The sequence below is a fragment of the Chiroxiphia lanceolata genome, chromosome Z, assembly GCF_009829145.1.
Source record: "Chiroxiphia lanceolata isolate bChiLan1 chromosome Z, bChiLan1.pri, whole genome shotgun sequence".
Taxonomy (NCBI): Eukaryota; Metazoa; Chordata; class Aves; order Passeriformes; family Pipridae; genus Chiroxiphia; species Chiroxiphia lanceolata.
This window is the reverse complement of record NC_045671.1, coordinates 25,590,992-25,725,375: the sequence shown is the minus strand read 5'-3', so window position 1 is coordinate 25,725,375 and position 134,384 is coordinate 25,590,992. Positions and strand designations below refer to the sequence as shown.

Genomic DNA, 134,384 nt, shown 5'->3' with positions numbered 1-134,384 from the left:
CTTTGTAACACAGGTTTATGATATGATGAAATTCCTGTTGTCAGGTTTGCAGCGTGCATGCACCCAGCATTGCCACCATGTTTGCATGGCAGGAGCCACCTTGGAAATGGCCTGTAATTGCACCATCCCCCTCCTCCCCTCAGAGAGCCTATCCATGGGGGAGACACCCTCCTCCATCCTCCCCTTCTCCTTCAGGGGAGTTACAACAGCTCTTGGGAAGTCTCAATATCCTCAGCGTGTTCAAACCAGCATGTTTGTATTGCTGTGATGCATGATTGTGTTTCAGGTCTTGTGTAAGGCTTACACAATTACGTAAGAACATCACCCAGAGATCTGCCCCAAGGCTGGATAGTTATGAGTGACAGGGTGTGTGGGATGGTGTGGCCAAGTGCCTAGGACAGTGGGCACCTCCAGCATTTTGGAACTTCACCTCTGAATAAGTGCAGAATCCAGAAAATCTGGAAAAGGTGAGCTGTCACCCTGGTAATTCCAGAGAGACACAGATGACTGCAGTGTGCTGGGGCCTGGCCCAGGCTGACCAAGCCCTGTTCACCAGTGCTCAGGTGGTGGGGAGGGAAGGTCTCCAGGCCTGACAACAGAGCTGAACCAGAGAACTAACATGTGCCAGTATCAGCTACCCCTGTATTCAAGAAGAAATACTGGAAGAAGAGGAGGAGGAAGATAGGTGATCACTGCTTGAGGATGAGTTAGAACTCTAAAATGGGGAAGAACCACTCAGTGATTCCTATCACTGAGTGAGGTGCTGGATAGGTGAAAGGATTTCACCTGTCAGCCAGTTGAGCACATTTTCACCTGGCTACTCCAATGCTGGGATGACAGGGCCAGTAACCTGGAATTAATGCAGAGGGAAGCTAAGCAGCTGGGTTCATTTTCTAGGGAAGGGGGCATTGATGAAGTGATTGGAAAATGGGCCCTCAGCCTCTGAAGACTGCTCTTGTCAGATATGAATGAAAGTTATCCCTTCAAGGAAGATGTTGTATATCATACAGGCAAGAATACCACCATGGAGAAAGGTATCCGGTACCTGAGGGAATTAGCCATGCTGGAAATTCAGTACAAGGCAGCAAAGTGGTTTTACTGACAATGTGTGCCAGCTTACGGAACATCTGATGGAATAGAAACTCCTCCCTCTACATTACAAAAAATATTGAAATTATGAGGCGTTTGAGTGGAGTATGAAAACTAATAGCAATTTTACTAAAAACAGAGAACAAAACAGGATAAAACAAGGATCAAGCAATAACAGAGAGCACATCACCCAAAATCACTCTTTCACTTTCGTGCCACCAAAGTGGCAACGCAGCCTCAATTCAGTCCCGTGGTTCCGCTGTAGCCAGGGTAGAGTTGTGGCTATGTGAGCGGCAACAATGGTGGTGGCAGCAGCCACACGGGAGTGGTGGCTGTGGGCAGAGACACTGTGAGTCTGGCAGGTGCCACATGGCACTGAGGTGGCAGTGGGGTGGCTCCAGGGGAAGCAGTCCCAGGAACCAAAGAGGACCAGGTTCTGTCGTGTTAGCAGCTTTATTCTGTTCTCACAGCATATTTCCCAGCAGGAGCCCTCTTCCCTCCCTGCACCCTGGGGGGAAAGGGGCTATCCCCCTGTGCTTCTCCAGAACCACGTGATGGTATGGAGAAATTTAGCTAAACCATAACACGGTGGCACCATCAACATTGCCAATACATTTTTCTCCGTTCTTTCAGTGGCAGAGTGCAGGTTACAGTTTTGCCACAGTTGCCTCCACTACCTGGAGTGGCATCCAGAAAACCTGGAAGTGAGTGCCTCAGAGGTGGAAACACAGGCTTACCATCTGCCATGGACTGATCCAGACTGCACTGGAACAGGGAGAAGCTCTGGAACATGTGCAATTCATTGATGATACCATGAGTACAGCAGAAGTTGGTTTTGATAAGGGGAAGAAAATAGCCCAAATTCTTCTGAAATATGGTTTTGCCATAAAACAAAGTAAGGTCACGGGACCTGCACAGGAGATCCAGTTTTTAGGAAAAAAATAGCAAAAAGACATTATCATAACTCAATGGATGTAATTAACAAGATAACAGCAATGCCTCCACAAGAAACAAACACAAGGTTTTTAGGTTTTGTGGACTTAGGGAGAATGCACATTTCAAATTACAGTCTGATTGTCAGCCCAGAAGCAGAACAGTTTCAAATGGGGCCCTGAGAAACAACAAGCCTTTGAATAAATCAAACTGTAAACAGTTCATGCAGTAGCCCTCAGGCCGATTGGGCCAGAGCAAGACATAAAAAATGTGCTCTATAATGCAGCTGGGGAGAATAGCCCTACCTAGAGCCTCTGGTAGAAAGCACTAGGGGAGACTTGAGGTATACCCTTAAGCTTTTGGACTTGGGGATCCAGAGGATCAGAGGCCTGCTATACTCCAACTGAAAAAGAAATAACTGGCAGCACGTGAAGGCGTTCAAGTTGTTTCAGAAGCGACTGATACTGAAGCACAGCTCCTTCTGGCACCCACAACTTCCTGTGTTGGGCTGGAAGTTCAAAGGGAGGATCCCCTTTACACATACCATGCAACTGATGCTATGTGGAGTAAGGGGGTTGTACTGATCACACAATGAGTTTGAATAGCGGACACGAGTTATCCAGGAATTTTGGAAGTAAATATGGACTGGCCGGACAGCAAAGATTTCAGGGTATAGCCAGGAGAGAAAGAGTCAGGTTCTGAAAAGGCTTCACTGTACAATGAACTACCATAAAATGAAAAGCAATATGCCCTGCTCACTAATGGGTCATATTGTAGGAAAACAACAAAGGTGGAACACTGCTGTTTGGAGTCCCACAAGACAAGAAACTGCTGAAGCACACGAGGTGAAGGGCACTGCTGAAGGTGAATCGAGTCAGTTTACAGAGGATAAAACTATCCATCTGTCTTTAGACATTGCTCAATGAGACAAATGGCCAGTACTTTACCTCTATACTGATTCATGGATGGTGGCAAATGCTCTTCGGAAGTGGCTACAGCAATGCAAACAGACCAACCAACTGGCAGCACAGAGGTAAACCCACCAGGGATGCTGAATTATGGTGAGGAATTGCTTCTCAGGTAGAGAACCTGGTTGTAAAAGTGTGTCATGTAGATGCTCACATATCCAGAAGTCAGGCCACTGAAGAACATTCGAACAACCACCAGGGAGATCAGGCTGCTAGGATTGAAGTGTCTCAGGTGGATTTGGGCTGGCAACATAAGGCTGACTTATTTCTGGTTTGCTGGGCCCATGGCACCTCCGGCCATCAAGGAAGAGATGCAACATACAGATTGGCTTGTGATCGAGGGTTGGACTTACTAGAGACATAATCTCCCAGGTTATCCATGGATGTGAAACATGCTGCAATCAAGCAGGTCAAGCGGGTAAAGCCTCTGTGGTATGGAGAACCTTGGCTGAAATATAAACATGGGCAAAGGCAAACCCATTCATGAGGTGGCTTTCACTCAAGGATCTGGGTGCATTTGATTGGTAATGTGGAAGGATGGGGAACTCTGATGCGCATCTCAAAAGGATTTGATTCTGGCTGAGGATAGCCAATGATCAGCACCATGTGATGTTAACTGCTGTATAATATTGTATGCCATCACTACTAGGGTTGCTATATGCCATATCGATGGTATTGCAGTAAAAATTGCCTGGCTTAATGAAAAATGAGTCTTGAAGAAACTGGGCAAAGTGCAGCAATGATAGAACAGTGGTGATGGAACTAGAACTGGCTTCAACATGCAACAATCCAACACCACATACCATCTCTCCGGCCTTAAAAGTCTACTATGACAAATGAAGCCCAAAGTCATGGACTAAATTGGCTCAATGAACATTTTAGAGGGATGATACAGGAATAATATCTGTGTGTATGTATCAAAAGATGAGAAAGGATGCATTGGAAAGAGTATTACTTAAATGGTATAGCATATTGTTCTGGTTGGATACTGTTCTGTGTTTCGTTTGAGACAATTTTTGCCCTAGTAGCTGGTATAGTGTGTATAGCTGTGTTATGGATTTAGGATAAGAACAATGTTGATAACACCCTGATGTTTTAGTTAGTGCTGAGCAGGGTTTACATCAAGCCAAGGACTTTTCAGGTTCTCACGCTGCCACACTATCAAGGAGCCTGGGGCACAAAAAGCTGGGAGGAGACGCAGCTGGGACAGCTGATGCCAGCTATCTCAAGGATATTTCATATCATATTGCATCATGCTCAGTATATAAAATAAGGGAAATGCTGGCAGGGGGCTGCTGCTTGGGAACTGGCTGAGCATCAGTTGGTGTGGGTGGTGAGCAATTGCACTGTGCATCGTTTGTTTCATATATTCTATTCTTCTACCATTACTAGTACAAATATTGTTATGTTCCCTGCTGTTTCTGTCCTATCAAACTGTCTTTATCTCAACTCATCAATCTTACTATTTTTCCCCTCAATTCTCTCCCCCATCCTGGGGGTTGGGGAAGGGTGGTGGTTGAAGTGAGCATGCAGCTGTGTGCTATTTAGCTACCTGCTGGATTAAACCATGACAAGGACAAACACAATGAAAAATGTATGATGCAGCAAAAGCATTTTCATTTGTTTTAATGCATTTGTTCAGAGACTATACTGAGTCAAAATCCAAAGATGCTGGGGCAGCTGCATTTTTTGGTAGGGAGCAGATGGATCCAGGTTTTAAGATATAGACTGCATATCACATGAACCATGCTTGCAGGCTGCATATGGGCCATGAGGTAAAATTCCAGGTTTAAATGAGGTGTTTGTTGTCCTTATAGCCACAGCACACAACAATTTCTTATTTTAAATAAGCAACTATGTGACCATACTGTTCATACTGTATGTGTAATGCACTACACCAGCAAGGCTCTAAAAGAGTTAAATAATAACATATGCCATCAGGTGCCACAAAAAAAAAAAACTATCTTAAACCAATTATTAGATTAGGTCATAGAAATACTGAGGATGCATCCACATTGCAGCTGATCTTCCATGTTAACCTTTACAGTTGATTTAAAACTTTACTGTTTTATTGCTCCCATCAGCAATAACAGCATCAAAAGCAGGAACAACCAAAGCAGATTTTATGGAGATCCTAAAGAAAAATACTAAGTTACTGTGTTAGAAATACTATGAGGGAGGCCACCTGACCCACTTGAGAGGAAAACAGGGGAGGACACTCATCTGGGATGCCCCACACACTTCAGTTCTAGGCTGGCCACTGGGAAGCATTTTCCATTCTCTGCCTCTCTTCAACACTGCCCTCCCCACACTGCTCTTTATCATCTCTGTCTCCCTTTCCCTTCCCTTCTTTCAACTGTATCCCTACAGTTGCAACATTAGGTTCAATCCATCACTGGACAAGTCTTAAAAATTCTCATCAAATTAAATTAATATGTCATATTAAATTATCTTGAAATCCAACTGCCTCTAGAAAGTAGTGATACAGAGAAAAACATAAATAAAATTACTAAAAAATTAGTTTTAGTGTAAATATTGGTATGGAGAGTAATAAAGGAAACAACTGCCTAAAGCTGGTTTGTTTTTTGGTTTGAGATATTCATCTGCAAAAAGTCAGTATTTGCAGGAAACAGAAGAAGAAAAAGTTTTCTGGTACCACATGCTACTGCATGAATAATATTTAGCATGCATTAAATATCAGCAACTGCATTTTATCAGCCAGTTAATTTGCAAATAATTTGCAGGAAACCTAACTCAAAGTATCTCAAGCTGGAACAAAACAGAAACATAGCCAATGGACTGCACCAGACAAAAAGATCAGATACAAAAAACTAATTTCTAATTCTGACTCCAGAGTATGGTTAGATTTACACTGGGGAACAGTTTAATCACAAGTAGTAATACCGTGAAGAAAGCCTATCCAAAGCATTTTCCGTAAAAGTGATTGAACACATTAAAACAGATGTGAAAGGTAGGGTTGTCAGATTCAAGAGATGTCAGGTCAAAAAAACTTGCTCTAGTTTTGAATCTAGGGTTTCTATTCTAGTATCTAGTGACTTACTAATAGAAAATATTGATTGCATTTTCATTGTATCAGAATATATATTAACATCTGTATAAGTTCTTGTTTTTCTTCACATTGAAGTCTTTCTCCCCCAAAGGTAAGAAGATACCGAAGTGAATATAATTAGCAGTAATATATTTTATTACTGATACAAACTGACATGGTAACCTATCAAGACATTTTTTTCATGGAAACTGTTGATTTTTTTAGTATTCTAAGAACATTATAACATAAGCATTTAACTTCCAACTTTATCTTGTTTTGCATCCTGTTAACATGGCATGCCAAAGACATATATAGGACTAAACGGAGTCTACTGTAGCCTATCTATTGCTTCCAGGACTTCCAAACTGTTGTTAAATAATTAATTCTCTTCTACTGTACAGTGAAGACTTCTACTCAGAACATCAGGCTTTTATTTAAACCTCCACATGTTTCGGCGTACAACAGAAGTCTAATGACATAACGCTTATACTGACCACTGCTGCAAAATCTACAATTTTTTGGAACTTATTGTTAAAAACATCCACACAAAAAGGAAAAATGGTGCTCTATAAATGAAAACTGCTTCTGCTTCGATGCCATTTTACTACTTTTTAACACTTCTTGAAGTCGAGTTCTTACGCTGAATATTACTGAAGATGCTTTTTACTCATTACGGGTTACATTATTTTTGGCACTTCCAGGAATAAGAGAAGGATGATGCCTCTTGAACTTGAGATCACAGAAGAGTCCTCCCTCTACCTGCTAGAGACATACAGGATCACAGAAGGGGTTCAGCAAAAGGGGTCCACTGCATACTAATATATGGAAGCCATACAAGGAGTGACTGAGGTCACTTTATTTGTTCAGCCTGGAAAAGACTGAGGGGAGACCTCATTGCAGTCTAAAACTTCCTGGTGAGGGGAAGCAGAGGGACAGGCACTGATCTCTTCTTTGTGGTGACCAGAGACAGGGAACCATATGAAGTTGTGCCAGGGGAGATTTAAGTTGGATATTAGGAAAAGGTTCTTCACCCAGAGGGTGGTTAGGCACTGGAACAGGTCGCTCAGAGAAGGGATCACAACACCAAGCCCAACAGAGTTCAGGAGGCGTTTGGATGATAATCTCAGGCACATAGCGTGACTCTTGGGGTGATCTCGTGCACATCTAAGAGTTGGACCTGATGATCCTTGTGGGTCCCCAGAATATTCTACAGTTCTAGGTTTCTAACACCCTGTGGTGCCATGTACTTCAATTGCAAATAGAGGAAAATAAGGAGGCTGTCAGGATATCTTCTTGGACCACAGTAGTATATCTTTATTACATGCAAAATTGTTGTGGAGCCTCCATCACTGAAGATACTCAAAACCCAAATGAACAAGGACCTGAGCAAGCAGTTCTAGTCATCCCTGCTTGGAGCATGGAGGCAACAGACATGCAAGGGTCTGTTTCAACCTCAACTATACTATGATTCTGTGAAATCAATATTAATGAAATACTAATTTTTATATTGATTAATTTATTTATTCTGACTTTTCTATATCTCCTACTTGGAAATAATTGTATTTTCTCTTTAAATGTAGAATCAGAACAGAAGTACAAAAGAAATGTGGTTGGATGAGGCTGAAGACTGTTATATTTTAACGAAATTTTAGTGATAGATTCCCGCAACTTTCTGACGACACTCTAAAACAAGAATCAGTATTGTACAGGTAATCCTTTTAATTTATACTTTTCAAATATTGCCCAGACTTTCCACTATTCCTCATTGATAGACTGGTACAGTACCATACACATGTTGTCTTGAAGTGTGCTTTATGTGTAAGGTGTGTCTATCGGTAAGGTGACTAAGCATTGCCACAGTTTCTTTTGTTTGACGCCAGCCACAAGGAACAGTGACATACAACACATACTGTAGACTTGTTGATAACGTGAACATATTTGGAGAAGTTCTCTTTTCCCCTATCAGAAACAGACATTCATATCTGGGTGACTGAAGTTTTAGCCCTTGTCCATGATATGTTTTCTCAGATATTGTAGAATATGGTCTTTAGAGTTAATGATTATAAAGGAACTGAATGGGCAGTGAATGGAACAAATGTTTTAGTCATCTAAACATTGACTCTCTGTGCACTTTTAATCTCCATACCTAGCCTTTCTCAAAATCTCCCTTTGCTATTAAAATTATATCCTTGTATTATCTCTCCACTCTTCAGCAATTGGAAAGGGAAATAACTGGCATTTCTATAATACTACAACAAAGAAAAACAAGGTTCAGCTGTGCAATTAGTCATAACATATTAAAATTGCAAAACCTTTCACATAAAAAATATTAGGTCCGTATAAAACAATTTTGTGGTTTCCTTTCCTGTGTTGCACAACTACAGAGAGCAGATTGGAAATGAACAGTGCTGGAGATTACTAAGCTCCTGCTGCCAATTTTCTAAGGGACTGAGGCTTATGCAGTTGTGCTATCTGTGTCCTCTCCAAACACTTTTAAACCTACTGGATAATTTTGACCAATTTGGCAAGGGTGTGGAAGGAGGAAGCTTAGTTGAAAAAAATACACATTCTTTCCAGTTTTGTGAACACTAGCAGCTGAATAGCAGACAACTGACATACATTGCCGAATGAAAAAATGCATCCTGATCTCAACAGTTATCCTTTCAGTTTGGCTAAGGACCTAGTTATCAGCCTGTATGTACTAGGTCCCCAGCTGTCAGGTGCAACAGACTAAATGGCAACCTACAAGGGATCTGAACTCTGGAGTTTTTTACAGAACCAAAGAGATTAGACATTTTACCCTACTTGATTATCTGGCACAATCATTCACTCACGTCACATTCCAAGGTCTCAACTTGTCTCCTCTGCCTGTGGTCTGGCATGAGCAGGAAGGTTCCTGCTGCTAATCTGGCATGGTTGGGCAGATAATCATGTTGGTTCCTGCTGTGATGCCTCCTGTAGCCTCCAATCTCAAGCATTACTGGTCAAGATCTCTGGGTATCTTACAGCATTCATCTACACAGCTCTCTGATCTCTCACGATCATTCCTCCAAACAGGATTTCAACTTCCTCTTTCAGGGCCCCTTTCCAACTTCTGAGACCACTTCTATTCAGGGATCCTTCCTTTTGGAGCCAGTTCTTCTTTCTAGGTCCTCAAGATCTTGGCTTCCTAAATCCAGATAGTCTATGTGCAGAATTACAATGCATGATCTGCCTCCCAAGTGGTGGTTTTGTCTCTTTCTTAATTGGAGGATTCAGAAAATGTCCCTTTTATTTTGTCCAAATTTGCCAAAATTTACAGTCAGCCTGTATGAATTGCAGCTAGGAGGCTGCAATTGATGATGCTTGTGCGTCAGAGGTCCAAAGATTAGTTTCACATATTCATTATGACCTCAACATGAAGCTATACTCTGCCACCTTTTAGCATTCACAGTTTATGTTATTTTTTCTTCTGTTCCACCGGTGATCATGTATGTAGCTGAACCAGTCAGAGCACTGGGCTGCAACACTCTTGCCTCACTGTTAAGGCAAGGTAGTGGAAGGAATGAGGGAAGGTTTAAGAATGTGAACATACTGTAGCAGAGTAACTTCCCATCAGTACAGCACCAGTACACAGCGAACCAGCTGACATTAGTTTTACTGTTCAGGAGCAAATGTTAGAGCTGCATCTGTTCTGCCTGTCACATACCTAGGGAACCAAAACTGATTTTAGTGCAGTGGTATGGAGAAAAAGTACCTGGCACAAGGTAAGTGAGTCATACAATGTAGAAATGGGAAAGAATACACCATTTCAGAATTTTAGAATAAAGATGGCAAGTTCCACCGCACTGCTTTTCAGGAGGAACCTAGGACCCTGCTTTAGCAATCTAATCAGAAGTAACTAGCTCATGCAGTGGACTTCAAAAGCATTCTGGAATCAAGAAAAAGCATTTGAATGTGTTCATTTGCTTTATTCTTTCTCCAGTTTTAAATACACATCATAAGAGAACTCTGAATCATAACGTCATATTAATTAAAAAATACTTATCTATTATTATAATCTCTTTGTAAGAGAATCGATTTTAAGGCATTGAAACACCTTGTAAAAATTTATGTCCGCTTTACTTTAAATTGGAGGAGAACTGTAGTTTAGCAGCACTATTTGCTGCAGAACTTTGACTGCAAAACAGCTTACAGCTTTGAGAACTCAAAAAAGGTGGAATGTCTCTAAAATGTAAAACTCAAGGATAGTTTCTTTGGTTTCTGACAGATTGTATATCTAATTGGCAATGAGTACAGCATTAAAAGTGGCACTATAGCCCTAAAAGGGAGAAAGATCCATGTCGTGATGGTGGGACAAGTGAGAGGATGAAAAAGATCAGGAGAATAACTCATCCAAAACATTTCATAGCTTGATTATTTTCTTCAGACTCCAGAGCCTCTATTCCCCAAGAATTTCTGTGCATCTGATAAAAAGGAAACTTCAGGTGGCAGATTTGCAATTGGAAAGGACTTTGACAGTGTTTTCTAGAGTTTGGTGTTCATTTCATTTATGTTTATGTAAGCATTCATTTCAGTTTATGTAAGCAAAAGGAGCATGTAGTTATTTAGGCATATAGTTTAAATGATTCTAGTGACAGTGCTAATTCTGTCACCTCACAGAAGAGCTCCAAGGACCCTTAGTGTGGGCTGTCTTGTATGTCACTTGTATGTCACTGTCATTGTCATTGGGCATCTGTAGAAATTGTGGATATTTTATGATCAGCCTGAAATACTCCCTTAACTTTAGATTTCTGATTGTGACCTCCATGACCTGCTAGTGCTCCCTCACTCAAAAATTTCATCAGAGATGGAGAATATTGGTCATGTCTAATAGTTGTCTCTATTCCAACATCATCCTGTCCTCTGTGAAATGTATATGGAAGACTGTTCTTTCCTAAGCACATTTCACATTTCTTCCTCACGGTATACTTTTATCCACTTGCCATTTTCACTTTTCTGTAACCACCTAAGACACTGTGATAACGCCATAATTGTAAAATTTCTTGACATCTTCGTGATAACATGAAGGCACAGGGGCTCATGTAGTGTAACATTCTGTCTTTGAGAAGGTCATGTAGACAGACTTTCAACTATTTTTTATGGTTAAGATGTATGTAAATCTCCACCATGACATTTTACAAAAATTGGAGACCAAATTCAGATATATGGAGAGAAATTAGAATATTTATCAGGTCTATTTATTCTGAACAATATTTTTTTCTAATATGCATGTCATAGCTCCTATTATTAATACTGAACATGGTAAAACACAACTCCTCTGTTCATAAGTTTTCCAAAGTGTTTGCTTTTGCTCCAGGAGTTCTACACTGGTTACATTGAAAAGGAGTATTACCTCTAATTTAAGGCAGGAATGGTATATGGGTTTTATTCGACAGCGCACTCATGTGGCAAGACTTAGAAAGTACATAAATAGTGTATTACAGCATTCGTTGAAAGCAATGCAATTTTTTCATTACAGAAGATAAAATAATACATAAAAGTTGTTGTAGATTAAATCAATACAATTATATGTTCTCCTGTATAATTCTTTTTATTACTATTTTTTAAGATACTTTGTTGCATACTTAGAAAAAATATCCTATTTCAAATGTTTTGGTGATACAAGAGTTCCCAATAAAGGATATTATTTCGTTTTGTTATATGTGGCCCCTTTCTTTACTGAAATTTAATTTCTTGGTATCTTCATTTTTTTCATCACCACAGACTAAAAGTTCTGTTCTCTGCGACAGATCTGAGTATAGCTAAGATGTTATCACACCAAGATCTCTGACCATCACATTTTGTGGCTCCTCAGCTCCTAGTCTATGAATTGTGTGCAGAATTATGACTGCAAGTTCTCATATGCTCAAGGCAAGGCCAGATATACAGCAAGAAGTAACAACTTTTATTATGCAACCTGATATTGGTGAAGAAAGTATAAATGAGCCTCCAGGCAAACAAGCCTTTCTTAAAAAATACAAAAATAGTGGAGTTGAAAGCTGGACATACATTGAAAGCAAGTGGACCTATTTATTTAGATATGCAGCATATGATCAAACACTCCATGTCATCTCAGACCTGGCTCACAGGGGAGACCTACAAAACATTTTCAAAGGATGAGCACTGATCAAAAATTCTAACTTTTTGGAATTAAAAAAAAAAAAGTAAAAAACAGAAACTGGTTTGGTACTTCATTATACACTCTCTCCTCCTGAAAAAGCTGCATATTTCAGAGACCCATAAATTCTTTTTCTTTCGTTAAGAAGACAGTCTTCTCAAAGAAATCGTTACAGGTTTTGAGGCAGCTGGAGAGGTGGTAACTAGTTAGCTGACAGAAGTCAAATCAGCTTTACTGTTGCCATTTCTAGTCTTTGTGAAGCTGTATTTCAGGGAAAAAAATGCCCCTTGGAGTGAGAGTTGCAGGCCAAGCATCCAAAAGGCACAAATGTTCTAAAGGAGCTGCCATCTTAATCTAGTTTTATTTAACTTATTCTAGAAATTCCCACTGTAACTTGAATGGCTTCTTTTCCATTATCTTCAATTATGCTTTTTCTATAGTTCATTTAATCTCCCCACATCTTGCAAGACTCCCTCCACCACTTCTGTCCCTCTGGTGATGACTCTTCAACTTCATCTTGGAGTGGGACTTAGACAAGATGAACATTAAAGAAAACACAGTTTTATTAAAGTTATTAAAGAAAACACAACAACAGCATTCCCTGTTTTGCACCAGAACATGCTGGTCCTTATGGTCCCAGTACAGGAAAGGAATTCAGTTTCTGTCTGCAAAGTATAATTTCAAATGCAATTTATTAGAGTTAAGACCGTAAGGAAATAGAGAATTGTTATCCTACATCATTTCAGACTTCATAATGATGTGTACTGCTGCGTCAAATGGTTCTCTAATAAGGGCACATCACAAAGACTCTGTCTGTGGACCCCACTGTGGTCATTCGAGCTATTAGAGGATTTTCTTAAAATAAAACAACTTTATTATTTCTACTGTCAAACAGAAAGGAAGTTTGCATAAGGACTTCTTGCTGCACTTTTAGATAGAAGCAAAGTCACAGAGGTGACTTTGGAAGGTACAATGTGGGAGCTGCTCATGGCTCCTTTAGCACTGTGCTGGCTGAATGTATCCTATGACCATGGGATATGCCCAGCACAACACAGGCCTGAAGGTCACATGGCTGCACTTGGGTTAACTATTGCATGGACACTACAGTCTCAAAGCACAGTGGCCCTTCCAAGACCATGAATGTGGAGGCACACTGCAGCCTGTGGTCCAGCACCACACCCTGTGTGCACACTGTGGTGTCTGACCTCATTTCTCTGGAGTCTACAATTCAAGAGGAGGCTTTGGAGAATAAAAACGGGCACCTGTAACATCACTGAGTGATCAGGAGAGATGTCAGGACTTTGGGGATCAACTTCTGAGCATAGGCTGTTACCTGGGCTTTGTAGATTGGTGTTGGAAGATGGGGCTAGAGGGGGTCCAAAAGGCACAGCCTCTGTCTAATAGGTACAGCCTCCAGGGAAAGCACTGTGGCTGGAGTACCATACTTGTCCCTCTGCTCAGGCCCTTTCTGCAAAATCGGCTTGACAGAAGCATTTATGAAAGCTGTCTCTGACCTAACAGGGATTTAAGGGACAGAGACTTCCTGGTGTCCTTAGACTGAGAAAGCACAGTAACAACAGGGGAGCGGTTCTTGATTTCTTTATGTTCCACATTCTGATTTACTCCCATCAAGAGAAATCCACTATGAGCAAGGTCTCTGGTGTGATCTCTGCAGAGCATTACCTTGCAGAATTTTTGTATAAATATCTAAAGGGAGGGTGCCAAGAGGACAGTGCCAGGCTCTTCTTGGTAGTATCAAGCAATAGGACAGGAGGCAATGGGCAGAAACTGATGCACAGGAAGTTTCACTTGAACTTGAGGAAGAACTTCTTTACTGTGTAGGTGAGTGTGCACTCGAACAGATTGCTCAGAGAGGTTGTGGGTGAGTGTGCACTCGAACAGATTGCTCAGAGAGGTTGTGGAGTCTTCCTCACAGGAGATACTCCAGAACCGTCTGAACACAATCCCAGGCAATATGGTCTGGGATGACACTGGTTGAGCAGGGAGGTTGGACCAGATGTGCCTCTGTGGTCTCTTCTAACCTGAACCATTCTGTGATTCTGTGAGAATGGAGAACGTCCCTAAGAAGTGGAGGTTTGATCAAGGAAAACTTCAGGTTTTTTCCTGCGCCCTTAAATTAATTCCCTCTCTCTCAGCAGGGTGTCCTCAGCTTTTTGTACAGTTATGGATGTGGAAGAGCAAAAAACTGAAATCGCACACACGTAACTGTCTCCCAGCTGCTTTGTACCAGTACTGTGGAGACTGCTGCTACTGTGGAGTTCCCCGGCGCCGGGGCAATGTCCCTTGGGAGGTCGTTTAGGGGTGAGTGGGACCGGAGGGCGGTTGAGAGCAAACCTGGATAAGTGCCCGCCAGAACAGGTCAGCGCCGTGTGGAGTAGCCTCCCCTCACAGGTACCAACTCCTAAGGCAAGTCAGGCAGGACCGAGCGTAGAACCGACCGCTTTTGCGAGCTGCTGCCTCTTTTGTGAGCTGCCGTCTCGCTTCCACGACTGAACGCCAGTGAGGGAACACCTCTGGCATTTGGTAACAAATCCACTATCTGGGCGTCTCGAGAGGAAATCTCTCTCCCAGAGTAGGGTAGGAGAGGTCTGCTGGACAACGGCGCACGGTCCCGCCAAAGGACAAGGGCATAAGAGCCCCCGCCCACCGCCCCGCTTTGAGGGACCGCTGCTTCCCCGCCAGCGCGCGCACCAACGGCCGCCCGCGCGCCCCCCACGGCCGAGCCCGGCGCCCTCTGATGACGCCACGTCTCGCCCGGCGTCCGACAGCACTTGCCCAGAGCCGAAGCCGCAGCCGGCTGCGCGCATGCGCGCTGGGGTGAGCGGCGCCGCGTCCCTTCCCGTGCCCGCCCGGGGGGCCGCGCCCCCTCCCCTCCTGCCCTCGCGCCCCCCTCGCGCCGCCCGTTGCCCGCCAGAGGCCGTGCGGGGCCGGCACGCGCCGCCCGCCCCTCGGGAGCGAAGGGAGGGCCCGGCCCGGCGGGAAGTGCGCGCGCCGGTGCCGCGATGCGCTGGTGCCACCGCCGGCGGCGGCGGGGGCACGAAGGGGGCGGGCCCTGAGGGCGAGGGCGCGGTCCCCAGGCGGGCGGGGCCGCGAGCAGGCCCGGGCGGTGCTTCCCCCGCGGCGGGCGCGTCCCGCCCCCCGGTGCGGGGGCAGGGCTGGGGCCGTGCCAGGGCAGCGAGGCGGGGGCTGAGCGGGGTCTGTGTCCACAGGTGAACCCAGTGCGGATGCGGCGGCCGGGCGAGGGGCAGCGCCGCGGTGCCCGGGCGGTGCCGAGGAGCCGGCCCGGGGCGGGAGACATGGACTCTGGCGGAGATCTCCCGGCGGATCGGCCCGCCACCCTTCGGAGCGGGACGGAGGAGCCCGACAAGGAGGGAGATGGTGCCGGAGGGAAGACCGCCTGGCAGCAGAGCCTGAGTCCCGAGCTGCAGCAGGGATACCGAATCCTGCGCGAGTTCCTACTAGAGAAGTACCGGCCTCTGACGGCGCCGTTCCTGGAGCCCCTCGCGGATCAGGCATCCTTCGGAGAAGAAGGCGCCGGCTCCCCCTCGGGCCATAAGAGCGGCCAGTCCCTCCAGCATTTACCAGCTGGAATATGGCTGTTGAAGATGGAAGAGAAATTTTCCAGTGGGCAGTACACAGGGATAGCAGATTTCGTGTGTGACTTCCGGCTTATGCTGGAGACTTGCTACCGGCTGCACGGTGTGGATCACTGGCTCTCCAAACAGGCCCAGAAGCTGGAGATGATGCTGGAACAGAAGTTGGCGCTGCTGTCCCGGTAGGTGTAGAAAAGTCTGTAGATTCCCTGCCGCATGTTGTTTAACATAAAGTAGAACAGGGGGGTGTGTTTCTTTGTGTGAAAAATTCCATTAAAAGAGAACAAACACCGATCCAAACCAAACAAAGCCCCACAACAGAACACTGGAACTCTCAATACTTTCATGTGAGGAACGTTTCCTACTGTGAGGTATTCAAATCTTAATTCAAAACTCTTTGGAAATTCCAAACCTGAATATTCCAAAAATAATTCCAAACCAAAATGCCAAACAGAGCACAGCATTTCCTGGCTAAGATTTGCCTCCTGAAAGAAGCTTTTTGTGAACATAGAGACGCACTTGTTTACACAAGATGTCAAATGCTTCTTTATTTTACTCTGTCATGAAGCTGCCTAAACTCTGTATGAATATCTGGCTCTTTAGAATTGTTTTTTTAACAATCTGTGAATTTTTTACTGTCTTTAAAATAAGTAGGAGTTAAATCTTGAACCAAAGTTACCTGCTTTGAAATGGCATATTTTTTGATACTCATAAAATGAGAGACAGTACTTGGCATACCGTAGTCTTAAATGGCAAAATGGAAACTGTGATAAGTTTAAATATAAGTCCCCAGCAGGAACTTGTTTATCAGCCAAAGCAGATGAAACGTAGAAAGCTATTGAGCTATATGGTAGAAAGGCCAGTTTAAATCACGACTGAAGCAAATGCTTTCTCATGAATTTGTCATAGGCACAGTTCGGTCATTATCAGAAACTCATAGTGGCTTCTTACAATGAAAGGCCTACCAGTCTCCTGAATGACATAGTGTTTTGCATGTAAAAACCAAAAGTTTTTTTTGGCTAAAGGTGAAGGTGAAGAAGGAACAGCATTGGGAAGTTTGTAAAGGTGTGCATTAGTGACACAGAGCGTGACCTGCCAGCTGGTAAGAAGAACCTTCCTTGTGTAGTAGGAACACTTGAGGAGCGTGGTGCAGAACTCAGCTGAAACCAGAATGAACGTATGCATTCTGATGTAGCAACAGTATATTTGAAACTGTTTTTGTATAACAGCAGTTTTGAGACAGTTTGTGAGAAGGGAAGGAGCCAAACCTAATGGGATATGCATGTTGTTAGTTTGCTTGAGTAAAACTTGGTTTAAAAAAAAATCTGAATTCCTGGCTTAGTAGAGTTACTGCTGGCAAATAAATAACCAAATGCAGCTTGGAAAATCTGTGCTGTGTTCATTTCTGTATGTTGCGTGACTGTAGCATTTCTACCGTATCGAATTGATGGGCATTTTGTTGAAGGCTCTTGGTTGAATTAAGTGACTACTCATTTCATTCGGTAGGACCTGAGAATGCACAATGCTGTTTTATAAGAAATTATGCAAGAAAGTGAAGTCAGTTTATGCACTGTGTCATCTAAATAGCTGTATATGTATTTACTAAAAAAAAATAAATTGCCCTTGTAATTATTTCAGAAATTCACAGTCATTTTCAAATAAATAATAGGAAATACTAAACTAAAAATAATCTTGCCTCAGTATATAGTGAATTTCTCTTGTATTAGCTCTTCGGAGATTTGTGAAGATGTACTCAATATGTCTGTGTGCGCTAGCTTAGTAAAAGTTTCTAAGAACTATGTATAGAAAGGATTATGGAATCTAGAAGTCTCAAAGTTCTTTTATAATTTTTGATCAGACAAATTTGTTTTAAGTGTTTACCAGGCCTAATTTTATGAGTAAAATGCAATTGAAGAACTACTTCTGGAATAATCATTCTTGCATCATTACAGAGCAATGTTTAGCTTAATGATCCCCTTCAAGTGGTTCAAGGGAATCAATCAATGTTAGTTGTATAATTCTCAGATTGTACAAGCTACAGAAGATTACCTTAGAATGGAGATTGCTTTTGAATGGAGATTGGATTTTTCCCCTCTGTCCCCTCAAACATTTTCAGAGTTTGTGAAAAACTCTACCATTTTTAATGGAGTATTTTGAAACAATGTAGGATGAAATGAAACTTTGCAGCCAAATTTGTATTGTTTTGCCTTTCACCTTTTGTGGTTTTAAACAGCACTAAACTGGTGTTTAACACAGACTTCTCCAACCTAAACCAACAAATACACCTTTTTTTGCCCCCCAGATATTTATGGATTAATATAGAGAATTCAGTCTCCAACTAATATTTGGTTACTTGAGGTAAATATCCACCATTTTTAACTGATGTGAAAACTTAGGGCATTTTAGCATGTTGGGTTTAAAATTTCATGAAGGAACTTCTAAAGTGGAAAAAATGGCAGATGAAAAGGTAGCTGCTTTTATCTGAGTAAATATGCTTGATCCATGGTTGGTAGGGTAGGCATTGAAGTACCACTGGTAAGGACAGTCATAGTTGTGAATTGGCTTGCTTTTTTCTTCTAGGCATTTAAGAGAGAAAACATCATTAGCTGTCACATCTAGAGGATGCTATGGGCAGGAAGATGAGAAAGGAACAGCATGCATTTCCACAAGACGTCGTTCCACACCTCGCAGTTTAGTAGGCTTGTCAACAGGCATGTTTGAGTCTGTGATGGTTCAGGTTCTAAGACAAGAGGAGCAGCTGAGAGCAAAAGAGGAAAAGAGGTAATAGGAAAAACCGTTTTGTTTTAGTTTTAAATAATTATGTCTTCCTGGTTCTCTACAGGGGCTAGCTCCTTATGGCTTTTTTAGGTAAATAAATATTATGGAACTCTTGTGCTCTTAAGTTCATGACTTCAATACAGTACATCCGCAAAGCAAAATGTTAGTACCACCTTCTGGAAAAATTGCTGAAGTCATATAATTCACCACGTAATGATGAAGTCATTACGTTAAATTATAGCTGCTTTTATTTTAGGATTGTGAAACTTTTAAGACTAATTAAAAACATCCACAGGAATTTCCTGTTAGCTCATTCACAGGTTATCACCCGTGTCCTTGGACTGGTTTTCATGCAACAATTAGATTAAAAACTACCAGAATGCTTAACTACATCTAATTCCATGATCTTGTCATTGCTTCCCTCATTGATAGCCAGAAGCAAATTATCTCTGCCAGCGCCACTGCTGTTACCTCACTGATGTGGCATTTCAGCTTGTCAGTTAGGTAGCACTTTTAGAATGTGTGCGTAATTAAAATCTGTCAGATTTTGAGATGTATAATTCCAGACGGTGCTTAATGTTAATATGTTTCACTTTGAGGAAAAAGAAGCTTGTAAATTTGTATATTTTAATAGTAACTTGAGTGACTATGTCTGAAGGTGGAGCATGATGGTAAGACAGTATTTGCTATAGGAAGCAAAATGTTTCTAGCTTTTTTTCAAAGCTTTGGAGGCTTCTTCCCATATGCAATCAATTAACTCTAATTTTGCAGGTAATCTTAATTTTCAACAGATTTGAAGTTATTTGGCTGACTTTACTGTTAGACAGTACTTTTTCCTAGAAAAGAGTGAATCTTTTTTCTAATCTTCTAATCACACTTCAGAAAAAAAAGAAAAGTGAAGATCACCAGCATTATTGTTTCTCTGGTAAAAGTCTCTTGATTTTTGCTCAACTCTTTGTTCTAGAACTCAGAACTTGATAAAACTGTTATGAAAAAAACCATTTTGGTTGTATTTTAATTCACCCATAGAGTCCATAGAATATTTTACCAGACAAAGTAAAAATTTGGCTTTCATACACCTGTTTTAAGCTCATTCCTGCAACACTGTAGTAATTAACAGTTAAATTCATGTATCTGGATGTACTCAAAAGTCCCAGATCTTGTGCAAAGGATACTCCACAGTGCTTGGTTCTACAGAAAATTCTGTGGTAACAGAAGAAGATCACAGCAAGCTTGTCCCTTTACACCCTAAAATGTTGAACTGTACCATTTACTATGAAGCGATAAAAATCTATCACTAAGTAACTGGTCGAATATTTCTTTGACTCTATTGAGCTACTCAAATAATTGTTCTCCAGATATCTTCTTAAGTTATATTTCCTTGTGGATCCCACCATGTTTTCAAAGTAATTTGGACCTCTCTATATCAATTGCTTCCCAACTCACAAAAAGTGTTCCAAAAGTACCTTTTAGTAGTATTTTATGAAGGAGGCTTGGAAATTGGAAGACCTATAAAATTAGTAATATATTACTAGTGAAGATCACATGATAGCAGTGTATATAAATTTTCAAAGTTTTGTATAAATGAATGCACAGACTTTCAACACTAAGATGGGACACTATTTTTGTTCAAAAATATATTTCAACTTTCTAAACTTATTTTGGCTTATTACTAAAGTATAGATTATGTTGTTAAGAAGAGAAAATGGTTATTCTGCTTTTTTTTTTTCCTTTTTTTTTTTTAGAAATCTGATACACTGAGGAATACTTTCAAAATTAAATGCAAGATTGCAGGCTTGCAAGCACTGTGCTGCCAATAAGTTGTATTTGGATAGGCAGCATGTGCTGTTCACCCCACTTTCAGATGAGTTGTCAGGAACATAAAAAAAATGCTCCCTTTCTGCCATCCAGTGGACCCCTCAGCAAGCATGTACTTTCTAGCCAGTAATTATCTTAGTTTAGAATGCCTAGGAGTTACATGCTTTCAGTCCCAAATAACTAAGGCTATAAATGCAAGGGCCTGTCTACAAAACTTAGCTTCATACCTAAAGAAATTGCCTGTTGAAGTATAATTTTATATCTAATTCTTTGCTCTAGATATTTAGATACTCTGGTAAGGCACAGGCATCTTATGGTGAGTATTAAATAAAACTAAAATTAAATTAAAAATACTAAAATATACAAATAGATATAATAATGTATATTATATATAAAAATAAAAATAAAAATAAATCCTTTAAAAAATTTTGGGTTTGTTTTCCCCCAAAAATCCTTGACATTGATTTTGCAAGCTTTTTTCCAACTGCATATTTTGGAAGAACATCCTGAAGTGTGATTTTTATCTTCTTTTCTGTAGTTAGCTTCATGGAAATCCTCCTACAAATTCTACCTATGTTTTCATTATATGGGTATCCTTCATCGAGGGTTCTCTTTTTCTTGCAATTTATCCATTTGTTGCACAATCGGTTTCATTTTTTCTTTATTCAGTGTTTTACAACTTCCTCCAAGTGACACATTCATCACGGTACACTCAACATGTGAAACTGAGATGTCATTGCAAAGCAGATTTCGTTATTTTGCAGATAATAATTTCTGTACAGTGGCAAAAGCACTTTTTCCCAAGTTTTCCTTTTGTTCAAGTGTTCTAATTATCAGAATATCAGTCATCTTCTTTGGATTATTAATTACGTTTCTATGAGTTTCTACTCAGCTGTTTGGTTACATGCTAATACACATATACATAGCAATATACATACTAATTTACATATCAGTTAACAATAAATAATTGTGGAATTTTTTTTTAATTGGAAATGCTTGCCTAGTTAGGTACTGAAACATAGAGGTAGATTCCTATTGAAATTTTTAAAACGCTGGTGAATGACAGCTAATTAACTGATTTCAGTGTGAATTAAGTGTCTCTATAACTTTGGTTTGTTGAAAGTTATGCTAGGCAGAACTTCACCATCTCTGAAAACAGGATCCTGGGATAAGTTTCAGATTTGTTCATCAGAACATTTAAAGAGTTCAATTCTGGTTGCAAGTTAGTAATTTAGTTTAGCAAATTTTGGAATCAGATATGTTTATACAGTCAGTTTTGATTTTTATGAGGATGTTAGCATGGAATTAACCTGGGTCCTAGAGAAAAATGTAGAGTATGTTATAATATGATGTAAGCCAGTACCAATACAGAATTAAGGTTACATGGGCATATTCCAATTTAGTACCTTCTGAGTGTTACACCTTGACTTAATTTAGAATAAGGTGTAATATTGCTAATTTGTATATAACTTTTGATTTCATTTTTTAAAAGAAAGTTTGTAGAAACAAATTATGGTAGAATTAAAATAGTTCTCTGTATCTTGTCATTAGAGTTCCAGTCTCTGACCTTTTACCTGAATCAACACCTACGTGGGTTAGAAGTGGTAATTGAAGGAACAAAGTAAAATCTAATCATTGTCTCCTCTCCCCTCCAAGTGAAATCTCTTGTTGCAAGTGAGAAGGAGTTTGCTGGTGCTATCTGTCTGCTGTCTCAAAGGAGAAAATAATAAGAAAAGTGGGAGTTACATCTGGACTCTGGTTTAGGTGTTATCTCTACTTGGGGATCATGGTTGCTGAGCTTTAACGTGAAATGCCATGGCTTTATCCACTTAAGAGCTGCAAAACAAGTGCTGTGCATGTGTTGTGGGAATATGACCTTAGTCTGGAAGTGTCAGCTTTACCTTAGATTAGTTTTGTTATGACTGTAAGCACAATACATGTCTGCAAACATATTCATGGTAAATGTGAATAAAAGTATGAAATAAAAGCTAAATATGTATGTCCAGAGAATTTCTCAGTCCAACAGCAAATGTCTCTCTCTTACCACCCCCCATTTCTTCCTCCATCTCTGCTCCCTTGCCCCACCGCCTCTCCCCTCTTCATTCCCTTGTATCTTCTCAAAAAAAAAAAAACAAACCCAAAAAAAACCACTGCAGGAATAAGCTATGCCCTCCAAAAGATTTTAGCAGGAAGACCTTGATCATCATCCTCATCTCTGTGTAACCTTTGTTGATCTCACGAAGGCTTTCGATACGGTGAGCAGAAAAGGTCTGTGGCAGATTGTGGAACACTTAGGATGTCCCCCCAAGTTCCTTAAAATGATCATCGCACTTCATGAGGATCAGCACGGCCAAGTCAGATATGGCAATGCACTTTCTGAGCCCTTTCTCATAACTAATGGTGTGAAACAAGGCTGCACTCTTGCACCAACTCTATTCACAGTCTTTTCAGCATGATGCTCCAAAGAGCCACTGCAGACCTCGATGATCAGGACGGTATCTACATTCAATACCGTACTGATGGAAGCCTTTTCAACCTAAGGCGACTGAAGGTCCACACCAAGACCTTAAACCATCTTGTCTGGGAGCTGCTTTATGCTGATGACGCCGCCCTTGTTGCCCACACAGAAGCAGCTCTGCAGCGTTTAACGTCCTGCTTTGCTGAGGCTGCTGAGCTTTTTGGGCTGGAAGTCAGCTTAAAGAAGACAGAAGTTCTCTATCAACCTACACCTCAGGAAGTCTTCCATCATCCCCACATCACCATTGGCCAATCAGAGCTCAAATCGCTCCAGCAGTTTAATTACCTAGGTAGCCTCATCTCCTCGATGGTGAGATCGACAGAGAGATAGACAACAGGTTAGCAAAGGCATATAGAGCTTTTGGAAAGCTTCATAAAAGAGTCTGGTGAAATAAACACCTGAAAAGTACAAAGATCAGTGTTTACAGAGCCATTGTGCTGTCTACTCTCTTATATGGTTCCGAATCATGAGTCGTCTACCGCCACCACCTGCAACTCTTAGAATGCTTCCATCAACGCTGTCTCTGTACAGTCCTAAACATCCACTGGTCAGATTATGTGACTAACACATCTGTTTTAGAACAAGCAGCAGTCACAAGTATTGAGGCCATGTTGCTGAGAACACAGCTGCATTGGGCAGGGCACGTCTCAAGGATGGAGGACCACCGCCTCCCTAAGATCTTGCTTTATGGTGAACTTGCCACCAACTGCCGCATGAGAGGAGCCCCAAAGAGGAGATACAAGGACTCCCTGAAACAACATCTCAGCCTTGGCCATATTGATCAACATAACTGGTCTACTCTGGCCTCCAGTCGGGAGGTCTGGAGACACACCATCTGTAACGCTGCTGCTTCTTTTGAGAAAGCACGCAGGATCACTCTCGAGGAGAAAAGACAACGTAGAAAGAATCATGCCTTGCAGAATATACCACCTAAGGAGTCTTTCTGCTGTGCCTTTTGCAGCCGGACGTGCCTGTCTCGTATTGGCCTTTTTAGCCACCAACGCGCTTGCAACAAACGTGAGTAGAGCCCTTCCCAAATCTTCGTTCACAAAGCCCAGCCATGATGATGACTACCCCCCATTTCTTCCTCTGTCCCTGCTCCCTTGCCCCATCCCCTCTCCCCTCTTCATTCCCTTCTATCCTCTCAAAAAAAAAATGCCCAAAAAAAACACTGCAGGAAAAAGCTATGCCCTCCAAAAGATTCTAGCAGGAAGACCTCAATAATGAAGACATGAAAGTGTGCTTTTATATACATTTTCTCTTGAATGTCTGCTGAGAATGGAATGATAACAGATATTGTAATAAAACAACAGTTTAAAAAACAAAGACAAACTTTTTGCAAGTGAAACAACTTATATTTTTCTTTTTAAGGAACCTTCTAAAGCATTCTTAAAATAGTATAATAATTGTCATTTTATCTAGACTGAAGTAAATCTACGGTATTGTGTTTGAGAATTCTATCTTGATTTAAATTATGAATTGATGATAAATCAAAACTGCTTGTATTTTTCTCAACGATACTGGAATGTTATTGTTTCTACATATGTTCTATCTCACTATATGTTCATATTTAATCTTATTTCCATACCATATTAATAGTGTTCACACCTTTTGGAGGCAGCAGGTTATTAGGAGGTATATTTTACATTTAGGAGGAAGGAGGGAGTGGGATCCAAGAGTGCTTTGAAATTGATGGTTGAGACTGTTTTTTACTTAGTAACGTTTCTTCCTCTGTCTCACATGTAAATTAGTTATTTTTATTTATTATTTCTGTTCTTTATTATATCAATGCAATATTAGCACATTGAAATAGAACATAAGTCAGAATAAAAATAATGGTCACTTTACCTATGCAAGTAGTATTGTTGAATTTATTGGTTTGTTCATATGGAACGGCAAATGGGATTTTGTGCTGCAAAGTAGGATTTTGTTTTTATATCTCATCCTTTACATCATTAAATTAATGCTGCATTGGGAGACTGAAGTTAAGAATTTACCGATCTGTTTGCTTTTACATTTTATGCTTTACATGAATCTGTCACAAGAATGTGTGTATGTGGTATTAAAAAGTTCTGTTCAAATTATAGTAATAATTCACTGGAAGTTTAATTTAATTGTATAAGATAAAGTATTCAGTAGAATCTTACTGTATTTTATGTTATTTTGCATATATGTGGTATGTTTCTCCAGTGCTGACTAAAATGTGAACTAAGTTGGGTTGGTCACATTTTTTACGTTGTTGAGATAGCTAGTCAGTAGTTAATGCTTCAAATACACGCTCTTCAAGCTAGAAGCCACTATTAGCTTCAGGTTGTTAGAAGAAAGATTTTAATTTATTATTACTCTTTTGCTGAATTTGAAGCCATTGATGCTTTGAATGGCTACATGCCATTTATTCGCTACTTCTGTATGAAAAAAATATAATTGGAGGTTAGCAATCTGGAAATAAGGACGTGGAAATTCCACAGGTCATATTAATGTTGTAGGCAGGTCATTGTTTCTACCAGTGATAGGAGTTTTAGGGAAAAACATATGAGAAGCTTAGGATGAGCTCTAAAATAATTTTCCTGTAAGTACAGCTGTATCCTAATGCTGTCTTTTGGAATCTGGTCATGCCTTCAGGCAAAAATGTTAGTTTACTATTGGAGCATTAGAGAAAAATCCCTTCCGTTGCTGGTAACCTTTGATATTCTTGTGATTCATGCAGGTGTCCAATTTTCCTATTTGGAACTGAATTAACATATCCTATATTTTAGTAAGTTAGATGGTAAGCTAGGTGTGATTTGATTATCTGAAATGGAAGCATTTCTTCTAACACTTGTTGCCCTTAAATTGCATGATGAATTTCCAAATAAAAGTAAATAGAAGTTCTCAGTCTGTTGTATTAGCTTTGTATATTGCTGTCATGTTTCCTCTTGCTGGTGTTTTGTGTGGAGCCCCAGATTCTTCAGAACTTTTTTACAGGCCTTTGATTACTGATAACCTCTTTCTCTGAATACATATTATTTCTGCTCCGTCCTTTTTTTAGATAGGGGGACCAGAACTGAATACATTTTTTCAGGTGAGGGCAAACCATTCATTAATGTAATGACATTTTATTTCTGGTGTTATTTTCCATCACATTCTTTGTGCATCCCAATACTTGTTTCCTTTTTAACCACCATTGCAAACCAGCACACCTATGACTGGGAGGGAAAATAAAGGACTTAGCACTTAGACGTGTACACTTGTGTGCTGAGGAAGGGAAGTACAAGGAGGGTGAAGCAAGCCACAGGGCAACCATTTGACAGCAAGATTTACCTGGAATTTGTTTCAGAGATTTTGATATGGATAATTTGATGAATACTTAATCCTGATAAAAAGAGACTGGGAAAGGAAATACATTTTAAAACCTCCAAAAACCTAAACCACACAGACTATTGATATATGCCAGGCTTTTTTCTTACCTTTTTCCATTTTTAAACTAGTGGTGATAGATTATAAAAGACTGTAATTTCCCATTTTGGTCCAGTGATGCACTGTGTTCTGCAAAATAAGAGAAACTGAACTAAAACTTTATGTGCTGTGCTCTTCATTACTTCAAGATAAGTATGTTTGTCATGCTGTAGCTCTGATTTTTGTCTCCCTCATTTTTTTTGTTCACTCAGTGTCTGAATTCTCATGAACTTTCTTTTAATAGGCAGAGAGATCAAGAAAGAAAAGAAGCAGAAGAAGCTAGTCAGAAAGAAATAGAAGAATGGGAAAAATCACTTTTAGCTCAAGCAGCACCTACAAGGATGGAGACGATGTGGGAGATTCCAGCTATTGGTCATTTTCTTTGTTTAGCACAACAGATTTTAAATTTGCCTGAAATAGTATTCTATGAATTGGAACGCTGTCTTCTGATGCCTCAGTGTAATGTTTTTTTATCTAAAATAATGACTTCTTTGTTAAGTCCTCCTCATCGCAGATCTACATTACACCGCAGGCCAACATTTTCTTACAGGACTTGGGAAGCAGCACTGAGAAAGAAAGTACAACACTGGTATACTGTTGTAGGGCAGACCGACAATCCTAATGGTGCTGCAGAAAAACTTGGCTTATGTCCCCAGTTTTTCAAAGTGCTCGGAGAAGTTAATCCCTTGGAGGAAAAACCATTTCATGAGCTACCATTCTACCAAAAAGTGTGGCTGCTAAAAGGTCTCTGTGACTTTGTGTATGAAACACAAAAGGATGTTCAGGATGCAGTGCTAGGTCAGCCTATCCATGAATGCAGAGAAGTAATTCTTGGTTATGACTGCTTGGAGAATGCGTATGTTCATTTTCCACAGTTCTGTGGTGCGGATGTTCGGATTTACAAACAAAAACCTTTTCAGGCTCCTGAATTTCCATCTCTTCCCATCAAAGTTAAAAAAGTACCACGTATTAAATCGGAAAGAGTAAAACATGAATATGTAGCTAAAAGCAATGGGGAGGTCAGTTCTGCTGGTAGAGAACTGCTACATCCTTCCAAGACAGCAGTAGAGAAAAGTATGGACTCTCTTGTTGTCTGTCCAGAAAATAACCTACATTTAGGCACCTTTAGAATCCCTCCCGGGGAGATAAACTGTGAAATCAAAGACTCAAGAGTCTGTGACATCAAGAAAACTGTTTGTTATAAAGAGAACTTGAGGAATTTGATTACTTCAGGAGAGATTGTTGGTGTGGGTGGTGACTCTAGTTCAAGAGAAATAAAGGATGGGGAGAACGGACAAGGTTATGCTGAAATGGCCAGACTAAGGTCTGATATGAGTCCCTTCAAGGAGAACACACTGAAAGCTTGCCAGGTGCATGTCAATGGCACTTACAATGATTACCAAGACACCAGTTACCATGAATCTGCTAAAGAAACAGTGCTAGAGAACTCATTGCGAAATAATAAGAAACTAAATAAGATACTAGCAAAAAAGAAGAAAAAGAAAAAAAAGAAGTTGAAGGATATTCTAAATGAAAATCTACAGAGAACACTTGATGACCTGCAAAGAAAACGTGAGATTCATCTTCATCCATTCAAATCTTATAAATCTGAGCTCCAGAACAAGTTGTTTATAATTAAAAAGAAAGCAAAACACAAGAAGCACAAATCTGGTAAGTTGACAATTTTTACCTGTAGTAAAACTTAGGAGGATACTGATTTCTAAGTTGTGTTTTTAGCTAATAAGTCTGTATTTTATTTTGTGAAACAGGACGGCCTTATTGCATTAGGCATTCCGGTTGTTAATTTTAGAGTGAAAGTTTCCCATATAAAGTGTGTAAAACAGGCTCATCGGCTGATTAAACTGTGATTCACTTGCAGAATTTAGAGAACATAATACATTTGGAGAGGTTGTTTGTTGAAAAAAATATTTAGAAGTATGAATGTTACTGACTGGCTAGCATCAGAGAGCATCACGTGAAGTCATTTTGTGGTGTCTTATGTTAGAGCAATTGTGGAAATGTTTCTCCCCTTTCTGGTAATATTACCTTATCCAAATTATGAAGAAACACAGAGTAATTATATGAGATCATGAATCTAAAGTCATTCATACCGTAACTGTGCAGTCTTAGGTCACCAAACAGTCCAGCAACTGGGATACAGAGTTTATGCTGATGGCATTCTTTTTACAGATTTGGGCAGCATCTAGCTAAGTGTTTCAGGTAGGTGATATACAATCCAGATTTCAGTTAACTCACTGGAAAATTTTAAAGCTATTTGAAAACAGTAAAGTTTTCAAAGTCTTTAAGTCAATTCAAATTGTCAGGTAGCTGTAGTATTTTTGATGTCATATGAAACACCATAAAAGCTTCATTCTGTTGAGTCCTGGGCTAAGCTATCTGTGCTAGATTTTAGCAGACTGCTTCAAAAATTATATTTTTCAAAGTGACAAGCTACTTTTCAGAACAGTGTAAACTGACAGATAAGTACTGGATTTCATCTGAAATGTGGAAAGCCAAAGTGAAAAATCTGAATAACAGCAAAATGTCTTCTAAAGGGCAAGAAAATTCCAAGATTTGATGTCAGTGCATTTTACTAGAAGTTCAAATTTAAAGCTAAGGAAACAAGTAATATTTAGATTCTAAATATTTGTGCATAATATTCAACAAACTGTCTTACCATTTAAGTCACAAATTCCTCCTTCCAAAAAATTTCAATGCCCACATCTCAACAGAAATTTTAAAAGTTGCAGCTGAAGTTCATATATGTCGTATACAGCAAAACTAATGTATTTTACGTTCAGTTGCACTACTGTTAGCTCTCCAAAAGTGTCACTGTTTTCATTTTTCTTAAAACCAAGCAAAGTGAATAATAACCCACATTGCAAACAAGGCCTCTTTAGTTTGTAGAACTGTTGTCCTTTATCTCTTAAAATGTTGAGGCATTTTCCATCTTAATTCTGACCACTTCTTCATTGCAAATTTTGACCTTGCTGGAGAAAATTTTCCTAAAACTTTACAGCATTGCAAGAAAGAGCCGTTGTTCCTATGCTTGTTAAATGTCCATTTATCCTGTACCTATTAGGCTGAAATGGATACAATTGGATTCAATTCATGCTAATACTTTATTGTTCTGTAATGTTTTATAATGTTTAAGGCTAAGTAGTATTTGTCAAAGATCAGCTGAAATGTAAATCCTCTGTTTAAAGATTCCCTTACAATGTAGAACAGAAAAAGAGATTTGGTAAAACCTGTTCTGAATCCACAAAGACATTTGATTTAAATCTGATCCTGGCCATAATCACTGTTTACAACATTCTTAAAACAGTGCAGTGGGTAGAAGAGAGCATCAGGAATGTAAAAGTGAGTACCTTTCCTTACTTTTTAACAAAAATATTTTTTTTCCTGCTTCTGGTTCTCTCAGGCAGCTAAATGTAACAGTCACAGTTTGTATTTCTGTTGAGATGACTTGCGCACTCCTGGCTTGCTGTAGCAGTGGTACCCATCATGAATATAGCCTGGTAGCGCAGTTTTTCTAGCTGAAAACTTCCCAGAACTATTGTGAGGAAAACTTCCTGGAGAACAGAGCCATGTTATGACCTTTGCCATAATGACAAGGTTTTCTTATGATTTATGAAAAGGTGTAACCACTTTACTGAGTCTGTGTCTTTGAAAGAAGATGATGACTATTACTGTGGCAGCGTTCTGTGTCAGTATTATTAACAGAGTAGTACTGAATAAAGTGAAAATACAGAATCAGGGAGAGCAGTTCTGTAAACAACTTGCATGCTATGCATTCCTTTCTAAATGCATTTTGTTACTGGAGTTAGATAAATTAGGCTATACATCTTGAATTGGACTGTGACAATGGTGATAAGGCTTGTTGGATCTGGACTAAGACAGCTATGCCAAAGTAAATTGTGGGGTACAATAAAGGTTTCAGGGCAAGGCACAGTACAAAAGTATGAGAATCCTGTGATTGCATGTTTGAAACAGGGATTGGATGAAATTCAGAGCATCCGTAGGGTTGAGAAAATAGGAGGCACCAGAGACTTGAAATAACTGTGATGTTCCTGAAGCAAAGGTTGAAGTAAGTTAAATCTCTTTATATTGCAATTGGTGTAGAAAACACCAATACAGCACAGGACTTTAGAAGAACCTTGATGTAAACTCTATGCTCTGAAAGATTCGTAGCAGTCTACTGCTCAAAGTACCTTTCACAGAGTATTTTATTTCTTTAGAGTATCGGTACTTTTTGTGTATGAAGTCAAGTGTTGCTTCAATGTGAAGAAATGAACTAGAAGGCCTGGCAGCAACTTTGTAGGGCCTGGTTTATTGTCCTTGGGAGTTTAATCTTCAGAAGTCTTCTGAAGACTTTTGTCTTCAGTGTTGTAAAAGCTTTGTTGTAGAGTTGTCTAGCCTCTAGATATGGAACAGCCTGTTAATCATGTTGAAAACATTGAGGGCTATTCCACCAAGTTGTAACAAGGTACAAAATTCATTAAGCTTCAGTGCTAGTGTCTTCAAAAATGTGTACCACTGAGGTTTTATAAGGTTTCCTTACATTGTTCTTTAAATCAGCATTGTTAGGGCACTTGTCCAGACCTGTTTTGCTCTTTTGACTATATAAAAGCGCATACTGTGTCAGTATGGAAGCTTCAAAACCCTATCATGATGCTTCATTTTCCAGATTGTAGCATATTATATTTTCTAAAGGGAGAGCTGTCGAGAGCATGGAGCAAGATTGAAGATTAGAAGATTAAAGAGGAAATAGGACATCCTCAGTAGCTGCCAAATCTTTGAAAGGCATGAAATGTGTCTTTACAGATTTGTTGACAGAAAGATATAGAGCCTATTCTTCAATTTGAGAACAGTGGAGTTGCTCCTAGAATGTAATGAAAACAGAAGTTCTTGCAGTTGGAGGGGGCTAACTTAACTGTATTTTACCGTGGCAAATACTACTGAGTTAGTATTTGATGTTAAACACATCTGTTGCCCCATCTGGGGTAATAAGACTTGGCTGCATATGCAGTAAAAATTTCATCTTTATAAAAATATATTATTCAAGTAAGTTTTTGTTTAAAATTGCTCTCTGTTGTCACTTTATAATTTGTAGCATGGATTAACATTACTTTTCTTCCTCAAGAAACCACAAGGACTCAAATATCAGAGTTTATAACAAAAAGTTTTACTAAGTCTGTAAAAATGTTCCTGTTTTCAAGTCAAAAGGATTCCAATGTAGAAAACTAAAAAATGGTTCTTGCTGAAGTAATTTACAAGTGTCAACAACATTCTTGTGGCTTAGTGTTTTATCTGTCTCATTTTTGTGCTTCTAAAGTAGTAGTAGAAGAGATCTGAATTATTTATTTTTTTGTTTCCCCTCCTTCACCCTCAAGTGGCAAGACTAACTTGAGAAGGCTTATGTTTTAGTTGTATCTAATCTCCCTAGTGTGTTTTTTGGATGCTTGTAACTAGTGTTACAAGTGTAACTAGTGTAACAACTAGGTCCAAGTTGTTATGTTACCTTGTGAATTGCTTACACATCTGTTCAGTAATAACATCTGTGGAATTTGTTTTGGCTTGTAAGGAAAACCTGTGGCAGCCAGATATCTCCTGAACCTACTGAACTTAAATTTAATATGTAAGAATTTTCACAGAGCTAAAGGGCTCTTGGTTAATAAAATGTTGATTTCCTGTGAAACTTAAAACAGAAGTGTTCCAGCACTAGTGTTATTTAAAAGAAATAAATGTGAAAGATCTATAGATCTAGATTTGTTTTTCAGCAATGAGTTTGTTTAAAAAGTTGCTTGATGACAATTATAAACATGTAGAAGGAAAATCAATAAAACCCACCTCTTAACTGTCAGTCATAAGTATAAAATAATCCAGTCTCTTGGGATTTGTAGTTGAGATTAAAACAGAGGTTAACTAAAAACAGTATTGATTCAGGGAAGTGATATTTCTTCTGCCTTACCTATTGTGGTCACCATTAATTCAGCATTAATTAGCTTCTTAAGAAGCAGTGATGTAAGAAATTATGTTACACATTTATTTTGGTTTAGGTTTACTTTGTTATATAAAGCGCTGTCTTTACTTTGAGACTGAATCATACATGAAACCTGGAATACAGTGTTTTGAACACTAAAAATATTTCAGTGCTTTCTAATGTGATGTTCACTTGCTTTGAAATTAGAAAAGCAAGCATGAAGAATAGCATGGTTTTTGTTCACTTCGATGCTTTCACTAACCTCAAATATTGGTTTATACTAATACTTACTATATAGGTTTCTGCCCTCGTTGTCCTTCAGGCACCTAACACTAGGTGGACAAGGCAGTATCCAAGTGAATGCTGCTTGTGTCTGCTGAACAGAGTTTTCAGCTTTTTTGGCAGATGAGTACAGGGTGGCTTAAAAATAAGTTTACTGTGGAAAACCTGTGTTTTGCTGCATTTCTGCTGCAAGAGAGGTTTGTTTTCATTCAGACAAAACAATGTTACACAACTGCACTGTTCTTTACTGCAGAGTGTATGCATTTTGACAGTGCTTGTGTTTCAATTTAATATGCAAGTAGTTTGTTTCAGCAGGTAAAGTCAGTAAATGTGCAAATTGAGTTTTTGGGCTGTGATGCTGCCAACTGTAGGCATAGGTTGGTCACTGTTATTGGAGAGAAATTTTACTTCAATAAATAACTTTGGTTTATATCCACAGGTAATTGAATTATAGTTTAAATTAAGATAAGCTTTGGTGTAGTTTGCTTGAAGAATAAAGTGATTGTTTATTTTCTCTTTATTCTCTGGTAGAGAAAGAAAAGTACTCTGTATCTGTTATACAGTCCTGATTCATTTATTGAACATGAAAAGAATCTGAGCTGGGATGTCTGTAGTTGTCCACTCTCTAGCATCAGAAGTGGCTTAGCTGTGAGTATTGGAGGTGGTATAAAACCAGCACATCCTCTCCTGCAGTGTGGGAGGGGACAAAGGATGCTAGTTACAACTTCCATTTGAGGTATGGTGTCTCAATCTCTTCTCCTCTGAGCTGAAACCAAACTGAGATGTGGAGCCTGTTGGAAAAGGCAGTGTGGAGACATAATTAGTAATTGTGGCACAGTAAATTATTTGTGAGTGAATGTAAAGTTACACAGCAGTAGTATAGGCTGACAGTTCCTAGCTTTAGAAAAGTGCCATTTGCAGCAAAGTATATTTTTCAATATAGTTTTGTTGTGTATGTTTGAATACAAACCAGTTGATTTTTTTTTTAATCTAGTAGTATTATTTTATAATCCTGGCAATAAATAAAGCACTTTTTTTTCCTGAAATGTTAACTATATTTGAAATTGAACTTTGTATCAAAAAGAAATAAAACTTTAATCTTTATCACAAGTATTACTCAATAGTGGAAAAAGAATAAGAATAAATCAGTATTTATTTATCAGTATTTATAAAATATTTATCAAACACTTGTCTGAGTAAACATAATTTAGTGTTATAGCTATTGCTGGATGGGGAGACCACTGTTAGTGCCTCAAGATGGTAGGGCTTTCATGTACTTCAGCTGTTGAAGGAGAATGCCTCTTCAGCTGTTTCAGGATCATGATTTTCTTTGGACTTCTTGGTTTAGTTTGAGAAACTCTTTATTTGTTTTGATGGAGAGTGTTTTTCTCATCTCAGTCTTACCTGATTATGGAGAAGTGTAACAAAATTGATTGGACAAAAGCATTGTCTGGTTTGTCTTCCTTCTGAGCAGTGCAGTCCTGAGTTAGTGATTCCTATGTATTTGTTACTAATATATGTATACTGTGCAAGGCAGTCTTTTTTAAAAAGTCACAAACTGTAGAAATGCTGATTGGAGGAAACATCTGGAGATCATCTGCTCTGATTCCTTGTTTGGAGCAGAACTGAGACAAATACCAGAGCAGGTCAGATGTAACTTGAAGATCTCTAAAGATGGAAATCTGTTTATTGAACCACTGTGGAACCCTTCCCTCTCTAAAAATTTTTGTACTGAAATTGCTGTATTATTTTGTCCATGTGTAGAACTCTTGCTACAGGCTTTATAAAATATGACTAGTAAAAGGTAGAATCTGGAGGCATGGGAAGGAAGCAGGCTGTGTTGAATTGAATAGGTGAGCTAAAGAGATTCCTTATTAGAAATATTTATTTTCATTATCTTAGGTTTTTATGAGTTTTTCTAACTGGTTGCTATTAGTCAGCAATTAAATATATTTGTACATTGAGTATGCTCTGAAATGTACAGTGCACTGAGATCTGGCTGCTGTCAAAAACATTATCTGCTAAGGAATTATTATAAGCCATTTGAAATAGTTACTTTACCTGTGATTCTGGGCAAAATATCCCTAGCAGACCTCAGTGGAGTGATTTGAGAAGTTACCTCTCCCAGCTGATACTGGTTCAACTCCTTGGGGATTTTGTTATCCCCAGACAGGGTTAGTAGCCAGATGTGGTAGAGCCAATCACACATAAAGACAAGGTAGTGTGTTACAAAGTTCCAAGTCTGGGTGCTGGATGGTAATCCACAAAACCAGCACATCTCTGGGTTGCAAAGCTCTGTTCTTAAACACTGTTTTGTAATATATTCCACCTATGTAATACATATGGATTATTAGCTAACTGCTGATTGTGAAAGAATAGTTTCCTGTTACCATTGTTTGTAGATATTTGAAGTTGAGAAATACTATTTTGGGAAAAACAGGTACAAGGTTTTTTAAAAGGAAAAGATTATCAGTGCTACTGGTACAACTTCTTTTTAACATCAATTTTGTATTTTATGAGGAAGTTACTAGGGTAGAAGATGAATTTGCGATGAGTAGTTTGCTGTATGTATTAATTCTCTCCCACTGTGCAAATATCTGTAGTGTTTTCTTAATTTTTTATATGTGATAGCCAATAGGATATCTGGTGTCAAAAAATGTGAAAAAGACTGTAGTGCTTCTCTGTACAGATATATGCTTAGCTCAGGGCACATGCCAGCCTGGGAATTGTGTAGGTCTTTTGGTGCATGTATTCCAACAGGCATGCTTTGTGATAACCCACATGTCATACTCTATTTTTAACTTTTTTTTTCCTTGATCCACTTTACACAGGAGGTAAGGCTCATTTTCCTTGTGCTTCTAGACAGTTTCTGTTAATTCTTGGTCTGTCTGTTACCCCATATCTTTCCTACTTCGTACTTTTTATTTTATTTGGTTTTTTAATTGTTTATAATTTTTTCTAACAGTTTTCTATCTCTTTGTCATGAGGATATGTTGGGGAAAAGAGAGAGAGTATTTCTGTTAACTGTTATTTTTTGAAGTACACTGCATCATAAATCGTACTGCACCACATGCTGAAAATTTTCAAGTAAACATTTGTTGAAAAGTATGTTACAATATTCAAGTAAAGTGAAAATTTCGTTTTAAACATAATCAAATATTCCTTTTTGTAAGGAAGCAAGGCTTCCCTTTTTAAAAATCTTTTCATATTCTTTCCAAATAACATTTTTTTACAGGGCTATTACAAGGAACCACTATGCAACCAGACTTCTTTTTGAGTCAGTTTGTCAAGAAAGGTTATAAGTGTCTACTTTAGTTCAGTAAATGGACAGCAATGTTCTCAGTAATAGCAATTATGTTTTCAATGCAACTGTATCCATAAACTGCATAATAAAAATGGTGACTTATTTGCCCCTTGTCAGGACGTTTGGGTTGTTGTTCTAATAAACATGCCTCTCTGTTTTATCACTTGTTCTCTAGTGTGAAATCTGTAAGTGTTTATTTTTGGTAATTGAGGGCTCTTTAAATTTTTTAATGTGTTCAGTATGGGGAGTTTCAAATCTAGGCTGATTTAGTAATTTTTATATAGTTCGATTTTATGTGGAGTTTCAGATCTAGATTCTTCAAGCCCTGTGCCTTGTCCCTTAAATGTGTTTATTTCAGAGTCAGGTAAGATGTTCAGGAAACTCACAGTATAATAAACTGAAAATATAGATGCCCAGGCACCTATAGAATAGATGCCTAGAAGTAGATGTATGTGTATGTACATATGCATTTGCCCACACAAGAAAACGTGTTAAGAAGAATTTAAATGCAATATTTGCCAATATTTCATTAATATAAATATTGAATGTGCCTGTGCTTGCATTATTATGAAGTGCCTGTAATTATGTTAGTTGACAAAAAATTATGATTATTTTTTTCAAGTTCTTTTTTTGTTTAAGGGTTTTAATTCTTTTTTAAGACTCCCACATGTGAACACAGTAATAATGTTAGAGTGATGGTCTGGCCTGAGTGAACAAGTTAAAAGTGGTCTTATTTCAATTTACCATATGAATGTAGAAATAACCATATAAGAAACTCTCCTGTCTTGCATATATTGTTTAGTGACATAACTACTTGATTTGAGAAATGTATGTCAGAGCTCTGACATTCTAGGCAGTAAAGCACCTACCTTACCTTCAAAGGGATGTTTTGATACATCCGTGTTCTTGTATAGCATAGGTGAGTGTAAACTGCATTATAGGAAGGCATTTGCTTTCTTCTAAAACTGTTAAGTTCTGCTGTTGCTGGAAAAAACAAATCAATAATCTGATTTCATTGGCAACTTCAGTATGTTCAGTCAGGCATTACTAGATATTGCTTGTGCTTTGAGGGTATCTTTTTACTGTATGGTACAGAGATCCCAGATCCTAATGTGTGATTCGCTTTACAGTGTCAGAGAACAAATCTTACAGGTAAGATGCTATATTTCTTAAGTTTGTGCCATAAGTTCTGGATTTCACTCCTTTCAGAAGAGTGGTGTGAATGTTTCCTTTATGACTGAAATTTTTAGATGCCATGTTATTAGAATTGTAATGGGTTTATTCCTTTTCTTCTTGTTTATTCTTTTTTTTTTTTCCTTCCTCCAACCCCAAAAGACTGCACTACACAGATATGTGTTTAATGTTTGCTTTTACTGAGCCTAGTTCTAATTCATCATGTTTACATGACTTACTGTAAGCCGTCAGTTACAGTTTAACTTTCAAGTCTGTATATAGCTTGGTTTTATTAATTAAGTACAACAAGCAGCATTATGAAGCTTTTCTCTTTTAATCTTACAAGGAAAAAAATCACTATCTAAAAAAGCAATCACAAAGAAGAGGAAGGGTGTCAGAAAGTCTACCATACCAGAATTTCAGGTAATTATTTTAATTTTTGTTTTAAGCACTTGAAATCTGACTGTCTGTGAAGTAAGTCCTTTAGTTTCTGATAGAGATGTTGGAATTCCTTCTTCTAGTTTGAGAGGTTTAACCTGATAGTATTTGTAAAAGTGCATTTCACCTTTTCTTGGTAAAGAATGTTTTAGCATTTTTATTATGTGCAGCTTGCATACTGTTCCACACTGTTGTTTAGGATCCTAGATATATCTGTTACTGTATAAAACCTATAAAAGCTAGGAGTTTTTAATGAAATTTTTAGGGTAGATAAAATTTTCTGGGATAAAATTACTTGTTTTGTGTGAGGTATGACAATGTGGTTCTTTAACTGAAATCCATCTTGGTTTACTGAAGGACTCGCAAAAAATTTATAGGCAGCTATGCTCACCTTACTTGTCTGTATGTGACTTTAGGGCCAGAGAGCACCAAGAGTATTAATTATGATAATGTGGTTTTATGGTGCTGTAGTAGAAGTGTTACAGTGCTTCAGTTCTAAGTTGCTATTTATGTATGCATGCCTGCTTTGCATTGAAGTTCTCCTTTGGCTATCTTTTTTTTTCTTCAGAAAGCAATCTGTGCTATTTTGACGAGTAGACCCACATTAAATCATGACTGTTTTCTAAAACCCTCACACCAAATCAGTTTATTCCACCATGATGATGATGATGGAGCTAGTAGATGGAGCTAGTAGAATTTCTGGTGATAAAATTGGTTAGTAACGCTCAATATTGAGAAACGACTGACATTTGAGTATAATCTGTCTTTTATCTATATTGTAATGGTAGTGACTGAAACGTTTCCAAAAAATAGGTACAGTGTCTAAAAATTTTATTTTTCCAAGCACATTACCTGCATGCCATGGATATATACAGTTAGGTTAGAAATCCTTTTTTTACAATATTAAACTACTGCATTTAAGTAGTCTGTCTAAAACTTAACCCAATCTTTTAGCTAATCAAGGTAAAATGTACGTACATTTACATATCTATCTAAGTGTATATTTATTTGTGTAAAAACTTAAAATATAACATAATACTTCTGGCTCTTTTGATCAAAGCTGGGAGTTCTATCTGGTTTAGGTGAGGCTCAGATTGATTAGTATTGAGCAGTTTAATCTTATGAGGGAACTCTAACAACTTAACCTGCCTTTTTCAAGAGGACAGACAGGATTGGTGTGACTGTTAGAAGTATTTGCAAATACTAAAATGTTTATATTTGGAATAATATTAAGACTTTTGGAATCTAGTAATGTATGCTTCAGTGTACTTTTCCCACATACACAGATAGCCAGACTTTATGAAATTATGCAACTGTTTGAAGGTACAAGTATATTTTTTTAATATTTAATAGAACACCTTTAGTATACAGGCGCTGTGAGATATGCAGGAAGGGTATAACCACAAGTATATTGCTATTCTTGTCTAAACATCAGTTCTTTTGGAATGAATATTAATAAATAAAAATTTATAATATTTTTCATGTTCCTGCAGCCTACAAATGTAGAAAAAAACCACCAAACCAACCATAAGACATTTTATTTTATAAGATTAGGTTCTGTAATTAACTATAGATCCCATACCTGAAAATCATAACTTGTCACTAAAACTGAGTAAATTAGTGTTAGTAAGTCTTTTAATATGTGCAATGACAAAAATTATACATTAAAATCCATTATTAACAGAAACATTCAGGAGTTAATTGTACTACTTAATTTTAACATTTATAATGCCTAACATTTTATAAAGGAAACATTTTTTCTCCTCAGATTATTTTTCTCATGATAGGTCATTAGAAGGCATGTTCTTCAAGAACCGTATATGAAACTACCAGTAAACTATCAGAATCTAATCTAATCTAATCTAATCTAAAATGATTAGGTTGTAACATCAATACCTCTCCTTTTACCTTCATGTTAGCTTAACCATTAAAACATAGAACAATTTAGAAAGGCAGTGTTGTTCACAGGAAATTGTTTAGTTCCACCAAGTCCTTTTTTAAGTCCTTTTAAAATGCTTAGTCTAAAATACATAAATTCTGTGCCTAACACTTTCTAATAATATACTTAATTTTCTGGCTACAACAACAAGGAGCAAAGAACACAGGAACATAAATAAAAATCTCATTAGGAGAAATATGATCTAGATTCCATAACAAAATGATCATACAAAATACACTACACTTTGTTATTACTATCTTTTTCATCTTTCCTTCAAAACGCTGGCTTCGTTCTGTAAGGTGGGAAATGTTAGCCGTGTGAGAGAAGTTTTGTAAATACTTTCTTCCCGATCAGTGTGCTTCTTTATTTCCCCACCTGAAATCACACTGTGAATGACAAAATATAAATTTTTTCTTGAACCTTTTTTTATAGTGATTTTCAGTACGGTACTGAACTATTTCAAATACTGAACTAATTTTGACCATAAATCCTCCAAGGTCAGCTGCTGTTACCTTCTTTGTTTTACCAGAGTGTAACTAACACACAAATATGAACCTCACATGTACATCTCCTCTGATGGAAGTTGGGACTTAGAGATTTGATTATTCTTGCCTGTCTTTCCCAGCCCCAAGACAACTCATCTTAGTATACTGGCATTGTTTTTCCCATTGATGTAGTTTGGATTGGTCTCATAGAAGAAAATAAAAAGCAGTGATAATACTTAGTAACTGAACTTTCAGATATCTAGTCAAAAGAGTGTAGGGGTTATAATTGTGTAGGGAAAATCTTTATCCATGCCTTTATTGACTTTTTTCAAGGACTTTATGTGACATACTTGCACTTTTTTGCATAATAATACAGTATCATAGATTTCTTCACAGGCCAGACAGGCAAAGAAAAGCCAGTATTTGGCTTCGGTTTACATCTTCTGTATTTAACACTTCTTTAAGTGCAGGACGGACATGCATGTTGAACCTGGTAAAGTTACACATAGTAATTCTGTTTCCTGGCTTAAGAGAGATACCTTTTGCAAGTTAATTTTGCATACGTTGCGTGTGGCAAGACAGTGCCAGTTTCCTTATTAATTTGCTATTCTAAACTTGATAAATGTGAAAACTGTAAACTTTAGTTTGAGTCACTTCAGTTCCTCAATGCTTCAAATGTGCACAAGTGCTATGAAAACGATGGTGTGTATGCATTAGAGGTTTCTGAAATTTATGTATTTTGCAAAAAGTGTCAGTTCTGTGTTTTAATAGTGAAACAAAGGCGCTTTTTAATGTCTTTGCTACAAATCTAAAATTGCACATGAATTTGATGTAAAACTATATTGTTATGAATTACTGATTTGGGAAAAATAATTAACACTTGTATGATAAAAACAGGTTTTCTCGGGTGGGTTTTGCATGGTTTCTTTTATTATAATTTTTTTTTTATTTTCTTAAATTATTTTAACATGTTTTCACTAATAATGAAAAGATTTTCACCTAAGGGTGTTCAGAAAAAGCAAGTTTTAACCTGAAAGAACCTAACAGCTTAATAATTTCCAGTTTGTTAAGTCTTAAACTACCCTAAATTATGGTAAGACAAAATATACAGATTACTTTTGCTTGATGGTTTTTTCAAGAAGATAGCATCCATTTTCTGAAAGGAGAAATGTAAAAAAGCTGATTTCTAAAGACAGGAATAAAAAAAATATAATCCTTTCTCAAAACATACACAAATAGGTAGATCTGATAGACAACTAGGTTGCCTTAGAATCATAGAATTAGCAAGGTTGTAAGAGTCCTTCAAAATCATCCAGTCCAACCAACACCCAGCACTACAACTGTAACCACTAAACTGTATCACCAGATGCGTCTTGAACACGTCCAGGAACAGACGACTTAGAGTGATGTCCAGGAAAAAGTTATAACAAGCGTGAAATGTTACAAGCACAGCATACTCCAAAGCTAGTATACTTTAATTCACCAGGGAGTTGTTTGGAACTCAAAGATGTTCCAACTCATTACTGCACTTGAGATAAATTTGGTAGTTGTCATTCACAGAAGTTTTAAGAAAATACCTACATTTTGAAGTGGAAACTTACAGGCAGAGATATGATTTATGTCTGAAGAATAGATTATTTTCTTATTAGCTTTTCTTTCTTTCAACAAGTCCTGCTTTTTTTTTTTTTTACTTTTAAAAATGCTGTAAGAAAATAAAAAACAAATGGTAGCGTTAAGTAATACCGTGCTTTTGCATTTTATTTAACTTCATTGTACATTTTCCAAGTCCCACATCACCAAGTGTTTGTGTTCATTTGTTTTTTAGCTTATTTGCACTAATCTTGATGAACTCAGGGAATTAATCACAAAGATTGAGAATGAACTCAAAGATCTGGAGGACATTAAAAAGAAATCGGTATGTGACATTAACAGCTTTCTCTTGTATGGATATAAACCAGTGCCAGTTATTTACTGAGGCCTCTCAACTGAAGATTTTTATGCTGTTCAATAACTGCATAAAACCTCATATGGTTGATACCTAGAGACTGTAATTTTAATCTTTCCTGTATGTAGTGCTCTGTTCTCAATGTTTTTAGAAGTGAATTCAGTAACCGTGTTGACACTTTTCACTGCCAAAATAAATTTGGATAGTGGCAATGCCTTAAAAGGAGTAGTTCATTTCTATTAAACATGTTAACATTCTGCCCTGAGGACAATTCTTACTAACAAGCAATTACAGGATAGAATTCTTACATCTGCCTATGCAGTGCTGATTAAAACTTCCAGTGAGCTGACTCTTACATTGTTATTGGGATTCCTAACTCCTTTTGTTTGCAAGTAAGTTATTAAAATTGGCTTTGTTTAATTTTTATTAAAGTATGTTGTACCAGAAAGCATGCTATCTGGCTTTTGATGTCAGACTGAGATACAAATTTTACCAATGTACGCTGGATCACTCAGTCTATGCAGCTGAAAACCTTGAATGAGTAACGGTTAGACAAGAGAATCGAATATGTTTTGGCTTTTGTAGGAGACAGTGATTTTAATTAAGATGGTAGATAAGTTTAAATACATGAATAGTACTCCTATGAATGTCCCTTTTTAGTGAATTATTTTTCTTGCTTTTTTGTATTGTAGTTCTGTTTATTGAACTAGGCATTTCCGTGGCATTTCTATAAAAGGTGATAGATAAAACTGTTGCTTTTTCTAAACCTTAGAAACTAGATTGCTTTTAATTCAAGCGAATGTCTGTGGTCTCATGCAGAAACAATTTATTCCTAAATTTTTTAAAAAGAGGAGACAGATGTAGGAGAGAGGCAATATAAACTAGGGCTCTGAAAGACAAATTTCTCTGCAGGCACTTAGCATAATAATTGTTAAAATATGCAAGCGAATAAAAACAGCCTTATCTTGAAATTATTTTGCAGTTGCTAAATTGCAAATTGGTTTTTATGATAAGAATGTCAAGAGGTTATCAGAAAGGTTATGGCAACCATTGAAGATAAAGCCAAAAAATGAGAGTATACTACAGCATATCAATAATCTTAGTGTAGGTGAGACTTTTAGTCTGCTAGTAAAACTGTATGAACAAGACTTCTTCAAGGGTAGACAAATGCTAAATATGTCATAATTGCTCTTTGAACTGAAATCTGATAATGTCATTATGTAAGTAAGTTGCATGACTTCAGCAGGAATACTATGTTTAGTTCTAATTGCACCGTCTTAAAAAAACCAAACACTGAAGTATAGGGGAGTTAAGATTCAGCATTCGGAAGTTGTGAGGTAAGGACAATCTTTCCTGTGCTTGTATAGACCTATCAGATTGTGATTCTGGGTCTCTAAACACTTGTGTTGTTAGAAATTTTACATAAAGGAAAAGGGTTAGGATTAATTGCTGGAGAAGTGGTTATGAGGAAACAGTAAAGTGAAATACTGATTTTTAAAAACATATTTATTAGGGAAGTTTCATGTTTTCCTTTCAAGCATACAAATAGAAAGATGTTAAATTAGATGAATAATCATAAATTTGACATGTTAAAATTAGGTTTCAGTTTGTAAGGAAAGTCATTAGGATGTCACTTCTGATGTCTAACACCATGTGTAATTTTGTTAGATATGTGAAAAATTGGAGAAAAACCAGATTTTTATTCTTCAACTCTGACCAAATGACAGTGGCAGTTACAGAAGCCTCTAGAATCAAATTTGTTCGGTTTTTCTGACTGTTAAGTAAGACATTGTTTTAATTTGCTAATGGAAGTAGGATCTAATGTGAAAGCTTATTTTAATATGATGGTATTTATATATGCTGTTCATGGACTTTTTTCTTGTTTTGACCCAAAATGGTGATGTTCTTACTACTTCATGGTAACTTTATTGATTTTTGTTTGCAACAGTGACCTGAGTAAAGCCATAGGAATCTTCTTCACGGCTAACCTCCTTGGTAATTCCAGTTTTAGTAGTTGCTAGCACATGCTACTGAGAAAAATCCTCAAGGCAAGCTTTAATGTTATGTTAATTACTAAAGCAAATTAGAAATACAGCTTGTCTAACTGATAGTAACACTTTTAAATATAACCTTTTCTTAGTCCTAACCTCGCTTTTGTTTCCTAGAAGACCATTCTAGAGTACATAAAAGGAATTCCTTCTCCAGAACTTGGAATTAGTGGAGACTATACTGAGAGCACTGAGCTGTAACACTTTTTTAACATGAATAAACTTACTATTTTCCCTCATTTTTTATAGGTAGTTGGACTGGTTGTATCTGACACATTTCAGAACATCAGCTTGAGACAACGAATGACATGACAGATTTTTGTTTGGCAAGTTAAAATCAAATTAGAGCAGGGTTATGTAATGGAAAGCCATGGGTAATTTTAAGTGTGGGCATTTCAAAAAGCTTCTTCCACAACAATGAAGTAATAAGTCTGCTTGGTTGATTAAAACAGTTAGTTTCTGTACTCTTGTACACTGTATTGTCTTTTGAATTAGTTATGAGTATTATTTTTCCTTTTAAAAAGTCTTGCGCTTTTGATTGATTACTGGTGAGTTTGTTGTACCAATTTGCTTTGTGCTAGTTCACTGTAACTGTTTAGAGAGGAGAATAAAATTTGACCTCAGTTCTTTAATTTTGAACAGAATTCAACTCTGCTCTTGAACTCCAGCCACAGTTCTGAAGTGACACTGCAGTTTCACATATGCTTTCAACTGACATAAGCCAAAACTGCTGCCAAATAAGTAGTTCCTACTCTCTGTGTCTCTGGAAGCTTCTCTTTTCTGTACCACCCCATGAGAGAAGCTAGCAAAATTCTATGTTCAACTGCGTGGTGAGAGAGTCAGTCTCTGATAAACCTAACTACCCTTTTTCTGCTCCTGAGTTTTTTTAAGCCAGATCAGTTTTCTAGTGCGATTTATCATGCAGTTGCACAAATACCTGTGCTTGTATTCTGTCAGAGTCTGAGGAGTCATTGTAAGAACAGGATTGCGCATCTGTGGGGAAAAGAAAGTGGGACTGATTTGGACAGGAAAAGTGCCTTTTTGTGACAAGTGAAGTTGTGTGTGATATTACTATCAGAAGTGCTCTAAAAAGTCTATACCTTCAGCTGCTAAACAGTTCTATGTATTATATGTAATGTATCTACTATATATTACATATCCAGAGGGAGATGAGAAGTCAAATTAGTGAGATTTACTGTTTGTTTGAGTGCCTGGCAGGAAATCAGAAAGGGGGACTTAAAGGACTTGTGTTTAATGTTCTGTGCACTGTCTAGTGACAGGATAGAGAATGGTTCCCTAAGGAATGTCTAAGCTAGAATCCTTTAATTTTAAAATAGTATGACTAAAAATGGCAGTAAAAATTGAATTAATAGAAAAAAAATGTGTTATATTACGTGGGTTAAATTACAAGCAGTGAGTAGACAATTATAAACCTGAAGTAGAACATACTGGCTAAAAATTCTTTTGAGATTTCATTGCATTTTTACCTCTTATTTGCTGAAAATTTAGACTGTATATATAATATGCATGGCTGTTCAGTTGAATGTGAGGTCTTAGAAATTTGCTATAACTATCAAATCGATTAAGACATGCAAAGTAGCCTAATTCCACACTAGGAGTGGTATTGCTGAAAAAGGAGTGGTATTGCTGAAAAAATAATTTTGTCAAACGTGATAGTGAAGCATTTTGCCAGTATATTAAGGATAACATAGAGACTGCTATCTAATATATGAAATTTCTTTTATGAGAAGAGATGGTAAAGTAGCACCTTCTGTCCTATCAGTATGCAAGATAACAAGTATGAGGTTCTGACATTTTGGATCCCATTTTTCCATAGGTCTTCTGTGTCTGGTCAAATCAGTGGGAGTTGCAGCATGAGTAAAAATCTTCTTACTGCCTTGCAGATCAGCTTCTCTTGCGATCTGAAATCATTTTGCTTTGTGTTGTGAAACTGTTAATTAAGCTATTTTGTAGATCATTTGTATATACTTTACTATTGCATATCATAGCAAAAATTTTTTTTTTTTTTTCAAACCCTTCTTGACATTGTGTAGTATGAAAGTGTCAGGACTGCAGATACTTGTATAAAATAGTGAACCTCGGGCTTTTTTTGGAGATGCCATTTTGCAAGCTGACTTTGTAGTAAGTGTGTTTTTATGTAAAATCTGAACATGAACATTGAAAGATTTCTTATTTACTGTAATGCAAGACTTTATTTTGGTAGGACCATTGGATTGGAATCATTCCCTACAAGTATGACCAGTAAATGAATTGCTGTCCAGGGAGTTAGAAGGGAGGCTGGAGCCCAGGATTCCCATAGCTAAGTTGAGAAGGTAAAATGGATAAAGGGCATTACTTTCCTGAGAAGGAGACCACTCTCTCCCTATAGAGAGAAAAAAGTCAGACAAAGGTTAAGGAAAGGAGAATTACTTAGTCAAAGGACACCAGCCACGTTAACAACTAAATAGGGTTTTGGAAAAAATGCATTGAAGATTTTATTGTTTATGGAGGTCTGTGACACCTTGATGTCCTTGACTTTGTAACAAAAAAAGTAAAAACCTCTCTTATGAAGGTTTTCAGTTCTGCTATTTTTCCTGGAGGTTAGACAGTTGATTTAGACAGTCCCAGGACAGGTCTTTTGTCTATCTTTGGGAGTGGTTGTATGTTTTAGGCAGGTGAGTCAGAAGGGCTGAAAGCAAACTGAGGTTTTCTGCAGCTTCAAGTCCATATCTACTGCAAAAATACATATTTCAGAGGACATCTGAAAATTCAGAGAGAAAAACCCACTGGTTCAGGTCAGAAATATTTAGAACCTCGGACATAAATTAGTTTATGAGGATAGTCAAAGGAATACATTGATCTAGGATGGAACATAATATTTTCCATATCTGTTTTTTTTGACGCTCTAAACAAGCTGCTGTTAAATTTGTTTGTACAAGGTGTAAGTATCTAAACTAAGAGACTGTTTTCTGGATTTTTTTAATTGATTTGCTACATTTTATTTTAAAATATATTAATATATGACAAAAATAATGCAAAATGGTTCATTTATTTAAAGAAGTTTATAAAATACTCCTCTCTGTTCAGTGAAAAAATGGGAAATACTGTTGTATGGTTGAAAATATTTACCAGGAAGACTGTTTAGACAAGACTCTACAGGGACTTTCAAGAAGAACTTTCCTTCAGTAGAAATTCATGTAACCATCAGAAATAGGTTAGGGCTCTTACTGATTTTTTAGTGAATCAGACCTTAACTTTACAAACAATAAAGTGGAAAAAGTTACTGTGTCTGCTCATTTGGGCCCCAAATGAAACGTTTGTATTATTGGATTAAATCTTCTTCCATTTTTATGAGGAGGTTGACTTCCTTCTCCTGATTCCTCCCTCCTCTTCTCCTGACCTCTTCCTCCCTCCCCAGTAAAATATGTACCATGCTTGAGGCTTTTGCATGTAAAGAGGTTTCAGTTATACTTGTTTTCTTCAGCATTACGATGTTTACATAAACATACACACAAACAAAAAATACTATAGACTGAGAAATCTATGTATGCACAGATGCTAGGAGGTTTAAACTGCAGGTTTGCACTTTAAAGAGATTTCTATAAATACTTAGAATAACAGGATTTTAATAGACTTACTTCAAGTCTTGCAACTGAAATATTTTCTTTTTATTTAAGCCTAGGTTCTATGTTACTATGCATCTTCATCTGTAGTGTATGTAATATATTCTCTTTTTCCATTCTTTATCCCAAAAATTTGTTTGGTACTTTAGTCATTTCTAAATAGTTGGTTAGTGCTTCTCTGTGGCTTCCCTGCATCTCTTGAAAACACTAATATGAACCCAAAATGTTGAATTTTGAGACTGAAATTTACATGTTTACATCCATGCAGCTTCCTGTACATTGAAGATGTGGAGCTTCTGTAATATTTTGTTGTATAATATGAATGAATAACGCCAGTTTTAGGCTTCAGTTTTTTAAATCTTCTCCAAAATATTTAATTTGTCTTCTCTCATATTTCTGACTTTGGCTTATCTCAAAAGCTTTCAATATTTTTGTCCCAGTCTTTGGTTTATCTTAGCTCTTCCAGTTTTCTCTCTTTATTGGCTACTTTTTTCACAGATTTTTTCTCTTGATCTTTCATGCCTTTCTTTGTGTGGCTGACTAAACATCCAATAAATGTATACTAACAAGCTTTTTTTAAGCCACTTTCATCATATATGTTTCTACAGTTCCAAAAGTGAAAGTGTGGGTTCTGCATCAGAGATGAATGTCTACTCATGCATTTAATCTGGAACATTTTTGTTATAGAGATACTACTGTATATTCAGAACATTCCACAGTGCTCTGGATTTTGGTCAGTTGTTGCTTTGAAGAAATAGTTTAAGGCATTCCTCTTAGCACACAGTTCTAACAAAACAGCTGATTTTAAGATGCTCAGCTGAAGAATAGAGAAGTACTTGTGTATCCAGAATTAAGAAGATAAAATATTCAGCTATGTGAGAGGGAGTTAAGTAAGATCATAACAACCTAAAAGACATAGCTTTTTTTGTAAATAGTTTCAGATACTATGTCCATCCAGTTTCTTCGTCAGTTACAGAAGTGTAAGTTAGTTAATAATTAGAAGTTCTTCCAATGAGGAGTAAAATGTGACAATTCAGTGCTGGATAATTTCACTGTTCTGAATCAGGTTCAAAGCAATAGTAAGATCATGCTGATAATAAACTTTCTCCTGTGTTTTTGTAGTTTATATATTTAAAAAAAACATGGTGGATGGACCAACACAATGATGATTTTGTAGTAGTAAAATTTTGCCTAAGTAAAATTAGAACATGTGTCTAAACATCTGAATAAAAAGCCATTTCATAGCAGTGAACTAAATCAGGAGACAAAGACAGTCTTGGTAGCAAGAAGTTTGTTGTGGTTTTGTTGTTGGTTGTTTGTTTTACTTTATTTATTTGCAGTGTATAAGAAGAGAGTATGAAATACTATTTTAGGATATAGTTTGATGTGATCAGATATCTAGGTCATGAGTGTGCAAACTGAAGTCTGACGACTTTTCATTAGTTGCTGGTAAATGCTCAAAAATAAAATTAAGAGATGTCATGAGTGTATTTGTTTTATAATTTACTACAAGTCATTCTTCTTGACTATGTTTAGTCCCAGTCTTCAAATAACATCAGAGGTTAGCTGCTGATATATATTTATAATATTCAGAATGATGTTACTGAAGGTAAAATACAAGGTACTGATTTTCAGGAACTTTTACTGTAGAATATAACAAAACATTTTCAAAATTAAAACACTTCCAATAATAGATGAATTTGCATAGTATGAATACAGACTCTCATCATGCATTCTTATTCAGTTAAAATTGGAAGTGTCTGAAATCCTAGTATTTGGCCCACAAATTCGATATTAAGAACATTCAGTGTTAGTCCATATCTGAATTGAAGAAGTTATTGATCTCTGTTCTTCAGGTATCTGATGTCCAAAGCAGCTGGAGATCACCAACTCCCTCTCTGTGTGACATCACTAGAAAACGCTAGACTGGTGATGTCACACATACCACAGAACCCCGCTGCAGAATGGAGCAGGCCTATTAAGGGTAAGTTTTTTCCCTCCACCACCACCCCTTTTCAACAATATTGCGTGGTTTTATAAGGTTACTAATTTTCTTTACTTTATGTCCCTGGAATATAAAGTAAAGATGACAGAAAATCTTATAAAACTGCAAAATATTGTGGTGTTGTGTGTGTGTGTTTATTTAAAAACAAAACAAAAACTCCCATATAAAGTTCAGTCCTTATACCATAAATCAATATCCTGGCTCCAGTCTGCTTTGGGATTCAATGATGAGTATGCCAGCATAGTGTATGTTGGGGCATCAATCACAGAGAGTGGAGTCAGCATTTCCTGGCTGCTCTGGATGTCAGAAACCTTGTTTTAAAAGGTAAGTTTTCAGTTGAGAATGTGTTGAATATCTCTTTGTGTTTATATGGAAACATTCAGCATATTTCTAAAAAGTATTTTTATTATGTTTGCATTTTTAAAATTTACTTGTAACTTGACACAGCTCAAAATCACATTTTATACTTGTCCTCTATCTAGGCCTTCTTTTCTCTTGTTTTCCTGTTGTTAATACTCTATATTGTGTTTCCAAAAAAAAAGTAATGTTTTGGTTGTCTACTACCTGGAACAACACGGTAACTAAATTCTGTTTAATATCATTCTGAATTATCTGGGCAAGGGCACCCTCAGCCATTTCAGAGACAACACCAAGCTAGCAGGAGTGTTGATCTGCTGGAGAGTAGGAAGGCTCTCTGGAAGGATCTGGACAGACTGGATCAATGGGCCAAGGCCAATGCTGTGAGGTTCAACAAGGCCAAGTGCCCTGTCCTGCACCTGAGTCACAGAAACCCCAGACAGCACTACAAGCTGAGGGAGGAGTAGCTGAAAGTGTCCCAGTAAAAAAGGGACCTGGAGGTGCTGGTCAACCATGGCTGAACATGAGCCAGTGGTGTGTCCAGGTGGCTGAGGCGGCCGATGGCATCCAGGCCCGCATCAGAAATAGTGTCTCCAGCAGGACCAGGGAAGTGATTGTCCCCCTGTACTTGGCACTGGTAGAAATCAAAGCACCTGAAATCCTGTGTTCAGTTCTGGGCTCCTCAGTACAGGAAAGACATTGAGGTGCTCAAGCATGTCCAGAGGAGGGCAACGAAGCTGGTGAAGGGTCTGGAACATGAGACCTGTGAAGGGCAGCTAAGGGAGCTGGGGCTGTTTAGCCTGAAGAAGAGGAGACTCATGGGAGACCTTACTGCTCTCTACAACTACATGAGAGGAGGTTGTCGCCAGGTGGTGGTCAGCCTCTTCTCCCAGGTAACAAGTGCTGTATGTTTCTGATGAAAATATACCATCAAAGGTCCAGCCTGAACCTCCTAGGCTTCAGTTTATAACTAATCTCCTACATTTTATCATTTGGTATTTCTGAGAATTTGCAACACAAACATTTGTAAAAGCAAGTCTATTATCTATAGAAATTAGTAGGCAGCTATGTAAGTAGGGAGTTAAGTCATAGTTTTATCAATTCTTGATTTGCCTTTTTTTTTCTTTTCCTCCTGGAAAAAACCACAAGACTGTGTTAGAGAATGAAATTGCATAGGAAAATAAATGCTAAGTTTTGTAGTGATGTGTCTTAATGTTATAGGTATATTTTTCATATCTCTTTTTACTATTTAATATTTAAGGAATTATAGCGTCTGGCCTGGCCTTTGCAGAGATCTTACATATTTGCATGGAAAATCAACTGAACCACAATTTAGAAGAATGTCATTTGACCTATATTCTGTCCTTACTATTTCTGAGGAGAGAAGGTTCTTCTCATGGCTTAAATTTGTCTGTGTTTCCATTAACAGGTTTATTGTCAACTCCAAAACCAAGTAAGAAAGATGAATAATTGGGATAAAGGGAAATAATTTACATTTTTAAAAATTGTGTTGCTATAAAATTTATATCAAAACGTAGAGTTTTCCAGAAACTATATCCAGTGGATACTATTTTTCACAGATTCACAGAATGGGTCAGGTTGGAAGGGACCACAGTGGGTCATCTGGTCCAACCTCTCTGCTCAAGCAGAGTCATCCCAGAGCACATGGCACATGATTGTGTGCAGACCATTCTTGAATATCTCCAGTGACGGAGACTCCACTTTTCTGGGCAATCTGTTCCAGTACTCAGTCACCCACAGAGTAAAGAAATCTTTCCTCATGTTCAGGCAGAACTTCCTGTGCATCGTTTTCTGCCCATTGCCTGTTGTCCTGTTGCTTGGCACCACCAAGAAGGGCCTGGCTTCATCCTCTTTGCACCCTCCATTATAAGCCTTGGACATCCCCTCTCAGGCATCTCTTCTCAAGGCTGAACAGGCCCATCTCCCTCAGCTTTCCTCGTAAGAGATGCTCCAGTCCCCTCATCTTTGTCACCCTCCACTGGACTTGCTACAGGAGCTCCATGTCTCTGTTGTACTGAGGATCCCAGAGCTGGACACAGCACTTCAGATGTGGCCTCCCTAGAGCTGAGTGGAAGGACAGGATCACCTCTCTCAACCTGCTGTCAGTGCTCTTCCTAATGCACTCCAGGACACCATTGGCCTTCCAGGCCACAAGGACACAGTGCTGGCTCGTGGACAGCTTGTTCACCAGGACCCCAGGTCCTTCTCTGCAGAGCTGCTCTCCAGCAGGTCAGCCCCCAGCCTGTACTGATGCCTGAGATTATTCCTCCCCAGGTGCAGGACCCTGCATTTGCTTTTGTTGAATTTCGGACAGTTCTTCTCTGCCCATCTTTCCAACCTGTCAAGATCTTTCTGAAGGTCTGCACAGCCCCCTGGTGTATTGGTCACTCCTCCCAACTTTGTGTCCTCAGCAAATTGGCTGAGGAGGCCTCTGTCCTGTCATCCAAGTCATTGATGATTAACTTAATGCTGGACTAGTGTTGAACCATGGAGGACACTTACTAGGAACAGGCCTCCAACTGGAGCTAGCTCTAGAATTCAGGGTGCAGGGATTGGTTAGGTTTTTTGTTCATTTTTGTAATCAAGGAGAAAAGTGACTTACATTTGTTCATACTTGTTCTTCTGTGAAGTGTTAATGAAGCTAATAAAGCCTTGAAGTCTGTCCTTGACTAAATGTTCTACTTGTATCTGGCTGCCTGATACATTTACCACTTCATTTACTCAGTCTGCTGATATTTATGTCTCATAAATACTCTTTTTTTTCTATGTAAGCCACAATCTTGGCTTAATTAAAGACCAGTTAGTCTTAGAAATTAATAATTTCACGTTTTACTTTGTAGTGATTTTTCATATCTTTTTAATACTACATTTTCGCACATCCCCTTCTTTGCTATATCAACTGCATGTACAGAATTTCTATATCACAATAGTAGTGGTATTGTTTATTTTTGCTATTTGATTTTTGTTTTGTGACAATCCACTAGTACTCTGTAGTATATAAATTCATCCTTTTAAAACTGTCTATGAAATGTTTTGTATCTCTTACAAGAAAAATCTGTGCACATAATATTCGTATGTTAACAATTAATTCTGTTGATTACTTACATTAGGAGATGATATCAGATGCCCCAGTAGGCTACAGTGAGCACAGGGCTGTTTTCTGTTGCCGTGGCTAGTGACAGGTTTTATGCTGCAGTGCGTTACATGTGCAAATGTGACTGGCCATAAGTGAAGGAAATAAAAATACGGTTTGCTGGCTTCTCTGTGTGTTCAACAGTGATCATTATGTGGTAATGTAATATAATATCCTACTTAAAATCTTTGCTTTTATAATTTTAATTTAAGAATGAGGGAGTAACTATTTGTTTTGTTATGTAACGTGTAAATGATTGTTCATAAAAAATAGATATCTGGTCTTCAAACAAGCTGATCTTGCTGTACATTGGAGGGATCTGCTGAAATGTGTAAAAAGTCCTTAGGAAGATCATTCTTGTAGACTACTGAAAGGCAGCTATGTCTAGCTTTATCCAGGTTTTCCTGCCTTACATTTCTTTGTGTGCTAGACCACAGGAAGCTGTAAAGGATATAAGAGCTATCAAAAGCTAAATATGTATATGAAATAAGTTCCCAAGTCTTGCTTCTTTTGCTTGCAGAACCATGGTCTCTTTATTGTCTTACATCCTCTCTGTCAAGTCAAGAGCTAAAATCCTCATTTACATAAAACACACAGAGTTAGCGGAGTGGGAGAAGTACTAGAGTACAGCACTTGTCTTCTATAACAGTTACATATATATGCACTGTTGAGTCTTTTAGCTAATGAACTACAGATTAAAGTTTTGGGAAGAAATATTTACTTAGGGATATCTATGAGTGTTAAGGAGTGAGTTCTGCAGCACCATGGCTGCCATGGTTGCCATTTCCCAGTGTCTTTAATCCTCATTCAGACTTTCCTGATTTAAGAAAACATTGATTTTTCGTGAAAGATTATAAGATTACATATATAGATTTTGAAAATAACACCATTTTTAATTATACATTTAAATTAAAAGCTTAAAGATTTTACATAGGAAAACTGGTCTTTGCTACATAGTCTGTTGCTTCATAAAAAATCAATTTGCAAAACTTTTCTTTTAAAAAAACCCTTTATCTAGAACTTTAAATAAAATGTAATGCAAAAACTGTGGAGGTTTTATCCCTAAAAATTGCAGTAAATTTTTTTTTTTTTGCAAATAAAATGATAGAATTTAGACCACTTCTCTTAAATGAGATTATGGTAAGATTTTCTGTAGAGATTTTATCTCTGATTGTGAAAAGTTAAAATGTGGTTGGTTTCCCTGACCTGAATGAATTACTACCTATACTAGTTACTCATTTAAGTAATTTTAAACACATAGTGTGTTTGCAGGATCTTGCTTCAGTTTTAAGTTTGAGCTATAAAAAATTAGCATACTTGCAGTATTGCTTTTTTAACTGGGACATTATATCTCTCTAGTTTAAAAAAAAAGTTAAAGTATTAATGTCTTACATAGATTAAGTGTAGACGTAACTCTGAAACTTCTTGCTATTTTCTTCCAGTTATTTTCCTCATATACTGTATTAGTGTACCAGGATTATTGTAGTACTAGTAAAATCTAACAAGATTCAAGTCTAACACAATGATAAATAAATGGAATTTATGTTTTCAGGGAAGATGGTACCACCGGAAGCAAGCAGTAAAGGAATTGCATGGTACGTTGTTACGACTGCTTAATGAACTGTTACCATGGGAACCAAAGCTAATTAAAGCATTTCAAAGAAACAGGTAATTAGCTGCTTTTTTTTTAACAGTGATGCATGAGATGAAACATGGAACAAAATTCACCTTTTAAACTAATCAGTGAATTGGCTTCTCTCAAATAAGTTAATTGAAAATACTTTGAGGAGAGGCGTGAGGCACTGGTAGTACTTTAATTGGAAGAAGTATTTTATATTCCAGACCTATCATCTTTAAATAAAGTTGAGTTTACTCTCTAATGACTTTTCATCTAAAATGTTCTAGAAACCCTAAACATGCCTGTAAATAGTCTATCACAATACAGCTAGGATTTGTACTGCTGCTTATTTTGTTAAGAGAGGCTGAAAACCTTTCTCTAGAAAACTATACTAGGGCTTCTTAGAATACTCTGAGTGCTTCCTAAACTTACCTAAATTAGCTGTTAATGAATTCTCCATAGAGCAATTCTTGAAGCATTGTTTTGAGGTCTTGGTAACCCTGTAAATTAGAAATGCATCTGGAATGAGGCATGTCAGAGTGGCAGATTTAAATCTAGTAAGGGCAAGTAGTAACAGTGAAGATGCTATCCTGATTATAAATCATGGAGAGATTAGGTATTGTCTGCAAGCTTGGTGCTGTTCTTGTTTGTCAGCCATATAGCTGTTGCTATAGTCAGACCTTATTTTTGCCACATAGACAGTTAAAAAAGCAAATAATGATTAAAAGCTTGAACTCTGTGACAAAGGATAGCAAAAGTTAGGCAGCTGCTTAAATGTTGAGTGTAAACATACAGATATGTGGTGCAAAACTAACGCTGAAAAGTGTAAAAGGTATTATACTTAAAAAACCACAATAACACTAAAGATAGTAAACAGATAGAAATACTAAGATTTTGGTTCCTTAGTAGCTCATTTAATGGATATCATGGATGAACTAAAATTCTTATTTGGAAATTTAGGATATTGTTGAGCATTTTGCTTTAAACAATTGACCCAAGTACAAGTTTTGGGTTTTTTCTATTCATTTCTATTCACATTTCTGTTCATTTTCCTTGACTGTTCATTTCTCCCTGTTTTTTGCAATTTAGACTCCTTTTGGAAATAAGGCAGATAGTATTACTATTAGGAAGGATTTGATTTTCCAGTACATGGGGTTTCCAGTTTTATCTTTTTTGTAAATTCTGGTGTGGAATGGTTTGATGCCCAGTATTAGTTCTTGTTTAGTGAATCACAGAATCTTAGAATGGTTTGGGTTGCAAGGGACCTTAAAAATCATCTAGTTCCCACGCCCCTGCCATGGGGGAGCTCACAGCCCCATCCAACCTGGTCTTGAACACTTCCAGGGATGGGGTATCCACAGCTTCTTTGGGCAACTTGCTCCAGTGCCTCATGAGCCTCACACTACAGAATTTCTTCCTAATATACAATCTATGCCTACTCTCTTTCAGTTTGAAACTATTCCCTGTCACTACATGCTCTTGTAAAAAGTCTCTCTCCATCTTTCTTGTAGGCTTCCCTCAGGTCCTGGAAGGCTGCAGTTAGGTCACCCCAAAGCCTTTTCTTTTCCAGGCTGAACAATCCCAATCCTCGTAGTCTTTCCTCATAAGAGAGGTGCTCTAATCCTCTGATCATCTTGGTGACCTCCTCTGGACTTGTTCTAACAGGTCGATGTCCTTCCTGTGCTGAGGACCCTGGAACTGGATGCAGTGCTCCAGGTGGGGTCTCAACAGAGCAAAGGGACAGAATCACCTCCCTAGACCTGCTGGCCATGCTGCTTTTAATGCAGCCCAGGATACAATTGTCTTTCTGGGCTTCAAGTGCACATTGCTGGATTATGTCCAGCCTCTCATCTACTAGCACCCTCAAGTCCTTCTCCTCAGGACTGCTCTCAGTCCCTTTTCCCCCCAGCCTGTATTGATACTGGGGGTTACCCCAACGCAGGTGGAGCAGTTTGCACTTAGTCTTTTTAAATCTCATGAGATTCCCATGGACCCACTTCTCAAGCTTGTCCCTCTGGATGGCATCCTGTCCTTGAGGTGTGGCAGTCACACCCTTCAGCATGGTGTCTTCTGCAAATTTACTGAGGGCGCACTCAATCCCTTCATCTATGTAATTAATGAAGATTTAAATAACATTGGGCCCAGTATGGCCCCGTGAGAAACACCACTGATGTTCATTGGGACTCTGAGCCATTGACCACTACCCTCTGGATGCCACTGTCCAACCACTTTCTTATCCACCTAACAATCCACTCCTCAAGCCTCTTTCTCTCTCCAGTTTACAGAGAAGGATGTTTTGGGGGATCATGTCAAGGGCTTTACAGAATTCCATATGAATGACATCTATAGCCCTTCTCTTATCTGCTGCTGTAGTCATTCCGTTGTGAAAAGCCACTCGGTTGGTCAAGCAAGACTTGCCCCTGGTGAAGCTGTGCTGGTTGTCCCAGATCACCTCCCTGTCCTTAAAATGCCTTAGCAGAGCTTCTAGTAGGGTCTGTGCAATGATGATTCCAGGCACAGAGGGGAGGTTGACAGGTCAGTAGTTCGCCGAGTCCTCCTTTCAACCATTTTAAAGATAGGTACGTTTCCCCTTTTCCAGTCACCTGGGACTTCAACTAATTGCCATGGCTTTTCAAGTATCATGGAGAGTGTCTCGGCAACTACATCCAGTTCTCTCAGGACTCTGGGGTGCATCTCATTGGGTCCAACAGACTTCTGTACATTCAGATTCTTCAAGTGGTCATGAATCTGATCTTTGCTTACAGTGGAAGGGACTTTGCTCCCTCAGTCCGCTTGCTGCTGTCCATCCACTCAGGAGGTGAGGGAAGAGAGTCGGCCATTGAAGGCTGAGGCAAAAAGTTGTTGAGTACCTCAGCCTTCTCAATGCTGCAGTTTTTCAGCCTTGTTTATCAGAGGGGGTACACCTCCTTTGACCTTCCTTTTCCAGTTAACATGTCTATAGAAGCCCTTCCCATTATTCTTTACGTCCCTTGTCATGTTAAGTTCCAGATTTGTCTTGGCCTTCCTCACCCATTCCTAAAGAACCAAGCTTCATCTCTATACTCTTCCCAGAGTACCTGTTCCTGTTTCCTCTGCCTGTGCATTTCCTTCTTGCCCTTCAGTCTGACCACCAGTTCCCAACTCAACCATGCTGATCTCTTGCCTTCCTTACCTGATTTCTTGCCCATGGGTATTGCCAGCTCGTGTGCTCTATGAAAGACTTCCTTAAAGATATGCCAGCTCTGATCTGCTCCCTTGTCCCTGAGGGCAAGGGCAGTTTCCTAAGTGATCCCGTTGACTATCTCCTTGAAGAGCTGGAACTTTGCTTTCCATAAGTTCAGGGCCTAACTTTACCTGACTCATATCCCTCAGGACTGCAAATTCCACTCATGCATGGTCTCTACAGCCCAGGTCTTGATGTCGCAGATTAGCTCATTTATTTGGTGCCCATCATGTCCAGTATCACATCCTCTCTGGCAGGGCTGCTGTCACAAGAGCCTGTGGGCACGATGCCTCCTGTAGCTGGAGCAGGAAAGCTTTGTCAATAGGCAACCCTTAGTCAGGGGCCTGTAATAAAAACCAACCACAAGGTTCCCTTTGTTGCCTTGATCTCTGATTCTTACCCACAGGCTTTCAACCTGCTGGTGGCTGTTTTTCAGAGACAGCTCTTCACACTCAAACCACCTCTTGATGTAAAGAGCAGCCCCTCTGTCTCTCCTTCCTCGCCTAACTCTTCTGAACAGCTGTAGCCATTGATAGTCTCACTCCAGTCATGTCCCAAGTTTCAGTAAGGCAACAAGACCATAGCTTTCCAGCAGCACAGTGGCTTCCATGTCCTCCTGTTTGTTGCCCATGCTGTATTGATGTGGCTATAGAATACAGAACTGTCATTTATAGTGTGTTCCAGTGCTGTAAATGAGCTACGACTGATAGGAGTAAATTTTAGTCTGGAACTGGATGGTTGAGACCTTACAAGTATGTGTGCTGATAGCTAGAGAACCATGCACTTAGATTGCAAGATAACTTCTGGGATTAATTAATTCAATTCATATTTCTTAGTATTTATGTTTTAGGCTGTAACCCTAGTTTATTCTACGATGCTGAGTTTTTCCATGACATAGCTTTGGACATACACATAGTATACAAGGGAACAGCTCCATCTGAAAAACAATGTTTCTAAATCATGAGGAGGAAAGAAAGATGGGTGGAGGATTCTAGGTCAGTGTCGTGATCTGGTTCATCACGCAGCTTCTAGGTAGCTCTGTAGTACCAGTGACAGTGATGAAGAAAGGTATCATGTAAAAGGAAAAAAGCAATTGAGTAAAATTTGCTTATGGTGGTGTAAACATCAGTACCACAAGTCTTGCTGTCGTTGCTGTGTCTATAGGGTATCTCAGTGAGCTACTAATGTCTGCTAACTGAACAACAGTTCTGAACTGAACACAGTTCTGAGTTGTGCAGGGCTGGGCAGAGTTCCTTCCTCCTTATACCGCACTATGGAATAAGGGTCTGGAGTTTTCCTTCCTTTTTTATTGTCTTTAACTAGTAGGAGCACACTTTATGGTCAAAATTGTTTTCTTTCCCTTCTGAAAGGTCCTCTGGTCTTTTCAAAATTATGACAGAGAATAATATTGAATGGTGTTTGAATAGCAGCAAGGTTTAAAACTAAAAGTTACTTGTGCCAACTGATTACAGCGGTTCACTGACCCCACAGAAGTTCCTCAAAAGAAAAAAGGGAATTCCATCCAGAAGCTTTAATACAGTAGTGGTTCCCTGGTATCCTTCTATAGTTCTTCCACACCTAGACTCCAAGCTCAAAACCCTAATGACAGAGTTGAAGTATTGTCCACACTGCATCTTCATACAGGCTTCAGTGTTGTCTTTTCTCAGTGAGAGTGCCAAAGCTGTGAGTAAACAGTTAGGTCTCACTGACCCTTAGGGAGCCCCACGTGGCCCTCCATCCTCACCACCTGTCCATGGGCCCAGGATCCCCATTTCAGGTCATTCTGCAGCCTTCAATCTCTGCCAGTTTCTATGCCAGTTTCCAGCTCAACTACGTCATTTACTGTGCCTGGCCATGGGTCTTGCTGATCTGGACTGACTCGCAGACTGACCTACCAGCATCATCACTGTAGAACTGCCCAGAAATCATTCAGCTGAGTCCTGACCCTGGCAGCTGTCACTGGACCTGGTCCTAATCTGAACCTTTGAATTGATTACCCAGCCTGACCTCAGACCTGCCTCAGCACCAGGAACTTGCTGTTCATCTGGGCTCTTAGTTGAACCCAATTACCCCTAGGCCTGCCCTGCTTCCTCATTCAGGGGCAGGTGTGCTGGCTGGTGATGCTTGTGCCCTGTGAGCTATGACATACTTGGCTCGTCCCTCTCCACCTCTTAGAGAGCCGCTGGCCATTGCTGCACTCAGTGCAAGCAACTGTTATTTTAATGCAAAAGAATGGGTAAATTTAAGATCTTATTCATACTGTCATATGGGTTAGGTCCAGAATAGAGTCTAGATTCTATTCCACACAAGGTGCTAATTGCTATAATTTATTTATTCATTTGCTAAATAATCCTCCTGGGTATTTTGTTGGTAATCACCAGCTGAATCCTGAAGTTCATTGTATTTGTACACTAAAATAGCCAATAGATCCTATCTAAACAATGGTTTAGAAGAAGGGACAATGGAAACGTAACAGTTTAGCGCTATCAAGGTAAGTGGATATGTTTCTGAATGGTGTTCAAATGAGTAAAGTAGCTATGTATTTCTGTCATGTACCTATTCTTTTGTGGAGTGTGAATCTATGGAAGTGGTAGTAACAGCTGTTCTAATGGCACAGAGATAAGAAAATGTTCTCTAAGGAGAAAGTTACATTACAGTCCCATAGCTGGGCCAACAGCATGATGCATTTAAGAAAAACAAGATTTAGTTACTTCTCTAGCTGGGGTTGCTGTCAGAGAAAGGAGTAGGCTTGTTACAGTTAATACTCAAGTCCATATAGGTATTTCTGTCGCAATGCAAGGCCAAGGAAGAAACAGAAGATGGATGCAGTAAAATAGTGATGATCATATTTGACTCAGTGTTTTTGCTTATTGTTAGAGAACTTAATGACATAGAATTCAGTTTGGTAAAGGAAGGGACCTTACTGTCACTTCAGATTTTCCGAGTTTCAGAGACTTGCAGACAGAGCTACACTGAAATTTTTTGAGGGGCACAGGCAATTAAATCTATACCAACTTTTTGTATGGCAGCAAATAGAAATAATGTTTAAAACAGTGTGGTTTTTTAGTAAAGTTAGTTTTGTTATTTTCAAGGTCTAGATTGAAGAAGGACTATGATGACTTTAAAAGACATCCAGACCATGATAAATTTACCAGAGAATTGTGGAGTAATGATGAAAGTGAAGTTGATTCTGGCAAAGAATCTTTTGCAGTAGCATGCGGTAAATCATCAGAGTCTGCAGAACATATAGAAGTGCCCAAAAAAGATCACTCAGACAATGGTAAGCATTTACTGGAATTCAGGAACTTGAACTTGATTCAGGAGCTGAATCAAGGTGATTTGGGAACTTAATTTTTCCGTGTGAGCTTGTGTCCTGCTTTTTACCTTAACTACTACTGTGATAATACCAAAAGAGCTTGTGGTCTGCATCTGTCATATGTAGACTTGAAGAGGGCAGACATGACCACGATGAAAATTCTGCTTTATTCAAGTGTTTGCCATTTCTTTTTGTGCTTAACTATTTCTATGATAACATGGTAGACTTGTGTGGTATTTACTTTTATGGTGGGTTGACCTTGGCTGGCTGCCATATGCCCACCCAGCCCGTCTGTCACCCCTCTTCCTTAATGGCACAGGGAGAGAAAACAGTGTAGAAACGCTCAAGGGTCAAGATACAGACAAGGGGATCACTGACCAGTTACTGTCACAGGCAAAACAGACTCACTTGGGGAGAATTAATTTCATTTATTGCCAATTAAAAATAGAGTAGGATGGTGAAAACCAAATACAAAAGCTAAACCTGCCCCCCCTTTCCCATTTCCACCTTCTTAGAAGGCTCATCTTCCTTTCCAATTCTTCCAGCTCACTGTCTGGTGATACAGGAGGGATTGGGGCTGGGGATTGAGGTCAGTTCATAAGAGTTAGTCTCTGCTGTTCCTTCCTCTCCTCTGCTCCAGTGTGGAGTACCTCCTATGGGATACAGTCCTTCACAAACTGCTCCAGTGTGGGTCCTCTACACAGACTAGAGTCTTTCAGGATATGACTGTACCTGTGTAGGTCCCCCATAAGCCGCAGTTCCTGTCAGGACCCTACTCCAGTGTAGGCTCTTCATGGGCTGCAGCTTCTTTCAAGCCATATTCACCTGCTGTAGAATGGCATCCTCCACAGCCTGCAGTGTACATACCTGTTCCAGCATGGTCCTTCATGGGAGCCGGTCAACCTGCTTGATCACGGGTTGCAGGGGAATCCATTCCAGTGTCTGAAGTGCTTCTTTCCCCTCCTTCACTGACTTTGGTGTCTACAGGGTTGTTTTTCCTACATTTTGTCCTCACTGTGCTCTGTCACACCCTCCTGCGAAGCATTTTCCATGGGACATCACCACCTCAGCAGACAGGCTTGACCATGTCCTGCAGTGGATCTGTTTTGGAGTCAGCTGTGTCTGGCACAGGGCAACTCCTGGCCTCTGTCCTCATAGAGGCCTCCCTGCTGCCCCACACTGCCAAAACCTCAATACATGGCCCCCCTGTCTACCTGGCACCCCTGCCTGCATCCTCAGCCATCTTATCCACTTATCCACTGTCTGGTCTAGCTTGATGCTAGACTGGGCATTCACATCTTTGTCCCACAGGCACCCCACCCTCACAAGTCCACCTGTTCTGCCAGCCCAGACCCCAAGCCCTCCTGCTTACTTGCTAGTCTGGCTTGAAGTTTAGTAGTGAATACACACACACTGCCCCCACATGCACTGGATTTGAGGAGGATACAGACATTCACCCCGCAGCAGATTGCACCAGGCAGACAGGCTGTGACCTCTTGCAGCCATCCTTGCAGCTCCCCCTTCCTCTGCACATCCCTTCATGGATTTGTATAGCTCTACCAATTTCCACCCCTCCCAGCCCAGTCTCCAAGATCTCCCCTGGTTTATAATCATATCAGGTGCGAAGTCCAGGTTGATCTTCCTGCAAGGGGCATATGCAGTTTCTTGATAGCCCATCAATCGGTGTGATTGGTGAGGCTGTTTCTTGTCATTGTCTGCATTTTTATTTTGTTAGATCTGTGTCTGTGTATATCTTTTTTCCTGGCTTCTCCCTTTTTCCCTTCAAAATAACCTTGCTGGAATAAACATTCTTACATTCTCACATGCCATTAACAATTAATGTGAATGACCAGGTTTGGTTTTCCTCACTGTCTCCCATTGCTGATCAGGTTTCAGTTCCTGAACTGTTTTTGTTTATTGCTTCCTCCTTTCCTTATTACCCCCTTTTTTCATTGAAAAAGATCCTTGACCAGATTCCCCTAAAGAAGCAGACATTTCCTTCCATGTGCTCTTGCAAATATTGCCTTTAGGTAGACACTATAAAATTGTTTCGGTTTCAAACATGTAAAATGCAGTTTCTGTTTTAATATCCTTGCAGATGAAATGAAACTATTAGAGATGAATTTACCTGCAGGAAAAAACAGAATTCTGAAAAAAGAATCAGCTTCTAAAGAAATCCAGAAGACACTGCCCAAATGCATTAAACGACAGTTCAAGCAAAATAGTTGTCTGGATCAAAGCACTAATGAGCTCTCACCAAGGAAGAAAGCTAAACTGAGCACTGTTGAGACTGTAGTCCAGAGTTCAGAAAGTAGCCTGCAGCCAGATAGTTGTTTAACTGAGCTAAAACAATTTGAAGAATCAAGTTTAGAGTTGTTTTCCTTGACAGATCCTACAACATCAGTATCAAACTTTCTGAAAGGGACCAAACCCATCCAGGCCTTGCTTGCCAAGAATACTGGGAACAAAGTGACCTTAACAAATCAACCATCGCCTCCCCCAGGCATAAATGTATCAACTTCTGAAAAGTCAGTTTTACCACCTTTGGAATCATCAGTGATCAAACCAGCATTGCCCTGCCAGGCCAGTTCAAAGACTCCCTTACAAATGGTATACAAAATGCCAAATGGCCATTGTGTACCAATAGACCTTCATAATAACTCAGTGAAAATTCAAATGCAAACTGTGACTGACCCTAAAACTGGAGAAAAAGTCATGCAACAAGTTCTTATTTTACCTAAGAATTTTCTTCTTCAGCAGCAGGAAGGAAAAATTGTGTCCAAGGACGTTCAGCCACTACAACAGAAATCATCTGAGCTGCACTGTACATCTTTACCAAAAGTGTCAAATATCAGTGTTTCTTTAACACCTGTTCTGGTGACAGGCTCTGCAAATACTACCACTCAGTCACCTACTACAATTTTTAGCAAGAATATTACCCACTCGTCACAAGTGTCTGGTCCCATGAACAATACACTATCATTGCCTGACGTAACTTCAGCAGGTAACTTACTGTCATCAAAAATTAAGGTGAACCAAACTGAAACTGACAAAATGAAGACTACAGTTTTGACTGCTACATTCCCTGTGTCTTTGACTTCATCTACTCCTTCCACAGCTAGCCAGTCCTTGATACCAGCAACAGCATTAAGTGGGTCTGCGAACACTGATTCTGCCTGTCATAGTCTTGCATCGCAGCAGCCAACTGACTCCTGTGAAACTAGGCAAGAGTTGAAGACTGTATGTGTAAGAGAATCACAATCTATTCTGGTCACAACACGAGGCGGAAACACAGGCATTGTTAAAGTGCAAACAAACCCAGACCAGATTTCACCTAGTAGTTCATCTTCTAGTTCAGTTTTCACTTACACTTCTCAACTTCAGGCCTTTCTTGTACCAAAAACCACAGCATTATCATACTCTACTTTTCCATCTCTAGCAACAGCCACATCTGGTTTCCCACATATTGGACAATCATCTCTTTCTGGATTTGCCCCCTCAACAGCTTCTTCTGTTAACATTCCAGCTTTCCCAGCTGATTTTACCCAGGCAATGGAGAAAAATATCAAATTCACACTACAGCAGCCTCCTGTTGGGGACACTTCAGGTCAAGTAATGGAGAACTCCTGCTGTGTGTCCTCTCCTTTATCTTCCATTTCATTAGCTAGCAATGTGATGCCCACAACTCCAAACAGTCCTGTTAGTGTGACTAGCACTGGACAAAATAACGCTGTCGTAACTCCAAATTCTTCTGTACAGCATCAAGGGGATACTAAAACCAAAAAAAATTCTGTTATACAGTCTGAGTCTAATTCAGCAACAAGTGGGGATTTAGTCAGTGGTACTCCAGTCCAGAAATTTACATTAGTTACAAATTCACCAGTTTTATCTCCCTCTGGAGCATCAGGAGTCAGTATTATACCCTCTCCAGCATCCACTGCTGTTAATGCTCAGAAACTGGTTTTTGTTAACACACAAATTGCCAGTGGCCCATCAACCACCAATCTAGTTGCAGAGTCATTGAGACAGAACCTTCCTTCTTCCCTAACCAAAACCTTTGTTAATACCACAGAGAAACCACATTTGGTTTTGATCCCATCTACGATAGGAGCACCAATAAGAATAAATTCATCACCAACTATTGCTCAAGTAAAAGATGTAAAAATTGGACTAAATATAGGTCAGACCATTGTAAATACTAAAGGCAATGCACAGGAGACCCCACCAGTTAATATATTGCACTCTACCATTTCTAAAGGAGAAGACAAAAAAAGCATTGGCTTGGCGCTGTCTTTGACAAGTAGCAGTACTGTGGTTCCTGCTCCAGCTTTTGCTGTGTCAGCTAATGAATCTGTATGTGTTGCAACAAAAGCTGAAAATGCCTTTACAGTAACAATGGCACATGCATGTGTAGAATCTGTTTCAGTAGCACCAAGTGGGACTTCTTCTGGGACACGGTCCACTGTCTTGACTGGTGGCAATGATCCCTCAAGAATAAGGCCAGTTCTGGGTAATCGACTTTGTACATCAAATATTGGAAATATGGGTATATCAACTGTGAAAACAGGACATCTTGCTTCATCTGTGCTGATTTCAACCACACAACCAACAGTATCTCCTCAAAACTTAGCATCTGCTTTGCAATTTCCATTCATTAGCTTGCCTGGATCTGCAGCCACCCCCCAAAAGGTGTTACGTACAGTTCCTCAGTTAGCAACAGTTCCAGCTCCTCTTCTAGTATCAAAAAACCAGTTGCCCACACTGCCTCAGTTTCAGTCATCAGGAACTTCAGCTGGTATGTCAAGTCACACAGGTATTCACAAACCTCAGAGTGTGTTGCCCTCTCTGTCACCAAATACAGGTAAAGTCGTTAGCTTTCCCAGTTCCTCTACCCTACAATGCCAGCAGGTGCCTCTCAGTACAGAGAAACAAAGTCATGATTACACTTGTGCTTCTACTGCTCAGATGTCTTCAGCTTCACCAGCTGTAACAAGCAAAACCGGAGGAGGTCAGTTGAATGAATCTTGCATTCAACAGAAAATAGTCATTAACACCTGTATGCCTTTGGCACCTGGAACTCAGATAATGATTAACGGTACTCGTTTTGTTGTTCCACTGCAAGGCCTTGGAGCTGGCAGCCACGTTCTTCTTCTCTCCCGTAATACGAAACAGACTCCTTTAACTGTTAACCATGGTCAAGAAGCTCAAGGTATACCAATTGTTAATCCAATAACCTCAAAAATCATCTTAGCACCAAGTAATTCATTAAGTTGTCAAATATCAAAACATCCTTTGAAAAGCTCCACGAAAATTATGAACTCTTTTGGTGCCGCAGATGCTTTACCCATCGTACATGCAACGCCCCAGATATTTAGTACTCCATCTAGCTCATGTACTCCACTGTCCGGGGTAACACTGTCTGTGTCTTCAGTGACAAAATCTCCTATTAATGTTGTAGCTACATCTTCTGTTGTTTCTGCTGTTCATCCTCCGAATTCTCATTTGCCAAGCAACACTTCAGTGTTTCGCTTAGACACTTCTATCAAAAAACTGTTGGTCAGTCCAGAGGGAGCCATTTTGAATGCTCTAAATACTCCAGCACCAAAAGTTTCTCCTCTGTCTTCATTGCTGCCTCCTGTTGTTGTGTCCACAAGCAGAAATCCTACCACTGTCTTCCCTGCATCTCAGTCATCTTGCCTTGATAAACCTGACAAAGCTGCATCCTGAATTTACTGCAAATGAGCCACTTTGAAATTTTGGGGCATTCCTCAGACTTTGGAAGTTATAACTATTGGATAATTTCTTACAACCAGTTGATTTACTCAGCATTACTTAAGGTTGCAGTTCTTTCCTGTTCACCTCTGGGGATTAAGAGGAAGAAAAATTTTAGTTTGTCGGAAGTTTTCAGAGAGTTCTTTAGTAAAAAGGTCAGAAATGACCAATGAGTTCATTAAACAGTTTGGAGAAATCTCACCTTTTGCACATGTTCCATCTTATATTATGGACTGTTTACCAGTGTGTTTTTGACAGTATATGTCTTCTTTTATTTGTCAAATTTATTTTTGATCTGTTTCTTTAAGGAAAATATTTATGCATTGTAAAAATGCAATCTATAGAGTAGAATTGTACATATTCCTGAATTCCTAACAGTCCATACTAAACAATATGTACAAAGAACTATGCTGTCTTATTTATGTTTGGTTTACATAGTGTATAGTTTTTTAAGTATTTTAGTAACTTTGGACCAGTGTACTGTTTAGCAACTGCAGAAGAATCTGCATATAATAAATCAAGTTGCTTTACTGCTTTGTGTTGGCAATAGTTAAAAATATGTGTATCTGTTACACCGTGGCAGAATACATACATACATACATATATATATATATGTATACGTATATATATGTGTATATATATGTATGTGTGTGTGTATACACACATCTTTCTTTTGGTGTGTGGTAGAATGAAATTATTTAACCTCTTTTGCTTTTCTCTGCTTTTACATTTCACATGATTTAGCAGGAGTTGGAAGGAAGGCCTTTTTGTTGATCCTCGTGATGCAGGGCTGGATAAGCCATACTTCATCCGTTCTTAATAAATGTTTGGTTATAGTGCCTAAATAACTCCAGTGATGTGGTAAGGCTACAAGTGGCTTTTCAGACACCAGTCTAAGTCACACTGGTTGCTGTTAAGGACTAACATGTTTTGTCTTAAAGCTCATAGATCTGTTGAACAGTTTGTTATTCTCTTTTTTACAGCCTTATATGCATTTCCATATGCCTGATGACTGTAACAAGATGACTTGTTAGTCTTCTATCTACCCATAACAAATGACCCATTTTTTTTCACCAGTCATACTTTCTAGATCTGTATGTTTTTCTTTAGCTTATAATTGGTCTATCTGGAAGGATAGGACTAAAGCGTCACATAATATTAAAGGAAGCTTTATTAGTGCTTTGGGGATAATAATATGTTACAGAAACCTTCCTTTTTTATGCAGTGTATTCAGTATTTGTTGACTTAGATTCAGCTTTTGATCTGATAAAACCTTTGGGTTATTTTCTGCAGATCTGCTGAGTTCACAGCTGCCTGCTGCAGTGCTCGTGTAGATAAGTTTTTAGGTATCTTTTGAGATTTTGCATATAACAAAAGGGTGCCCATCTTACTTTATGGATGATTTTAGAATTGCTATATTTGTATGTATTGATTTTTTTGTAGAGTTTGTTTGGTATTTTTTAGAAACTAGAAGGGAAGATTTCAGAAGAATTTAAAAATGATAATTGCCTTTCTAATAGCTATGACTTCAAAGGGGATAAAAGCTTACATATCTGCATATAGCAGAATTCTTAGACTGAGTTTCAACAAGATGAAGCTTCAGCCTTTGCTCTTCATCCTTTTGAATTTTCTACTTCCCTTCCCCTTTTGCTATACTAGTTTGGAAGTTTGGATATTGAGTTGAAGAATAGGACCACAGTTTACTCGCTCTGTGTCGGCTGCCCTTTGTATTGTTCTGAAAAGTAGCCTGGTAGCTAGTTTGCTAGAGTTTTGGGAAAGTGGGGGGAAGAAAGGCTTGTGCCTTCCATAGGGACCTTTCTTTTTGCACTAACTTAAAAAATTGCATTGGGAAATTGCATCTTTCCATCTTATCTCAGGGCTGGGACAGATGGAAGCTGTCAGTTTTGGGATTAAAGAAGGTTTGTTTAAATTTTAGGAAAGGCTACCTGCTACACCTTTGCTACTTCTCATTAAAGGCATTTTGTAATGGATTTTGAAAACACCTAGCAGTAAGTATGTCTGTCCATCAGAGTTCACAGTATTAAGAATTTTTAAATCCGACTGCATATTACAGTTGAATGCTGCAGTGACTTTTCCAACAGAGGAAGATGGCAGAGAGTGGCAGTTTCTTCATTTCACATACTCTAAAACCATATATACCAGGAGCTCATTTTATTTCCATTTCACTGGTGGAACCATGGGACTCACTTTCTTAGATTTTTCTATTTTGTTGCAATGACTGTTCTTTCCTTTTTTTTTTTTTTGTTCATTTAGGTTTGTTGTAGAGTGAATATCTACGCTATTTGAAAAGCTCAAGACTAGGTTCTGCTGTTGCAGATATTCTTGATGAGAGAAAAAAATCTTGCATGACATTTTTCTGTGTGCTGATGTAGTGGAAAGATTTATGCTATAATTGATTCTAATAAAGAGAGAAGTTAGAAAAGCTGAACTGAAAAACTCAGGACTCAAGTAACTTGCCTGTATGATTTCCAAGAAATTTTCTGAATTAATATGATAATATTCTATACTTTTTATAAATATTGTATAATTTGGAAGACATGTACTTTACAACATGAAAAGTTTGAGTCAGTTTAATTAGAGTTTCATGGACTTTTATTCTCTACTAGGCATGTGTTCAGATTCCAAGTCCTATTGGAGAAGGACTTGATACTGCTATGTAATGGGCTTGCATCAGTCATTATGTAAAACCAAATTTTATTAATTTTTGCGAATAAAATTCCTATCCCCAACACTGTTCTCCAATAATATAAATGTCAGTCAGAGTTAAGGTTTTCTTTCAAATGCAAGTAAATAAACATTGACACTTTGCTATGTACCTTTTACTCTCTACCAAATGTATCGTGCTACTTATAGCACAAAAAGAACTGTGAACAAGTGGATTATATTCACAGACACAATGAAAAAGCAGAACTACCTGCATCTTTACTTGAATTTTAAAAGACATTTAGTTACACATAAAAACAGATATATAAATCAGCCTTTTAACAAAAGGTGTTCAACTTTTCAGTGCTTGTAAAATGCCTTACTTTTAGATCCCTACTGATATTATATACAGCTATTCATACACTAAAACTTTGGATTTATAAATTACTTTGAATATTTTGAATTATATGCTTTATATTTACCTAAATTAACGTGTTCTGCACAATAATTTTGGTTCGCTCTGAGTAGAAAATTACCCTTATTTTGCTTCACTGTTCAAACCCACATCTGTGAGCTGCCATTTTCTCCTAGGGATTCTGCCTCTACCACACTAGGAACAGTTAAATTTCGCATGTATTATTTGTTATAAAAGTATCTATCTGTTCAAACCAAGTGTGTTACTGTCAAGTCATTCAAACCCATTCTGATTCACTATGTGACATAGCAAAAGGTACAATGTGAAAAGGAAAGCATAAATTCTCCTGATAAGTGAAGAGAAAATAATTTGTCTCATGGGAGTAGGTCAGAAAATTACTAAAAGCTAGCATTTGAAGGGCATCCATAGCCTTACCACAGAGTTAGTTTCATAGTTGGTTTTCCTTCTATTTTGTGGTAGTGCAGAATTTCAATTGCCCAAAATGGTTTTAAATTAATTAATCATTTTTATTAAAGCACAAGTGTTTGTTATGATGAAACTCTTTCCTTTAAAAAGAACAGCCAGAGGTGCTCAAAAGGACTTAAACTCATGTAGCCCATTGACTGTAAGCTGCACCTGAAGAGAGTTAACTGACTCAAAGTAAGATTAGTAATGCCACATCAGACTTTAGGTCCATCACGTCTCTTGAGGCAGTCAACAGCAGCATTCCAAAAGAGCACAATAACAGGCCTGAATAATCTTCTAGTATCCACTAATCTGCGAGCCAGAGTCTTCCTCATGCAGCTGTGTTTTTCTTCAGTTTAATAGCTTTCAATATATTTCTCTTGATTAAATGGACCAATCCTTTCTAGAATTTTTGAAAGCATGCAAACAAACTGTTACCATCCACAGCACCCAGTGCTAAAGAATTTGTAAATAAATTTCCTTTTTGGTTTCAGAACCTGGTACCTGCTAGTTTCATTTGATGCAAATAATATTTATATTGTAAGATGCAATAAGCCTTTGCTGTTTAGTCATTTTTCCATGTGGCCTATGTAGACCTTTGCCATGTTGGTTGTTTCTTCTCTAGAATAAAGAGAAATAGTGAATTCAGTTATTTCCTATATGGAAGTAATTAGTTGCTGTCATTGTTGTATGTGCCTTTTTCAGTTTTACTGTGTCTTTGTGGGATCAGAAGAGTGCATGTTCTAAAAGCACTGAATCTATTCAGCGGTGTGTTTATGTGTCTCATGATTATTTCAATGTTTGCAGGTTGGTTTCTGACTATTATTTAGCCTTGTACTAACTTTTTCATAGAAATATTAATTTTAAACCAAATACACATCAGTATCAAATTCATTTCATCCTATAAAACTATACCACTTGCAGAATATCATGGCTGTAAAGACATGGTCTTTAAACCAGGCTATTGAAACTAGTGCAAGTCTGACACTTCCAGTTCCTGTTTTTGTTTGGTTTAGTTCTCTTGAAAATGTAAAAGGACAAGCTTAATTATTTTGATGATGTTTTTTTAATTCTCATTATTTTTATGCATAGAATGCAAGGTTAGGTCTGTATATTAGGTGCATGGTCATTTTATACACATTGACATCCAGATAAAGATTTTTTAGTTGTTGAAGAGACCACTTTATAAATGTGATACAGAACATTGTTATTTTAATATATTTTCCTTGAAACCACAGTGACATAAAAACAAACTTTAAGATCTTGATAGACATGTATTTTCTTCATTTCTCAAAATATGGAATTGTCTGGTCAATAGACCTGGATGTCTGGCGTAAACTTGGTAACCAGGACACTTCGTTGTTTCATATGTGATTATTCCAGAAGTTCTTCAGAAAGTTCTTACAGTATCTTTTACTACAATCTCATCTGAACTAAACATGTTAAATGAAAATGGTATGTAAAAGCAGTGTAAAGGAAATGTAACTAATTACTTATAGTATTTCTTGAAATTATGTTTGTTACACAGAAGGTCTATTAAAATATGCATAAATATGATTTTCCACCTTTTGCAGATGAAAGGAATGAAGTACTGAGTTCTCATAACAACATGGAGGAATTGGGAATAGAATCCTTGGTCCCCTGAACTCCTTCCAACGTCCCATCCATTACTAAAGGTTAGACAACTAGATTACTGCTTTATTTTCCCCTATTTTTGCTTTTTACAAAGAAGAAAAAATTATTTAGAAAATTTAATTGTTTTCAAGAATGTGAGGGGCATCGACAGATAGCATTTATAAAAATTAAATAGCATGGGAAAGCAAGATAGTAAAGAAACAACTGTGATTTTTGTGATTGTCTTCAGTCTTTAGAACTTTGCTTGTCAGTATCGATGTATAAAAAGAAGACAATACTCTTCTTTAATTACTCATATTGATTCCATCTAGTAAATACACAAGCATAAAATCAGACTACTTTGGCTGGCAATAGGTCATCAGCACCTGGTACCAGCATATACGTTGAGATCCGTCCAGATAATGTGCTGTTATTTGTAGAATCATTCTTCACTTTTTTTGAATCACATGCAGCAGTGAAGTAAAATATCAAAGAGGGATTAGTGACAGGGTATTACTATGTAGCCACAGGGCATCTTCCTTGTAATAAAGAGTGGAATTATGATGGATTCGATTTACACAGTATAAAAAGCAGGTATTTTTACTATGATAATCAATTACTGAGAAGAAGGAATTGCTTACATCTATTTATAAAAACCCTTGTCAATTCATATTAGCAACACACAGATACTAAAATTACAGTAGTTTGAGGCTTGTCTGGCCAGTATTCTATCTACACGCTGCCTTCAAAATATTGTTCTTGCCTCTAGAGTGCTTTTCTGCAAAGTGATCTCAGAAAAACAAAAAGGTTTTGATGAGACAGACAGGGAGAGGCCTGTCTGGAAGTATTTTACTCCTTCCATGGCCTAAGAAATTGATGCAAAAGCATAATCTTTTGTTATAAACCAGCCCATATTGAAAGTGAGCTTCTTTGGCACATGAAATGCCAGCGATGCATTTCATTACAGCAGTCCAGTCATTGTATGAGCTGCACCTTAAACTGGGCATTTGTCTCACTGTAGTGGCCAGCAGAGAATGCTTAGTGGAAAGAACAAGAAATAAACAAATATGAGTTAGTTTTCCCCAGTATGTACACACATCATCTAAAAGTAATTCCAGGAGAATTTTGTGAACTCAGCCTGAGTTTGTCTGTGACATGAAAGAGCAGATTTTGCAGCCAAAGAATCAGGTACTGGAGAAAGGTGAGCAGTAATTCAGAGAAGCAGAGTAGAAGAAAAAATGACATAAAAGCATAAAATTGCTTCTCCGGTTTAAGAGGTTGTTGGAGAAGCTAAACAGCTAAACAGAATCCTGCTAAACAGCAGAAGTTTTGAATGAGGAGTTGACAGAAATATCATTGTTGTCCTTCCTGTTGGTGAGGCCAAAATCTAAGAAGTGTACATTATGTGGACTGCATATTCCGAGACTTAAAAATGTAAGAAAGACAGTCTTATTAAATCTGGGTCAATACCAAAAATGTTCAGGACGGGTTTTCTGGAGATATTAAAATAGGAGTAATAGGCAGGCATCTAATACCTTCTAATCTTTGCAAGGATTCCTCTACAGGTGATTAATGGTCAGGGAATATTATATTATTATATCACTTACTATACGATTTTGTTGTTTTTCTGCAAATCCTGAAGCAGTTCCAGGTTTTTTCTGAATATGTTTACCAGATGACAATCCTAAAATTCCTCCTGAAAACAACTGCACAAGCAAATCCAGCACTGAACGGTATCTAAAAAGGGCAGCTTTTCGCTCCAGTGTCAGGAGCAATGAGATGGTTGGGGTATATGTGATGGTGTGCAGAAATTAAAATCAATTACTTCTGCCAAAGTAAGTGGGAAAGGACAAATTGATAGAACTTGGAAGATTAGACCTTTTTCTTAGAAGATGCTTTTCAACAAAAATGAGTCAGATCTTTTCCCTAATAGCTACAAGAATGCAGTGGATGGTAATGTAAATTAAAAAAGAACCAGGTGGAAGGAAGGCAGCTGTGTAAGCAGAGAACATGGCAAACATGCAGCAGAGCCATCCATTTCTCACATCCAGAAATGGAAGTTAGCAGAGTTGGAAAGACCTTACAGAATTAGTATTGAAAGACCATAGTATTTATGTTAGGCCATCACTCTGTCTTATACTGATTTGAACTCAACTCGTTTGATTTTTAAAGGCCAGAAAGTGTACTCTTATGTCACATGAACACAGAGATGTACACCAACAAAGTAATTGATATTTTACCAATATTAGACATAAACATGAATCAAAATAGTCTGGCAATGTTATATTTTACTGAAAAATGACAAGCAGTATGGCTAATACTAATACAGTGCTTAAGCCAAGATAATATACATACATCCCCAGCTACAGCAGGAGTTAGGCTGAAGGAGATTGCTGAGATGAATGTCACTGGACTATCTACTAACCAGCTGCAAATGCCATTCCTGTTACACTGGACTGGTGAGACTCTAAAATAAAGTAAGAGCTTCCTGTGGAAAGTTCTTGGTACATTCTTTTTTCATAGCTCTCTGACATATGTGAAATATACCCTTCTGGCTCATGGCTCGGTGTTTGCTGTATGGTTCAGGATGCCAGAAGGATTGAATTCATCAGGACCTGCTGCATTTTACTTTTGTGCAATGTCTGGCATGGCTGACCAATATTCTGGAATCTTTGAAGGCTACACTGGGGCTTGTAACTGCATTAGAAAGTAAGACCATACCAAGAATCCAAACATAAGACAATACAACTGCTAGTACCACTATAATACAGCAATCTGATCAAAACACGCTGTGTTCATGAGAGGCCTCATTTTGAAAGTGTTCATTGCATCTTTATAAGGGTTGCATGCATAGCTGTAAAGTTGCTAACATCATCATGTACAGAAAAGCTTTCATAACAGTACATCTACTAGTCTGATGGAAGCAGTTTAATGCAGACCAGTAGCAAGCAGAGCTTCATTCTCCAGCTGATCAGCCACCTGTCTTTGTCACCATCCTGGGGGAAAACTCAAAATGCCCATGAATTTTTTCATTAGCTTTTTCTGATGGGAGAAAATAAAGCACAAATATCATCTTTGTTCAGACTTCTAGTTGTAATACAAGGCATCTGATTTTGGCCTGATTGCAAAGAGGGTAAAAAGAAGAGGAGCAGAAGGTATTTGACTTTTACACCTTCCCTGTTAAATAATGACCATACCAGATAAATTATGAATATAAGTTTTTGTAAGTAGTTGTTATTCTGGGGTCATATAACTATGTAATGTGAAAAACTTCCCTTGAAATTTGAAAACTCTATGCCACATTCTCCATGTGTGGTTGTTGAGACATTTCTGTGCATTTCTCTTTAAGGGAACAGGCTTCCTAGAAGGTTTTAACTTGTGTTTGGTAAAGTGTAGTGTTATTGAGTGTAATACAGACAATATGTAAAATAGCCAGTTCTTGCAACATGGAGCTTTGGCAACTGCAGGTCTCTTGCTTTCACATTCTGACCTGTCTTGTATTGGTGTTTAGTTAATGGATCAGCAGCCAGACACTGCAGTGTACCATCATTGGGTATAGAGTCAGATTTGAAAAATGAAATTTGCAGTGGTGTTCAGTGATGAAGTTTCCACCTATATAATATAGTGCTCTGTGAACCTCTATTTCATGCTCTTATTTTCATACAATTAAAATCTGAGATCACTACTAACTGTGTCTATTAAGAAAGAATACTGCTTTCACCGGGATTAAAAAGGGGAGAACTTTTCTGAAAACCAGAATAGGGCTTATATATCTTTTAAGTATCTATAAATTCATGTCAAAGTGTAATAGTTCTAGCTCTGGCTGCTGAGCAGTTTTAACAATTTGACTTTGTGTAGTTCTGGAAATACATTAATATTTCTACTTTGTCAGTGTTAACTTTCTTGTGAGCTTTTGCAACAGCTGACACTACTAAAAATGCGTGGGATCAAGTAAAGCTTTTTGAACTCTAAGCACTTTACTTCTCTATATTATATAATCTCTATGGAAATTAACTTTTTTCTCAACTATGAATGTGTATGTCAGTTCTATTCCACTGTAGCACTACACAGTCTTTTGAAAGGATGCTGCCTTAGAGTAGAGAGATCCACAGCACAGAGTTGCTAAAGATATTAGCCTCAAGCTTGAGCTTACCAGTTCTGCAAAAAAATTAGTTAGACATTGTGTTCTACATCTCTAGTAGCTAGTTCTACATTACTAGCTATAAGCTGGAATTCTGTATGTTTTCCTGTGTATTCTTCTTCCTGTCACTAAACAAGTCCACAATTTTTTTCCTTAAGGTATATATTGGAAATGACAGAGGTAAGACAGCTCTTTGGGTTAAAATATCTCTCTTAAGTTTTTAAATAAATATATCAACTAAATTTATAAAACCATGTATATAACCTTTTACTAGAATTACGGATACTTATTACCTTCCAACAATTTTATATAATCTATATAAACATATATTAAATAATTTTTTATATATATATGTCTTATATATGCACCTTAAAACAAAAAAAGCTTTAAACACACAGCAGATTTACTTGCGTAACATAAACTCCATATATTAGATACTATATAGATATTAGATATAATAAAAACATATATCTAATATAAAATTTATACACAATCTATAGAAACATGTAATCTAAAAAACATTTCAAAAAAACCTGTGTCTTATTTATCACCATCTATGGAGTTTATGTTAGGCAAGTAAATCTGCCTTATGTTTAAAACTTTTTTTTTGTTTTAAGGTGTTTATATTTGCATATTTGGTGACAAAGAGCCAGATTCTTTACTAATAGCAGTTAATAATTGCTTTATGAAATTAATTTTCTTTTGTTACTACTTTTCAATTTAACAAATGTTGTACAGTTTTAGCTGCCTCCTGCTGTGAGATATCAGGCCTTGTGTATAAATTTGTTGATCTGCATATCATCTTAAGTAATAATCTAGCAAATAAGCAATAACAAAAAGACTAAGTAAAAAATAACTATCAAATCTATATAGCTAATATATGCGCATCACAGTTCTTTGGTTTTTATTACTGCTCGTGTTCTGACAAGCTGGAAAAATTAACATCTTGAAGTCTGTTGTCTTCTGTATTCTTCAGGTAACATGTTTTTCGTGCATTTTCTCATATTGTTCCATCATATTAGAAACAGATGATATGTAAAGCTCTATATCTACAAGTTCTCTTGCTCTCTCACAAGACTGCCAGAAGAAAACTAGAAGTGATGTTGTTATATCCATTGACCGGTATGAAATAATGTGATCTCTAAGCGGTATTTTCTTGGTTGCCTGGATTGTGTTTTATAAGGAATTAATTTATTTCAGGTACATAAACAGGTGAAGTGAGGTAAAAGCATATTGTAAAACATAGTTGCTTTTTGGAAATTAATTTTAAAACTGTGGGTAAGGAAAACAGTCTGTAACAGGATAAGTAGTCAAATGGGTTTGTTCATTTTGCGACAGATTCTTGTACATCACATTCCAAGGAATAGTTTATTTATAATTTTTTTTAAAGGAAGGGAGACTGAATGAGAAAGATGAAAATAAAGGTGCCAGCGCTTTTTACTCTTGATTTATACTGAATAATATGTACTTACACTTGGTAGATTTATGAAGGATTCAAGATGCCCAGAGCATGGGCATTATTAATCTGATTACAAGAAATGAAAACCTTAAACCAAAAGCAAATTCAGATTTATTGAGGCATTTCAAAAACCAGGTCTGTAACTAAGTGGTTTCAGCAACTGCTAATGAAAGCATGTGATATCTTTTTTTCTATGATTTTAGCTATAAGAAAGTTAAGCATGTACGGGAAATTAAGAGGGAGCATGAAGAGTTTAAAATTTCATGTTATCATGGTGAATAAGGTGGTGGTGACTGATTTGCAGCAATTTTGTCATAAGCTGGTGGAGCATCAGGTACCTGTGGTAAGGAAAATGGGTGTGAGAGATTGAAAAAACCAATTGAGGTACAAGAATATGACATTAAACATGCAGCAAGCTATTTACCACTGTATTAGATGTGGTTCAGTGACTTAAAATAGCCAAGCTCATTCATTATGTCTGTTTTTTTGCTAGTATGTTTTCTGGTTTTGCGTCAGATTCATTTTATTGGAACTGCTCGTCTGAAGAAAGATTTTTCAGTGTTGTAAAGGGAGGATTTTTTTTTTTTTTAAGATATGGGTGTTTTTATATTGGTAACTTGGATAAATATTGAAGCTTTTCTGTAAGAATCTTGATGCAGGCATGTTGTCTTATTTCTAGTGTTAAAAAATTGAGCAGCTTATTTAAAACTGATTATAAATTAGACTTTTCCCTATTCTAAAGCCATTTAAACACACCCATTACTTAACATATACTTATCACTCAGTTTAACTTTTTGACAGTTATAAGTTTGAATGTTCATCTCTCCATAATGATTAGATAAGCTAAACCCTTGAATTTTTATAACATTCCCTGACAATGCTTTTCAGAGTATAGTAATAGTAGACACAGTCCATTTGTTGTTTGTCAGAATGGCAGAACACCTGCTGGAAAATGTTTGGGGATTTTTCATTATATTTCAGCATTCGGGTGTTAGATCATTCTAATAGATTGCATAATGACCATACAACTTTAGAATAAATGTAAAAGAAAGAAATGAATTTTTAAATGAATTTTTAAAAGAAGAATTCTAAACAGTACATTTTAAAAACCCTTTTCACAGTAAAACTTGTTCAAAATAGTACTTTCTAAGTTGATGTAGAGGCATTGAAGACTCTATCTAGAGAGCACACCCCAAGGAAGAAATCATTAATTGCCCATTTACCAATATTGTCTCACCATGTCTTACTACGTTTAAGTAAATGAGACCTTGAGTTACAACTTACCACAGAATTAAAGTTTCTGTAGTCCTGCAGAGTCATTTTGCAGTCCAGTATTGCTCCCTCACCTACCACGTTTCGTGCTGTGCTCACACTAGAGCTTTTGCTCTGTGATCATAAAGAAACATGGGGAACATGAAAGGAAGAAGAGACTGTGAAGTTGGGGCAAATTATGCGTCATTTAATATTTGATAGCACATTTACAGTATGTATTAGAATCTGGAATTAGGACCAGACACAATGCAAGTAAGCAAGTGAGACAATTTACCTATCACTTTTGGCTGTCTCTGCTGAGACGTAGTCTTTCTCCTGTGTTATCCAATTACATTGCCAGAAAAATGAGCATCACATTTTTTAGGTCCAAGACTACTGCAGGAACTGACATCTTATTATGTATCCAAATGCCTTCTCATTTTTATCCTACTCATTTCTTTCTTTAATCTCCAAACTTTTTCTTTTCTGTTTTCCAACATTTCTTTTGTACACATTCTGTACTAGTTCTCCCCTAGCCAAAAAAATCCTAAGAAAGATGTAATTTTCAAAACCAGAAAGTGGCAGTCAGCAATAAGAAGGAATTAAAAAGGAAATTGTGGGTTTTGCCATGATGTACAAAACAGGCATTTGGTTTGATTTTTGAAGGGGTTTTTTGAGTATTACCTTCATTTTTGCAACATCTCACTATGAAAGTTCAGGTTTTATGTATTTTGCCAGATAGTATTGGATAGATAACTGGAAGGGGAATGGGACAGAGTTATGGAAAACAGGAAGGAAATGGATTTGCTGACTTAAATGAGAGGTATGCTAGGTTTTTTAACTCCCAAACAGTCATATCTTTTTCAAAATATTAGGATAACTAGAAGATACTAAAACAAAAATTTGGATAAAGCCTGGTGCGGGTACCAGTTGGGGTAGAGTTCATTTTCTTCTTAACAGCTGATACAGTGCTGTGTGTTTTGGATTCCTTATGAGAATAATGCTGATAACACAATGATGATTTGGTTGTTGCTCAGTAGCTCTTACTGTAAATCAAGAAGTTTCCATTGTCTCATGCACTGACATCAGGTGCACATTAGGTACATGAGAAACTGGGAGGGAGCGTGGCTGGGACACCTGACCTGTACTGGCTAAAGGATTGTTCCACACCACAGAACACCATGCCCAGGATATAAATGAGGGAGTTGACTGGGAGGGGCTGAGTGCTGCCAAGGAACGAGATGGGTGTCAGTCAGGGAGTGGTGACAAGCTATGTTGTGCAACACTTGTTCCTCTCGAGTTTTATTGCTCTCGCTCTCTCTCTCATTATTATCAGTAGTAGATTAGTAGATGACAATTATATTTTGTTTCAATTATTGAACTGTTCCTTCTTAACCCATGTTTACCTTTTCTTTCCAATTCTCCTCACCAGGGTGGCAAGGGGAAGTAAGTAAGCTTGGAGCTTAGCTGCTGGCTAGAGTTAAATCACAAGTTTTCACTTTAAAGGATTAAAAAAGACCTCCCTTCCACAGGAGAGAGAGCAGAACTTCAAAAATAAAGCTTTCAGACTTCTAACAACAGTTGTTATGAGGATTGTACCTTTTTTTTAATATTTTCTTAGAAGACATTAAGTAAAATATTTTAAAAGTAATGTTTAGAAAACAAACCTCAAATCTGCCCCGCTCTTTTTTGTAAATCTTAAAACTGCAAGTCAAGTTTTATAGAGATGAATCATGTGTCATCTTTATGTGAACTTATTTACTTAAGTTACTTGTAACAGTTATTCTTATTTTCTGCTTCCTAGATTTACTGTAAGCACATCTGTCCTTATTTAGGGGTAAATCTTATGAGTAGTGAATATGTTACTTTTATTTAAATGAAAGGACACTGAACATGTCTTGGTTTTGTGTAAATATTAAATATAATGCTTCCTACAGATAATCTTTTCCCCTGATGTGTTGTGTAAAGCTGGGCAGCTGGCTTCATGTCCCTTTGCTTCTGCTTCCTCTTATCCCTTTGTCTGACTTGCAAGTTCTTGAGGGCAGGTTGTGTTTCATATTGTGTGGGTTTGCCTGTGACGTTTGTCAGTGTATGTATATTGCCTGAGCTGATGATGTCCTGTTACAGATTCGATGTTCTCTGCATTAATGTCCTGCAAATAAAGGTAATACGTGTCAAAATAACAGCATGCTAGAAAGTGAGCTGCCATGCTTACCCGCAGACTTTTATAGCCACTCCGTCTTTTGTAATACCAGCAACCAAAGGCAAGCAAAGTTGCCAGCACCAAAATGAAAAGTCCAATGCCCAGAGCTCTGTTGGGAGAGCAAAACAAAATAATAACACCACAACTAGATGTATTCTCCTGGGAGCATGAAAGATTAGAGCACAAGTTTATGTCAGTGCCCTTTCATCAGAGGAAGGCATGGCGTAGAATTTACCTCAGAAAATGGACACAGTATCAGTAACTTCAGCAAGTCTCTGTAGATTTAGCAGTTAGCTAAATTCTCTGCCAAGTTCTTAATCATTTTAAAAGTAAGAAATACATTTCTTTGAAGATAATACTCTGCTGCTGATTCTGAAAAGATACCTGCCTGAGAGAATGTGAAATAAATTAAATGCCACACCTGCAGAGATGCAGGTCATGTTTATTTGCTAAATTTATCTAGGCAGCAAGTATGGGGAAATATATCCTTATTGCATCATATTGCAACAACTGTTGGTGATGGAAGGATTTTTTGGATACATAAAACACTATAAAACCTTATTCATTAAGAGCTCTGCAAGAATTTAGTTCTTGTTTCGTGACATGCTAGGCACAGTATTGGTGTCACTGGGTCATTTTAGGGAAAATACACTTAGCTAACTGTGCTGTGACATCCTTCCTACTGCTCACTGGGGACTTCAGAGAAGCAGCATGATTCCGCTGACTGTCAGAAAGCAAGCTGACAAAGTAATTGCAAGTTTCCTAGTCACAAACCCCCTTTTTTCTGTGTTAATGATCTCCCTGCTAAGACATATGGAATTCATTCCCCATTTTTTTTTTTCTTTCCCTGTTCAGGAACAGAAGAGTATGCAAAATGGTTAAAGGGAAAAAAGCATGGGGAAAAATATTACTCTGTGAATCTGGATAAACCCATTCTAACATATATCTACTATCCAGTTGCCCTGCAGTAATTACCACCATGCTTTTGCATGAGTAGGGACTGAGTAGTGGGGTATGTGATTTACCAGAGACTTTTTATATCTATTTGCTATCATTTTCACTGACTCCAAGTCTGATGAAGGAGTGTTTCCTACGACCTAAGAAGCCTGAAAGAAGATGTAAATAGATTTGTGCAACAGGCTGCCTTTTTGTCTGAATTGCCTGTGCGCTGTCTGAAACATGAGCCCTTTGGAGACAAAGGGATTTTCTTTTTCACAAGTACCTGGATCTTGCAAGTTGCTCCTGCCCTTTGAAGACCTTGTGTGGGCTGGAGACCCGTTAAACCCAAGAACACAGCTAACAGCATTCACTTGCTTTCTGGTGCAGCCATGTTGCAGCTGATCTTCAAAGTTATGAGATGGCTCCGCTGGTTTTGTTACTGTCCCCAGCACAATTAAAACTTAGAGAGACCCTCCAAGCAGCTGCTGCTCTCTCTACATTTTGAGACTGCTTTCTGCTTTTCACATGGTATGTAGTTTTAGCCATCCATTAGCCTGTATGACCCTAGTATGTAATTTCTGGAGCTGGTGCTTTTGACTACGTATTTGCCATCCAACTCCTTCCCTACCTACTCAGAGGCTAGTATGGAAAGTGTGTGTGCAATTTCTTGCAATTCCAGTTAAATTTGCAGCTGTGCTTTTAGGAATCTGGGCTTATATCTAGAACACTACTTCTAGTACCAAAAGGAGAGAGTCACTTTTGCCTCACATATCTAGAAAAACTGCTTACAATTGCAGCCACTGGAATTCACAGCAGTTAGAGGTGAGCGTGCTTAGTTTCAAGTGCCGAGACATGACTAACCAGCTTTTTTTTTTTTTTTGAAGAACTAAGCTGCTTTGGATGGATGATGAGAGAGCCTTCCCCTTGGTTTATTCTCTCTGCCAGGGCATGGAGGAACAAAAATCTTGCAGTATGTGTGTGTGGGACAAGTCACTAAGTTTCTGGGCCCATAAACCAGTACCAGAAACACATTCTGCTTACAGATATCCCAAGCACACTGGAGATATTTGTTTAATGTGTTAAAACATCACCAGTTGGATGGTGTTTCTAATAATCCAAGACCAAAATATATTATTGTAATCTGAAGCTAACAGTATTAGCTTGACTTAGTTCTGCTGAAGGGGACTCTTATCCAGAAACAGTTTACTGAGAGTCACATTCGTACGGCATTGATGTCTTCATCTGCCTTTTTTTTTACCGTTTCTCTCGGGGTTTGCTGTGTTCTTTAGGGTGAGACAATGTCCCTTTCAGGTTTCTAAGAGAGGTTTGTGGATCTAGAGATAAATTGAGTGTACAGATCACCTTGCAATAGCCTCAAAAGAAAATTCTAAATAAGCCTCAATAAACCTGGTAATTATAAAGACCAATGACTTGTGTTCATATGATTGAACTCTAGATTCTTGAATTCTGCAATTCTGATTTTTCTTAATCATTGAGGGCTCTTAATGATTGTGCAGTGACAAACATTAGAGACAACTACACGATAGTTAAAATGCACTCCATCTATATACAATGGTGAGGTTTTTTGATACTATTTCCTGCTTTTCTTTCAATGCAATTTCTTCACCAGCTTACAGGCTAAGGTAGGTTTTGATTTATGCTTACTCTTCTGCTGCAAAATAGGTGTGTCCTCTCCCTCTGAAATAGTTGCCATATGGATGGTCATTTCTTCTGCCCATTTTGTGAGCTTGGTCCTGCTCAGACCTACAGGGTAGAAACACAGTGCCTCAGCATGATAAATAATTTGTAATCTTTAAAGTGTAATATTATCAACTTCTATGTTTTAATGCAAGCATTTTAGGGAGGCAGGATAATCTGATATCTTCAGAATCAAGTAGATCCACACCTATATGCAGCTGTCCCAATTTAAGACAAAACTCAAGTATAGACTGTAGTCTACGTTTTAGTATCTCCAGTGACATAAAGGTATTTGCACCTGACTGCAGCAGAGAAGAATTTTATGTCATCTTTTTAGGTACAAAGTGATGGCAGAATTCTGAAGTACAATCTTGAATACAGAAAGAAAGGCAATTTACCTGGGCAAGTAAAACTATTGAGAAGAAAAACTAATATTGTCCTTACAAGTAGCTGTTTATTTCTGTTATTCCCTGTAAACAGTCAGGGGACAGGTTTTCAATCACTGTAAAGTCTCAGAGATCTGTTGATTTTCAGATGAGAATAGTAATTTATGTCTCCCACAATCTAAACTCAGATGCGCAGGGAATTTATGTTATAACCTTAACTCCCATTCTTAAGGTGATAATCATCAAGCTTCAAGCTGTCTGAACAGTTAAAAATCTAATTGATCAAATACAGTGAAGAAGAAATCCACAAGTAATCCTGTTTCTGTCGTTTAAAGCGCACAATAGATCCTACTTGATAGTATCCAGCCAATCTATGTACCTTACACAGGTAAAGTATAAAACACGATGACTTTGCTGAAGACAGTTCTAGCCAGGGAAGGAAAATATCTGCAAGTTCAATTAAACACAGTCAAGCCTCTTCCAGAGCATAATTTTGAAGCAAAGCAGAAAATTTTGTGTAGAATAAAAATATACAAATATTTGTGTAGAGTAAAAAAGTATACATCTTACCTCCTTCAGGCCTTTATTCTGTTAACTGAAAGGCATATGCAGCTTTCTTTTCCTTGACTTGGTCTGGTTTTTTCTCCTTTGATCTGTTTTCTTATGACTATCACGAGTTTAAATTCCTTTCGGTACAGCTTCTGAATGCGTTAATTAGCATGAAAGGGGCAAGGATACAACTTTTCATTTTCTTCTATGTCCTTCTCTCTTAATAAGCAGCAGCAGAATCTGTTATGTCTTCATTTATTACATACCCTCTGAGACACGTACAGCACCTTTTTACCTTCCCTTTTTACAAGCTCCTAGAGTGGACTATTTCTAAATTTAAACATGTTTTGATTTAGGGCTGATTATTCTGTGACAGAGGACTGGTATTTTTGCATGTCTTTACTATAGCTTTGTGTATGCATTCTTTTTGCATCATTTTAACACTGTGCAAACTAGTATATTTGGACAAAAACTTATAGGTGGATGATGTTATACTGTGACAGAAGTGTCTTACATTTGGGCAAATGCAGTTTAATTCTGTAGTAATAAGCAAATACTGCAACAAAAAGAGAGTCTATCCCATGGGTTGCAGAACTAACGAAGCCTGGGTTAGGACTTGTAATTCATACAAGTCCATACAAGTCCTTTGTGTGTTAGCACAGGCAATTCATACAAGTCCATACAAGTCCTTTGTTATGGACTTGTATGAATTGCCTGTGATAACACTGTGGTAATTCCATTTACAAGACCAGGCAAGAAATGGCAGTCTGTGATTAATTCAGAGGTCTGGGTACTGTGATGGACAAGCAGTCTTAAATGTTGTCGAAAGAGAGAGAAGATACAAGAACCATGTTCTGCTTGTCATTCATCTTAGTGATTCATTAATCTGAGCCTCTCTGTCCTTCCACACATTTTTTAAGTTTGAAGGACTGAAAATTTTTAATAAGTTTTCACTTGTCTTTGAAGTTGTGTACCTGGCTCTAAATGTAGTGAAAACAGCTGACAGACTGAAAAGCAAATAGGAGAGAAAAGACAGTGTGAGAAACCAACATCCATTTCCTTAGGAAATCAGATGAAAAGTGTTAACATTGATATTCTTAGCTAGTGCAGGTGTGGGAGGTCAGACCATTTTTCTGCTTATGTGTTTTGCTTAATCATGGTAAAAATGTGATCTGTCTTTAGATGTTTTTCCATCGTGGTGCTCAGTGACAGGACCAGAGGCAATGAGCACAGACTGAAACACAGGAGCTGCTCTGAACATCAGGAAACTTTTTTTCTATGGGAGTGACTGAGCACTGGCACAGATTGCCTGTAGGGTTGTTAGGTCTCCCACACTGGCGATACGCAAAAGCTGTCTGGACACAGTCATGAGCAACCAGCTCCAGGTAGCCCTGCTGGAGCAGAGGGTTAGACCACATGAACTCCAAAGGTGCCTTCCAACCTCAACCATGCTGTGATTAACACCAGAAAGATCTAGCTGGTTTTGCTGGACCCATTAAACAACATGGGTTTTGTGGAGGGGAAAATGAAGGGAACAAGAAGAATGAACACTGAGGAACATAAACTCTCTAATTTGTACAAATCATTCAATGCTTTATATTATACCAGATGAACTCAACTGGAGTTTCAAAGGAAGAAGAGGTGCAGGGAAGTTTCTATAGATACCCATCTGTGTAAAACTGTAAGTGGATGCTATCACAGTCCATCAAGTTCCCAAGCAACATATGAGCCCTCATGCACCCTAAAAATGTCATAGAACTCCTTATCAAATAATTTTTTCCTGAAGAAAAGCTTCATTACTGGGAGAGGATGATAACTGAAGGGCATTGTTTGGTCTTGTGAGAATCGAGACATAGAGTAAATGCATGTGATTACCAGTCCTAGTCTTTGCCCCATCCTTGCCTCAAGCAATGTGTAGGGCAAAATGTCAACTGCTTGAATATTTTGTGTTCTGAATGAATCTCTTGTTAATAGTATAACAAGAAAAGGAAAAAAATAACGACTTTGTCATGATTTGTGGCACCATCTGGAATGTAAATGCAGAATGCTGCTATTGAGGAACTGGATGGATGACAAGGTGAAACACCACATCCTGGTTCTGATCTCAGTTTTTTTACAAAATCTTAGTTCTCTGAAATAGTGCTGCTAAATCCATCACTGTAAAGTCACTGGAATTGGCAAATGCTACCTTTTCAAAGATAGCATTTCAGGAGAAGAGGATGGAAGAGGATAGAAGAGGATGGAGAAACCTCCAAGTATCCCAAGTTACTTTGGGTTTTTTGTGATAAGCCAGAACTTGTGGCAAACCTAGGACACTGACGAATCTTGATCATAGGAATGAAATGAATGCTTCTAGTGTAACTGAAAATAACAGGCTTGACCTTTGAAAAAGAATAGCTGTTGGTTTTATGCTGTTGACATTGTGATTCCACCTTTCTAGGAGAAGATCTTGGGATTTTTATTAATTTATTTCCCTTAATTGATAATTATTTTTCTCTGGCATTTGAGGCTTCCTACAGCAGACAAAACAAAGAAATGTGAGTACCTTGGCACTTGATTTAGTAAAGGCTTTAGTTTTGAGTTTTATGGGACTTTCAGTGGAAACTCACAAGTATTTCACTGCTAAATCTACATTAATAGTAACACAGTACTGTAAGCGAAAATAAGGACATTATACTCCTTTCAGTTTGTCCTCAGAACCCTCGTCTCTCCATGGTTTGGGGATTTACTTGGAAGTATGTATTATCTGTTCAAGGCTGAACAGTTCCACTATAGGCCTGAGACTAGATGTGGCACTTAGTGCCACGATCTAGTAACCACGGTGGTGTTGGATCAAGGGTTGGACTTGATGATCTCAGAGGTCCTTTCCAGCCCAGCTGATTCTATGATTCTATGATTTGGAGCTTTTTAAAAAGCTATTCCTCAAACAGCTGGTACCTTGACTGCAGGCACATCCAGGAAGCAACATGTTGTCCTGTAGACTGCCTTGCACAAACACCTTTAGTATGTTCATCCTGAAAGCCTAGTTCACGACAGAAAGTTCCTCCTTAAGTAGTTTACAAGTGAAGCTCTGGTCCCTACTGTCAGGCCCATCTCCCTCTGCTCTATCTCTGAAACTTACAATAAGGAAGGAATTGTAGTCTTAATCCTGTAGTAGCTATGCCAAGAGGATGGCATGATTGCAGTGGTGCCTGTGTGGCTGCACTGTGTTTTTCCAAAGAAAAAAGGTTGGATAGCTTTCTAGCTTTCTGTTTTTCTTTGCTCCTACTTTGTGGTTGACTGCAGGTTCTGAGCCCAGGGGATTGTTCAGATTTGTGGGACTTTCTGAGATGCAGAGTGACCAACTGTGAGTGAAAAACTGTGGGTGAAAAACTTTTGGATGCAGTTTGGCACTATCAAGGTGAGATTGAGTTATGACTTCCCTTTCTTGTGATTTCAGGACACCATCCCTGGATTTAAGAGAATGGCAGTGCTTTCTAAAGCCTCACAGTCCTGTTCCCACCAGTAGGTCGATAACTGGTTTGGGGTGAGAAACTCCTTGCAGATGAGCTGCTGATTTAGGCCTCTGGGGCCATCTCTGAAACATTTTGTTTGAAGAAAATTAATACAGTCAACACAGGCTGTATCCTTAGGACTTAGATCAAAACAGTCCTTTGCAGCACATTGCCCAGGGAGGTGGTGAAGTCACCATCCCTGAAGGTGTTTCAAAGACATCTGGCACTGGGTGATGGTTTAGTGGTTCAGGGGGTTCAGTGTTACTGCTGGGTGGACAGTTGGATTGGATGATCTTAAAGGTCTCTTCCAACCTTGATGATTCTGTGATTCTGAGTAATCTCTGCAATAATAGTCCAGTGAAACTTAACTTGGAATATTGCCACTACAGCTGAAGTAAAAGCAGTCCTAAAATGAATAAAAACACTTAATACTTCAACTCTGGGCATGAGGAGAGTAGACTTCAGGCTGCTCAGGAAGCTAGTAAGTAAAGTGCCCATGGAAAATTATTTTATACATTCTGGGGTCCATCGTGCTGGTCACACTTTAAAGATCACCTCCCGAGGGCACAGGAGCAGGCAATTCCAAAGTGTTGCAAGTCAAGCAGATGAGGCAGAAGGCCAGCTTGGCTGAGCAGGGATCTGCTTTTGGAAATAAGGAGAAAAAGGAAGGTGTATGCCCAGTGGAAGCAAGGTCAAGTGACATGAGAAGAATACAGAGATGCAGCTTGCCACAGTAGGAAGAAAATTTTTGCAGCCAAAGCTCAATTGGAGTCGAAACTGTCAAAAATGTAGAGGATAGGAAAAGAGGGTTTTTTTCAAATATATTAACAGCAAAAGACAGTGTAGAAGCTACATCGGTCCATTACAGGGTGAGGATGGTCACCTCACAAACAGGGATAGAGACAAGGCAGAGATGTTTAATGCTGTCTTTGCCTCTGTCCAGCATGGATGGCAGACCAAGAGGATCCCAGTGCCCTGAGCTTCAAGACTATGACTGCGAGTTGACCCTGGACTTGTGTGGGATCTGGTGCTTGAGCTGGATCCCTGTAAATCTATGAGGCCTGATGGGATTCGTCCAAGAATCTCTGAGGAGCTAACTGATGTCACTGCAAAACCTCTCTCAGTGATTTTCAGGTGGTCTTGGGAATCTGGAGAGGTCCCAGCTGACTGGTCCCAATTTTCAAGAATGGCAAGAAGGAGGACCCTGGAACTACAGGCTTGTCAGTCTCACTTCAGTATGGAGATTATTCTGGGCAGTATTGAAAAACACCTGGAGGACAATGCAGTCATTGGTCACAGCCAGCACAGCTTCGTGAGGGGAAGTCCTGCTTGTCAAACCTGATTTCCTTCTATGACAAGGTAGCCTCCTTGATTTAGGAAGTCCATTAGATGTAATATTTTCAGACTTCAGCAAAGCTTTTGATACTTTTCAGTAACAAAACTTTCAGTAGTAGGATACTACTCTCACAGTACCCTTCTGGACAAAATGTCCAGCACACAACTGGGTAACTGTGTTACGTGATGGGTGAGCAACTGGCTCACAGGTTGGGCACAGAGAGTTATAGTGAATGGAGTAACAACATCAGACCAGCATTCAGTCATTAGAGGGGTTCTACAGGGCTCTGTCTTGGGTCCCGTGCTGTTCGACATCTTCATTAATGATGTCAACACAGGACTTGAAGGAATAATAAGTAAGTTTGCCAATGACACTGAACTGGGAGGAGCTGTTAATTCCCTGCCCTGCAGAGAGACCTTGACAAATTAGAGGACTGGGCAGTCATGAACTATATGAAGTTTAACAAGGGAAAGTGCTGGATTCTGCACCTGGGATAGGGCAACTCAGGATGTGTGTATAGACTGGAGAACGAGAGGCTGGAGAGCAGCTCTGCAGAAAGGGACCTGGGGGTCCTGGTCGATGGCAAGTTGAATATGAGTCAGCAGTGCCCTGGCAGCCAGGAGGACCAAACCTGTCCTGGGGGGCATCAGGCAAAGCATCGCCAGCCAGTCTGCTCTGCTCTGCACTGGGGCGGCCTCACCTTGAACATTGTGTGCAGTTTGGGGCACCACAATATAAGAAAGATATTGAGCTATTAGAGAGCATCCAAAGGAGGACAATGAAGATGGTGAAGGGCCTTGAAGGGAAGCTGTATGAGGAGTGGCTGAGGTCACTTGGTGTGTTCAGCCTGAAGAAGAGGAGACTGAGGGGAGACCTCATTCTGGTCTTCAAGATCCTCACAAGGGGAGGTGAAGGGGCAAGTAGCGATCTCTTCACTCTTGTGACCAGTGACAGGACCTGAGGGATTGGCCTGAAGTTGCATCAGGGCAGGTTTAGTTTTACATCAAGAAAAAGATTCGTCACCCAGAGGGTGTTTGGACACTGGAACAGGCTTCCCAAGGATGTGGTCACAGTATCAAGCCTGGCAGAGTTCAAGAAGCATTTTGACAGTGGTCTCAGGCACATGGTGTGACTCTTGGGGTGTCCTATGCAGTGCCAGGAGTTGGACACAGTGATCCTGATGGGTCCCTTCCAACTCAGCATTTTCTGTGATTCTATGATTCTGCTTCTTCTGTGCCATTAAACACATACATAGCCGTCAGATGACAGAGTGTCCAGGTGACTAATTCTATTCTGTGCATTTAGCAAAGAAAATAAGAGTATGACTTTTCATTTCTCACAAGATCCTGTTCAGGCTGGTGGGAAGTGGAGAAATCTCCGGCCCCAGCCCTGACAGAGCCAGTTCTGGCCTCAGACCAAGATACTCAGGACTTCACCCCGTCAGGCCATAAAAGCCCCAAGGATGGCATCAACCCAACCGCTCTGGACCACGTCCCCACCATTGGGCTGCCCTCACAGCTTCAGCCTGAGCTCCTCATGTTTCCACTTGTGCTGCTGTCTCACCCTCACACCACGCACCACTGTGAACGGCCCACCTGCATCTCCTTTGTCTCTCCTGTTGGTGCCTGATTGCTGTTTGGTGCCTCCAGAGCCACCACTCCCCCCTGGCTGAACCAGCCCCAGTTGCACAGCCTCTCAGTGATCCTCTGCTGAACTCAGTTGTGTTTGTCAACTCCTTTACTGTATTCTAAAATACAGTATAACTGTGGAGCAGAGCACAGCATGCCATTAAGTTATCTTTATTGCCCATGTCTGATATCAGGACATGTCAAAATAAACCAGTGACAGGACTTGTAAATAAAATACAGAATTTTAACAGAAAGGCAGAGGTAGAAACTACATCTATTAAACACATCCCCATTTGTCCTGCCTCCAATAACCCTTCCTTTCACTTTATAAAATGAAGAGTTATTTTAAATATTGAAACCCTGCAGAAGACTGAAGACTAATACTTCTAGAAAAATCCGAGTTTTTCCATTGACAAGTTTGAAAAGTAGTTTTTCAGGACTTTGCTACAACATGCTCAGTTGTGTTCCTTCCAGTGTACATTCTGCAATCAAGCCCTCACAGGTAGTTGATTTATTAGTGGCTCAGCTGATTTCATGTAAGTTAAATTAAGTTTTTGAAATACTGATTATTCTTATGAGACAAGAAGTAATTATTTTAGATGAGTGATTTATGTTAAACTTCCCAGAGGAAGCCATGGTAAAAATTTCCTAAAAAGTTCATAAGTAGGGCAGCTATGATATTCATGATAATTTGGGAACTTTAAAGTGCTATGTTTGTTTCCTTTTACTGTTTTTTCTAAATGTGATCCAGCCCTTCCTCCCTTCTTTTAAGTTCTCTCTTCCCACTGATAAAATAAAAGTTATTTGGATACAGACTCTCTTTCATTCTCAAAGAGTATTTACTCAAAGTATTTGCCTCAGGATAGTTGGAATGTGGGACTAAAGGGAAGTCAACTAGTCCATCATACTACTTTGAAGTGCAATCAAATATATTTAGATTCTTGCTCATGTCTTATCTATTCTCTGATATCTCTCTGTTTTTGTATTCTCCCTGTAGTCTGCTTCCATGCTTAACAGTCTACAATGTCTTTTTATGTCAGTCTGTTATGGATTTGAAGGCTGTTTTTGTGCCCTGTAAATACTTTTGTCTTCTAAACCAGAAAAATTTTATTTCTTACACTTTTTCCCTAGGTTGTGTTTTCTTAATTTTCTCAATTTTTTCCATTAAATTCTTTGCAACTTATGTACTTCTTCCAGTTAAAGCCTTGCAAGCATCATTATCTCTTCTATCTTACCAATAACACAGAATATTTAGTACTTTTAATGCAAGGTTGCATTTGGGATTCTTACTCATTTTGAAGGCCACCGCAGCCATAGGTCTTCTACTATTCATCAATCCTTCTTCATTTTATGTGGATGTATTTTGGTTTTTACTTCTGATATTTAATACTGTATTTCTCTCTACTGTTTTCTATCACTTATGTACCTTTCCCCATTTATCAGGTTTATTTATTTATCTGATTCCAGCCCTGCTCTGTAGAGTACCTGCAAATCTTTAGCTCAAAACTCTATTCAGGTACCCATGCTTTCACATCTGACTTGTTTACTGAAAATACTGAACACTACTTCCCCAAGCTAAACATCTGTGAGGTGATGCCTCTTCCTGTTTGGCAATTTAATTTAGACCATAGTTTCCCTAATTCACTTAGCATGGCCCTGTGGGACTGTACTGAAGACCTGTATAGTCGAAATGCAACTTCAGCATCAAAATAATATGATAATGGTTACTGCTTTAGTTTGCTTGTAAACTACCTACTTTCTTCCTTAGTTTCAAACATTCCTACCCAAAACTTCTGTTGTTTTGTAAATCCTACTAATAGGGAATTTGGCTAAAATAAAACACTTCCATGTGTCCAGAAATGCTGTCTGAGGTCCAATGTAGTCACACCACTACACTGTGTTCTCAATAGCTTCTGTTTTTGTGTTTCAGGAGATGGAGGGAAGGATAGGATAATGTTGACTTTTCTGGTTTAGTACTAGTCTGGCTTTCTCTTTCTTTTCTCTGTTGGAGTTGATCTAAAGTAACTAAAAATCCAGCTGATAGGATGAGAGTGGCTCCTGCCATGTAGAAGCCTGCTCTGTAGTCTCCAGCCATGTCCACAATCAGACCTAGAGAGAAACAAGTGACAGAAATGTGATTGATGGAAAACAGGCTAATGTGAATTAGCTCAACAGTGTGAACATATCCTGGGGACCCCTGGTGGTCTAGTAGTTAGGATGCAGCACTCTCACTGCCGCAGCCCAGGTTCGATTCCCGGTCAGGGAAACTCCCCCGGGCAGATGGAGCTCGTTCAGCCCTGTAAGGCCATCCATCTAAGAGAAGGTCACTCTAAACAAACCTACGTCCTGAGGACCTCACTGCCACCGTCCAAGCTCGCTCGGCCCCGGCAGATGAACCTTAGGATTAAAGGGTGGGCTCAGCTCAGCGCACACTGTGTCTCACCTAAAAAATCCACTGCGCAGGCTCGAAGGGTAAAGACCTTTCCCAAATCTTCGTTCGCGAAGACTGGCCATACATACAGTGAACATATCCTCTCACAAAGTCAGTGTGCTGGCTACGTACCTGTCTTGCAGCTTTCTACATCATGAGCACATGTAACATCGCTCTATTATAGCATTTTAAAATTTGAAACACAATTCACATCCCATTGCTTTGTATGTTGCTACTGAAACAATATGATACACAGTTTGAAGCACTTTCCAACCTAAAATGTGGCAGACAGTGAAGATACTGGCAGAAAAAACCCCAGACAACGCAGCTGTGTATCTGAATAGCCCCATGTTCTGTGATGTAGCTGTCATCAGTTGCTGTAATTTGGACCATAACTGTACAGCACAAGAGAATTTAAAGGAAAGGAGATTCGTCTGTGGGAGGCATAGTTGGTTGAATTTGTCTGATGTATAATGGGTTTCCATTTCGTCATTTTACAAGGAGTCACAGATGTTAACAAAAAGACCTTGGTTTTCAAGAAGCTTTAAATCAACCAAAATACATAATGCCATTTTGTTCTGTACTGAGAAATCACTAGTATAGTAGTAGTAGTAGTAGTACTGCAGCAGTATATCAGCTGCTCTGTGGGTGTGATGGCATATTCCTTTGTGGACTGATGAAAACTGCTTGCTTGTGGAAGGCTTGTTCACATTTAGCGTAGTCTCTAGCCCACCCTCTAACCTGACATCAGCCCTGTGTAGTCAAAGGAACTCTGAATTTAAATCTTTTAGATTTTACTCTCAGAGTGGGAGAGGAGAGCTTGAGAAGCACTTAGGGTTCCCTGCTCTTCCATACTTTCTTTGTAGATTACTATATGTACACAAATGGTATTACTACATATAGTAATTGTAGATTACTGTATCTACACAAACTGGTCCCCAGATAATCAGTGCTACTGACCAGCCACTGGTCAGTATAAATGTCTTGCTACCTTTGTATTATTTTCAGATCTTTCCAACACACTTTTGACACTGTTCTGTCTCAAACTCTCTATAGATCTTCCTGGTTCCTGTATCTTCAAAAGTGAATTAAAATGTTCCAGTATTCAGTCTGACCCATTTGCAATCTATTAGTGATGCCATTACCACAGAAGTCACTGTCGTGCATGAGCAGTGGTCTTTGAATGAGGACTCTGTGTGCATTTACTAGTCACATTGGTCATTTTTCTGCCATATCACTTTGTAAAGCCCCTACAGCTTGCAGTTCATTTGCTGTGCATTTTTCCAAGATGATTATGCTTTGTTGCCAGTCCATAAATCTATGTGCTGTCTCATTGTCTGCTCTCTCTTCCCACTGTTCTTATGTGCTGCCTCACCCATTTATTATATTGGTTGTCTCAAATGCTGTCTAAAAACAGCAGGCATCTCTGTGAATATTTCCTTGAGGTTTGCATAGCCTAATGTTCAATTGGAACTTCTATAGGAAGCCTTCCAACAATACCAGCATCTGTGCAACATCGCTAGTCTCAAATTTCAGTTTCTTCTCTGAAAGTATGGGTCTGCTGCTTGTCCTAACGGCACACTTTCATAGCAAGAGAGTGGGAGGCCATCAAGTGGCATTCTGTGGGAAGCAGGAACACCACCATATGAACCCTGCCATTCATCCCTGCTTTCATGTTGAACAGGTATCTCTAAAATCACAGAGAAGAGAGGGAACAGTGTATTTTCGAGAGGATTTAAACCAACCATTTGTTTTTTATATACTTCTTGGCTTACATACGCCTGAGGTAAGAAAGGGGGAAATTCGGGTGCAGATCCAGATCTTTTCAGTTTGGGTTACTGCTCCCCTTTCTTCTTGTAAATTTTGTAAAATGTGTTTGGCAGAGTATCATCTTAACTTACCTGCAAGAGGGGGCCCCACAAAACCTCCAGAGCTTCGAATGAGCATGAAAAGCCCTAAAGCACTGTCAAATTCTGGCATGCCTACAACATCTGCCAGCACTGTAATGTGAATGGCAACTGTCGTACCAAAGAAGAATCCATAGAAGCCAGTGAATATTGCCAAGGAAACATAATTGTTAGCCAGTGGCAACAGCATCAGGGAAGTACTGATCAGTGTAATTGTCATCACCAGCAAATGAATGGTTTTGGTAACATGGAGATTGGCATACCAGCCACACAGCAGTCTGCCTGCAAAGTCCACCATAGCCAAAATGGATAGGAGTGATGCAGTCCATGATTCATCTATTCCCAGGCTGTAGCTAAATGGAACTAAAAATAACGGAGGAACAAAAAAACTCATAGCAGCTAATATGCCAAAAATGGCATAAAGTACAAACTCTGGTCGCTTCAGAAGCATCCAATTGAAGGTTTTGTGTGTGATAGGAGACTTAGCTTCTTTGTCTATCCTGGATGCACTCTTGCCAGGTGGTGTTTGAGTTTCAGAATGGTGAGCCTCAAGGGGGCAGCTGCTTGCCAGGGGTCGCATCAGTGCTCCACCGATACAAATGTTGAGTTGGATGCCACCTATGATCAAGAGGGCACCTTTCCATCCATATTGACTAATCAACCACTGGAAAAATGGCCCAAATGTGAATGCAAAGGCACATTCTCCAGCACTGGCTATAGCATTGGCCAAAGCCCTTTTCTTGGAGAAATAATGGCTAACAATGCTAATGGCTGGTGTCCATGAAAAGGAAATGCCAAGACCTGAAAAACAATAGAAATAGCACAGGTTAGACACTATTGAGTATTTTGCGAAGGAAATTAAAGCAGTCAGTGTTCCTCTATTTGCAAAGTTAAAAAGTGTAGAAGGAAAACATTTTTGTTCCTAGCAGCAGCATGAGCTTAGCTGCACTACCTGTAGGAGTAAATTTGTCACATATTCTGTAAGAGTAAGTCGTATATATTCAAGCAAAAAAGTAGGATCATGAAGTTCTTACTTATAATAAATAAATAAATAAATAAATAAATAAATAAATAAATAAATAAATAAATAAATAAAAGAAGTTGGTTTGACAGCTTTGGCACTGCGTGAGAAATCACACGGTCATGTAGTGGAAGCTAGACAGATCTGAGTGTCTATGCTGTCTGAATTAAGGCTGGTACTAGATGAGTTAAGCTGAGCTGTGCTGAACTGTGCTCAGGGTAGCAAGTGAGGCAGGACATGAAGAAAGTTGGTGTATTACCTCTATCTGCTCTTCATTTTCTTGCCTGACTTCTTTGAGCAGACTTCAAACCTGCTCTAACTTAGAGTGATTTTAATGGCTCCCTAGATTATTTGGCAGCCCAGGACTGCCAAAGGGCTCGAATTCCAGACATTTTCCCAGGTATCCGGCATGGAATTTGAAATGGTTTATTTTATTCCCTGCCAGCTTTGCTTCCTGTTCCAGGAAAATCTGCTAATTGTTGGAAGCAACTTTCTGGCCTGTTTTCACTGGGCTAAAGGAAAGGATTGAAATCAAGTGAAAGTCTGGGCCTCTGTTCAAAACATAAGATAATGTTATAGAAAGAACAAAATTTGGGATCTTTGTGTCCTTGTACTCCAGTACTCTTTATGAAGGTTCTTTAAACCTTCACAAGGCTCTTGTCTCCAAGTGAAAAACAAAACACTTTTCATTTTCTGCTTGTATATAATTTGCAGGTGCAAATTACTAGCATCTAATTATTTACCTTCTTTGTCATTGCAGGTTTCCTGCACAAATTCTTATTTCCAGAGTGGGAAAGGAGGGAAGACACCTTTTAAGAGCAGTGTTGGTTCTAGCTGCTCATGAAATCAAAATATACATCAGATTTCAAAACTCTTACCACTAGCACCCTCAGATAAGGGCTCTGAGTTGCTGCTCAGAGCATAAAACCATAAAGTCATACCTTGTAGGAAGCCAGTCGTTACATACATCCAGACCATGTTGAATCCAAAAAATCCCAGTGCCATTCCTGAAAAAGCCAGGAGTCCTCCAGTGATCACAACTGCCCGATGGGTGTATCGTGCACATAATGAACTGGCAACAGGGGCTGGATCAGTAGCAAAATTGGAGAAAGAAAAATAAATTAGGAACATTAAGCTGATTGACATGACCAAATAATTAAATAAATCAAATAAAGTACCCTTATAACTCTTGTCTCAAGCAGACTTAATTCTTCTGGATGGAGCAGGACATCAATTGCAATTTCAAACTTGGATCCTTACTGACAGGGAAATTACTGTCCCTGGTGCTCAGATTTTTAAATATATTCAAAATATGTAATCTTTTTTAAAGGGAAAGAGCCTTTCAGTGCCTTCCTTGCAGGACAGTTCTACTGGATTTCATGTAAGGATATACAAATAGCAACGTGACAGAAACTCGTGTACAATTTTAGCAGGAAGTGAAACCTCAATTTTATTATTGAGACTCTATTATTGATATGGTTGGCACGGAAACTTTCTGGAGGAAAATAACCTTTGTTAGTTTTGCAAAATCATATCTTTATGGAATTACAAAAGTTTATAAAGGACAAAAAAATCAGTGTTTATTTTCTGGTTATGCTTTTTACAGGAAATTTGCAGTTCATTTCTTAAATCTTTATTTTAGGGGTACAGTTTCAGCAGAGTGCAGGGACTGTTCAGCACGAGGGCAAAAATGCAGTAGGTACAGATCTGACAGGGCAGCAACTGCTTTATCTCTATTCACTATCTAGAAGCACCTGAAATGTCAGGGATATTTTTGTTTAATTAAGGATCAGTTATATTGCCTCGCTGTTTTTCCACCAGCATCACAGAGATGAGGTCAAGGCCGTAAGACTTCTTTAAATAGCCTTGGCCACTAGGGGACTCCCAAGTACCACCTGGCATCGGTCGGCTCCCTTCAATACATTAATGTTCTGGGAACTGGAATTCAGTTAATGAGGACCATGCTTGTAAGTTGAAATAAGTAGGAAGACAATGAAGAGAGGGCAGTCAGTAAGGAAGGTTTCATAGTAGTTTGTAGGGGCAGGTTGTTCTAGGCTCACCTGTATTAGGATTAGAATTAAGAGAATTTGGTGGCTAGGATGAGTGAAATAAATCTGGCAGAGTATAATGGCTGCAAAATGTGCAGGATGTACATTGTCTGATAGCAGACAGACCTGGCAGAAGTTAAACAAACCCCAGATGTCTCATCAGAATTTACAGCAAAAATATGCTGATTTTATAAACATGTAAAAATTATACCAAAAATCCGTCATGGTCTCTAAGATGTAGTGGATGAGACATGATAAAGCAGATACAGTTGGAGAATCATACATTATGATGAGGAAAAAAAAAAAAGGAGAAAAGTAGACTCAAGATGACTTCCATGAAAGTGCTTTAAGACAAGAGAGATCTGCAGTTGGAGCAGAAATACTACCAAAATCCGATTTTTAAATAGTGAAAAAGGAGGATAGGCAGAAATTGAACATGGTAGAGGGAGAAGGAAAGAAGCTAACCGCAGAACTAGAAATGGGAAAAATAGCTAGATTCCACAATCTGAAAGGATAAAGAGTAACACACAGAAAACTTACAAGAAATGAAAAGGGATTATAATCGCAGTGCAACGAGAAAGGTGATGGGACGTGTACATCAGTACCAAGAGAAAGCCTGTGAATGTGATGGGGAGAACCCTTGCTCTGGTAAACTGAACAGCCTGTTGCAAGTGCAAACCCTGGGAGTAGAAGCGCATGCTCTCCTTCCATACAAGAACAGAGCTGATGTTGGAAGGATCCAGACAGGACAAAATAATAATTCAGTGATCATCCTTCATACTGAACCAAATGACACTGAAGGTTTCCCAGAAGAACACGATAAGAAAGACTAAGCCAGGCCCGGAAAGATGCTCAAAGAACTGGAGGTTCAGATGATCTTAAGCAGAAAGTCTTCTGGTCCCTGTAAATGAAGCAAAGGCAGGAGAAGATGAGGACAATTACATACTAACCTGAGACATTATAAACTGCTACACAGAGGGGTTTTGGAACATTTGGCCATCAAGCTGTATTCACTGAAAGAGGGTTGTTTTCATCTCAAAGGATGAAAAACAATTTCTGCTGAAAATTATAGCTGCCTTCTTGGAACTAGGCTGGTCTCAGACCTGGCTAGGCAAATACAGTTTTGCCTAGGTTTATATTTGATATTATTAATATGCTCTATTCCTTGATACATTCCTATATAATGTAAATATGTGTTAAAACCAAAACAAAACCTAACTAAACCAGGACTTTGAGTTCTTTTATCCTCTTACATCGTTTTTTTTTTCTCATTAAGTTTGTATGCCTGAATGACAAACTAGTATCACAGCAGGTCTGTGATAAGTCTAATTTGTAAACCAGATTGATCGATTTATTCATTTCTGTGGTCTATGAAGCAAGTTTTTCAATTTTTTTTTCAATTAATTATTTCTGTCACTGCAAAACAGGCATCAAGGATAGCAGTTTATGGAACTGATAAAATCTTTTCAACCCATGACTTGCTTCATCCTTTGACTTTGGGTTATTCTTTGATTCTTCTGAATACATTTCTTAAAGAAAGATCGGTTGTTCATGATGTTTGGAAGTACTGCAATTCCAAGTGGTAATACTGATAGGTGTGGACTGAGTAGGATGCATATAATTATATAGTGTCTATGCAATGAAATGTCTTCATAAACAAAATAATGATAGCATTTATTACGTAAGGATATTTACCTATTACAACCATATATCTGTATGAGAATATGCAGAGCAGACTTCACAAATTCTGTACATTTCAAGCCTGCACATGTTTAGAATCATCATCATCATGTGAAGGATCATGCAGTTTACAAGGGCGCAAAGGACTCTCTTAACAACCAAGCTGAGTCAAATGCAGTATGTTTTCTATTTTCCTCCTTCATTTGGTGAGATATGGTATTTGGCCTGTTCCCACAGCTCATTGCCTTTGACTGGGATAGTTCACTCTCTCTTCCCTACATTCTGCTTGCATGATCTTATCTTTCTTGTGCTCTGAGTGAACTTTTTTTTCTTTTTAACTCTGTGAGTTTTCTGTTAGATAAATGACTTGCAATCATTCTAAAGGGGTTAAAGGAGAGCCAGAACTGGCAATACATGCAAAGAAGGGGGATCTTGGCAAAGACAGAAAGGAGAAGTGTGAGAAGGCAGGACTGAGAATCATCATTTTGGTAGCAGATGGTTTATCTGATAGACAGGGTTACAGTCCTTAAGTTTAAAAGTACTTTGAAAAAGTGACAGTCACTCTGAGATCAGTGAACTTGCACAAACTGGTTTAAGAGCTTGATTCAACAAGCTCTGTAGTTATTAGAATTATTTCCAATGAGTTTAACTCAAAGCCTGTAGCAAAATTGAATCATGAGTTCAGGAACATGAAGTTCTTTATGGCAGTCAGATTCCTGTGTATCTAGAGTGTCATTATTAACCAATTCCATATCTGAGGCAGCAAATGCTAATTTTCTGTAAGAAAATTTTCTGTATTTTCTGTAGAGACAGAAGAAGAAAGTCTTGTCCTTACATATTTTTGATTTGGGTTTTTCTTAAGGAAGCTTTTCAAACTTGTTTTATTAGTTAATACATTAAAATGAAATGCTAGGGAAGCACTTCGACCTACCTCCTAAATGAAAGATGGCAATAGTTACTGATGTGATCCAGGAAGTGGTGCTTGCAAGTCCATCAAAGTGCTGCTGGATTTCAACAAAGAACAGACCAAAAGTCTTGAGAACAGCAACAGTGAGGCCCATCACCATGAAGGCTGACACTACCACAACCCATCCATAGCCACCATCTGGTGGATTGCTGTCTTCAGCCTGCATCTTTTTTAATTCTCAGATCTTCTCTGGGCTTTGGGTTGGCTTTTGATTTTTTTTTCCTGCAGTGGTAGTGATGGTGATGAGGATTTTTAACAGATCTGCAAATTGGTAGAAGGCTCATTGTTAAAGAAATGAATTAAAGTATTCTAGGAATGGCTTACAGAGATTAATTACCAAATTAAAATACAATATGCATTACAGCAGTTTGACTGAAAACATTACCTGAGGAACTGATGCCCCAGGAGACAGAAGACTGAGTGAAGAAAGCAAAACAAAAGAAAACAAAAAGAAAGGAAAAGTATTCAGGTATGGAGTGCAGGAAAAAGAAAAAGAAGCATGCATATGTGAACATAAGAGAGAAGACTATGGGAAAAGATGCAGATATGCAAATTTTCAAACACAGGCCAGGGATCCTACCCTTTCTAGTAATTTCAAGAACCCTATCCCACCATTTTTCAGACCAGTATATCATAGTAAACAGAAAATAAAATGCCTCATAGGTTACCATACTTCCTAACATTCTCTGAGCATAGCAATCAATTTAATGAATTGTAAAGCCATCAAGGCAATTGTTTGTACCCATCAGCCTCTTGTCATAATTTTGTGTGTATAGATTAATCACTATTATATTTGCTAAGTTGCTTCTATGAGTGGTATTACTAGTGCAACAGAAGATGTTATAGAAAAAAAGAAAATATTCCCAAGCTGAAAAGGACAGGAAATCAGTCTGTTTCAATATTCTGGATATCCACATAAATGGAAATAAATGGAAGCTACTTCACTTATCTGGAAGTCTGAACCTAGTGGACTTTCCATTCCTGAGATGGCAACCTCTCAGAGAAATACTTCACCTCCCATTTGGCAAATATGAAAATGACATTTAAAACCAAAAGAATTCCCATTGAAGGTATTCACTATGGGATTCTATCAATCTTGACACTTTCCATTTTTTAGTCATTGCATAAGTTCCAGGAATACTGCAAACCTGTTTTTTATTGTTTGTGCTTTGTCACTAAAAATCCCATGTGAATTTGCAACTTTAACATGGGAATGTATAAGCTTAAAAATTCTTGCTGTTGTAAGCAAATCTCTAACTCAGAACCATTATAATATTATCTCAGTAATTCCAGTGACAACTGGTCTTCTCCCCGTGTAAAAAGATGTGTGTGATCTCGGAAATGGTATTCAGCATGAAACTTGGTGTTACTCTGGTCTCTGAGGAGTAAATCAGGGAACCAGTATGAGGTATGGTACTGGACATCTGAGGACTACCTGTACACTGAAGCTTTGGAGCTTCCTGCCACATAAGACTGTGGATACTTGAACTTCACATGGAAATATTAGATAAATCTGTGCTGTACAAAACTATTGAGGATTAACAAATGTTTTAAAATGGCCCCTGACTCAGAAAGTGTCCAAGCTGCAGCTAGTCCAAATTCGGGAAGTATCACTTTATCCTTACTCTATTCTTAATCTTAAAGATCCACTTTTGGCCTGAACCAATATAGCTGTGACTAACTTAAAAGGAACGCTGTGTAAGAATTTTAGGGTCCTCAGCATTTTAGCATTTCTAAACATTATTTGCTCCTGCACTGCCAAGCATTTTTGCCAAAATGGGGTGCATGCTTCCTTTTGAAGGCATCTTAATAGGCAAGAACATCTTATTAAACACATCATCAAAGAAGTGTATTTCCCCTTAGAAATTTTGTGACAAACTTGGAGTAATCATATAGTGCATGGTGGGCACAGGATCTGGCTGAGGGAGGGAAACATTCAAACATTTTTCTGGTTTCTTCATGGACACTAAATTCTGAGCAGGCATATTGTACAAAATGCAGAAGACCAAAGACATGACACTCCTCTCTTGGAGGGAGAATGGGAGCTTGAGATAGCTGGATGTACTACCCTTAAAATTATCTTCCCTGTGTGCAGCTGGGGAAAATGAGTGTTAGGGAAATCCATACCAGTAGAAATTATTCAGTACAAAGCAGCAGTCACTAGTCCTGTGATTTGCTTCACTGAGGTATATGATCTCAAGAGGACCTAAATCACTTCAGCAGGGTGGGAGAAAGAATCCATCAGAGCCTTTCAGATGTCAGAAGCAAAATCATTCTGCTGACATGTCTGGACTAACATGTGGCACTGGACATAGTTAGCCAGACAGATTAATCAGTTGCACAACAACTCAGACAACATCCTGAAAAATCTTAGAACAGCCACAAGAGAGGGAGGACTGCCTTGTGGTTGAGGTCTATATGAAGGAAACTGGTTTTCATTCCCACAGTTTCTGGGTGACCTTAAGCAAGTTGTTTGATCTTGCTGTGCCTGTTTTCTCAGTTGGCAAATGCAGCTAATACTTCCAAAGGTCATATATTTTGTAAGGTTAAAACTGTTAATACTCATATTAGTACTCAGATACTATGAGAAAATACAGAATCTAGATCAAGCTGTAGCCATGTTTTCTGATATTGCTGGCTTCAAGTACCATGGTCATAATTTTGTTTGAGGCCTTGAAGAACATAAAAAAGATGCAAGACTTAAGCTAAATGAGCCTGCCTAGGCAGAGGGATACTGATATTTCTGCATTCTGCATGGGCATGCCTGGGCAAGGGATTATGATTTGTGCCACAAGACAGATAGGAGAAATCCTGCTACTTAGCAGGCAGCACCCAGGCTAAAACAGGCATGATAAAATCTACTACTTCCTGACACCACCCAGCACCCTTCACCTTCATTAGGCAAACTCTGCTCCAGGAGGAATATAAATCAGGCCCTACTGCTCACAAAACTTAGATGAACAGCATTCTTCCTTACAACAAATATATCTTTTATGTCACAGCTCAGAATTCAGCCCTCAGAGTCCCTTTTAATGATCACAGTGGTACCTGTAACTCCAAATGAAATTCCTGTTTCAGTTGCATGATTAATGTAGTTATCTCCAACAGCCCTATGGATTTGAAAGCAGTGCAGCTACATACTGTTGGGAAGGGTTGGAATACCTGAACAGGGTAGAAGAAAGTATAGATGTTGCAATGGGTGAACATGCTTCTGATACCATGCTTTGCTTTCTTCCTCCTTCACTTGCAAGAGAAAGTTTATTACAAGATGATGCAGTTCCAAAAAACGTAAGCTGAAAAAACCCACACAGGATTTCATTTTGCTCTTAGCTATTGAGTAATGGTAAAAAGTAAGGTTTTAGTATCTTCAGTTTCTCATCTTCTCCCTGAAACTAGTCTTTTAAAAGAAAGGAGAAAAAATCTGAAAGGAAAGTCCTCTTTCTGTTGTGCCAACACACAAGATTCCTCAAAGAATATAAAGCCATGTCTGGAAGAATCATCACTCTGTCTGGCATCCCACTGACTCCTACCTCCAAGATTTCTCATGGCAGCTGGAGTGGATGCCCTGTGAGACAGGGGCTTCAGTCAGGAAAGCCACAATGCTGTCATCTGTGCTTCCTGTGTTCATCAGCAGGAGCAGACAGCTCTGCTAGTAGTATCATTATCCTTACAGCAAAATTTGCCAGCAAGAACACACAGGTAGGAGTGCAACCTTTATCTTTGCAGCTGAATAGCTAGAGAGGCACTTTCTGAGACACTGCAGGTGTTCCTGTATTCATGCTCTACAAGTTCTCCAAGCTGCTTCTGCTTTTATTCAAGTCATTGACTCAAAAGGCTTATCAAACAATAATAAAAATAAATTATAAAACTCTTATCTGACTGCTTGCATTTGAGGGTGCCATATAAACTTGTGAAGACTGATACTTGTTCTACCTGGTTGTGTTGTTCCATGTTCTAATTCACTTTTTACAAAAGAGCAAATGAGTTGAATACATTTGCTGCACACTGCAGAACAACTGAGCGGTGGAATCAAGAAAAGACGGTTGTTGGTATGAATCCCAATCTTCTTGTTTTCATGCAATTCATATATAAAACTCCCCAGACAACTGTATTCACTCTCTCTTAGAGGCTGAGTGGACTCATTGTGAGCTGATGATACTTTACAGAAACAGGTTCCCCAGGAAGACAAAAAAGGCAAGTATTAAGTTTTTCCACACTTAGATAAAGAAATGTGATTCGTAAGTGGAGGTTTGATTTGAGTTTCCAGTACAAGTATAGTACTTTACCTTTGATTCAGACTTAACAAAAAAAAGAGAAAAGCAAGAAAAACATACCTGATGTACACAGAGGTACAACTACTTTTTACCAAAAGTTGCTACCTTGAAACAGGAATTACATAAAACTAAATATAAAGTGGATCTTTAATAAATTGTCAGCAGATTAACAAATATAATCTTGTCTTAATTGTTGTATTAGAAGAAAGAAATAAGGAAGTCAATTGTAAATTATGCTGAAACTTCCTCCACACGTGCCTTTATACACTAGCAAGAAACAGGTACTTACTGTGTTTGTCACACTCAGATACCTTATGGTCTTCATAACACTCAGATTGGCTCTGCTGATGCTCACTGGCCACTACAGCTTGATATACAATAGAGCTGTGCTAGTTACTGCTCTTGAGATACAAGTTCAGGAGGAACTCTTAATTAAATTCTCCTTTCTAACTTCGTAACATCATAACAACATTTTAGAAGGAGTCAGTCTAATAAATATGATGTGTAACACAGTTTATTGACAGAGCATATCGGGGGGAAAAGAGGGCCTGAATACTCTGAGCAATCAGTTTGAAGCAACAAAAATCAAATATAGTATCAAGAAATTACCTTATTCAGGCAACCAAGGCTTGTAGGGTATATGAAGTTCTTCTTTCACCTTCCTTCACCTTCCAGTTGTATGTAAGTTCTTGAGTTGCACTGCAAACCACAAGGTCATCTTTCTCATCTGAACAACCATCGGGCTATCTGAATAAACCGATCTGTCTCATTCAGGATGTGTAAACCATCAGATTTTATACAAATCCCCTCCTCCTCTCCTCAAAAGTCATTTGACTCCACCTACACTCAGAAAAACAAAGTTCTGTCCTGAGTAGAGATCAGAGAAATAAAAATCTGGAGTGGATGGAGGAAACAAGAGGAGGAAGGCAAATTTTGTAATATATCTGCACTGTATTTGTACTAGCCTTGGACTACTGTCCACAGTTTTTATTGAACTCAACTATTTGACCAACTCGAAAGTTCAGATGTGTCATCTGACTTCAAACTCCCTGTTGTTCTGTGGCATTTACTGCCAATGTTTATTTAAATTTGAAATTCATTTGTGGCTTCTCTATGGTTGTGCTGTTGGGCAGATGTTGGCTTCAGCTAAGCATCACATACCCTGCAGCAACTACAGAAATTATAGGAAGATTGAATATGCTCTCCAGGACCCAAGCCTGATACATACACATTCAGAACCTTTCATCAAACCAGAGCAGTCCCTTTGCTGTGTAATTTAAGGGCCCACAATTCCTTATATACTGCTGGATCTTATAAACCTTTTCTCTCCCTGCTCTCACTGCTAGTTTATTGTAACTGATTCTGCTTCCCAGCAATTTGTCTTGCACTAAGGTTGTGGTGGCTATAGCCTGCTATTGTAGTAGTTGCAGGGGAGCATGGTGGGTTGTTGCAGTAGCTTCTTTGTTTTTGCAATCTTTTTATTTACATGTTTGTGTGCTTACTTCATGACTTGATCAGTAATCTGTGTAGTTAGTGTGTGCTAAGGGGAAGTATAAATATACAGTCAGTTGACCTGTGTAACTAAGAAGCAGATGTATTTCATATTTTTGGCATATTTGAAGTGGGAAGTCAGTAAGTTTGTGTGGAGTCAAAAGCAGGGAAAAGAAAAATTATGGGGTAGTTTTTGAAGTGTATTAAGTGCACACTGCTGATAGAAAAGCTGCTGCCACTCCTACTTCACCTTCCTGCTACCAGGTGGGCTTTCATGCAGCGAACCAGACTGGTGAACTGACCCTGCTGGTCACTACCCTGGGGCAGTTTCTCAGTGTGGAGAAACACATTGTGTGCTTTCACAATGCAGAAAGCAGAAAAATGTGGCCAGGAATGAAACTGGGCAGATAAGACTGCTTAATCCAGAGGAGAAATTCACCTGGCAGCTGTATACAAATAGTGTATCCATGTGTACGGTGAAGCTGTCAGCCTAAAAACTCTCCCTTATAGAAAAGGAAAGGCAGGTGATTCCAGTGGTGGTAATGAGGAACAGTAGTTGAATTGTGGATGTCCTTCATGACAAAGTGTCAGAGTAACTTTTCAGCATTACACCTCTCAGGTGTTCTTCCTTCCTCACACACTGGAGAGAGTTATGCGCTATGTCACCACACTGCATCTGTCTGAGCAACCTCTGAGTCTCTAAGCTGAAAGATGTCTTTATGCTGGATTTTCTTACATAAAAGAGTGTATATATATATATATATATATATATTCTGACACATATATACTGGACTGGGAGGTCAGGTCCTTTCACAGGCTTATTTTCCCTCCTAACTCTATAGGTCTGTGCTACCTTCCAGAGCCCCATGTAAAAAAAATAAACTGTAGCAATTGTATCTGCAGAGATGGATGACACTAGGCTATATTGTCCAGACAGATATGCATAGGACAGTGACCATGATACACTCTGATAAACAAGACTACATTTCTTACACAACTAGAGCTGTGAACCAGATGGAGTAAACAGCAATCCAGATGGATCATAGCAGAGCTGAAGCCTCTATGGATAACCTGGGCCCCAGTGTTGTACCACTCTCACTGCGATTTTTCCCCCTCGCAATATTCAAATTGAATTTTCCTTGCTGTAACTTATGACTTTGACCCTTTGTCATTTCCCTGTGCTACTTAATGGAAAGCAAAAGACTTACTATTAGAACAAAACTGGCAATGGTTTAAACAGAAGCTGACTATATGTGTGTTTTTGAAATGCCTTTTTCTCAATATTATCAAAACTGAAATAGTGATTGTGTTCTCTGCTGCTGTAAATTATTTCAGCTCCATGGATTTCAAAATTATTTCACCCCTGTCACCACCAGAGAATTTCTTGACTGATTTCCAACTGGAATAGGGCTGCTTTTGAAGAAGATACAATATATCTATTTATTGCCTGTTTATTATTATTATTGCAGTATATATAAAATATGGGAAATAAGTCTCTGAAGTGTAGTTCTTATTTAAATATACTGCACAAATGTAAAAAGCCAGTCTGGCACAAATACACACAAAAACCTGGCAGAGTCTCCTTGCAGTCATCTGTGCTCAAATGGAAGGACAAAGAGCTTATGAAACCATGCCTCCTGCATTCATCAGTCCTTGGTGGTGATCATGCTAGTCCGCCTACCTGGAACTATCAGCTCTTATCACATACATCCTTCTTTTTTTTTTTAATGACCAAAGCCTTCTGATAGCATTAATAAACAGATAGTAAGGCAAGATAAAATTTGACAGGTAACAGGATTTGTCAACTAAGAGAACATTGATTGAAATGACTGAAACAAAATTACCGGTTTGATGTAATATGGGTAGCCTGAACATGAATTGTCTGAGGACCGTGTGCAGGAGAGATAGAATGGGAAAGGATTGGGAAACTATTATGAAAAAATAAACAGGTTGACATTACTGCCAAGATAGCTGACATGGAATGCTAAACAAACTTGGGTAAGAAATGTAGGTCTGTGTAGAGGGACTTGAGGTCTTGTAGGAAAAAAAGAATTAATCTTGATGTGATTAGAAAAGGAGAACCAGGACGGTGATTCAGTTGCATAGTTAGGCTGATGAAGGAGGTGATTTCTTTGCTTGTGTTTTGTGGAAATACGATAGCTGGCAGTGATAGCTGGCAGATATCAGAGGGGCTAAAGAGCAGAAAGAGGTAGCAATCAAGCGAGTGATTAGGGTTTGGCAGAAGCTGTCAGACTGTAAAAAGTGAGATATTTAATAGATAAAGGAAGAATAAATGGCTTATATTTGGAATGGGTTCTGGTTATCCTATTATCAGTTTAACAAATTCTTATTAGTTTAAGATTGACTGGACCTTTCCAGGCTGAAGGCAAATGAAGAAAAAGCCTTCTGTCCTGAAATCCCAGTAAGGTGTGCTGATTGCCCCCCTGCCCCCTCTCCAGGCTAACATCAAACCCTGACCTCCGACCTCCATTTAATAACAAAGGGAATGCTGAGCCAGCACGGAAATGGGGTAGAGCATTCAGAAGAAAGAGGTGACACAGAACCTGAATTGGCTGAGAAGGCAGCGTATATCTATCTGAACAAAGTTTGTTAGTTTTGTTTTTCAACAAGAAATAATCAGTTCATATTTTCTGTGTAATTCTTGGTTGTGATTATAGCTCCCAGTACAAAATAACAAGGTCAGAAGGAGAGGGAGCACAGAAAATGAGTATTGCTAAACAGGGAAGAGGGAAAAGCACTGCTTAAGTTTATCAAAACAGCACGTCTGATGCAAACAGTCTCTCTGTGCCCTATCAATGTCGAATCTGTGGGTGGTTCTTCTTCCACTTCCTGTTCTGAAATGAGTGACCAGGGTTCAATCATTCTGCTTTAATTACAGGATGAAGGTGAAAATGCCCAATTCTTGGGTATGTCTGGAGTGTCAATGAGGCATTTCCTGTCCTTGTACCTTAGGTAAGAGATGGGTGTATTTGGCTAAATAAGCCCTAAATGTCCTGTGGTTGATGTCTGGGAAGGATTTTTATAAGGATTCAGCAGAGAGCACAGACATCAAGGGATAAAAGCTCATTAGACTCCCTGTGCTATTTTCTTAAACTAGATTACCACATGCAATGCCACAATATAGATGCCACATCGTGGAGTTAAGATAAAGTGAGGCAACAAAGTCTAAGAGGAAACGCAAACTTCCTTGATAGCATGAGTGTGCCTGCATAGAAGAGTTCTCTGAGCAAACAGCTGCTTGTATCTGAACTGAATACAGGCTATACGAAGGTGTCCTGTATTTTTATAACAGTGGATTCTTGCACTGAGGTCTTACAATATTCCTCCTGATTTCATTTGTAAGACTAGGATAGCGACAGATAATGAAGAGCACCTGTTGACTCAGAGCAATACTGAATACTTACCAAGTTTTCAAAGCAAACATTTCCAAGCTTGTAGTACACAGAATGAGAGCTGGGCCACAGTTAAAGGATGGGAACTGGACTGTTGGTAGTAATGACAAAAAAACCACCTTGAAGACGGGGTAGAAAATTGGTTCAATATGAGTTTCCAGTTACAACACTGTGGTTATAGGAGTGAAGTGACTGATGGGTACATGATTGAAGAGATGATAGATCTGTGCCTGAGGCAGGAGTGAAGATCTAGCTCCACTGTAGTAGGAAGGCTCAGATGCTCAGTGGTCCACCATCACCTTCAGTGCAGGGAAGCAAGATTTTCAAGGTGTTCATAGGAAAGGCTGATACACTACGCACTGGAAACTCAGGATGTAAAATCTGGTTTCTTCTCTTCACAGGGTTTCTTGCTTCCTGCTGAACTCAAATTTCACCAAGAGCTTGTCTGTTAGAGAGGCTATGGGCCACTGGATGGGTGGCTGGAACATGCTGCAGTGACAGAAAGATTCCAGAGAAAGCTGGAGAGTACTGTTGCTTCAAAACTGTGGCAGCATGCTTATGTTAAAGGAAATAAATAGCTCTACCTCCCTGCAGTGTAGCAATTATTTTACCTTTGTATTTGGCACTGGTGTAGACACTGGAATACTATATGTCATTTTGGTTTAGCAATGCAGAAGAGTTACAGAAAAACTAGAAATCATCAGAATGGTTACTAGGAGGATGAATGGACTGGAAAAGTAACAGTTTATAAAGTTCAGGCTTGAAGATGAATGTAACAGCAGTCTTGATCATGATATATTAATACCTACACCAGACCAGAAATCGTCTAACAAAGGGATTTTCAATTTACCAGTCAATGATGTAAGAGGATTCAATGGATGGAAAACTGAAGCTACAAAATTAGTACCACAAATAAGTCAAATTTGAATGAGAACAATTTGAATGAGAACAGTTTACAAATTATTTGGTGCATGCTTCATCACTGTTCATTTTTAATCAAAATTAAATGCTTTCTGAAGATATTGTTCTAGTTCTTACCCTAAATAGCTGATTGTGGTTTTAACATATAAACACATTTGTATTTTTCTGTTAAGCAAGAATGTTAACCTGCTATCGCTTAACTTGGTTTTGCTACTAAACTAGAAAACAAACCAGGCCCATAGTTCCTGTGGATGAGGAATTGCCTTTTTACTTTTTCAGCTTAAAACAAAGTTTACAAGTATAATTTATGCTCAGTGAACAAGGGATTTTCCTCTTTTGTGAGCTGACAAAATGAACCAGCTTGGATTGGAAGACATGAGGTTAAACATCAGTCTTTTTGACATAAAGTCAAACTGAATTTATGTTGAATAATTTGTTTGGAAATTAGATCCAATTATCTTAAATTGGTCATTCCAGACTAACAGAGCAATAAAGGGCACTGTGTTGATGTATTTGACCCTGATGTCCCAGTCATGTCAAAACATGTATGCACTATAATTCCAGCTTAATTCATATCACACAGTGCCCTCCCAAATGCTGTGCTCAGAACAGATGATAAAAGGGCTGTCGGTATTACAAACATCACAAGTCTTTCTGATCTAAAGCAGAAGATTACTTCTGAATTTTGAGTTGACAGAATATTAAAAGTTGTTTTGACCTGTAGAGTATGACTGTCACCAAAATCAGTTTAATCAGGTCTTTTTCTTAACTGAGGGGGGGTTTAATTTTCAAATGTTGCCCAAAGAATTAAAGGGAAAAGACCATTAAGAAAAGGACGGAATTATTCTACAGTTCCAATCCTCAAGTAAACACAGAACCAAAAGAAATAAATGATATGTAGCTCCTATTTTCTCAAGTTGTGCATTTTCCTTCAGATCAATAATGTAGGCATAGTCAAATTGATACAGAGCAACATGTGTTGCTGGAGAGCAAATGTCTCCGTATAAAGCTACTTACCTGAGTGTTTCAGGAGTGGTGGCTCCCAGTACATTAGCACTGATATGATACACGAAATCAAATATGAAAGTCCATATTTGATTCTTTGATTGCCTTCTCTATACAACTTCAAACCTAAGAAGAATTTCAAAGGAGAAATAGAGATCTACACTCAATATCAGGCCACTTCTTTTTTTAAAAATGTATGTTCTTATGTATATTAGTAATACTACTTTAACATCCTACATATTATTAGTATGACATTTTCAAAAGGGAGTTTCCATTCCATTACATTTGGGGGGGTTACATTTGACTTTTTTTTTTATTATTTGTGTTGCAAGCATTTTGCTGGAGTAATTATGTGCTTGTAGTTTTAAGAAAACATTTACAAAGAAATTTTTCATATCGGTTTCTAATGTCAAATCTACTTTTGAGAACCTAATCTGGAGGTATTGTCTGTTTGTGAAGAGAGAGATAACACAGGTAAGTGAAACAAAAGCAGAGAAGAAAAAAAACTGAACAAAAGAGAATAAACCAAATCTCAGCCTAGACATATGTTTTGGGATCATAGCATAATCTGGAGCTGTAAATCATAAATTGTCGGCAATAATCTTGTGTGTACTGAGGGTGCGTGAAGCAAATGAGAGAACTCACTAAGCCTGAGTATGGAAATTTACTAAAGCACCTGAGGTGTGCAAAGAGCATAGTCACCACATTTCAGTGTACCACTCTTTCAGACTTTTTCATTCCAAAGGGTATTGCAACTCCTGTGAGCTTTCATTTGGCAACACAGGGGCAGGCTAGAAAGCAGAAATGTTCAGTGTTTATCTGCATCACTGGATTTATTGGAACAGCCATTTCTCTGGATCGTGCCATTACATATTTCATAATTTCCTGATTATGTCACAGAGCAACAAGAAATAAGTATCTTTTAGAATATCTTCAGGAGTAGTGAAGTACGTTGCAAATCAGTACAATAAAGACAGGAAAAATGACCACTGAACAGCTCTGTTCCATCATTCAGAGGCAGTGTGAGAGCAGGTAGAAGTGTGCACCCCCGCAGAGTGTGGAGAGCCATGTGAGTGATGACCGTCTTTGTCACAGCTTGGGCCCCCATCCTCCCAGGTGCTGTCCTTGCCACTAGTTCACTGGAAGCAGCCATTAACTAGCACCTCCTGGAGCTATTGCCCTTCACCCCAGGCTACCTGAGCTCCATTCTGGGGAGTGCTATAGCTATGCAATGCCAAGGATACAATACAGTGGAGGGGGAAACTCTGTGAGCACTGCCAATGTTGTGACTTACGTCTTCACCACCCCTCCCACCCGGTATGCTGGCCTGTGGCACTCTGGCGCTCACCCACGTGGCACCGCTACTACTTTCATGAACTTTCCTCTCTGTTTTAACAAAAACCAAACCAAACAAACGAAGAAACAACAACAAAAAGCTACAAAACCAGGAAAAGCCTTGCATGCTTTGCAAGAGAGGCGATGCACCACACAATGCATGGGGCACTCCTCAGTCAGGAGCAGGGCCAGATGGCTGCTCATCCCAGTGCTTCGGTGGGACAGAGGGCTCAGGGATCCACTGCTGCCAGGCCACCACCCTCCACAGGTGAATGCCACTGAGGGCTTCCCAGCTATAGTGTGTCACCGGACACAGGCCCAGGTTACACTGGCCTGTTCTGGGCTCCTCAGAATGAGGTATGAAGCTCCGGGAGCAGGTCCAGCAGAGAGCAAGAAGAGTGATCGAAGAACTGAACATTTCTCTTACAAGGAAAGGCTGAGGGAGCTGGGCCAGTACACCCTTGAGAAGAAATGGCTGAGAGGGGACATCATCAATGACTGTAACTGTCTGAAGGGAGAGTGTCCAGAAGCTGGATCCAGGCTCTTCTCAGTGGTGCCAAGCAATAAGACACGAGGCAACGGGCAGAAACTGATGCACAGGAACTTCTTGACTGCGTGGGTGAGTGTGCACTGGAACAGATTGTCCAGAGAGGTTGTGGAGTCTCCCTCATCGGAGATATTCCAGAACTACCTGTATGCAATCCTTTGCCATGTGCTCTAGGATGACCCTGCTTGAGCAGGGAGGCTGGACGAGATGACCCACTGTGGTCCCTTCCAGCCTGACCCACCCTGTGTGGTTGTGTGACGCAGACGCAGCCACCGCCGTGTCCCGGCCGGGCCGCAGGGCGGGCGGTGCCGCGGCCCCGCACCCACGTGAGCGCGGGGGCCGCCCCGCCGGGCCGGGCGGGGGCCGGGCCGCGGTTTGACCCTGTTCCGTGCCCGTACGGCGCGGCTGCGCGGCGGGCACAGCGCGGCCATGGAGCGCAGCGGGGACACGGCCGTGTGGCGGCTCCGCGCCACCGCCGCACAGCGCGACCGCCGCCAGCCACCGCCGCGGGAGGACGGGGAGCGCGGCGCGGGCGGCAAGAAGCGGGGCGGGCCGCGGCGGCGGCCGCTGCTGCCGCTGCCCGAGGCGCGGGGGGCGCCGCTGGTGCTGCTGTACCTGCTGGTGCTGCGGGCGCTGGCGCAGGTGTCGCACCGGCAGCTCCTGAGCAGCCAGCCCGCCGCCGCCGGGCCCCGCGACTTCAGCGCTGCCCGCGCCAGGTACGGCGGAGCCGCCGGCGGGAGGAAGAGAGGGCGGCGGGGCTGGGTCGGGTCCCTGTCAGGGGGGTCGTGTCGTGCTCTGCCCAGGAGAGAGCTCGAAGCTCGGTTGGGCGCTCGCAGAAAGGTGCAGACAGCGTGGAGGCTTCAGCCCCCGTAAAGGTGCTGGCTGGCGCTGATGAAGCAGTGCGTCCCCCATACTTTATTTCTGGTAGTCTTGATTAGTGCGCGGTGTCTGGGAAAGCTTCTTTGCAGATCTTTAGTTGGTGTGTCACCGAGACGCCGGGAACTATAAAACTTTCTAACATTGTAATTTCAGAATTAGAGTATTTATGTCAGATGTAAGTCTTAACAAAAACGTGCTTATTCGGACTTTGGGGGAAGGGCACGTATGCATATGCAGAACGACGCTAAAGTCTTTGGCTTCTCATTTACTCTTTTGTTTCTTTTTGGATTGATATGTTCAAACCAGAAAACAAATAGTTTGGTTTAATATCGTGATAGATAAGATAAGGAGCCCTGAGTAAAGGTCAGTCTATATGCCCATTACCATAGTGATCCTGAACATCTTGGCTAGTTACTGTCTAATAGGCTTTAGTCTCTTCTGCTTGAGTTTTGAAATAGAACAATGTACAAAAATGCTGCAGTTGTAGATAAGTTACAGTTGTAGATAACATTACTAAATGTTGAACTTGTTGATGCTGAATTTTTAATTTATGTCTTACAGGGAATACCTTGACAACATAACAGCAATTGGGCCCAGAACAGTTGGAAGTCCAGAAAATGAAGTTCTTGCAGTTAACTACCTCTTAGAACAAATTAGGGGAATAGCAAGAGAAAGCACAGATTCTCACAAGATATCTATAGACATACAGAGGCCCACAGGTTCCTTCAGCATTGACTTTTTAGGAGGCTTTACTAGTTACTATGCAAACATAACCAATGTTATAGTGAAGCTGGAACCTCGAAGTGGAGCTGAGCATGCAGTATTATCCAATTGCCACTTTGATTCTGTACCAAATACCCCTGGTAGGTCCACGTGTTCATTCTGCTTTTCCATGTGTTACGTGAGCCACAGAGCTTGGCTTGTTTTCTCATACCAAGTAGCTGTATTAGAATATTGCATGTGTCAACTGGTCTACTTGATCTCAGTGAGACTCATTGTTTAGAGTGACAGGTTGATCCTGTTAAACTCAGGATTTCACTCTCACTTTCTGGTAGGCAGCAAATTAGAGATACTGTATTTAGATTTCTCTGCTTATGCATGTAGTTCATGTGCTGCTTACACCTGTCATTCAGGTCTTTTCATACTTCTGTACTGATCTAATCCTGTCTTTCCTTTCACATGATGCTTTATGCCAGTGACTCCGTCCACCCCCACTAAAAAGTCCGTATTTTCCCCTCCCATTGCTGGTGTTTCAGATTTTTTGTCTGATATGCTTAAGCTGTGCAAATTTTTTTCCTTTTCTTTTTGCATTCAAAGCTTCTGACTCTAAAGACTGTAGTGATCAAAGGTTAGGGCAACTACTGTTGCCTTGGTAGTGTGTACATCACTCACTACTAGTATCACTGTCACTGTTGCATCCTCTCTTACTTTCCTTCCTCTAGATTCTTATATATTATAATCCTGTTGAATAATTATTTCAGCAAGGGTGTAGTCAGCTTTGTATGTTCGTGCTTTTAACAGCGCCAGAAAGGTAGAGATCTAAAGATTGCACAAAGTTTATTGTAGCACTCAGCCACACATGTGTGCCTATTATTACAGTTGAAAAACACCCACAGATCTCACTCACCAACAGTGCAGCTTTTATTAGAGTTTCTTAATTTATACCCCACATAATATTTTATTTTTGGGCAGTAGACCTTCTGTTCTTTAGCACATGCAAATAGTCTTCATTATTGAGAAAACAGTTGAGTATTGGGTAGAGAAACAAAGCATTTGCTGTACTCCTCCTGCGTTTTTTCTCTCAACAAATAATATACAGAACTTCTTTTTCTCCTCAACCACATTTGGGTGACATGAGTTTTCAAATTAAGCCTAATAACTGCATGATTGTTATACGTGCTCTGTGATTTATAGATTGCAGAGATGCTAATTACGGGGTGTGGAACTTGGAAAGAATATTTCACACGTATAATACTATGATTATTGAAAATGGTCTTTAAATTCATGCCCTGTGTAAATTGTGTGTCCATTTCTATGGGTTGTAAGACAGGATTATGTCTACATCAATTATTTTCTTAACAGTTACTCAGACAGTAAAGTACTTCACCAACCTTGCACAGGAGCACCAAAAAATATTACTGATTTGTATTGGATTTTACAGAAAGCTGTGGAGGAGCTAGAAACCAGCCTGTGTGCTTGCCCTTAATCACAAAGCAGCCTAGCCCTTTATAACAGTGAGGAGCTGCTCTGTCTTTCATTTTCTTACTGTGTCCCTTGCACATAACCTAAGCAAGGTTTTCTATTGTTTTCTCTTTGTTTTCTATTCTTCTGTATTTCTCTTAGTTATTTGCTTACAGGCCATTTTTCTTTACCAAAACTGTGGATTTTTACCCAGAAGCAGCATTACTTAGCGGTCAGTTAATACTATATTTGAAAATCAGATCATAAAATATAATCTGCTGCATACAAAATGAGTGAAACAAAACTCAGTAAACCATCAGTGTTAGAAAGCTTGTGTTCCTTGTGGAGGAAAAACATAAACTCTTAAGTCCTAAAACACGTGTCTTTGTTCTAATGGTACTAATTTTCAGTTTATATGGGCTATTTGTTTCTTTTTTAATAAACTTGAAGGCAAAAACATCCCTGAAATTATTATTCCAGACATAACTGACGATGTGCTTTTCTCAGGTTGCTGATTTTTGCCATAAAACCTGTTTTAACCTCCTGTCAGTTTTGCTATATACAGAGTATTTGGAGAAGATACTTTCTCTGTGAGTTTGTGTAATAGTCTATGGCTACATGGCTGCTTTTATCAGACATAAATTTGTATGTCTGTTGAAGCCAGCAACTTTTATTTTTCATAGCTTCACAGTGAGGCAGGTGAATGACTTGGAAACTATACTCACTTCTCTCCCAATTTTTCAATACAGTATGTTAGGTATAAGAACTCAGTGTGGCTAAGAGTAGACTACTGATAAACTTGGGTAGCAATATAAAGGTTCCTTCCAACTGAGAATATTCTGTGAAATTAAGGAAAATCTGTGATAATCAGGGCTTTAAACCAGGTATTGGGATGGGAGTCTTTTTGGAAAGCTTTTGGCAGAACAAGGCATTAATTTCTGAGAAATAGAGAATGGTGTATTGGAAAGATTCTGAATTTTTTTTAATCCATGCAATAAGCTCAGGTTAAAATTTAGACTGAGATTTATGTTTGTATCAGGAATATGCCCTTTTCATGGAAGAGGCAAATGTGTCTAAGTTTTACAAGCTTTTGTTAAAGGTGCCTTTTTTTTTTTTTTTAAATGTGTAAATTGAACATTTTTGGAGCTAACAAGTGTGCCCTAATAGCATACTGAGGCCTGACCACACTGTTGTTGTCATCTCAGAGCGTGTCAGCATCATATATACAACCGAGGCCTGAAGGAATGAGGTTTAATTTCTCTGTTTTCTCCCAAAATTTTATTTATTAGAGTGGGGTAGGGAGGTGCTACAGCTTACACCAAAGTGAGGGAAGTGGGAAAATGGGAGACTTTGGCTAGAAGATGAATCCTTAATCAAGATTTAAAAAAATGGCAGAGCACGGGAGGAGGTGTGAGAGAGTGAGAGTAAGTCTAGAATAGTGTTAGATGAGGAACTCAGAGAGGACAGACTACTGAGCTCAGAGTGAAAGGGGTTTCTGCAAAGAAAGAAGGATGGTGAAAAGCATCTGTCATGAAAATCCTTTATTATCATGTATAACTTAAGTTATAAATTCTTGTATTTCCTTAGCTCTATTTTGAAATCTTAGCTTTATGTTAGTTTGAGGTTTTGTCCTCTTACTTGAATGCATTATAACAGTATAGAATGCTTTAGGGTGACTTATGTGGGAATGTTTAATTTTTACATTCTTGTTTATTCATATTGTTCTTAGGAAAATAAGTAACAATCATTTTGCTCGCTAACCAGTAACCTGGTTAGTCTACTTTTCTTGAACAATATAATTGGATCTGATATTTTGAACTTCACTTGCTTTACTTCTGAACATTATTTTTCTTTCTGCTGTTACTTTTAACTAGTATAAACAGAATTGTTTATATAAGTATAAGCACTACCAGAAAATACACAAAACTTGACATAATTTTACTGCGTTAGGTTGTGATTGAAATAGCATAAAACTTTATTATTCTCTTGTTTTTGATGCAGATCTGTTTGTTATAAGCCTTACTATTTTGGTGATTGTTTTAAGGTGCCAGTGATGATGCTGTTAGCTGTGCAGTGATGCTTGAAATACTTAACACACTTTCAAAATCATCAGAGTCCCTGCAGCATGCTGTCATATTCTTATTTAATGGTGCAGAAGAAAATATTTTGCAGGTGAGAATATGTCAGAATTATAAATTACACATAAAAGCTGTGTATTAAAACTCTTAACAAAGGAAAGAGTAACTGCAGATAAGGCTTGTGTTTGACCTATTGAAATAATAGTTGAATAACAGTCTTAACATTCTCAGGAAAATGTGTATGGTTTCAACAGGAAAAATATACTTAGATTAAGAATTAGAAGACTTGGATTTTCTGCATCTGCTTGTGTTGTCTGCCTTGTCAAATCTTGAGTTATTTCTTCAGTCATATCTAATCTGGAGTGATGGAAAATAAGATTTAGGCTGGTCTCATAGATATTTGACCTATATTTTTTTTGTTTTCCCATCAAGGCTAGTCATGGCTTCATTACGCAACATGAGTGGGCCAAGTCAATCAGAGCTTTTATTAACCTGGAGGCAGCAGGTGTAGGAGGAAAAGAACTTGTTTTTCAAACAGGTATGAACTTGCATTGTGTCCAGGTTCTACATAAGGATAATTAGATAATAAACAATGTAGACTTGAAGGAGTATTGAAAGTGACTCATCAGCAAAAGATAGGAGAACCTCATGCATTTTTCCAAACCCTGTGCAGCAATTAAATTGCTCTTAGCTTTAGATACTGGTAGGCTAAAGGACTGCCACAGAAGTTGCCTCATAGGTGGGAAGCTTGTGTAGAACAGAGTAACAGAAGTTGTGTTTCCATTTTATGTCAAGGTTACAAGGAGAAAAACATTTGAATACCACCTATGTCTTGCATACACATACTTTCATATGCTCTATTTATTTTTCACAACAGTTCTTTCAAAATCTTTGCAGGGAGATGTTACCATTAGAGCTCTGTCTGCTGCTCAGGAAGCAGCAAAACCGTGTTTTGTAGGCTACAGTTAAACTTGTGCCCCATTCTGGTCAGACTGCAGACTTTCCTGTGCTGCTGGAGCTGCTTAGTTGTTTCTTTGTACTTAATGCTTTAAGGCAGAGACTTTTTTCTAAACAATGATATTGATGTGTGATACAGACACGATGAATTGGAAGCTCAGCTAAAGGTTTTGACTTCTTTGTGAGAAAGAAGTTCTGTTTTGGGAGATGGCTTTCCTGCTCTGCCTCTTAAACACGTAAGGCAACAGTGGCTTGTTTCTTTCTCCTCAAGTGTATTTCTCTCAAGTGTGAGTCCCTCAGCCAGCACAAATGTACTTATTATATACCCTATGGGGCAACAGCTTTACAACTGCAGTGAGTTCTTTTGTGTTCTGTATTTGTTACCGTGAAGATGCGTACCTTAACTGACATTCAAAGTGTTTACTATGAACTTTCTGCTCATCTTTTGTTAGGACCTGAGAACCCTTGGTTGGTACAAGCATACGTAGTTGCAGCCAAACATCCCTTTGCCTCTGTGGTGGCACAGGAAATATTTCAGAGTGGTATTATCCCAGCGGATACAGACTTCCGTATCTACAGGGATTTTGGCAATGTTCCAGGTATGTTATCATGAAAGATGTCAATGCACATTAAGCTTATGGAAAGGATACTGTTCTGTGGTTCACTGTGCGAAGGTCCTCAAATTTAGTTTGTCTGGGGGCAAATTTTCCTGCTTTTTTCCTAAGACAAGAGTTTTTAGATTTAGTTTTTTTCATATGGTTTGCTAGGGATATTTTTTGAGGACTGGTGTTTTCCAGAAAGAAACTACGTGGTAGAAAAGTTTCCTGAAAATCAGGAAAATACTCCAGGAATCAACACCACTCTGTTAAATACCTGCTTTGAAACATTTTGATACATGATGCTAATAACATGTTTGTAGGAATGACATGTCTGTATCAAATGGATAAATGAAAATCATCTTTTTTAAAGATGGTGACTTAGTCATTAATGCATTTCCATTACTCTTGGATTTTGGAGTTTTTTTGGTTTTTTGTTTTTTTTTTTTTTAATAATCAAGCACTGGACAGAAGTCTTTTAGTTTTACTAGGCTGTTTACAGTTTGCTATCCATTCTGCAGAGAACGACCAGTGGGGAAAAAATGTGAAATGTTCACACAATGTGAAATATGAACACAACTCAAAGGACTGTAAACTTCTGTAAAATCCTTGTTGTCTAGGACAAGTTGTCTTTGGAGTCACTTTCAAGAAAAGTGATATTTCTGAATTGATTGTTAGAACAAAACTGTTGTTCTGGCATATTCTAAACTCTTCTAAAGTATGCTTCCAGCCTGGAAATTAAGTAGATAATTTTGTACAATGTGTTCTTTATTTGTTCAGAATGATACCTGGATGGTAAATGAATTCTCACTGACCTCTGTTTGTTATTTTTTTCCACAACTAAATAAAAATTAAATAATTGAGTTAAAGAACTAGTTGTTTCCTGTTTGTCCATTAGTAGAATTGAGGTCTAACTTGTCAAACCTCTAAAAAATTGTGAGGATTCAGATTGCAGATAGCAGCTTTTTGCATGTGCAGCTCAGAAGGTGATTGGGATACAGTGAATGTAGAATAGCAGAATAACCTTTGGCTTTTGGTAAATGTTTTTGTTCACTTGAACAAATTATTTGGACTTTCAAAATATGAGTTTTCAGACTGGCTCTCTGAAAACCTGTTAGCACATAGAAGTAGAAAGAACACACATTTTGAGAAGGTGTTTCTATAGTTCCACAATGCTACTTCTTATTACTTTTCAGCGTAGATATTTATTGAAGTTTTACAAGTAAACATTTGGAAAGCACCTTGTGCATCTTTTCTGAAGCTGAGATGGTTTGGAGTTTTCAAGTGTTTCTCCAGTTGTGTACCGATATCATGCAAATCAGTACAGTAGAAAGGACAGATATTTTAAAATGTTTTGAAACTGTTCTCTTTATAATACACTCGAAATCTCAGTATTCTTTTCACAAAGGAGACTATTTTGTTTCTTTAACTATAATGACTGGGCTACAAAGTAGAGCAACATTTTCTGTGAAATGTATGCGAGACTTTCACTTGTTTGTTCGGGGGTTTTAGAATTACTTAAATTTAAAAATGCTTTTCCTCTTTCTGTAGGAATAGATTTGGCTTTTATTGAAAATGGCTACATTTATCATACAAAATATGACACATCAGACAGAATTTTAACAGATTCCATTCAGAGAGCAGGTTGGTATTTTAAGAATTCAGTAATTTACCTAAAGAATAGTGTTGTAGTTGCTTTGTCATTTTGCTGTAAAACTGTTCTCACAAGAAATTAATAATTTTAATGACACATTTAGTACATGTTTAGTACATGTTCTAAAGAACAAAGAATTAACTGAATAAATATCTTTTAAATACAAAAGAAATATATATGGTCTACTTGGGAAGATAAACTTTATCAACATCCAGTGATGTTAATTAGATTTCATGATTGCTTTCAAATCAGAGTTGTCATCTAACCTGAACATTGATACCTGATTGTTCAGCATTCTGTGTTCCTTTTCTCTCACTAAGCCTTATTGGTTGTGTTTCTCATCAGAAGCTTGTGGGTAAGTTGGTGACATAGAGACTGATCTGCCAACCGAGGTTTCTCCTTTAGAACGTATCTCAGTCAAACTTACATGGTAGCACACAGACTGAGTTATTTTCTACAACAGGTTGTGCTCATAGATGGCTTTTTGACAGATTGAAATAAAGAAAATACAGTATGACTTTTTAATTTCCCTGGAAAAGCTAACAGTCCTAAATACCTCCAGGATTTTGACCATTCCCTCTTTAAGCTTATATAGAAACCAGCTTAGAATGACCAGCAAGAGTTTTAAATACTTTCTTGCAACAATGCAGCTACAAGACAGAAAGTAACACTTCTAAATTTGTGTTGGGAAGATGATTTTACTGATCATGATGGTTATGTAGAACATCTTCTGCTAAACATAGTGGAGATTACAAAAAAAACCGAAAAAAGACATTTCAGCACTTTTAAGGGTCAGCTGAAAGCAAAATAAAAGTCGAGAAGAATTGTTGTCATTTGATTACATGTGTTTTGGCTGTACTGTGGGAAAGGAAAAGGTGATTAGTGCCTGTAGGCTACAAAGGAAAATAGCCACTTTGTCTTCTACCTTACAGATGTGTAGGGAAAGAAAGGGAGATAACTCGTACTCATTGAAACGTGGAGGTGTCACTTAGAGACCATGAGGAGAGGAGGAATATTAGGAAACCATAAACTTTTCTATGGGTTAGCCTTGAAGTCCAGTGCTAAATATCAGAACTGAAGTACTTACGGGCTAAATACCTGACTTAATTGCAATGGTCTTTAAGTGCATGAAGCTTCCCAAATATCCTCGTTTTAGTGACAGCTGTATAGATTACTCATGAAAATACTGTGCTGTGTGTACTGTCAGATACCACTTTGAGAATAATCGGTTGTATATGTCTTTGTTGAGAATACTTCTATACAATTTTTAAGAACAGTTATAGTAAAAAAAATGCTGTGTACTAATTTACCCTGATGTAATTATGCTGTGTATCTGCTTTTTTAATAGGTGACAATATTCTAGCTGTCCTAAAATACCTAGCAACATCAGAAAAGTTGGCTAAATCTTTTGAGTATCGACATGGAAATGTTGTGTTCTTTGATATACTTGGTTTATTTGTCCTGGCTTATCCTGCTCGCATTGGCACAATCATGAACTATATTACAGCAGCAATTGCTTTTATTTACTTAAGCAAAAAAGTATTACAGTCAAAAACCAGAGGTAAGTCTAGCTTTTTTTAAAAAAACAATGACATTACTCTTTAACGAATAGCAGTTAGTAGATGAAAAAGTGTAGATGGAAAAGTGTTCAGGCCATTATGGCATCTTTTTAGTCAAGCATCAGAAATAAATTTTAGCTGTGCAGCATGGCACAGGAGTTGCTTTGTGTTTAAATCTCTCAACTGTGAATAATTACGGTGATGAAAGAATATGATAGACCTAGATGTTTAGCATTTATGAATCACAATTTTGTGTCTTATCATTTCATGAAGATTAAAATTAAATCTTTTAAAAATCTGAAAATTGAAAAAAAATTACTTAGTATCTATTTTTTGCTTTGTTAGTTCAGACACGGCTTCAGAATCGTTCTTTAACACCTGTCCATAGGCAGGAGTAAATAAGAAAACAACAAATGGGGAAAATGACCACAAAGCTTAATAAAGGGTGTAAACCAACCTAAATTTTCTAGTTAGACCTTTTCAGATATGTGTAGGAACATATCTGTTTAAAAAGAAAAAAATCAAAACACACCGACACCACCTCCCTCTCAAAATCCAGAAAACATTTTTGGAGCAAGAAAAAGTTACAAGAAAAGCAACTCCAGTTTTTCAATTGTTTTTGTTGTTTTTGAGACTTAAAAATGGTAGAGTGGTTCCCCTGACTCCCTAGTAATATTTTTACTATCAGGAAAACAGTAATCTGCAAAATACACCAGTGTTCTGGGAATAAATCTTGCAGTGGGGAAGACTGCAAAAAGACATGCAAAGAAATAGACTGAGAGGTTTAGACCATGCTGTTAAGAAGTCTTCAGAGTGGACTCCTCATTCAGGTTTCTTTTGGTCATTAAAGCAATTAAACTATGGGGTAATTGAAATTTTGATGATAGTCTGCAGTAGAATACATGACTGTTGAATAAAACCTTTTTTTTCTTCATAGCTATTCATAACCTGAAGAAATTATTTACTGCATTTGGCTTGACACTGACGAGTTGGGTCTGCACACTGGTGGCTGTGCTTATTGTGGCAGTGTTTGTCTCTGTCATTGGACGGGCTCTTTCTTGGTACACCCATTTCTATGTTTCTGTGTCTCTCTATGGCAGTGCAGCTGCAGCTAAGCTTATTCTTGTGCATATGCTGGCCAAGAAGTTCTTCTGCAAGGTAGGCTTGACTTTGCTGTTAATGTTGAAGGGCAATGTAGTGTTTAAGCTGTTGAAGACTTAATTTTGGGGTTGGTTAAAAAGATGAAAAAGTTTGAATATTTAAAATGTCACTAAAAATTGCTTCATCTAAATATGGGGACTGCTCTACTAAATCAGAGAGGTAAGAAAGAACTTTGTGATTTAAGGCGGCCTTGACCTTAGGAGAAACTTCCGAATAAAAGTAAAAGCCTAGTAGAATACAGTATGAGGTACTGTTTCTTGCCCTATCTGCACCTTCCTTCTTGTTGTCAGAGACCAGAGGAACAGCTGGAGAATATTTTTGATACTTTTCAGTGTTCTTGATAATTACGGAATCTACACATCTACTCAAATGTTCTTTGAATCTTACGAGATTCTTGCCTCTGAATATACTTGGAATACAAGTTCCCTGTATTTAATAGTTTATTTTGGTACAGTACCTCCTTATGTCTCTTCCATTATTTTAATGCTTTATTTAATCTGATTTATCATTTGTATTTTGTTGCAAAACATGAAATTCCGGCTCTCTCTGTTCAAGTCTGTCCTTTTATTATGCGTGTCATTTTGGTGATGTCATTTATATTCATAAAACTCTAAGCAAATAATGTGATTTTTTTTTTCAGATGGTTCTTGAGAGAACTTTTTTCTTATATCTTGTTGGAATTTCTGCCTATTTCTTCTAATACAGTAATCTGTGCTGCATAGAGCTTTCTAAATGAAGCCTTTGTAAAAATTTAAGTAGTCACTCTTCCCTTGAAGTCTCTGCAGAGAGATCTGGACAGGCTGGATCAATGGGCCGAGGTCAGCGGTGTGAGATTCAATAAAGCCAAGTGCTGGGTCCTGCCCTTGGGTCACAACAACCCCAGGCAGTGCTACAGGCTGGGAACAGAGTGGCTGGAAAGCTGACCAGCAGAAAAGGACCTGGGGGTGTTGGTTAAACAGCAGCTGAACATGATTCAGCAGTGTGCCCAGGTGGCCAAGAAGGCCAATGGCATCCTGACCTGTATCAGTAGTGTCACCAGCAGGACCAGGGCAGTGATTGTCTCTCTGTACCTGCCACTGGTGAGGCTGCACCTCAAATCTTATGTTCAGTTTTGGTCCACTCGCTCCAAGAAGGACATTCTAGTGTTCTCTGTGAAAGGAGGTTGTAGCCAGGTGGGGGTCAGCCTCTTCTCTCAGGCAGCTACTGATAGAACAAGAGAAATGGACTCAAGGTGTGTGAGGGAAGGTTCATATTGGATATTAGGAGAAATTTCTATTGAAAGGATTATCAAGCACTGACACACAGAAGTGGTTGAGTCACCTACCTGGAGGTGACTTGTAGTTGTGGCTCTTAAGAATATGGTTTAGTGGTGGCCTTGGCTGTGCCAGGTTTAGGTTGGACTCAGATGATCTTAAAGGTATTTTCCAACCTAAAAAATTCTGTGACTATTCTGATTTATAGTTGTTTTGACCACAGCTGGAGATGGAACAGAGCTCTTCGTTGTCTGTGTTCTTTTTTGCAATAGGTAAAGGTCATTTAGGCCCCTGCAAGACGGTGAGGATTTGGTGTGTGTTACCTTTCCATTACTGTAATTTGTCATGTTTACTGTCTGTCTAACTCTTCTGCCTAGAATTCTTTTTTATGACTAACCAATGCAATTTAACTTGCATAATAATTTAATAATTGTAGCTGATAACATTCCTATATATTTAGATGATGGTTTAATGGTTGTGTATTAAAAAAAAATAGGACCTTGAGATATCTGGTAGATGACACTGTTCCAGGGCAGAAGTTGACTACTCAAGCATGCTAGGTTCAGGATTTAGGTGCAGTAATATTTAATCATTCATCTTGCTGTTACTTCTTGCTCATTTGTATGAGCTTTGGACACAAGGAGTTTTGGAAAACCTTAGTTGTCAGCCAAATCCAGCTTCATCCAAATGTTTCAAAAAGTTTTAAGAACTTAGTCAGATTTGATTGTATGAGAAGTTCTGGGTGGATCCATCATGTCTTTCTCTGGAAGTGGGGGTTTTTTTTAGTTTTTTTGGGGAGGAGAAGTGTTAACTGGTACATGTATGTTACCAAATACACGTGCGTGGTGTTGACCCTTTGTGTAAAAGTGAGCCCATTTATAAACTAGATGCAATGTTTTCTAGTCTTTTGGATGAACTAGCTGGTAGTTTCACTAACTGTTCAGACATTCCAGGGTCTGGATTTATTTCATGCCTACTGATTGCCTGGTCATCAGATCAGCCACCTTGAAGTCACAAGCCTTGCAAGCTGTAGATTGCACTACACCGCACAGTTTATGCTGTCTCTGTGACTTGCATTTTACTTAGAGTTGCATAAAAATTTTGGAATCCTATCTCTTCGTTGTCTGTCAGAGGCAGTGGCTCATCAACATGAGAATTAATAAGCCTAATGTTTTGAAATATGTTTGGCAACTCATATGTTTCTTCACCCCCCCCGCTTTTTTTTTCCCCTCACCCCAAAACTGAACTAGGTGCTTTCAGATAACCATTGTTTATGCAAGCAATCCTTCTTCCTACTAGCAGGTTTTCCAATTAGGAATCTTGCACTGCAAACACTGTAGCATTGCCCATGTAACTTAAAAAAACAAACCAAAAAAAAAACAAACAAACCAAAAACCCTCACAAAATCAAAAAAACAAAGCAAACCACATTTTTGATGGTTAAACTTCCTTCTTTTTCTTGAAACTTATCTGATATTATCTCAACCATGCATATCTTTTATTCAAAACAAGTAACATATTTTGAAAAGCAAGCTTCTGAAGTGACACCTTGTGGCATGACCTGTAAAGGCACCAGTATATTTGTGCATTAATATTAGTGCTCATATAAAAGCCTGTTAACAGCTGCTGTTCAAGAGCAAGTTTAGATCCTCAGGAGCTGTAGATAACTTTGTCACACTGAAGTACTTTGTAACTTTTTAATTTGCGATGTTATTATGTTTTTTATTAAAAGGCCCTCTTTGCCTGTGTACTTGAAACACTAGCCCTGTGTATTTCTTGTATTGTCATTTGTACCTTCCCTTCCTTCTTCCACCCCAGCCCAGGTAATTGTTTTTTCAAGCTATGTCAGCAGATTTAAAAAAATAATAAAAAAAGTATGCTCTCATGGGTAACTCTAAATGGTAAGAAAATGGTGAGATGATGCTTGTCAATACAGTCAACAGGAAATTTCCCAGGGAAAATAATTATATACAAGAAATAAGAATTTTTCTGTGTGTTCTGATGAGATGGGATCCATGGAACGTGCTCAATAATGAAGTGTATTTGCTTTTTGTGTTACAGAATATGAATGAGCAGTACCTGGGAGATATTTTTTTTGATGCTTCATTGATGATTTGGTCTATAGCGTTAGCTGTGATGACTCATATGGGCCTTTGTTCAGCATTCATTTGTACATTATGGGTAGCATTTCCTTTACTCACAAAGCTGATGATCCACAAGGAATTCCACCAAAAAGGTATGAGTTCTGCGGGGCGTAGGTTGTAGTTCAAAACCTCTGCCCCTACTCTCTTATTCAAGCAAAATCCAAATGTTGGATTTGAATAGTCAAATTAACTATGTCACAATTTTGTAATGAGAAAAAGTGTTCTTGAACTAAAGACGGTTTTAAAGTGTGAGAAGCTTTTTTCTAAAAAATACACTGAAAAACATCCTGTGTCTCAGGCTAATAGAACAGTATGTGGAGACCTGTTTAAATTTTTTTTTGTAATACAAGATAAGTTTTGTGGTGGTTTTGAACATTATATTGGCATTTGCTATACAAAATGAAATTTTCTTTCTATATCCATGTCGGGGTGAGGACCAGTATTGCGTATTGGGCCTTGCAGCAGTATATGGATATATCAGTAAAGCGGTATGTATGTGTCCTTTTGAGCTTTTACTTCTTTTTGTCTTTTTTCTGTCCCCTGTAGGTGCCACAATGAAGTTTATTGTGATGTACATGCTGGGGATGTTTGTTCCCTATCTATATATGCTGTATCTTAGCTGGACTGTATTTGAAATGTTTACACCTGTCATGGGACGAAGTGGTTCAGAAATTCCACCAGATATGGTATTGGCAGGATTTATTGTGGTCTTCACTGTGATACTGTCATCCTATTTTGTAAGTAGAATTTTTAAATGTTGTTTAAAACCTTTAAACTTTCTCTAGAGTTTAGAATAAGAAATTTTTCTTAATTAGTACTAGAATTTAATGATAATTAGACAATATCTTAAATCTTACAGGAAGGTTCTCCAAAACACGTCAAAGATTCCACATTTTGTGTTAGTCATTAAAGCAGGGCTTACATTGCTATGTGATGATGTAGTAAAGATTGGTGTAAAATATGAAATGTGATGGTGAATTTTGAGCAGGCATTCATTTAGATGTAGGTTGTGGCTGAACAATACATACACAACACTTCAAAAAGAATTCTCAGATTTGGGGGTTTTTTGTGCTGCCATAGAACCTGGGAAGGTTCTAGTTTGTGGTTTTTTTGTTGGCAGGTGTTTTAAAAATTGGAAATTTTTGAAAGCTCCAGGAAGTAACTCACTTTTTTCTCTTGTTTTTAAATACTGAGTTTATAAAGAAGTATCTTGTGTAGAGTGATACTTGCAACTATTTTTTTTAATGTACTTTCAGTTCCATAATTGAATTTTAGAGTTATACAAGTAGTGTCTTAAGTCTTGCAGTTTTATAACTGGGCTTTTTTTTTTTATTCTCTAGGTTAACTTCATTTACCTTGTCAAAAGTACAAAAACAACGCTAGTAACTTTAACTACTGTGTTTGTAGTCACTCTCATTCTCGTTTGTAGTGGAATCTTCTTTCCTTACAGTTCAGATGCAGCTAATCCAAAACCTAAGCGAGTCTTTCTTCAGGTAAGAAAAGCTTTCCATGTCGTATTGCCTCTGTTGGTTGCAAGAGTGTTTGTTTTTTTCAAAGCTTAACTTCCCCCACTTCTTCCACCCCAGGAAAAAAGTAACCTTTCCTTTCGTGCTTGATTTAAAAGCTCTAATGATTATTCCTGGATTTGAAAGAATTGCTGTTAACTTTCTCTTATTCAGTCTAAGTGTTCGGTTCAACCCTGTCAGAAAAGCAGGGTATTTTAGGGGGTTTTAAGTAAGAGAATTGAGTGAACAGTGGTAATTTAAAAAGTCATGGGAGCTAATACATTCAGTCGTCTTCTGAATGTGTTTTCATGGTATGTTTTTGATCTGAGTAATTCTTGCATTTATATTCATAAATACTTAGATACATTATCAGTGCATACTGAAAATGCAGTAGACCTTAAGGGTTGACACGGAGGATATTTCAGAGTTACCTCTGACTCTTGCATATGCTGCAGGCTCCATCATATTGCTTTTGGTTTTTTTTTCTTCTAGCACACAAGCAGAAGATTTCATGATCTAGATGGAAATGTGGTTAAAAGTGATGCTGGTATATGGATTAATGGATTTGATTATAATGGAATATCTCACATAACTCCCCATGTACCTGAAATTAATGACACTATTAGAACTCCATGCGAGGAGCAGGCTCCCTTCTGCGGCCTTCCTTGGATTCTGCCAGTGCATTTCATGTTCCGGTTGGTGTGAACTCTGCTTCACCTGAGCACTTAACTGCAAAGCACATTGGTTGTTTATGCAATCTTGCTTGTGTAAAGGAAGAAAAAGCAAGGCTAATCTCAGTCTAAAAGTAAATAATTCTTCCTGTTCAGAAGGCAGACTTCTGCTTAGGTGCAGTGTCTTCTGACAGAGTCTCTGCAAGAAATTGCTGCAGGAGCTGTAGAAGTTGACTTGTGGAAAATGGATGTAAGCACCAATGGAAAAAAAGGTGAAGGGGTGCCTTCTGAAGGGCAGTTCACAGTAGGAGTATGTCTCCTCCCTTCTTGCCCCCTTCACCCCAGCTGGCAGCAGAGGATGTTTACAGTACCAGGTCTCCACAGAAGAAAACCAGCTGCTGTGACTATTTCTCATACCCCAAGAATCTTGTGAGTGAAAGTGTAGCAGTTTGAAGGTCCAAATATTCTTGCTTATTTGTTTTGTAAATTAAGGTAAATTAAGGTAATGAATGAATACACTGATGACTGTTTTCCTATTAATATGCCCTTTAAATATTTGTCTGGCCACAAGCTGCTGATTTTATCTGCCTTCTGCTAGAATCAGTAGCTTTCGAATATTTCATTTAGTAGCAGCACAGGCAGCTATACTATACGGAAACTTCTTGGTTTCTGATGTTTAGTACCTCAGGGTGTTGCACTGAGAATAACTTGAAACTTTTTTTTTCTCCGCAGGAAAAACTGGTATCTTCCTGCTCCAGAAATTTTGCCAAGAAGCCCCATTCAATTTAAAGTTCTGTCCAAGGAGCTGATGCCCTTGAACTCTGTGAGGTTAAGCTTTGAAGTATCTGGTGAGTGACTGAAGCTTCTGGTCTATGATTTGTGTTTATTTTTATGCCCATAATAGATCAGGCTTTGACTGCAGTACTGCAGGTTTTAGTGCCATTCCCAAGATAGTGAGCTTTGTGAGATTAACATGAATTAATTCAGCTTCCTAACACACTGGAACCTCTGGGTGTTGTGTTGCAGTTCTTATTTCTGGGAATGATGACCTTGTCTGTCATCTTACTCATCATACTTGTCTGAGTAAGTCTTGGTTGTTTTACAGCAGGTCCTTTCTAAAAGTCCATTTTATAGCTCTCTATTAGTATATGTAGTGTGTATATATGCACACACACATACATATATACATATACACACATACACACACACATATATATACACACTATAGGACTGTATTATATTTATATTATATATAGTCTTATATTCTTCTGCTCCATCATCATCTCCTTTGTCTCGATGATTATAAAAAATTGAAGCTTCTTCTGTAGAGAAGACAGTTGTATCATATTTTGAAAGACATGAGTAGTAACACACAGATAACATGCTATTATGTAGGAAAACAGGTGGTTGTTCTGCTTCTATGTGCTGATACATCCAGACACGTATCTCTGTCTCTGCAGGCCCAAGTCACATGTCTCTCTATGTTCGGCCACACGAAGGGTCAGCTCTGTCCAGGTGGTCTCTCGGGGATGGCACACCGGTTGCTAGCATAGGAGGAGACTACTTTGTGTTTTACTCCCATGGGCTGCAGGCTGCACCCTGGCACTTCTGGGTAGAGCTGACGGTGAGTATGTGGCTGCTGGAAACCCGGTGATGCCTTGGTCTGCCCTCCTGTCACCATTGCTGCATTTCTATGTGAAAAGTGTCATAAAGACTTCCTAAAGCTTCGCTTTATTTGATAGACCTTAATTCTAGTGTCCCCCCTTTAGTATGTCATCTTTATACGTCAACTCACATGTATTTTCAATGAGTAGTCCACTAACTTGCCCAACAACTAAGGGGAGAATATTTTCCTGGTCTCCATGGTCTTTGAGTAAATACTACAATAATCTTTGAAAGTTCAGAAAGTCCCTTTTTCCTTCCTGCATCAGGCAGTCTAAACACTTGCCAAATAGTCCCTCTGAGGGTACTCTGTAAAGGCAGACATGAGTCTTGAGTGTGACAAGCTTTGCAAGGCTGATAGTGGCAAAGCTGTGCAGAGAAGGCTGTACATCCTCAGGGCTGACAGTAGAAGGATCAGTATAAATAGTGTGTTGGAGTCCATATCTTGATTTGTCAGCAAAACAGACAGATACAAACATTGAAGTTGGAGCACTCGAAAGTTGTGACACGTCAGAGACACTGTGATCTAAACATCTCGTTGTCAGTTCATTTCAAATTGAACTTGTCATGTAATCAGACTGATATGTTGAAGATAGGAAGTATTTTAACATATAGGACTCAGAACTGCAAGATGAAGTTTGTTGCATAGATACTGCCTGTAGAAAAGTGCATCTGGATTGACCTTACGTTTAAAAGCCATAAACAATCGTAAAGGCTGTGTTGTCCTTTTCTCACTTTCAGGCCCCAGAAAAGCATTCTGATGGAATAGTCTCCCTCGCCATAGCAGCACATTACTTTTTTGGGGAAGATCAAAAGTCACCTCAACTCTATGCCTTACTGGAGAGGTTTCCAAACTGGACGTTTTCTTCTGGTTGGTCCTGCACTTATGACCTTTTTGTCTTTTGACAGCAATGCTGCAGGGCCAGTAGGGCTATCTCTGACGCAGAATACAGTTGTGGCAAGCACTTTCTAACAAGATGCCAGAGACTTCAACAAGAATTTAAAGTATTTCAGCAACAAATGGTGTTTCTTTGGCAGTTTGACTATTTAAAGACTACTGCTCTCTTGGGGATATAATGGTACTTGTGTCAATGTGAATGCAATTCACCTTGGTTCTTCCACTGAAGTGGCAGTTTGGCTAGTGGGTTTTTTAAAATGAAAACAGCACTTAGTGGCAGCTGTAATGGGAAGGCTTCATGGAATTATTCTGATGCTATGTGAAATATAAGTATACTTCACCTATATGTGGAGTATCACCTACCAATCCTATCCGTCCTATTCAAGTCAGATCTTCAGCTAAAGATGCTTGTTCCCTTAGTGGGGCGACAGAGGTGGCAAAGTCCTAAACATTACTTTTGTCACTGGATGAAGTCACTGAAAGCTAAGGTGCTTGTGCAGGTTGCATTCCCACTCCTTAGCAAATGCACAATGCAGAAAAATCAGTCCTATGATGGAATGTGGTAATTATCTATCTATCTATCTATCTATCTATCTATCTATCTATCTATCTATCTATCTATCTATCTGTCTGTCTGTCTGTCTGTCTGTCTGTCTGTCTGTCTGTCTTATCTGTTTATGTATCCATCCATCCGTCCACCCATCCATCCAAATTATATGTTTCTGTTAAAAAACTTAGTTCCTACCATTTTTTCTGTCTCTTCACTGTTACAGCTTGAGTGGGTAAGTTTGACCTAATTATCATCTTGTGGTTTTGTTCCTATTGGGATCTTTCAGTCTCAGACATGAGCATGTGACTTGCTCTCTCATATGTAAGAGTGCTCACTCCTTTATGTGGAT

At 38.7% G+C, this 134,384-nt stretch overlaps 4 protein-coding genes across 8 annotated transcripts; 2 read left to right on the top strand and 2 right to left on the bottom strand.

Moving 5' to 3' along the window:
• The first annotated feature begins 15,268 nt into the window (after positions 1 to 15,268).
• Positions 15,269 to 72,226, top strand: KIAA2026 (KIAA2026 ortholog). Of its 5 annotated transcripts, XR_004354383.1 has the most exons (9): positions 15,269 to 15,974; positions 18,373 to 18,573; positions 26,586 to 28,012; positions 37,430 to 37,506; positions 41,771 to 41,860; positions 54,630 to 54,745; positions 61,011 to 61,198; positions 63,333 to 67,071; positions 72,125 to 72,226. XR_004354383.1 is itself a non-coding variant. In XM_032674826.1 (8 exons), exons 1-8 carry the CDS (start codon positions 15,424 to 15,426, stop codon positions 66,959 to 66,961), a joined length of 6,279 nt encoding a protein of 2,092 aa, XP_032530717.1. In that variant the 5' UTR covers positions 15,269 to 15,423; the 3' UTR covers positions 66,962 to 67,541. The 5 variants fall into 5 exon arrangements, 4 of the variants coding, with proteins under 4 accessions (XP_032530717.1, XP_032530719.1, XP_032530718.1 ...); XM_032674826.1 differs by lacking the exon at positions 72,125 to 72,226 and having other exon boundaries at positions 63,333 to 67,541; XM_032674828.1 differs by lacking the exons at positions 18,373 to 18,573; positions 72,125 to 72,226 and having other exon boundaries at positions 63,333 to 67,541.
• A 5,662-nt stretch (positions 72,227 to 77,888) lies between these two features.
• Positions 77,889 to 84,883, bottom strand: MLANA (melan-A). Its single transcript, XM_032674838.1, has 5 exons — positions 84,812 to 84,883; positions 83,823 to 83,921; positions 81,231 to 81,327; positions 79,049 to 79,150; positions 77,889 to 78,102 (listed from the first exon to the last, which is right to left on the bottom strand). Exons 2-5 carry the CDS (start codon positions 83,894 to 83,896, stop codon positions 78,034 to 78,036), a joined length of 342 nt encoding a protein of 113 aa, XP_032530729.1. The 5' UTR covers positions 83,897 to 83,921; positions 84,812 to 84,883; the 3' UTR covers positions 77,889 to 78,033.
• An 8,268-nt stretch (positions 84,884 to 93,151) lies between these two features.
• Positions 93,152 to 101,559, bottom strand: LOC116780225 (monocarboxylate transporter 13-like). Its single transcript, XM_032674839.1, has 4 exons — positions 101,267 to 101,559; positions 97,549 to 97,692; positions 95,581 to 96,387; positions 93,152 to 93,357 (listed from the first exon to the last, which is right to left on the bottom strand). The coding sequence occupies exons 1-4, from the start codon at positions 101,466 to 101,468 to the stop codon at positions 93,152 to 93,154; spliced, it is 1,359 nt and encodes a 452-aa protein (XP_032530730.1). The 5' UTR covers positions 101,469 to 101,559.
• Positions 101,560 to 114,717: 13,158 nt separating this feature from the next.
• Positions 114,718 to 134,106, top strand: ERMP1 (endoplasmic reticulum metallopeptidase 1). Its single transcript, XM_032674836.1, has 15 exons — positions 114,718 to 115,004; positions 115,729 to 116,030; positions 119,393 to 119,520; positions 119,859 to 119,964; positions 120,836 to 120,982; positions 122,531 to 122,623; positions 123,982 to 124,194; positions 125,130 to 125,350; positions 128,667 to 128,841; positions 129,296 to 129,486; positions 130,090 to 130,242; positions 130,747 to 130,949; positions 131,658 to 131,773; positions 132,386 to 132,549; positions 133,329 to 134,106. The coding sequence occupies exons 1-15, from the start codon at positions 114,718 to 114,720 to the stop codon at positions 133,491 to 133,493; spliced, it is 2,664 nt and encodes an 887-aa protein (XP_032530727.1). The 3' UTR covers positions 133,494 to 134,106.
• Positions 134,107 to 134,384: the final 278 nt, after the last annotated feature.

Bases quoted from the DNA above. Each gene is read 5' to 3' on its own strand.
- MLANA (XM_032674838.1), bottom strand. From the start codon at position 83,896: ATGGGCAGAAGAAATGACCATCCATATGGCAACTATTTCAGAGGGAGA. The intron at 81,328-83,822 runs GTAAGCATAAAT...CTCTCCCAACAG, and splicing joins ACCTATTTTGCAGCAGAAGA to AGCTCTGGGCATTGGACTTT. The intron at 78,103-79,048 runs GTAAGTTGTAAC...TCCTTACCACAG, and splicing joins ACAGAAACTTTAATTCTGTG to GTACCTGATGCTCCACCAGC.
- KIAA2026 (XM_032674826.1), top strand. From the start codon at position 15,424: ATGCGGCGGCCGGGCGAGGGGCAGCGCCGCGGTGCCCGGGCGGTGCCG. The intron at 41,861-54,629 runs GTATGTGACATT...TTATGTTTTCAG, and splicing joins AGGACATTAAAAAGAAATCG to GGAAGATGGTACCACCGGAA. The intron at 54,746-61,010 runs GTAATTAGCTGC...GTTATTTTCAAG, and splicing joins AAAGCATTTCAAAGAAACAG to GTCTAGATTGAAGAAGGACT.
- LOC116780225 (XM_032674839.1), bottom strand. From the start codon at position 101,468: ATGCAGGCTGAAGACAGCAATCCACCAGATGGTGGCTATGGATGGGTT. The intron at 97,693-101,266 runs GTAGGTCGAAGT...CTACTGATCCAG, and splicing joins TGCCATCTTTCATTTAGGAG to CCCCTGTTGCCAGTTCATTA. The intron at 96,388-97,548 runs GTATGACTTTAT...ATTGTTTTTCAG, and splicing joins AACGACTGGCTTCCTACAAG to GTCTTGGCATTTCCTTTTCA.
- ERMP1 (XM_032674836.1), top strand. From the start codon at position 114,718: ATGGAGCGCAGCGGGGACACGGCCGTGTGGCGGCTCCGCGCCACCGCC. The intron at 128,842-129,295 runs GTATGAGTTCTG...TGTCCCCTGTAG, and splicing joins CAAGGAATTCCACCAAAAAG to GTGCCACAATGAAGTTTATT. The intron at 129,487-130,089 runs GTAAGTAGAATT...TTTATTCTCTAG, and splicing joins TGATACTGTCATCCTATTTT to GTTAACTTCATTTACCTTGT.